Consider the following 144,179-nt stretch of genomic DNA (forward strand, 5'->3'; position numbering starts at 1 on the left):
ACATTATTAATTTACATCTAAATTAACCTCCCAGGCTGCCAAATAATCTAAAGACAAGTTAATACAAGGGGTGAAATACACGGCTTGGAATGATCGGCACAGAACGGTGAAGGGCGGTTGAATCGTGGATTAGGATGACGGAATCGGTTTAAAATAGACATTAAAACCCAAAGAGCGCCCCAGCACAGCTTTCCCCCCATCACACAACATCTCAACTAGCTGCTTGACTCGAGAGTCGAATGGCCTCTTGCTACCACTACCCCCCCCCCCCCCACCGGTACTCCCGCGGTGTTGCAACATTTAACACATGGTGAGAGTTCCGGGAAAGCCGGTATTCGACCGCACCGCATTCCGTTTAATGTTTCAACTTGCTTCTTCACCCGGTTTCTCGGACGCCAGCCAGGGCTCTTGACGACACTGAGAAGATGGGTAACTAACTTCTCAGTATGCATCAGAATGGAGTTGAGCCTTCCTGAGCTGCCTCCTGTACCACATTTCTCCAAGACTTGCCCACCCAGCACCTACCCAGATGGGAATCTGCAACCGATTTCTCCTCCTACTCCACCCCAGTCCACGCCTGTGGGGGATGGAATAGGGTAGGAGGTCGGGTAGATCGAGCGCAATTTATTCCCCTTACACCTGAACTATTAATTCGTTTCTCTCTCCACTGACACTGCCCGACCCGTTGAGTGTCTATAAACACACGGGACACCAACACCCTAACCCCAGCTCTACACTGCATCCCAACCCAGCAATGCTACACTCAACCCCAGAACACCATACCTCAACCAAAAACTACAACTCGGCTCAGAACCTCACCTAGTCCAACACCACCACCCCAGCTCAATACTACACCCCAACCATTACACTCTCAGCGCAATGTCTCCATGTCAACACAACCCCCTCTACCATACCAACAGCAGCCCCCTTTCCCACAGCACCCAGCAACAACCTCCTTTCCACCGACCCGACAGCACACTGCAGCTCCACTCCAAGCATCCGACGGAGAAAGAGTCGCCGAGTGTGGGCTGCCCAAAGTGGGGAAATGGCAAAACATTTGGCAACTCGTGCAAATTTCTAAAAAATCCATTCACTATATGGCGCCCTTACTCACCAGCACTCTCACTCCAATGATTTGCACATTTCATGTTTAGTCTTACTCGAGCCCCCACAGTTCTTAGACCGGAGACGAAGAATGGCCGGCGACTTGAACTAAACTGGGAATTTTGCCCCGGTGTCTGCGTCTCGTTTCCACATCCCCACTCTCCAATTTGAACACGTTCTGCCCACAGTGAGGGAGAGAAAATATACCAGGGCTTCTGGGGCGTTGAAATCTCTGGAGCAGAATTTGAGGAGTGTTTCCAGCATTTTATATTCTGTTTTCATTTATTAATCTTATTTATTCAAGTGAAACCATTTCGACAGTTTTGGTTAAGTTCCTTATTTGTAACGTGTGGAATGTATTGAGTTAAGGTTCAGTGGCTGGCGGGTGATGTTAACCGAACGCGGAACAGTCATTAGCATTTCTTTACTTTATCAAATAAGTTTATGAGAAAACGGATCGATTGCGGTGTCTGTGTCAGGCGGATCGCCGCACTATCAGGGGACGCGAGAGGCCTCAATGTGCGAATAACTCTCGGCCCGGAGTTACACTCACTGCCAAAGCTTTTAGCACATTATCCGATGGCAATTTGAAGATAATCTAATTGTCAAGTGGGCTGATTAAACCTCCCGCACTGCATTTACATTTGCAGGGTGCGCGGTGTCTAATGGAATTAAAGAAAACGCTGATTCCAGCTCCATTCACAGTACAAACTGCGCGGGGTTTCACTTCAAATGACATTGGGCGTTTTTTTTTCGCCCCTTCCGCCGCATTCACGGCATTCGAAAGTGCTCTGGCGAATAAAAATAAGCGGAGACCCCCCCCCCCCCACCACGCCAAAGATGAAGTCCAATTTCACACAAAGGCCGATGCCGGTCGGGACCCGCAGTCCTTCTCACCAATTCCTCCCGCACTCGGCCAGCAATATTTCGTTCGGTGAGTCCGGTGCTGACAAAACACCGAAAGATATGCCAGTAGATCGACAATGTTATTGGAAATAGCCCGATTATATAATATCTGGAAGGTTATATTCGCTGCTTTACAGCGGGTGCACACTCCACCGCCTCCTTCTATCTCCGAGACCACCCTTACGTTTCTCATCCATCCCCACGTTCACTTTCTCACCAACTTTGTTAGATCCTCCCTCACGGCAGGGTGATATGTTTATAATGAAAACAGTATATCCTTGCATTTCGACTTCTGACGCTTTTAAATCCGCTCTGCGTCCTTTATTTACTCGTTTCCATCGTTATTTTCAATAAGTGTAATCATTTTACATTAAAAGCTATTATTTGTCGTCAAAATAAGAATCGGCTTTTTAAAAAGATAAAGCCATTTCAGAGAGATTATCGGCTTTATAAATGAACCGGACCCCACGTTCGCCGCCCCTGTTCAGAAAGCACAAAACTGGAATCATTATGCAAGCGAATCGATTTGTCTACAATGCTATACGAATGAACGTTAAAATTCTTCACAATCAGAATATGGACAATCATTGCTTGCATTAAACGGTACATGTAAATATTTCCAGTCACGACATGTTTCAAACTATGACGGCAGGTGTAGCGAGGGGAATATTGCTGAGCAGCAAGCACTTTATGGGGCCTAGTCAAAGGACGCGAATAAAATGCAGTGTTTAATCGGGGAATCATTCAGGGCTTGTTAATATTCCGTGTGACCCCACGAATATAAAGGGTAGTTTTTCAAAAAAAATTATTACCGTTAGCTACGAAAATAAATTCAAGCAGAAATGAGAATGGATTCAAAGAGATTTTGAAGGGCGAATCTTCAAAAGCCAGCCCGGGTATATGTCGCGCTCCGTTCAAAGGCATAAAACTTTTGGAAATGCAGCGATCCCAGAATAAAGCGCCACATTCTCCGAGTTACACCTCAGAGGAATACTTTGGTCGCTTTCATTCATTTACTGGTTTCAGTGTTCCGCGCCAGGAACGGGTGAAGGCCCGAACTGGAAAACTGACAATATCGTTCCCAGAAGCTCCCGCTCTCTGTGGTGTGCGCGGCCCACGGTTGAAGGTTGTCCTTGAAACAAAATTACATCGAAAATGTTGGGGGATCAGGCGGCGCGCGGAAAGAAGCCTGGTTGTTACACTCGGCAGCAAATCCACCGAACGGAAAGAGCTACAAACGCCGAATAAATCGCCTAAAACACGCTGAACGCAGAATTGGAAGGGAATCCGTTCCAAAATAATATTGGTTAACTATTTGATCTGTTTGAGGTGTCAGGGAGGGATGTCGTCTAGACTGTTAAATAAATGAGTGCACGAGAAAACGGGAGGCATTCTTCAGTTCTCACTAATTAATTACTTAGACCTGCCTGCAGATTCACGTCGGTCTAGAGTAGACAAAGCTCATTCCCTTATCTGAGAAACAGCGGTTGTGCTGGAAAAAGGGAAAAAAATGGTTCAACAGAGATTTTGGCCAACAAGCCAGTTCGACAAAACCCAAACGAAACACTCCAAGCATACACGAGCTTTTGGAAGGCTCGTCTAGGATTAGTCCGAGGTCATTCCCGTCTCTCGTAAAGTCTAAACGAATTCTAATTCGAACAGAACTGTGAGGTATCTGCGTGAGGGGAAATGTCAGTAAACAAGACATTAGGAATGTGAAACACGCAGGGTACTGCAGACATTCAGGGCACAGCGAAACCGATTCTCACTCCTGACAAAGATCACACACGCATCACACACGCTCTCAACTCGTAGGTGTAAACTCCGGGCTGTGGGGTTTGTACAGCAGCAATTTGCGAACTGGGCCGTGACTTGCGCTGCCTTCCGTTCCGCTGTCACGGGAAGCGAGCGCGCTGCTCCGTGACCCATAGAGGGTTAATCACCGCAGCTCCGCCTCCTTCGCATCCAACAACTCCGCCAAGGGGGCCTGCCCCCAACCGTGACTCTGCACGGTAGCACCCCTCCTCTACAGTCCACGGTGCACACGCTCACCCCTCGCTCCCCCACCCACGTAGGTCGGCCGGCATTGCACAGGCGCACTAGGTGTGATCCACCTTATCTGGTGGGAAGCGAGAGGGAGTGACGTCAGAAGCCGCTGATTGGCTCTCTACCCGGGGTCTGGGGTACGGGGTGCGGGAGGCAAAAAAATAATTGTCATTGCAGGAGGCGATTTGCAGGCAGACGGGAGGAGCTCGGAAAAGGCAGCGGGGAGCAACTGGTGCCGGAGTGAGCGGAACCTGCCCCCTGGTTATCCCAGGGAGAGCCCCAGTCCCCAGGACACTCAGTCGTCCTGCTCCTGGATTCCAGAACCCCGCACTCCCAGCATGGAATACAACACCACCAAACCACAGCTTTCATCCCGGGCTAACGCCTTCTCCATCGCGGCGCTCATGTCAACTGGAAACTCCAAGGACAAGGGACTTCAGGAGAACACCATCAAACCCCTGGGTAAGTCGGGCCCTGCGCTGCCGGGGCCTCGCCATTCACCTGCAATGGTTAACGGTTGAAGTTGCTGCCGGGGAGTCGCGGGGTCGGAGAATCGTCGGGGTAAATGCAGTATACTTACTTTGATGGGGAGCATTTGGGTTGAAGGAAATGTTACTTCTGTAGATACAGTTTTGCTCTACACCAAGCCGGGATGCGTTGGCGCCTCGCGTTGGTGAGCTGCCCTGAAGTGTAGCTAGTTTGTAACACTGTCGGTAAATGACGGTAGTTAGCTTCGCTGCAGGCTAACAAGCGAACGAAATCCGCGGTCACCGGCGTCCCCACATTACTTTAAACTGACGAGCGCCTTCACGCACCTTTTCTCCCACTGAGCAGAACAGTTTGTGGAGAAGTCCTCCTGTTCTCAGCCGCTGGGTGATCTGGGCGGCCTGGAGCTTGGAGATTACAGCAGCGGTGCATCTCCGGCGTGTACCGAACCCCTGATACCCACCACCCCCGGCGTCCCCAGCGCCGAAATGGCCAAGATCACCTGTAACCTGGAAACCAAAGATCTGTGGGACAAGTTCCACGAGCTGGGCACCGAGATGATCATCACAAAATCCGGCAGGTAAGGAAGGCACCCCTGAGGCAGAAGCGGCTGGGTGGTGTTAAAGAAACGCTCGGTTTTAATTTCGACCCCGACGCGGTTATTGGATTCATATAAACGTGTGGGAATATTTTGATCAAACACGGCAGCGGGCAACTAATTAATTTTGACCGGGAGGGCAGCGTCTTGAGGGAAATTGTTAGAAGTGGGCGCGGGACAATGAACCTCGATGTTTCGTTTAATTCCGCTGCCTGGTTTCATATTTTCCATTTCGAGTCATTCCTAAACGAAACAGCTTGGAACAGAAGCGAGGCCGGGAGGGTTAGTTTAGTAATAATCGCGGGTCCCCGGGTTGTGGACGCGTTCCCTTGCTCTGGCTTTCGGGGGAGTGACAATGATCTCTTTAACAGCGACTCAAAACGAAAGCGGTTTGATTCGTGCAGTAATCGGGAAAAGGAACAGACAGTTTATATCAGGAATTGTGTGGAATCAAATAGTAATTCTTTTCAATGCGGCGGTCGATGGTGATCTCTCAAATATATCCGAACTAAATTAATTAGTGGTGTAATTATTTTATAGTCATGATAATTATAACCCTTCGTATCGAGGGCAATCCTGTACCATTTAACGGATAATTGTTAAATCACAAGGCTTTCCTTGGTATACCCTCATTCAACTCGGTAAGAATGTTCCTGGGACTCGGATCGGCTGCGACCCCGTGGGTTTGCTGGATCTGAGTGGCATGTAACGGATAGGAGCCGACCCAGGGGGACCTCTCCTCTTGAGAGCGGAGAGAGAGTTGTTCAGATCTGATTGTGGTGAAGGCGAAGCTGGGGTGGAGGGGGGCGGGGTGTTAACATTGCCCCCTCTCGCCAAAACTGAAAGCCAGAATAAATCTGCGGATTCAGACAGCCACTGTCAGCGGACAGAATGTTGACCGAAAGTTCTTGCGGGGGAAGGGGGAGGTTGGTGAGCAGGCCGGCGGGAGAGGGACAGGGAGGCTGCCTTATGGCTCCGCTCGGAATTAAATCGGTTATAAGCGAGACCGGACGGGTTTGTTATCCTCTCTTGAGAATCATACTCGTTCTGACGCTTACTCACTCGCCGTTTTTCCAGCCACGAATGCTTGCATACTAAGAATGTTTTGGATAGTGGGATGGTTAAGATTAAAGAGATGCTTCCTCCTTCTGGCCTGTTTCAGGAGAATGTTCCCAACTATTCGTGTCTCGCTGTCTGGAGTGGATTCCGAGGCCAAGTATATCGTGTTGATGGACATCGTGGCGGTGGACAATAAGCGTTATCGCTACGCCTATCATCGATCCTCTTGGCTGGTGGCGGGCAAAGCCGACCCGCCGCTCCCAGCAAGGTGCGGCCTTAACTGGGGGCTGTCTGTGGAACTGCTCCTTGATATTCCCAGATACACACACTCCCGAAAACCCTGCACTGATTGGACTTGTCGGCAGAAAATGCCGAGCTGGAAACCTACAAAAAAAAACAGAAAATGCCGAAAATAAAGAGACAAAGGGTCTTAGATCTGGAGCATTGGCGGTTTCTCTCTCCACAGACACTGCCTGACCCGCTGAGTGTTTCCAGCATTTTCTGTTTTTATTTCTAGTCCGGCAGAAATCGAGAAACATCCGGAATTGGTTCCGTGAGACCTGAGCGGTGCTCTAGGGACATGTTTCCTTGCGGAAGAGAGTCAGACTGAATTTCTTCCCCGCCTTGGTTTGCTGAGAAGCTACCTCTCGGCAACCAAATGTCAAGGTCCAACACTTACGCGTTGGAGGCAACACCATTGCCAGCTATGTAATGCTCTAAACGGGGTTGGGGTTCAACACTGCGATAAAGACATCGAGGTCACAATTCAGTCACCCCAACCTTGTTCCAATGCCAACCCTAACCACCATTAACAGAACCCCAAATATCTTTAAGGTCGCTGATTACACTCCGTTAATCCGGATCCCAACCACTCTAACTATAAATGGAACCAGTCTATCCTGACTGCATTCACTCTGACCCAATCCACAAATTATCCTGACGCAGGCACATCATCGCCCCATCCACTCTAACTTTAAATTCAGTCACGTCGTCCTAACAGCCCCAATCACTGTAACTCTGACCGTAACCCCAATGTCCTTATCCCAAGCCCCACTCACCCCGATTCGAACCCTGGATTACAATTGGCCACCGTTGCTCGTGGGGAACCATGTCACCGCGGAACTCCTCGCAGGAATTCCCGGAGCCGACCGAGCACGTGGGCTGTGGTAACACAAAAAAGACCGCCCACGATAAAGATCCGTAATCCATATGTATCTTTAATCGAATAAAGTTGAAACTGCGGAGAGGGAGAGAACGCAAAACGGCGAGGCCTTGTGGAAGCTGTGTAAATACATTGGTCGGGAGATCCAGAGATCTAGAACCTACTCACTCTAAATTGTTTTATCCGGAATCCATTGATCTCAATTAATTGATCTCAAATCAACTAACCCCGAATTTACTAACCCAGAATTAACTAATATAGCATCCACTGATTCCCAAATTCACTGATCCAGAATTCTTTGATCTGGAATTCATTGCTCCAGAACTCACTGATCCGGAATCCATTGAACCAGAACGCACTAATCTCAGGATGGGCTGATCCAGAATCTGCTGCTGGCCCTGACTGCACTGCCCTTGCTCGGATCCCCTCTCACCACTCAAAACTATTTTAGAACCCAGACCTCCCACTCCAGAGACCTTGTTCACCTGGCCGGCCCCTTACCTCAACATTCCAGACACCGCGTTCACCTGGCCGGTCCCTTACCTGAATACTCCAGACACCGCGTTCACCTGGCCGGTCCCTTACCTTAACACTCCAGACACCGCGTTCACCTGGCCGGTCCCTTACCTGAATACTCCAGACACAGCGTTCACCTGGCCGGATCTTTGACCTCGGTCTCCTATTTCAGGCTGTATGTACACCCTGACTGTCCGTTCACGGGGGAGCAGCTAGCGAAACAGATGGTCTCCTTCGAGAAGGTGAAACTCACCAACAACGAGCTGGATCAACACGGCCACGTGAGTTGCATTTAATTTGATTCGGGAAACCCCAGGCGCCGGAACCGAACAATATTTTTGTTCATTTAATTCATGACGCGTTTCCGTCCTGGAAACGATGGCCTGGGATTCACGGTGCTCCTTGACAACACAGTCTGTGCAGAAGCAGGAACCCGCAAATTGGCCGCAGGGAACTGAGGCACAGTTAGCCCACGGACACTAATGCAGTCACCGTACGGTTAGCTCACGGACACTAATCCAGTCTCCGTACAGCCCTCCCATTCCTGTATCAGAAGCCGCTGCCAGCGATTCTCCCCCACCCCACCCCCCCCAGTTCGTTCATGCGGCTGCACTGGCTAATTCTCAGCTTCCTCCCGCATCCTTACTCAATCCTGAACCCGCTCTAAGGTCACGGACAGGTAGACAGCCCTTGACATCCTCTTGACTGAAATACCTCCTCTCACCTCCTAACTATACTGGCATGGGTTTGTGCAGTAGTGAATGAGGAGATGTGTGTACCGATGCTTATCTTCAAGTGTCTATATGTACCGATGTGTGTCTACAGCTGTGTATGCACAGGTGTGCATATCTGTACAGATGTGTATATACAGGTATATATGAGTATATGTGTATACCCGTGTGTTTCTACAGGTCAACCAGGGTAAAATCGTTGTGTGTAATTTGGAAGCGTGTGAATTTCCTCTATCGCTTCTAATTAAATTATCATTAAAATGGAACATGCCAAAGGTTATCAACGGCACGGATTTCAGCCGGTTTGGAGCAGTCTGCTGTCTGAAGAGCTGTTTTTATCACCGAGGTCTTGCCACTTTCCTGAGTTTGTTGTCAGAATCCCGTGCCCCCTACCCCCCTTCCCCCACGTAGTTCCATGTAGCTAACAGCATTGCGTGAGATTGGAGTTAGGGGTAATTTTGGGAAGCAGCCGGAGATGATCAGCCTCCTGTTCATTGCCACTTTGACCGGGCCCATGTCCTCACACTCTCCGTCCAGTCCCATGCCGTTACCACCCGGGCTGGGATCAGACTGCTGGGGTGGGGTGGAGATCGGACTGGGGAGGGAGCCGGCGCTACCATAGCTAACGGAGGTCAATTCGTTCCACAGATAATTCTGAACTCCATGCACAAGTACCAGCCTCGGGTTCACATTATCAGGAAGAAAGACCACACCGCTTCTCTGGTCAACCTCAAATCTGAGGAATTCCGCACCTTCATCTTCCCGGAGACTGTTTTCACTGCAGTGACCGCCTACCAGAATCAACTGGTGAGTCCCGCTGCCCCGCCACAGACCATCGGCTCAGATCCGCAGCCGCCGCCGTTGCTGAGGTCCGTCCGCCTGGGCGCCACGTTGCAATTAGCCCGAGGTCGCTATACGTATAATAAATTCAGATGATCAGAATAGAAGTCACGGGGGCAGAGGTCAATGACAGAAAGGTAACCGGGCAGAGGTCACCGGTGCAGGAGACTGGGGTAGAGGTCACAGGTATGGCTGCCTGGGCAGCGGCCACTGGAACATTCTTGCGGGCATTCGTAGTAATTAGAAATAAACATAATAGAATAAATGAAAAATCGCACACGACAGAGACGGACGAAGAACCAAAGTGCAAAAGACAACAAATTGTGCAATTATATATAAAAAAATAAATAAGCAACAAATATCGAGGACACGAAGAGCAGAGCTCGTTAAAGCAAGTTCCTGGGTTGTGGAATCTGCTCAGTGTTGGGGTGAGTGAAGTTATCCTCTCTGCTTCAGAGTGGAGGGGTAGTAACTGTTCCTGAACTTGGTGATGTTCATCCTAAGGCCCCGGTGCCGGCTTCCTGATGGCAGCAGGTAGGAGAGAGGTACGGCCTGGATGTTGGGGTTCTTGATGCTGCTTTCCTGCGACAGCGATCCTTGTATATGTCCTCAGTGGTGGGACAGTGGGCACTGAGACAAGTGACCGGGACAGAGGTCAATTGTACTGAGGTCGCTGGGCGTATTCTCAACGGCTCTTGGCTGTTACTGGTGGGATCGGGGTGATGATTATATTGTCTCACAGCCAGGGAGAGAAGCGCGAACGTTCCCTGAAGGGAATGTCCTGGTGAAAATCGACAAAGCTGCCAACGTTAACAACCTAAAGTAAAATCAGAAAATCCTGTTAACGCTCAGGTCAGACCGCGTGTGTGCAGAGAGAAATAGCAAGAAGTTGTAGTGTGAATGGCCTTTGCCAAAACTGGACCGCGCCGCTAGCAGTTTGCGGCCCGACTCGCTGAGTGTTTCCAGCATTTCCCGTTTTTGTTTCAGATTCCCAGCACATTGTTTTGTTTCATCCCGAGTGTGTTCACCCCTCCATGCACAGGGAGATTCCTCATTATGTTTCTGTCCTGCAGATCACCAAACTAAAAATCGATAGTAATCCTTTCGCCAAAGGATTCCGAGACTCGTCCCGACTCACCGATATGGAGAGGTACTGTCTCCCGCAGTAAGACCCTTTCTTCTCAATTCAATGTGATGTAAACGTCGCGGTTTATAAAATGTTAAACACAAAATATTTAATAGAAACGAATGTAGGTTGATGTTTGGTGATTCATACTGGGGTATGAATGTTCTCTGCGCATGTTATTGCTTTTAATTTTGAAACGGCGGCACAGTGATCTGTCCCGGGAATTATTTCATCCGTCGCTACGGAATCGCGGCAAGAGGGTGGCGGAACACTGCTAACGATTTACAGCCTCTCCTGAGCCCACACTTTCTCCTGTAACTATACAAGCGGTAACTTTGCTGCCGCTCGAATCTCGCACATCTCCCCAAACCAGTCACTTCTTCCCGATGTAGTCGCGGACTTTGATACCTCGTCCCACCTCCTGTCCTATTAGTGAACCCTCACACCCGTTCACCGATCCACCCACACTCCACCCTACCCGAGCCCGTTAGTACCCACTCTGCAACATAATCCCCGGAACCGGCGGCCTCTCTAGTTCAACGTGAATTGGTGAGGTTTGAAGATTTGGACGCTGGGTTTCTTTCCCAATGCACCGTTCTTTCTTTCCAATTTTACTGGTTCCAAATCCCGCGAATTTTTCCTTTTCTCGAAGGTTCATGTTCCATGTTTCATGAGGGTAAACGTTCCCTGGATTTGTTTGGAGGAGTGGCTGACTTTCCGCGCTCGGAGTCTGATTTCCAATGCACTTTGTCCACCCCGCACAAGTCTTTCTTGTGAAATAGATCAGGTTATCTCCCGCCGACCCCCACCCCCCAACCAGACGGGGGCGGAGAATGCACGGCAGAACCCACACCCTGATGGCACATCCTTTCCCCGGACCCTGAATGGGGCGGAGGCGCCGGGCCATGGCCGGAACTGTCTGTTTCAGCTCCCGTGCAGGAGATTCACGTCCGAGCGGGACTGGAAAATCAAGCATATTTGGCGGAATGACCGCAACTCAAATTACGTGGCGCATTTTATTTTTCAGGGGCTGGCGGATCGCTTTCCAGCCATAACCTTTTAACAATCTCACCCCTGTCACTGGGATCCGGAGTCACTGGGACCTGGGATCACTGGATCCAGAGTCACTGGGACCTGGCCGGGAGGGGGGTTCCCACTGAATCTGGAATATCTGGGACCTGGGGGTCACTGGATCCGGAATCTCTGGGTCCTGGGATCACTGGATCCGGAGTCACTGGGATCGGATACGCGGTGGGAACGGACTTGTAACTTTCGAAAAGCAACGGGAGATATTACAAAGAGGGAACCAGCCCAATGGCCAGCGCCGATCAATCTATTTATTTTCATTTCGTCAGCATATCATAGGAATGAACTATGTCGTGATATTTTAACCTGCTTGTTCTGACTTTGGAGATTAAGTGATTATTAACCTTGGGACAATAGGACTTTCACATTTCATTCTTGCTATAATCCACTCGCTGAATCTAAATGGACAGATGTGAAATGTAACTGGGAGCTGCAGCAATAATCAGAACACTGAATACAAATGTTCCCAAATCGACACCGAGCTCAAACCGAAGGTATATTGCTCTGATCATTGGTTGGTTTTGATTCGCTAAACAGAGCGAGATGTTTTTTTTTTGAGCAGCACGGCTTCAGCTGTGATGAAGTGAAAAGCAGTTAAGGTCGTGTAGCACGGCGCAGACAGAAGTGATATCTGAGCTGTGGTCCATGACCTTAAATGCTTTTCACTTCATCAAGGCTGAAATCGTGCTGCTCAAATTTACACCTCGCTGACGCTAGGCACCTGTCGAGATTCTCATTCAGAGGATCGAGGATTAGTGGCGCCGGGATTAAAGATGCCGCGTAATCTCGTGAATGGTGCAGCAAGCACGAGGGGCTGAATGGCCGCAAGGAGTTTTTTTTTCTTATCTTAACCCTGACTCTCTTGTGCTGCAGGGAAAGTGTGGAGAATCTCATCCAGAAGCACACTTACGCACGGTCACCGATCCGGACCTACGGGGGAGATGATGAGGCCCTCAGCGAAGAAAGCCAAACAACACAGACCAGAGGTAGGAGAAAGAATCCTTGCCGCTGTATTCCTCGTCAGCCCAGGACATCCTGATAAGTGCAGCACTGTTGATGTGTAGTCATTGCCGTAATGTAGGAATTGAAGCAGCCAATCTTTCCACGGCAGCAGCTCGGTGACAATGGCCCGACAATTCCTGCCGCAGGGTCTGCTCTTTCGGGTGAGCGCACACGTAGATTCAAGCAGTAGCTGCCCATGATTCACCGGTACCCCACTTATTATTGCCCATGGCAATCTTCCCCAAACACAATCGCCATCAGACCCATGCCTCCTGTAACTCGATTTAACGCCTCATTGAATGGTACAACTGACGCTGTAACTGCAGCTGAAAAACTTCTCTCACCCGTTCTTCAGAATAAATATGTTAAAGTTCCACGGATTCCAAAGTGAAGCGTGTGAAGGTCGTCTCTAGCCCCATGTAAATTTTATTCTTTGTATCATTCTCCGTGAAGTGGTACAAATGCAATTCCAAACACAAATCAGACGGCTGTTGGAGCTCAGAGGGCCGTGCTCAAGGTGTCGGGCTGACATGTAGAGAGACAGCGGGATTTTCAATGCTCCGGGCTAAGAACCTGCATCACCACTTTAGATTTCTTGGTTTGGTGTCCGTCGACTTCCCCAGTCTGACTACCTGTTGATATTGCTTGTACTGCGACCACGCTTCCCTTCCGAGAAAGATCCAAGGAAGGAACAAGAGTAGGTCACTCGGCCCTTCGATACTGGTGTAAGGTCCCAGAAATTATCTGAAAAGTACCGGGAGAGGGATTCCGTCCGCCGCCAGAAGTAGTTAATTGGAATGTGTCGGGATGTGAAACAGGTAGAAACATGAACAATTGTATATCCAAAGGTTAATGAAAACTGTGATGTCATCAAAGTAGTATGGAGAATGAGAAGAGATTTCAGTGATTTTCCATATTCTTGAAACGTGGGTTAGCAGGGTTGATTAATATAATTGATTATATATAAATAGAACCGTTATACATAAAACGGCGTCTGCCCTAACCAGTCCAGGCCAATGATAGTTTAGGCTGATTGCACTTGGAACTGTTGGCGAAAAAAAATTAACCCAGTAGCCCGCAGTTTTACTTGACCCAGCGCGCTGACAGATAACGCACCGCAGTCAGTACCACGGATATAGTGTCAACTGCGGCACTTCCAGAAGGCCCAGACATTGACTGGTTAATCGTACTCCCTGGAAAGCTGGCTTGTGCTGGTCGCTGCGGATAAATTCACCCTCGCACCTGGATTGTATTCAGATCCCACATTCAGGTCACCGAGTTATCCAGCATGAAGCAGGGCTTTCGGGCCATCACGTCCATGCTATCTCCTTCGTACTGATCAATATCCTATTGCTAGCACGCGGTCCTTATGTTTTAGTGGTTCCAGTGTTCCTCTTGGTCCAGTGACTTTAATGCAGACCGGTTGCCCCGAACGTCCCAGAACGTTAACAATTCCTCACCGCCCCACCCACCCCTTCTCCTGCTCCGATGCTGCTCAACCCGCTGAGTTTCCGGCAGATTACTTCAGTGCAAATTGTTTGGCGCAAACGTCGAAAGGCAAATGCCTACTCCACTTAGATGGCAAAGTTGTGCTGGACGTTATTCTTCTAATCCATTGACTGCATATTCCCGGTAACATAACGGCGGTACCGAGTCAGAGGCTTGTGCTTTGAGCTCTGGGAGCCCAGCGGCGCCGGTTTGACATACAGCTGACCAGGCCAAGCAGCACCCTCCATCCCGTACCGCCAGTCCAGAACCACTCCTGCGCAGGGCGATTGGGACCTTCTCAGATTTACATCCTCAACCCGGAATACAGAAACACTCTCGTTGACAGCGAAGTCTCAACACTCCCTTACTTCCTTTGCAGAAATATTTCCACAGTGCCGAGAAAAAAAACCCTTCGAATGTGGCATCCAAATTCATGTTCCCATTCTGAGGCATTATCATTGCTTCAGAATAGCAACATAAATCCGGCCATAAATTCAAACTGAAACATTTGTTATCCAGTTTTCTACAAGGAGCTGCATATATTGCAGAAACCTCAGTCCCGCCGTGAACTATTTAAAGAATTTTAGGAGAAGAAAATCTGCTCTCAACTAGTTAACAAAATATTCTGCAGTAATAATAGCAATTTATTTTACTTGACATTCATTTGAGATTTGTTGCAATCCAAATTAAGTATTTATTTTAAATTCAATAAATTGGTAATTTTCTTGTTGATAGATTTGGAAAAAAACATTGCCACACACTCCTTGCAATCAACCGCTTCCCTCCGCCACGGAAGTAACTGAAGGAAGGTGGGAATCAGCCGTGGTTTGGACAGGACTGATAGTCATCTCAAATGTCTTCTTTCTTTAAGGATCGTGGTTTCCCTTCTACCGTCATCAATGATGCCCTCACCCGCATCTCCTCCATTTCCCGCACTTCAGCCCTCACCCCATCCTCCCGCAACCACAACAGGGACAGAGTTCCCCTTGTCCTCACCTACCAGCCCACCAGCCTCCGGATCCAGCGCATTATCCTCCGCAACTTCCGCCACCTTCAACAGGACCCCACCACTAAGCACATCTTTCCCTCCCCACCCCTCTCCGCTTTCCGCAGGGATCGGTCCCTCCGCGACTCCCTTAGCCGCACGTCCATCCCCACTGATCTCCCACCCGGCACTTATCCCTGTAAGCGTAAGTGCTACACCTCATCTCTTGCAACCATTCAGGGCCCCAAACAGTCCTTCCAGGTGAGACAACACTTCACTTGTGAGTCTGTTTGAGTCATGTATTGCATCCGGTACTCCCGGTGCAGCCTCCTCTACATCAGTGAAACCCGACGCAGATTGGGGGACCGCTTCGTTGAGCACCTCCACTCTGTCCGCCACAACAGACAGGATCTCCCGGTAGCCATCCACTTCAACTCTGCTTCCCATTCCCATTCAGATATGACCGTACATGGCCTCCTCTACTGCCATGATGAGGCTAAACTCAGGCTGGAGGAGCAACACTTCATATACCGTCTAGGTAGTCTCCGGCCCCATGGTATGAAGATAGAATTCTCCAACTTCCGGTAATTCCCTCCCCCTCCCTTCCTCTATCCCTATTTCACTCTGCCCCCTCCCCCAGCTCCCTCATGGTTCCACCTCCTTCTTCTACTACCCATTGTTTTCAGGGCTATGACGTCAATGCTTCCCCTCCCCCATCCCCTTGTCTTTCAAATTACTGGTCTTTCAACTGAAGCTACAAGCATTCTTCAAATCCTTCCCCATCTTTCATTCTTCAGTCCTGACGAAGGGTTCCAGCCCGAAACGTCGACTCATCGTTTCTAACTGATGCTGCCCGACCTGTTGAGTTCATCCAGCGTACTGAAAGTGTTGCTTTGATCACAGCATCTGCAGATTATTTTGTGTTTACTGATAGTCCTCTGATCCTCACTGACCGTAGCTTGAGTTGGTCCACGCTCCTGTGATGCAGATACCACTGAGAGTGTCTTTCACTTAATTGCCGGCTGGGTTCGTCACAGTTTGCGTCACCTTTTTACCGTACTTTGGAACATGACGTAGAAAACTTTGCCCCACAGAACGTAGAACATAGAACGGTACAGCAGAGAACATACAATGTAGAATCAAGCTAATTAAACGTAATGCTTTCTGTATGCACTCGGTTCATATCCCTCATTGTCTGTAGGCTCATGTGCCTATCCAAGAGCCTTTTAAACGCCTCTGACGTTCTGGACGCCACCACCCCCGGCAGAGCATTCCAGGAATCGGCCACTCTCTGAGTAAAACAAATCCCCCTCACACCCCTCTTACACTTACCCCTCTCACCTTAAATGCGCGCCCTCTAGTGTCAGACTTTCGACCCTCTTGTCTACTCTACGCTTCTTGTAATATTATTAACTTATATCAGGTTTCCTGGAATCACTGCCGCTCCAGAGAAAGTAACCCAAGTTTGTCCACACTTTCCTATACAACATGCACTCTAATCGAGGCATTATCCTGGTAAGCCTCGTCTGTTTCTTCTATAAAGTCTCGAAATCCTTCCAATAATGGATGATCAGAATTGAATGCAATAATCCAGACGCGGCCTGATCAGAGTTTTATAAAGCTGTAGCACAACTCCCTGACCCTTGAACTCAAGGTAAGCATGCCATGCGCCCTCTTTACCACCCTACGGATATGTGTGACCCACTTCTTCCCAACACTGGGCATGCCCCCTGTGCACTACTCCCAGATTATCCCCAGCTTTCCTCAAAGTCCGAAAAGAAAGGTGTTCAAGGAGGGCGGGATGTAAGAATGAGAAGGGGGAATAAACTTTCGACACGGGTCCACATGCAGAACGGTGGTGGGCTGGCCATGATCTCACCGAAAGTTAGAGAGGCTGATGTCTCCTCGTGTTCCTAAATTTACCCTACGTAGTTTAAAAAAGTTTAAAGTTCAAAGTCAATTTATTACCGAAGTACATATATGTCGCCATATTCTACCCTGAGATTGGGTGAGTGAAGTTATCCCCTGCCCGATGGTTGAGAGGTTATAACTGTTCCTGAACCTGGTGGCATGGGACTTGAGGACCCTGTCCCACCTTCCTGATGACATGGTCCGGATGGTGGGAGAGCGGGAGATTCTGTCCCCTCCTGTCACCAACAACGCTGGATTAGACATCGTGCACCCCACCCCCACCCCCGTCCCGCCACTCGTCCCATCCCAATCTATTTGTTGCTTGGGAGGTGTCACTTCTACTGACAATTCCCTCAGGCGACAGCATTCTCCCAAATCTGTGGGAAAGCCCATCCACACTCCCAAATAAACGAAAGTCGTAACTTCAGGGCGAAAATAAGATATCCGGAGCAACAACGGGCGCTTGATTTACTCTGCCCTGCCCGACCCAAACATTAACACAGGCCTGTCCATCTCTCAGGTTTTTGCTGTGCTTCTAGACATCATCTTCCCTCTCGGTTGCTGTCGCCGGGAGCAGTAATGAAAATACTCCTTAGAACCGATACCGTTTCTAGTTTTGAAAACCGCGCCGGCTGCAGTTGAGCGAGGGGTAGACTGAGCGCGAATATCAGGGAGCCAAGGATGGCAGTTTACTACTGAACCTTTGCTGTGAGAATTGTGTCAAACTAACATTCCAATATACCCCGAATGTGAAGTAATGACAAGGAAGAATATTGTTTAATCAGCGGATCTGGTGAGGGAAGTCTCATTTAACCCTGCTCCCTCTGGGCCAGAGTCACTCAGTCACTGGATTGGATCAGGTGAGAGATGGGTTCAGCACAGAGGGAAGGCAAGCACGGATGGATCTGAAGCTTTCCGCACTAAAGTGCCAAGGAGCCAGCACTTGGTTGTTTTGCCTAGGTAAAGAGTGACGACCTGCCATCACCCATCCACAGATCGGGTCGGCGCTCCGCGCAAAGATCAACCCCTAGAAGTGAAAGGCAGATCTTTCATAAACTACCCACTGTAACGGTTAATGCCATGGCGGATTGATCTTATTATCGGAATAAACAGTCTGATTTATAGCGGTTCTGGGGAAGGACCCCCGGCCCGTTTCCCTTTCCACGGATACTGCTGGACTGGCTGAGCTCATCCAGCATTTCCTGATGTTTGACTCGTTGTCAAGGCGCGATTAGATCCAAGGGACACAAGAAACTGCAGATGCTGTAAGTTTGTAGCAACAAACAAAGCGCTGGAACTCACTGAAAATTCAAAGAAAGTTAAGGAGTATAAAAAAGCTGGGGGTGGGGTGGGGAGAAGGCGTAGCTGGCGGGTGATGGGTGGATCCAGGTGAGAGGAAAATCATAGGCAGGTGAGGGAGGTAGGAAGAGAGTGAATGATGTAATATTTCCCCTTTCATGCCGGCTTGATGAATAGTATCAACGCGAAATGTCGGCTGTCTATTTCGTTCTGTTGATTATGCCTAACCGCTGAGTTTCCCCAACACTCTCCGTACCCCCCGTTTGCATTGCAGTAGTGTCACCGTTTCTCCCCAACGACCGACCAGTGTTTCCCCGCACCGCCTCATACCTCCGCGCTGTTTTGTTTTGCAGGTTCCGCCTTCACTGCCTCAGATAACTTGTCCCTCAGCACCTGGGTTGCCTCTTCCTGCAGTTTCCCGGGGTTTCAACATCCACAGTCGCTGGCAATCGCCACCACCACCGCTTCGCTCGCTGCCCCCGTCCCTCACCCCATTCAGGGTTCTCTGCCACAGTACAGCCGCCTCGGGATGCCCCTGACACCGTCGGCCATCGCCAGCTCCATGCAAGGCAGCGGACCCACCTTCCCCACCTTCCACATGCCCCGCTACCACCACTACTTTCAGCAAGGTCCCTACGCCGCTATCCAAGGCCTGCGGCACTCGTCGGCTGTGATGACACACTTTGTGTGATTGACATCGGGGCTGCATTTCACCCAGGGACCTTGACGCTTGTGAAAGCCGCTCAGAGAATCGGGGGCATGCTCCACACCAACAGCTGAGCGGCGCAGCAAGCAGCAGCTCCTGCATGGACAAGAGCAGAAACTACAACCCCCAGAACGCACCACAGGTTTGCCTCAGCTAAACCACAACTCCCAGAACGCACCGTCGACAGTCAGGTTGCAGCAAAGGCAGCGAAAGCGCCCTCATGTGCCGGGAGTGCTGGCACTGCAGTGAGCTGCCAGTCGGACTGGGTTACTGGACTGTCTGGGAAATAGGCAGCGGCTGAGCCAGGCACCTGAAGGACTGTTTTGCACCAGCGACACTGGCCGACCCGTACTGTCAGAGGGTGCACTGCAGCAGACATACTGAGGACTCTCAGCGGGTCTGGACCTGCAGTCACATCTCGGATACAAATCGCTTGTGAATTCGACCGTTTGTACAAATATGTGTGTGCGTGAAATAGTGTGCGAGTGTGCATATGTGTACCACTGTGTGTGTGTGTGTGTGTGTATCAGTGTGTGAGTGTGCATGTGCCTGTGTGCTGATGTTTATATGTCTGTGTTAGTCGCTGTGTGCATGCTTGTGACCACGTGCAAGTGTGCTCACACGACAGGGACAGACACGACGCCACAGGATCTGTGTCCAGTGCTACCTGTCACGGAGCGAATGGAATTGTCTGGAGACCGGTTTCTGTGCCAGAGGGATCTCAGATCGAGCACCCTGAACGTGGTTATATATAGGTCAGTCTTGTCCCCAGCACTCTCAGGCTGCTCCACCCTCACTGAGGGTAGGGGTCGACCCTGGAGCCCCCTCCACCCGTTACCCAGATGAGGCAGACTGCAGAGCTTGCATCCGATCCCCCGTGAGGTCACTGAGCTCTGTCTATCACCCGCTGCAGGTGATGTTGAGCAGCGTGGGGTCCAACTGCAGCTTCACTGGGCGGGGACCTCATCAGCTTCAGGTGGACAGACCTGAGGCTGCTCCCTACCTGCCCTCCTGCACAGCCCATTGACCCGAGTCTGACAGTGACGGTGGGCGAGGGCGGTGTGTCGGCCACGAGGTTACCGACTGGGGCGGCGAACACTTCTGAAGGTCCGAAGCGTCTCATAGTCACTGTGTGTGTGTGTGTGTGTGTGTGTGTGAGTGCGTGTGCGTGTGTGTGTGTGTGTGTAAGCGGGTTATTTGGTTGTGTGTCTCCCAGTAGCAGATAAAATAACTCACCATATCTTTACAAGTGTCCATTTAATGTCGTACCATTTTGTGAGCATGTTCACTCATTTTAAAACAGTTAGTAATAAATTCCCATTCAGTGTTTTCTCCTGTACTAGATTATATTCGAAAGAAATTGTGGAGTTACAGCTATGAAGAATTGTTTTCTAAAAGTGCAATATATTTATTTCTGCAGGAACTGATTTCAATGTAATATTTGAAAGTTAAGATTAAAATTGAGAGTTTGTAAAAGGCAAAATCTGTAGAGTCATTCAACGAACTCGTTGCTGTGATGAACCGAGAGACCCACCCGGTTGTGTGAGAGCGATCTGCGATCGATCCATTTCTACTGTTTCAGTGTGCCCCCGGAAGGCGGTTAACGCACCTCTACCTCTTTCCAACAGGGACTCGACACTTAAAGGTGCTGACTTACGAATCTGAACGCTTGACTGTCAGGGCCGGGTTGGGGCTCTGCCAGCAACATAAACCTGGCCGTTCGACCCCGCTGACCTGGCCGTTTTAGCTCCGCGGCATTTAGCAGGGAAGCACCATCCCGGAAATAGCTGTAAATTGGGAACTGGCGGGAGGGGGGAGCTCCAATCACCGAGGGCAGTGGCACTGTGCAAAGTGCATGAGCTGTGGATCCAGACGGTCTTAATCCCTGGGTCTGAACCGAAGTGACTGGTGAGATCCTTGAGGTGTTGGGTTTAACAGCCCTGAAGTCCCCGAAGTTCAATTCAGATAAGGGCCATTAGACTGGAAAATAACAAATGTAACTCCTTTATTCAAACAGAGAGGGAGACAGAGAGCATGAAATTACAGTTAGCTCAGCGTATATGAACGGAAAGTGTAAGAGGCTGCCATTAAAGACGTTACTCAGGAATAACTCAAAGTGCCCGGGCAATGTCATTCTGTTTATGTGAAAGGGAAATGTTTGAAAAAGTCACTTGTGCTGTGGATAAAAGAAACTGGGGGATTTCTGGACTTTGATAAAACTGCATCAAAGGGTCGTAATTGAGGAAGTGAAAGCTCACGGTCCGGGAGGTGACGCGTTCACGTGTTGGTGTGGAGGGAAGGTTGGCGGACTCTCTGGAAGCAGACGGTAGGCATAAACGGCTCCCTATCTAGATGGCGATGTGTAACGAGCAGTGAGTCACAGGATCGGTGCTGGGCCACAACCTTTTACAAATTATGTGCCTGAGTTAGACCGAAGGCACTGAGGATATTTTTGTTACTTGCTGATTGACCATAAAAATCATTTTTATTCAATTTACTCACAATTAAGACGTGACAATCTACCTGGCTTTGTATTAAACAAAACAGTTTATCCACATTTTGTTAAACTCTTACCCAGAAACCCTCGTACAAAAAGCACACTGCTTTAAGGAGCCAAGTGTGAAGTGAACCCCATCTCCAACCCTCACACCTTCTCTCCTCTTCACACGGATTTATGGCATCCGTTTCAGGAAAACCCAACGCATCGAGACCATCCAGTCACATTGAAATTACACACAAGATCCTAGAGCCAAGGATATGATGATCATGGACATGGCCCTGTTGGTTAACGTTGAAATCACGACGAGGAGGTGTCGAGGACTGAATTACTGTAGATCAGCTGGCTGAGCGGTGTTGCAACGATAACCTCGGACTTAACGTCAATAAGACCAAGCAATTGATTGTGGACTTCAGGAAGGGAAAGTCGGGAGAACATACACCAGTTATCACTGAGGAGTCAACACTGGAAAAGGTGAGCAGCTTTCAGGTCCTTGATGTTAATGTCTCAAAGAATGTATCCCGGTCCCAACGCATTATTTTAGCCGCGAAGAAGGCATATGGTGACTAGTTCATTAGGAGATTGAATAGATTCGGTAGGGCGCCAAAGTCTCTTGTAGGTTTCTATATATGTACGGTGAGAGCATTCTGACTGGTTGCATCACGGCCTCGCATGGAGGCTGCAATTCACAGAGGATTGTTGACTCAGTCAACTCCATCACGGGAACAACCCTCCACGCCACTGAGGGCATCTTCAAGAAGTGGTGCGTCAAGGAGGTGCCGGCTAACAGTCTGGTCACGTCCTCTCCTCGTTCCTACCATCATGGAGAAGGTACCGGAGCCCGAAGACCGAAACTCAACGATTCAGCAACAGTTTCTTTCGCTCCGCAAGCAGATTTCCTGACGGTCCATGAATTGTTATTCCTTTTTTTTTTGCATGATTTATTTGTAATCTATAGTCCTTTCGTAACTTTGCACTGTTTTTCTGCCGCAAAATAACAAAGTATACATCATATATGACAGTGATAATAAACCCGATGCTGATTCCGAAATTTTAACCCTAGTAAGATTGGCCTTGGGCTGCTGCCATTGTACCCTAACATCTCCATGACAGGGCGGGGGATGGGGGCGTCTCATATGGAAACCAGGCGGTCTAGCTCTTCTGAAAATGGAGCTTCCCAGTCAGTGCAAAAACACCTTCGCAATAGGAAGGCCCTCAATCGGTCCAGCTGCCGCTCTTCTCCTCCGTCGCAACCACGCAGAGCTGGTGAGTCAATCACGTGAACGGGACTGCATGTAGACTAGACTGTGCAAATCCTTAACAGACGTCAGTGAACTAGATGTTTATTTTCTAACAATCCAGCAGTTTCATGATCACTGTCGTATTTTGACTACGAACATCTGTATGTAAACTGCCCATAAAGGTTTGAAAGTCTGTCTGGACCAATGATCAAACCCCCACTGATCACTATGCTATCATACTGAGGGAACGCCAGTGCCGAGCTGGGTTGGCAGAGTCTAACAGTTCGGTTTTATAATTAAAAACCCTTTCTGGCTCCAGCAAGCGAGGGGTGACTGAACACGCTGGGGAGAAACGCGTCCGGAACGGCAGGGCAATGGGCGTGGCTGGGTGCAAGGGAGTCATGTGACGGTAGCTCCAAAAACAACACCTAGTCCGTCAGCAGCAGGGACGCCCTCGTATGCCCCCTCTACCTTATCCCCGCTTCAATATAATGCGGCTCTTGTGACCATCTCGGACAGGACGCAGTGGGGCTTCATCCAGTCCCACACACTTCGAAGCATCTGTGATCCAGAATGAGATTTCAGTGTAAACATCAAAAAGAAAACACATGCACCGGAGTGAAATTGTTTAGAGACCAGCTGCTTTCATTCCAAATCGATAAATTAAAGACAATGGGAAGTTCTGAACATATGTTTGCTTTTCCTGGTTAGGAATCTCTGTTATCAGATGTTACTGGTTAGGAATCGCTGTTACCAGATGTGATCGGTGACGGTTAGAGCCATTTCCTTGGGCAGTTCTCCAGCATCGTGACAGCTATAAAAGTACTGGAAAACCGCCTCTATTGCTTCTCTCCGAGTCCCACTCCTCGTTCCTCTACGAGTGGCCGAAAGACCACATGATTGGACTAGCCCTCAAGACAGATCCTAGGCAATCTGCTGTGTGCTGGAGGAAACCAACACGTGACAATTATTAAAAGGATAACTTTTTTTTTAAGTTACAGAGGGTTCCTTTTTAACTGCATTTGGCGTTGAAAACTATATTTGCACCAGGCTTCTTTTGCGGGGTTTTGAAAGGTTCAATCGTGAGAACCAGAGCCAACAACGAAAAGAAAGAGCCCCGGGAGAAAGCAGAGCGATGAAGTCCGAGGGACAGACTCCAAGCCGAGGAAACACTCTCGGCGCCATCTCACGGCCTCGAACTCCTGTCACTCTTCGAACTCCATTGAGTTTCGTCCAATACCTCCCTAAAGGGCAGCTCGTCGTCCCACGGACCGGTTTACTAAATCTGCCAACTCAGGGCTTCCTCACTCTGTGCAGCAGAGGCCAACCAGTCAGCTGCCGTACCGGCACATCGCGTTCACCAATACCTACTGGTTTCTGACCATTTAATGAGCATTGTGCTTTACTCCTTCTGCCAAACCATCCGTGGTCTTTTGTCATCACATTGAACCCGTATACATCCCTGTGAAGTCTCCCTGTATCATGCTCATTGTTCGCCGTTTGCTCCCCACCCCCCACCCCGAGTTGTAGCATTAGCAAACCTGCAAATGTTTAACGCTGTCCTTCCATCTACCGGCTATCTAGAACCCTAACCCTATTTGTTTATTGTTGTGATTATAATATTTTTGTCTTGGCACTGTACTGCTATAGCAAACCAGCACCTTTCGCGTCATTTAAATCATATTCCGAATTGAGTCTGGACTGTGTAAGGATGTTCAGAGTATGTGCAAAGGGCGTGTCAACAAATATGTACACGCAGTGGTCATTTTATTAGGTGTTCCTAATACAAATATCTAATCAGGCAGTCATATGGCAGCAACTCAGTGCATAAAAGCATGCAGACATGGTCAAAAGGTCCAGCTGTTGTTTAGAACAAACATCAGAATAGGAAAGAAATATGAACTAAGTGACTTTGCCCGTGGAATGATTGTTGGTGACAGACAGGGTAGTTTGAGTATCTCAGAGACTGCTGATCTCCTTGGATTTCCACACACAACAGTCTCTAGAGCTTACGGAGAGTGGTGCGAAAGACAAACAGAAAATCAGTGTGTAGCAGTTCTGCGGGTGAAACGCCTTGTTAATGAGAGGTCAGAGGAGAATGGTTCAAGCTGACGGGAAGGCGACAGTAACTCAAATAACCATGTGCTACATCAGTAGTGTGCAGAACAGCAACTCTGAATGCACAGCATGTCGAACCTTGAGGTAGATTGGCTACAGCAGCAGAAGACCACACGTATACATTCTGTGGGCACCTTATTGGGCACAGGAGGTGCCCAGTATACACTGGGTGTAGTAGACTACACTGGATGTACAGTGATGGACATGGAAAAGGATCATCCAGGGTGGGGAGAGTAGCAGAGTTCCTTCCCGAGGTTGTTTGGCCAAATGTTATGGGGGGGTGGGGGGAAAGTGTGGTACACAGAAAAGGTGAGCCTCAGCTCTTCACTCCTTATGTCAATGAGCAGAGAAAAGACTGTCACATTTCCAACCGAGGAGTGGGGCGCAGGGCAGAAGAAGAGATAGGCAAGAATGGCACTCCTTGTATCAAGCACGTGTGGGGAAACTTTGTTTAATGAAGGAAAAAATAGACACCGTTGGTGTATGGGTGGAGGGAAGGTGGCCTAGGGTTCATAGTGTACAGGGAGTGCCCATACAGATTCAACAAACAACTGGGAAAGGGTGGGGGTTGGGGGAGATGTTGGTCTGTTATCAGAGTGAGAACTGGACGGGGCTTTGGCCAGTACGCAGTGCAGCACCACGCTCCTTCTGATCTCCCCGCAGCCTGGGTTTGCTGACTGAGTCGGTCGAGAGAGGGCAGGTAGTAAGACTATTCAACACCCGATGCATTCTCAAAGGGACAACAGAGATGGTGCGGGGGTTGAGCAGATGGATACTGTGAACTGGGCCTTGGGATAAGGGGTCGGCAGGTTAGAATTCTCCCCCACCCCAACCCCTCCCAGGAAGCTGCAGTTGTCCAGTCACTAGGATTTAGGACAGCAAGGATAGTGGTAGACCAATGGAATCAATCTCATTGAACAGTGGGCAGGCTTGAGGTTACATGGACCATTCCTCCTCACCTAGGGAGAATATTCTACCTCATTGCATCTACCTTGTCAGTGTTGGTGAATATTTTATGGCTCCTTTTCAATTTCCAACAAAACTCTTGCAGTTTCATTTTCCCAACAACTTCAAAGTCAATCTCAACCATAGGTTCAGTTTCGAATAGTTTACCTCCAGAAATTATGCCGGGATCACATTGGCATAATATTGCTGTCACTAACAGGTTCATGATATCCCCAGTCCCTTTGGTCCTGCCTGCCATTGTTTCTTTTAGATTATTTTCCTATTAAAGTCTTCCCCCCCCCCCTCAATTATCAATATCAAAGGTGATTTGTTATTTAATTATCCATTTACGTGCCCACCCTTTTACATGTTTTCTAGTTCCTTCCTGTGCGAGCTATGCACCTTTGCCCTCCGAATGGTATCATTTGCAAATGTTGATAGGTATGTTTCCTGCTCTGGAAGCCAGAGTAGACACTGGAGCCAGGCCTTACATATGGTGAAGCTCTGTTCTCTTTTTTATCTTGAATAACTTCTGTCTAAGTGTGCTGTTTGGATTTTGCCCAGTACCAGAGAGATGATTCCTCTACTCCCGATCTGACACCAAAGGCTGGTGAAGCACCTGACCTCTGCTGAGACAATGAAAGGGCAGAGTTCCTTCCCAGGGCTGTTTGCCAGAATATTCAGGGTGGTGAAAGATGCCACTAGAATCTCATCCTGTTCTCTAAAGACAACATTCTCCTTTGGGTTTGGAATAGGAAGGCGGACTAAAGCTATCCTTTGTCTGAATTGTACTATTTTTGGGTCATTTTACGAGATGTCTCAATAAATTAAATACTACTTGCAACACTTAAGCATTAATCAATTTTTGTTAGTTACTTACTGACCTTAAAACAAAATGAAAACCGATTGATGTTGCTGCCATGAATGATTACTTGTGTATGCAAGGCGAAGGATCTATGCTCATTAGATTAGAGCATCTCTGTATTCTGAGTTCATTATGGGCCTTTTAACATTCTCCCTGGCTCTCGTGTTTCCTGATTCACCCTGGTGAGTATAAAATTCTTCTAATCCCCCGTGAGGGCTGCACCGGAGAGGCCACAGAGAACTGGTCAAAGTGACATGATGCATCATCTAGAAGGCCTTTTAATCATCTTCCATCCTGTTCTGGCAGTAGCAAAGCCAAGCAGAAAATATTGTGAAAGGTCAGACAACTTGCATGATTAGGAACAGCACTGTATTCAAGGTATGGAGGTTTCAGATCAGGAAGAGATGGCCGAGTGGTTAGCTGCTGATCTCCACTGTCTTTTGGTCCCACTATAAGCTACATCCAAGCAGAAGTGTATCAAAGATAGTGTACAGGCATCTGTATCAGTCATCGTCAGACTAACACGATCAGTGTAACAGGGACAATGTATCAAGGGACAGTGTAACAGGGACAATGTATCAGGGACAGTGTAACAGGGACAGTGTAACAGGGACAGTATATCAGGGACAGTGTATCAGGGTCAGTGTATCAGGGACAATGTATCAGCGACAGTGTATCAGGGTCAGTATATCAGGGACAGTGTATCAGGGTCAGTGTAACAGGGGCAGGGTATCAGGATCAGTGTAACACAATCAGTATAACAGGGTCAATGTGTCAGGTTCAGTGTATCAGGTTCAGTGTATCAGGGACAGTATAAGGGTCAGTGTAACAGGGGCAATGTACCAGGGGGAGTGTAACAGGGACAGTGTTACGGGGATGGTGTATCAGGGAGAGTTTATCAGCATCAGTGTATCAGCGTCAGTGTATCGGGGAGAGTGTATCGGGGTCAGTGTATCAGGGTCAGTATATCAGGGTCAGTGTATCAGGGAGAGTGTAACAGGGACAGTGTATCAGGGTCAGTGTATCAGGGACAGTGTATCAGGGACAGTATATCAGGGTCAGTGTAATAGGATCAATGTAAAAGGGTCAGTGTATCAGAGACAGTGTATCAGAGACAGTGTATCAGCGTCAGTGTATCAGGGTCAGTGTATCAGGAACAGTGTATCGGGTCAGTGTAACAGGGGCAGGGTATCAGGATCAGTGTAACACAATCAGTATAACAGGGTCAATGTGTCAGGTTCAGTGTATCAGGTTCAGTGTATCAGGGACAGTATAAGGGTCAGTGTAACAGGAGCAATGTATCAGGGGGAGTGTAACAGGGACAGTGTTACAGGGATGGTGTATCAGGGAGAGTTTATCAGCATCAGTGTATCAGCGTCAGTGTATCGGGGAGAGTGTATCGGGGTCAGTGTATCAGGGTCAGTATATCAGGGTCAGTGTATCAGGGAGAGTGTAACAGGGACAGTGTATCAGGGTCAGTGTATCAGGGACAGTGTATCAGGGACAGTATATCAGGGTCAGTGTAATAGGATCAATGTAAAAGGGTCAGCGTATCAGGGACAGTGTTTCAGGGGCAGTGTATCAGGGAGAGTGTATTGGGGTCAGTGTATCAGGGTCAGTATATCAGGGTCAGTGTATCAGGGAGAGTGTATCAGTGACAGTGTATCAGGGTCAGTATATCAGGGACAGTATATCAGGGTCAGTGTAATAGGATCAATGTAAAAGGGTCAGTGTATCAGAGACAGTGTATCAGGGACAGTGTATCAGAGTCAGTGTATCAGGGTCAGTGTATCAGGGTCAGCGTATCAGGGACAGTGTATCGGGGCAGTGTATCAGGGAGAGTGTATCGGGTCAGTGTATCAGGGTCAGTGTATCAGGGACAGTGTATCAGGGACAGTATATCAGGGTCAGTGTATCAGAGTCAGTGTATCAGGGTCAGTGTATCAGGGTCAGTGTAAGGCGATCAGTGTAACAGGGACAATGTATCAGCGACAGTGTATTAGTGACAGTGTATCAGAGACAGTGTATCAGGGTCAGTGTAGTAAGGTCAGTGTAAAAGGGTCAGTGTATCAGTGATGGTGTATCAGGGACAGCGTATCAGATGCAAGATATCAGGAAAGGGGTTTCAGGAGCCCTGTGTTATGTGCATTGTGTCAGGGGTAGTGTCTCAGTGTATTTACTGGGCTGTAATAGCCCTGAGCCACATGATGGGAGTCCAGGTTCTGGCAAACTGTTACCTTCTGCTCAATCTTTCAGGCAAAACCACAGACATCTCCAAATCTTCCTTTATCGACTGCAGTCATCCTAACTATAGACTCAGGCCAGGAGCCCAGTAAATCACTCAGCATGTCCGCACATACACTGAAACAAATGGCCTTTGTTCCACCCTTTAACCACCAGCTGTTGCTGCCTGCCTGAAGAGAACTGGGAGGCCACACGGATTGGTGCAGCGATTTCAGGCAGGAGCTGCTGTGTCCTGCCCACTCCACCAGCACGTCATGAGTAACCTGTCACTGCTGACTAGCAACTGATCGTGGCTCGAGAAAAATCCCATCATCAGCTGTATGGCTTAACCCATTTGGGCTTCAGGTAACAGCCAAGGGACTGACATTGACTTAACTTATGACTGGGTGTCTAAACACAGCTCCAATGCTGTATTCACGTTTGCTGATGACAGCACTGTCATAGGCCATATCAAAGGTGGTGATGAATCAGCACGCAAAAGGGGCATTGGAAACCTGGCTGCTTGGTGTTGTAACTAGAGTTGCAGGGGGATGGGAACCACAGTTATCAGACAGGTCGTGGAGGGAGATATTGGTGAGACCTCAGACAAAGCCAGGAATCAAAAGGTTCAGCATGGTGCAAGTTGCATCCTGAGCTGCCTACATTTCAATGCCAGAGGAATCGTAGGAAAGGCGGGTGATAGTGCTGAAGAGGAGGTAGCGGGTTTACAAACAGAGGCAACGTGTAGTGAGGAGAAGCTGTTGATAGGGCAAATTTTCAGTCAACAGGAGGAGTTCAAATGTAAAATTCAGACAAAATTGAGGAGGGTGAACTTAGGACTGAAGGTGTTATATTTGAATGCGCGCAGTATACGGAATTTGTAGATGAATTTGTAGCACAGTTACAGATTGGCAGGCATGACGTTATAGGCATCACTGAATCATGGCTGAAAGAAGATTATAGCTGGGAGCTTAATGTCCAAGGATACACATTGTATTAAAAGGATAGGCAGGAAGGCAGCGAGGGGGGGGGGGGCGTGGCGATGTTCTGTTGGTAAAAAATGAAATCAAATCGTTAGAAAGAGGTAAGATAGTGTTGGAAGGTGTTGAATCATTGTGCTTAGAGTTAAGGAACTGCGAGGGTAAAACAACCCTAATGGGAGTTGATGTGAGATCTCCAAATAGTAGTAAGGATATGGCCTATAAATTACAACGGGAGATAGAACATGCAGGCCAAAGGGCAATGTTACAGTAGTCATGGGGGATTTCAATATGAAGGTAGATTGGGAAAATCACGTTGGTGCTGGATTCCAGGAGAGGAAGTTTCTGGAGTGCCTACAAGATGGTTTTTTAGAGCAGCTCGTGGTTGAGTCCACTAGAGGATCCGTTATTCTGGATTGGGTGTTGTTCAATGAACCAGAGTTGGCCAGAATTGATTGGAAAAGAACACTGGCAGGGATGATGGCAGAGCAGCAATGCCTATAATTTCTGGAAACAATTCAGAAAGCACAGGGTATATACATCCCAATGTGGAAGAAGTATTCTAAAGGAAAGATAACAAAACCATGGCTAACAAGATAAATCAAAGCCAACTTAAAAGCTAAGGAGATGGCATATAATAGAGCAAAATTACTGGTTAGCTAGAGGACTGGAAAGCTTTTAAAAACCAACAGAAGGCAACTAAAAAGTCATTATGAAGGTAAAGATAGAATATGAAAGTAAGCTAGCCAATAATATTAAAGAGGATACCAAAAGTTTCTTCCTATATATAAAGTGTGAAAGAGAGGCAAGAGTGTATATAGGACTGCTGGAAAATAATGCTGGAGAGGTAGTAATAGGGGACAACAAAATGGTGGATGAAGTGAATAAGTATTTTACACCAGTCTTCACTGTGGAAGACACTAGCAGTATGGTTTACATTCCAGGTGTCAGGGGTCATGAAGTTTGCAAAGTTACCATAACTAGAGAGAAGGTTCTTGGGAAACTGGAAGGTCTAAAGGTAAATAAGTCACCTGGACCAGATCGTGTACATCCCAAGGTTTCGAAAGACATGGCTGAAGAGATTTTGGAGGAATTAGTAATGATCTTTCAAGAATCACTAGATTTTGGAACGATTCTGGAAGAATGGAAAATTTCAAATGTCACTCCATTCTTCAAGAAGGGAGAGAGGCAGAAGAAAGGAAACTATAGACGAGTAAGTCTGACCTCATTGGCTGGGAAGATGTTGGATTCAATTGAGAAGGATGTGGTTTTGGGGTACTTGGAGGCACATTATGAAATAGGCCGTAGTCAGCATGGGAAAATCTTGCCTGACAAATGTGTTGAAATACTTTAAGGAAATAACAAGCAGGATAGACAAAGGAGAATCAGTTGATGTTGGGTACTTGGATTTTCAGAAAGTCTTTGACAAGGCGTCACACATGAGGCTGCCTAACAAGCTATGAGCCCATGGTAGTTTGGAATGATTCCAGCATAGATAAAGCAGTGGCTGACTGGCAGGAGATAAAGAGTGGGAAAAAAGGGAGCTTTTTTTGGTTGGCTGCCAGTGACTAGTAATGTTCCACAGGGGTCTGTGTTGAGACTGATACTTTTTATGTTAGATATCAATAATTGATGGCTTTGTTGCAAAGTTTGCAGACAATATGAAGATAGGTGGAGGGGCAAATAGCTTTGAGGAAGAAGAGAGGCTACAGAAGGACAGACAGATTGGGAGAATGGGCAAAGAAATGGCAGATGGAATACAGTGGTGGGAAGTGTATGGTCATGCATGTTGGTAGTAGAAATGAAAAGGTTGACTATTTTCTAAATGGAGAGAAAGTCTATAAAACTGAGGCAAAAAGGGACTTTAGAGTTCTTGTGCAAGATTCCCTAAAGTCTAATTTGCAGGTTGAGTCTGTGGTGAGGAAGGCAAATGCAATGTTAGCATTAATTTCAAGAGGATTAGAATATAAAAGCAAGGATGTAATATTGAGACTTAATAAAGCACTCCTCACTTGGAGTATTGTGAGTAGTTTTCGGCCCCTTATCATAGAAGGGATATTCTGAAGCTGGAGAGGATTGAAAGGAGGTTCAGGAAAAGGATTCCAGGATTGAATAGCTTGTCATATGAAGAGTGTTTGATGGCTCTGGACCTGTATTCCCTAGAATTTTGAAGAATAAGGGGAGACCCTAATTGAAACCTATCAAATGGTGGAAGGCTTTGGTAGAGTGGATGTGGAGAGGGTGTTTCCTATGCTGGGAGAGTCTAAGACCAGAGAACATGACCTCAGGAGAGAGGGGCGTCCTTTTAGAATGAAGATAAGGAGGAATTTCTTTAGCCAGAGAGTGGTATATCAGGAATTCGTTGCTGTGGAAGCCAAGTCTTTATGTATATTTAAGGCAGAAGTTGATAAATTCTTGATTGGACAAGGCATGAGGGGATACGGGGTGGGAGGGGGGAGGCAGGAGATTGGGCTGAGAGGAAAATTGGATCAGCCATGAGGAACTGGTGTTGCAGAGTCGATGAGCCAAATGGCCCAATTCTGCTCCTGTATCTTATGGTCTTATGGCTTTACAACAGCAACCTCTTACTCAATGTCAGCAAGACCAAGGAGCTGGTTATAGACTTGAGGAGAAGGAAACCAGAGGTCCATGAGCCAGTTCTCATCGGAGGTTCAGAACTGGAGAGAGTTAGCAACTTTAATTTCCTGGGTGTTATTATTTCAGAGGACTTGTCCTGGCCTGTAAATGCAATCATGAAGAAAGCGAGGCAGCACCTCTGCTTCTTTAGGAGTTTGCAGAGATTCAGCACGACATCTAAAACTTGGACAAACTTCTATAAATGTGTAGTAGAAAGTATATTGACTGGCTGCATCACAGCCTGCTATAGAAGCACTAATGCCCTTGAATGGAAAATCCTACAATCGGATAGCCCAGTCCATCACAGGCAAAGCCCTCCCAACCATTGAGCATATCTACATGAAATGCTGTCGCAGGAAAGTAGCATTAATCATCAGGGATTCCCTTGCTTTCTTCTCACTGCTGCCATCAGGAAAAAGGTACAAGAGCCTCAGGACCACCAGGTTCAGGAACAGTTACTACCCCTCAACCATCAGGCTGCTGAACCAAAGGGAATAATTTCACATGCCCCATCATTGAAATGTTCCCACAACCAGTGGACCCACAGTCAAGGACTCCTCATGTCATTTTTGATATTTATTGCTTATTTATTTATTATTATTATTATTACTTCATTCTGTATTTGAACAGTTTACTGTCTTCTGCACCCGAGTTGAACACCCTAGTTGGGCAATCTTTCATTGATTCTGTTATGGTTATTATTCTGTAGATTTACTGAGTACACCCACATGAAAATGAAACTCAGGGTTATATATGGTGACATGTGTGTAGTTAGATAAAATTTTCTTTGAACATTGGCCAGTACACGATAAGCACTGCCCCGGTTTCTGGTCGTAGCCGTGGGATCTAGCATCTTCACGTTGAGCTTGGGTTAATATCTCACCCAAAGAATGGCACCACAGATGGGCCACACTCCTTCAGCACCTCCTCGGTGAGTTCCTTCAGTCCAGAAAGTGGGATTTAAGACTGAGCTGAGCGTCCCTGGCATGCAATCAGGCAAGGGAGGCTCTGGAATAACAAACGATCTGCTGGAGGAACTCAGCAGGTTAAACAGCATCTGTGGGGAGAAAGACATTGTCGACATCTTGGGTCGAACGCATGTATCAGATTACAGAGGAAGCCCCTGTACAAACTGCTGTAGTTCCCCTGTCCTTAGGAAGCATCAGATGGAGACGTCTAACTGTTGATAACTTACATTTAATTGTGTCATCTTGCTGTCAGATTAATGACTTGCTCTCTGCATTTTATAAATCACATGATTGTCGCTGAGGTAATACCCTTTGGGCTAACATGTAAACCAAAGGTTTGTGCACTTATTGAGAAATTGACACATTGTGACACAATAAGCTCTTTAATAGTTCACAGATTATTTAACCATTGGTGTTGTGAGCACTCATTGTCCATCTCCAATCACCCAAACTGAGGTGTCAACTATATTGGGAAGTCCAAGTTCACACAAACCAGGACTTTCCTCCCCTGATCGAGAACACAGGAAAGTAGGAGCAGGAGTAGACCATAGAAACATAGAAAACCTATAGCACAATACAGGCCCTTCAGCCCACAATGCTGTGCCGAAGGTGTACTTACTTTAGAAATTACCTAGGGTTACCCATAGCCCTCTATTTTTCTAAGCTCCATGTGCCTATCCAAGAATCTCTTAAAAGACCCTATTGTATTGATCTCCACCACCATCGCTGGCAGCCCATTCCATGCACTCACCACTCCCTGTGTAAAAAAGTTACCCCTGACATCTCCTCTGTACCTACTTGGTCCTCAAACCTGCCCCGCCATTCAATATGAGCATGGCTGATCTACACTGGTCTCAACTCCTCTTCAGTGCCAGTTCACCATCTCTGTATTCTTCATTCTATCAAATAATTATCCTCCTCCACTTTTGATGATCCAGCTTTTACCATCTGTGAGGGCAGAGAATTCTGAAGATTCAGCACCTTCTGCCTGAAGAAATGTAGAACTACCTCATTTTAAGTGATGTCCCTTTATCTTGTTGTCCTCTTGTTTAAGACTCTCGCTCTAGTGAAAAGATCCCAACATCTTCCCTTGTCAATTCCCCTCAGAATTTTTATGTTTGAATAAGGTCATCCTTCACTTTTCTAAACTCCAATGAAAGCAGACCCAAACTATTTTGTCTTACTTGTTAGGGCAACCCTCTCATCCCAGGAATTAGCCTGGCGAACCTCCTATGGACTGCCTCCAATATTACCAAGTGCTTTGTTTTGGGTAAAGGGACCAAACCATACCCAGTATTGAAGATGAGGCCTCACCAGCACCCTGTACAATTACAACAAAGCCTCTCTGTTCTTCAAATCATACCCCTTTGCAAAGGGCCAAAATGCCATTTGCCTTCATTACTTCTTGTTGGATCTGCGTGCTATCTTTTTATGATTCATGCAATAAAACATCTAGATCCCCTGAACTTCACTCAGTCTCTCTGTTTAGATAATAACTATGTTCCTCACACTACCCCACATTCAATTCCCTTTGCCTGTCTTTTACCCACTTACTCAATCTATATCAATCTGCTACATGCCCCTTCATATATTTTCATGCATTGACAAATTTGTTCCTTTTCCTTCAAGTTATTGATGTATTCAGTGAACATCTGCAGGCCAACAACCGATTCTTGGGCCACTCCACTAGTCACCTCCTTCCAGAATGAAAAGGACCCATTTATTCCAACTCTGTGAGACAGCCACATCTCCGATACCATGGGCTTTTAATGGATGTACCAGTCTGTTATGTGGCACTTTGTCAAATGCCTTTTGGAAATCTAAATGTATGACATCTACAGGTACCCCTCTAAAAACTCTCCGTGCCACATTGTCAATGAATTCAAGCAAATTTGTCAAACATTATTTCCCCTTCATTAAATGATGTTGATGAGTTTTAAATACGTTTAACTTTCCTAGATTGTTATTTCCTCTCTAGCAAATAATAACTATTAAACTTATTGACCCATGGTTCCTTGCTTTCTAGATCTTTAAACAAGGGGTCACTGTCCAATCTTTTGGTATCCTGTCTGAGTTTAGTAAGTTGTGAAAATTTTCAAACAATAGATCCACTATCACTGTAGCCACTTTCTATAAAATGCTAATGTACAGCTCATCGGGTCCACCCTTACCCCTTGAGGTCCTCCAATATTTTATTCCTGCAAAGTGGTTATTTCAAATTAGCCTGCCTGGTACCCTAAGGATATCAACAGCATCTTCCTTGGTGAAGCTTGATGCAGAGAATTTATTCAATGCATCTGCCATGTGTTTCCAGTGCTCCCGGTGCAGCCTCCTCTACATCGATGAGACCTGGCATAGATTGGGGGGATCGCTTCATTGTGCATCTTCACTCCGGCTGCCACAAAAGGTGGGATTTCCCAATGGTCACCCATTTCAATTCGGTTTCTCATTCGCATTCCGATACGTTGGCCCCTGGCCTCCTTTACAGTCCTGACAAGACCACTCTCTGGTTGGAGGAGCAACACCTCATATTCCATCTTGGTAGTTTTAGTCTTCAGCTTGATGGCATGAACAATTTCTCCAACATATGGAAATTCCCTCCCTCCCCCTTTCCCTCTTTTTCTATCCCCATTCTGGCTCCCCCTTAATCTCTCCTCACCCTCCTGTCACCTTCCTCTGGCACGCCTCTTCCTTCCCCTTCTCCCGTGATTCACTATCCCCTCCTATCAGATTCCTTCTTTGTCAGCCCGTTACCTTTTCCACCATTCAGCTCCCATCTTTTTATTTCATCACTCCTTACCCACCCACCCAACCACCCACCTTTCCCCTCACCAGGCTTCATCCATCACCTGTCAGCTTACACTCCTCCCTCTCCCCCTACGTTCTTACACTGACTTCTTCCCCCTTCTTCTCCGGTCCCGATATCTGCTGTTTTCTCTCTCTCCCTCGATGCTGCCTGACCTGCTGAGTCCCTCCAGCATTTTGTGTGTGCTACCATTTGTTTGCTGTTATTAATCCACCAGCCTGCTTCTCTAAAGGCCCCACATTTACTTTAGCCACCTTCTTCCTATTTATAGGTACATATCCACTGGAACTTTTACAGTTTGCTTTAGATAACGTGCAGGTTCTCTCATTTTTTTCCCTGGAACTTTTTTAGTTCACTGTTGCTGAATTCCAAAATCTTCCCAGTCCTCTGGTTCACCACCAGCACATGCTTATAACAATCTGGTGTTTCTATGATCATCTTTAGTGATATTAATTATTTGGTTACTTGTGCCCTTGTAGGATTTCATTTCCTGACACGGGTACAATGTCTTCAGAAAGTTTGCGGAGTAATTTAACCATCATGTTACCAGACCTTGCTAGGTGAAGAGAATAGCTTTGAATAATCTGGGCTTCTTTTCAGAGAAAGTAAAATGGAGCATATCTGCAGATCTCTACCTTTTACCCATCTAGATTGATGGGTACTGATGTGACTCCATTATGTAGACCATGGGAGGGTTATGGTTTTAACAGAAGTCACTCATCCTGTGCTCCAGCTGCCCTGCTGTTTATGCTGGGCAGAATGTCAATGTTTTACCTCTTACTAAGGACAGGGATTGTATCAACACAAACCCCTGGGGTCTGTGGACCAAGGGCGGGACTGGAGGTGCCTTCTTGGTCCTCTAGAGAGGGCAAGAAGGTCATGGTATCCAATGGACAAGGCAGAGATGGGTTCGCCCCAACCCTTTACCCACTTCCCTTCTGCTCAGTATTAATGACTGCCCTCTGCTCCAAAGTCACAACCATCAAAACAAGGTCATTAGTTTAAAAAGGAACTCCTGTAGCCATGTTGGTTAATTTACAGCCCCGTGCCTTGGGAACTTTCCAATTTAAAGCTACAACATCTGTATCATGACTACACAAATTATTGCAGTGTGGGCAACTTCCAGTTCTTCAGATAACAGTTCCATCTGTGCCTTGTCCAGTGTTTGTGTGGCTGCTTTGGTATTCGTAATAGTCACCCCAGTTTCTGCTTATTAAACAGGGGGATATGACTGAATGATCCAACTGTTACAACATTAGAGCCTGATTCTAATATCTAATTTAATCATCGTTACCTGAGCATAAATCAAGTTAGTGTTGCAGACGTTAGTGCTATAAGTTCCTACCTATCAGAAAACCAGCCAGAGCATGATGCGTTCCAGAACCACAGTCCAAGATATTTCACCAAACTTCTTTTGGATAAATGGAAGTGCCTGTTTTCTCTGGCCAGTTACTGAGTGTAGACCTCTAGTTGTGTAACCACTAAATTTGAAACAGTTTCAAATGGTCTGTGCAATCATACATAACCAGATAGCTCTGTGGATAGTTTATTTACATTCTATATCTAACAGGAAAACTCTGAAAGTGAAGGTTTTATAGTTCAGTAAGATTGTAAGCAGCAGCTTTGACCTTTCATCCTGCCAGCTGACTAAACTCCCTTGAAGTTTAGTACAACTGGCACTGGACTAACTCACTGTAACGACCTAGCTAGCACCCCTCCAGATTATGGCTGCAGCCTCTCTAATGTTGGCTCTCTTCCCATTTCAGAAGAACTCTCTGCCTGTAACTTCTTATAGGAAACCTTCCCTGTGCTAACATACAGTACCTCCATTGCCCTCCTTCCTTTATCTCTCTGCCCTCTCATCTCATTTTAATCCCTCCTTCACTGCTCCAACATTCATTTTTGGCTCTCTCCTTAGCCTCTTCTTTTCTCCCTGACTTTTGCTTCTCTATATATGGATTCTTCTCTTTACAAACACCCTTATCTTTGCCAGCCAATAGCCACGGTTCATGTCATCCATAGCCTTTGAAACTTTGCAGAAACAAATATAGTTCTTGTTGCTTTCCACGTGTCACATAGGATCCAAGTTCTGATGTATTGGGAGCTTCATCCAGATATCACTGCACCAGAGAAACGTAACTTCTTGACCCTACTGCTCGACAGAAGTTATCATTTCCAGATGACAAAGTGAAATCAGTGGGTGGCTGCAAACTCAAACCTTAGGCTTCTCAGTCATCATTCCTAGACATATTGGAAACAGGAATATGTCACCATCTGGCCTAGTCTATTCAAATCCTTGATCATTTTATTACATTTTCAAATGAATTTCAGTCCTGCTTCTCCAGTCATGAAGATTTAAAACCATCTGAACTGTAGCCATGAGTTACTATTGCTGATTTCCACTTTCCTTATTAGTTATTTTTATTGAAGTCCATCAACAGTGGTTTCATTAGTAGCTCTCTCTCCTCTGCCAGGTGTGATGAGCTTGGGATGCACACGTTCAACATCTGGGCAATAAATCATAAGTGTGACTTTGAAATCAGCAAACCATACTTGAAAGAGAATTATCTAAGGCAAGTTAAGCATGTAGTCGAGGTATTGAGAGCAGCGATAATCAAACAATAAACAGCCTACCCCAATGCCTTTCAAATCATTGCTGAGGACATCAATCTGGCTTGTTTGAAGAAATCTCTACCCAATTATCAGCACACTTGACCACTGCTATACTACCATAAGGAATGGCTACCATTCCAGCCCTAGACCGCGCTTTGGGAAATCCGACCATTTGTCTGTCCTCTTTCTACCTGCATACAGGCAGAAGCTGAAGAGCAAGGCTCTAGAAGTGAGGACAATGAAGAGGTGGTCACAGGAGGCAGAGGAGCGGCTACCAGATTGCTTCGAGTCAGTGGACTGCGCCGTGTTCAAGGACTCATCAGAGAATCTGAACGAATACGCCACAGTTGTCGTGGACTTTATAAAGTCAGTCATGGATGAGTATGTCCCCACAAAATCACTTAGAGTCTTCCCCAACCAGAAGTTCTGGATGAACCAAGAGATGTACAATCTGCTGAGGGAAAGATCAGTGGCATTCCGGTCTGGTGACGAAGCAAAGCACAAGAGATCTGGAATCACAGCAGGATGCTCGGCAGCTGTGGCAAGGCTTGAACACTATCACCTGGTATAAAGCAAAACCAAGGGACATAGAAAGCAACAATAATTAGGTTCCCAGATGAGCTCAGTTCCTTTAATGCTCACTTTTACAGACAAAATGTAGCTGCACCTTCACAAACTTCCACAGCCCCTGACAGCCCTGTAATTACAGTCTCTGAGGCTAACAGGAGAGCATCTTTCAGGAGGGTGCCCATGGGCAAGTACCTGGCCCAGATGGCTGAATGCTGAAGGCCTGTGCTGATTAACTGGCTGGAGAGTTCACTGATACCTTTAACCTCTTGCTTAGGCATTCAGAGGTACCTACCTGCTTCGGCAGTCTTCAATAATACCAGTGCCCAAGAAGAATCTGGCAATGTGCCTGTCAAGAAAGTGCCAGACATTGAAGATATCTAACAGAAGAGGTTATCCACCTACACTTGACACCATTTGCTCCACCATCAACCTTTGGGCACAAGGTCAACCAGAAATTCTACCAAACCAGCTACATGAACGACGTGGCTGTAAGCGCAGGATGGAGGCTGCGTGGCCTCGAGGGAGTGACTCAGCCCTGACACCCCAAATTCTTACCACCATCTACAAGGTACAAGTCCAGAGCATGTTGAAAATATTGCCACTTCCCTGAACAAGTGCAGCTCTGATAACTCACACCGCCTGAGATCATTCTGGACAAAGCTGCCCACTTACCTGGTAGCCGCTCATTAGCAGCTTAAGCACACCCAACTTCCACGCCATCACACAGAAGTTGCAGTGCACTGCAGTCTACAAAATGCACTGCAGTTATTTGCCCGATACTACCTCCCTAACCCACCACCTCCACCACCAAGAAGGAGGGGGTCAGCAAGTGCAGGAAGCACCACCATCTGCAGGTTCCCCTCCAAGTAGCATGACATACTGACTTGGAAATATATCACCAACTTTTCATCATCACTGGCTCTAAGTCCTTGAATTTCCTCCCAACGGCACCCATGGGACCACTTTCACCCAGGAAGACTGCAGCATTTAAAAGGGACAGCTATCCACACCCTGTTAAAGGCAGCTGGGGCCTTGATACCAATGCCAAGATCAAGAAATTTGCATTAAAATCTAGTTGTACCATCTGCAAAAAATGTGAGCCTTTGTCATATCAATCATTCACAGATACTCTTTGCTGCCAAACATTTTTTTATTGTCCATTTAGTGTACCTTGAGTTCTGGTCTTAATATCATGCCCTACTAGCTGATCTCTGGCCTTATTCTTATGCTGTATTGGCTGATCTCTGGCCTTATTCTGATATTCTGTTAGCTGAGTTCTGGCTCTATTTTTATGCCCTATTGACAGAGTTAATCCTTAATCCTTGTTTGAGTACAGGCAGGATGGTAGTCAGGGCAGTGGAATGCCTCTCCTATGATATATGGGAAGTCAGGGTCTCCCTGATGGCTACATCTGTGGGAAGTGCAACCAGGTAGAGGGAGATGTTCTTTTAGGGGGTAGCAGTAGTTCAAGTCTCTGAGACTCAGGGAAAGGGTGCAGTCAGATAAGACAATAGTGCTAGGAGGCTTGAAAACCAGGGGAAGAGACAGGAGATGTTGTGGCCACAGAAGAAAGGTCAGGATTGAGTTGCCTCACTGGTGCCAGGGTCAAGGAGTAAAAGCAGCGGCAGAAAATTTGATGGTGGTGAGGGCTCAGGATGGGGGAGGTTTCAGGTTCTTGGGCCATTGCGATATTTTCTGGGCTAGAGGTGAACTGTGCAAGAGGGGCAGGTTGCACCTGAACCAGAGAGGGACAAAATATTCCTGCAGGAAATTTTACTAATGTAATACAAAAGGGTTAATCTCGATTGGCAGGATGAGGTGTGACTCTGAGCAGGAGCAAGTCATGGGATGAAGCAGTAGCTAGCAAGAGAAAGTTTAGTAATCAGGTTAGGCAGGGCACAATAAAGGTGGGGAGAAAGAGCGGATCTTGATGACTGGGCATCTCAGGATCTCCATACCTTCCGCCCAGGCTTGTGATGATGACGATCATCACCCATTGTCCTTCAAGACAGATGGACACCAAACAACAACCATTCTAGAAACTGCAATAGTCAGCAGAATCTTGAGGAGCAGGTGTGTGGAGAAATTGCTCATAATTGTTAGAATAGTAGACTTGTAATGGTGGGAAATTTTAATTTCCTTCGTCCTGACTGGACTGTGCAGTGTTAAGGGCCTGGATAGGGTGGAATTTGTGGAATGTGTCCTGAAAAGTTCCCCACTACTCAGGAGAGTGTGACAGTTGACCTTCCCGTAGGGAACGAAGCAGGGCAATTAACTGGTTAATCAGGGGAGGGAGCATTTTGGCTTTAGTGACCAAGATAATGATGGCAATGTACACAGGTTAGGGCAGGGGTAGTTTGAGGAAATTACGTAGAATCTAATTTCCACTGATCTCCCTCCTGGCACTTATCCTTGCAAGTGGAGACCTGATGTAGATTGGGAGACCGCTTCGCCAAGCATCTATGCTCCGCCCGCCAGAACAAGTAGACTCTCCCCGTGGCCCCCCATTTTAATTCCACTTCCCATTCCAATATGTCCACCCATGACCTCCTCTGCTGTCAGGTTAAGGTAACACTTAGGTTGGAGGAACAACATCTTATATTCTGTTCGACTAGCCTCCAACCTAATGGCATGAACATCAATTTATCAAACTTCCAGTAATGCCTCCCCTCCACCCTTCACCATTTCCCATTACCTTGTCCCTCTCTCACTTTACTTCCTCGCCCACCCATCACCTCTCCCTGGTCCTCCTCCTCCTCTCCCCTTCCCCTCCTCCTTTTTACTTTCTTCCATGGCCTTCTATCTCTTTCACCAGTCAACTTCCCAGCTCTTTGCTTCATTCCTCCCCCTCCAAGTTTCACCTATCATCTGGTGTTTCTCTCTCCCTTTCCCCCACCTTTCAAATATACTCCTCAGCTTTTTTTTCTCCAGACCTGCCGAAGTGCTTCGGCCTGAAACATTGACTGCACTTTTTTCCCCATAGATGCTGCTGGCCTGCTGAGTTCTTCCAGCATTTTGTGTGTGTTGCTCGGACTTCTGGCATCTGCAGATTTTCCCTTGTTTGAGTATCTAATAGAAGTTGATTGGGTGAGCCTGTTTGAAGGGAAAGGAACGAATAGCAAGTGAGAGGATTTTAACATTGTGATATCAGTGCAGTAGCAGCAAGTGTCTGTTAGGATGAAGGGTGAATCTGGCCTGTTTAGGTAATCTTGGCTGACGATAGATACTGAAGTTCTGGTCAAGATAAAGTAAACAAGTGTACATTAGGTTTAGGAGGTCAGGGATGACTGAATCCCTTGATGACTATAAAAAGATTAAGAATACTCTTAGGAGGGAAATCAGGATGGATCTGGCAGGTAGGGTTAAGGAAAATTCCTAGAGGGTCTATAGCTATATTAAGAGAAAAAAGGTGGCCAGGGAGTGAGTAGGTCCCCTTAGAGATCAGCAGGGCTGCCGAGAAATTGGTAGGGTATTTATTGAGTATTTATCCTTGCTATTTACTGAAGAAAACATCATGGTTGCTCAAGACATAAGGGAAACAGGTGAGGCTTTAGAGGACATTTCTATTAACAGAAAGGAGGAATTTGCAGCCTTATGTCATATTAAGTGGCTTGATCAAGTGTATCCTTGGAATTTGTGAAAGGTTGGAGAAATTATGAAGGTCCTTGCAGAAATAGTTGCTTTATCATTAAATACCGGTGAAGCTTCTAAAGACTGGAATGTAGCTAATGTTATTAAGAAGGATAGCAAGGACAAACCGGGTAACTACAGGCCAGTCGGCATGACACCAGTAGTGGGGAAGTTACTGCAGGCAATTATGAGAGATAGGATCTACCAGCATTTGGATAGAGAGAGTCAGAGTAAGAGGAGTCAGCAGAGCTGTGCGTGAAAAGCCATGCTTGATGAACCTTTTAGTTTTTTTTTGGAAGAGTAACAAAAAGTGTAGACGAGGAGAGGGCCGTGGATCTGGTCTATTTGGACTTCAGCAATGCCTACATCAAAGCCCTAAACACCAGGCTAGTCTGGAAGAATGTTCCATAGAATCAGGGGGAACGAATTAGCTGAGTTCAAAATTGGCTCAGAGGTAGGAAGCAGAGGGTAGCAGCTGAAGGCTGTTTCTGAGAAAGGAGGCCGGTGACTAGTGGTGTACCAGAGGGGTCAGCGTTGGGACCTTTGTTAATCATTATCTATAAATGATTTGGATGCAAGTATACAAGGTTTGATCAGTATGTTTGTGGATGACACAAAATTAGGTGTTATTGACAGTGAAGGTTATTGTAGATTACAGAGGGATCTTGATCAGTTGAACTGGGCCAAGAAATGGCAAATGGATTTCAATACATATAAGTATGTGGTGACACATTTTGGAAAATCAATCCATCCTAGGATTTATACTATGAACAGTAGGGTACCTGCCAGTATAATGAAACAGGGAAAAAGGAGTACAAGTGCATAGTTTGTTAAAAGTGCCATCAGATATAAATGGGGTGGTGTAAAAGACATTTAAACATCCTGACTTTCATCAGTTAGGGCATTGAGATAGGAGTTAGGACATTATGTTGCAGTTTTACAAGTTTCTGGTGAAACCACACTTGGAATTCTACCTACAATCTTCAGAATCAGAATCAGGTTTATTATCACTGGCATGTGACATGAAATTTGTTAACTTAGCAGCAGCAGTTCAATGCAATACATAATCTAGCAGAGACAGAAAAAAAGTAATAATAAATAAAACAATAATAAACAAGTAAATTACACATATTGAATAGATTATTTAAAATGTGCAAAAACAGAAATACTGTATATTAAAAAAGTGAGGTAGTATCCAAAGCTTCAAAGTCCATTCAGGAATCAGGTGGCAAAGGGGAAGAAGCTGTTCCTGAATCACTGTGTGTGTGCCTTCAGGCTTGTATCTCCTACCTGATGGTAACAGTGAGAAAAGGGCACGCCCTGGGTGCTGGGGATCCTTAATGATGGATGCTGTCTTTCTGAGACACTGCTCCCTAAAGATGTCCTGGGTACTTTGTAGGCTAGTGCCCAAAATGGAGCTGACTAGACTTACAACCTTCTGCAGCTTCTTTTGGTCCTGTGTAGTAGCCCCTCTATACCAGGCAGTGATGCAGCCTGTCAGAATGCTCTCCATGGTACATCTATAGAAGTTTTTGAGTGTATTTGTTGACATGCCAAATCTCTTCAAACTCCTAATAAAGGAGTATCCTAATAATGGTCACCCTCTTATAGGAAAGATGTAGTTAAAATGGAAAGAATGCAGAAAACATTTGTGAAGATGTTGGCAGGATGAAAGGGCTCAAGTTATAATGAGAAATTGGCAAAGCTGGATCTTTATTCCTTGGAACAGATGAGGAAAACTGTTTGAAATTGGTACATTTAAGTTGACATTGTCACATGCATCAATGTAGTGAAGCACTTGCCTTGTATACTGTTCATACAAGTTTTTCCTCTGTACCTCAGTACATGTGACAACAATAAACACATTCAGCAGTTTAAATTTACCAATTTAACACATTTCTATATTTTTCCCTCAGAAGAATACATAAGCTGGACAGTAACAGTGTTTTCCCCAGGGCAAGGGAGTCCAAATGTAGGGGACGTAGATATCGAGTGAAAGATTTAAGAGGGACCGGAGAGGCAACTTTTTCCATGCAGAAGATGGTGAGTATATGAAATGAGCTACCACAGGAAATGATTGAGGCAGGCACAATAGGATTATTTATGAAGTGCTGGATAGGTACATGAAAGGGTGGGGCTTAGAGGGTTATTGGCCTAACACAGGAAACTGGGACCAACTGGATTGACACAGTGGTCAGCATGTACTCATTGGGCTGAAAGGCCTGCATCCACACTGTACTGCTCTGTGCCTTATTTTCATCCCTCACTGGCTGGGCTGCTTTCATTAATGGTGCTCAACACAACACAAACCAGGAGCCTGTTTCTTACGACCACACTGCCCTCCAATGGGAGCAGTAGTTGCTACAGAAAGATTATTCTCTCTGAAGAACCAAACAAAGTGGATATGGAACCAGGAGCAAACAAAACCAAACTGCTGGAGAAATCAGAGGATCAGGCAGCATCTGTCAGCAAGGCATCATTTCAGCTCCATTACAAACTGTCTCCTAACCAATATGTCTGCTGCAGAAACAGGTATCTCCAGATTAAAGTAGCACATGTACTGTGGTTGGTCTTCCATGAAACCTCTGGCACTCCTAACTCTCACAAGGTTAGTTCATCAAATTGCTCATTGTCTTACACAGGTTTCAAACATTAAATCCCTATTACTTCCTAGTTTCACAATGTTGTCATTCATGCCATTATGCCCAGCACTACCTCCCTCACCCATAGCTGCACACCTTTAACTTCTATGGCAGATTTGCGACTTGCATTACAGGGAATTCAGGTATCCAGTGTATGGTGCAGCACAAATTGGCAAAGATAATGGAAAACTTCAGAAAGCCAATATTTAAATACAACAATAATTGCTTTTTAAAATATTTATTGCATTTTAAAATGCTTATTGTATTTTTCTGCCATACTGGATTTGGAGTAACAATAATTTTGTTCTCCTTTACACTCATGTACTGAAGAATGACAATCTTAAATTACGAAAAGATTTGGAGTGTGAGTGGAGAATCACATTCAAGTTTATTAGGGAGACACTTCTTCAGCTTGGTCCCCTCATTTAAAGATATCTTTATTATCAATAGATTCAGTTCAGGGAAGATTAATAAGACTGATCCTAGGTGGATAGTCAACTTTCCCTGTAAAAGTAATTTCTAAGTTGGGTTAAGGGTGTTGAGAACATAGAACAGTACAGATCCTTTGCCCCATGATGCTGTGCCAACCTTTTAAACTAAAGATCAATTTAACCCTTTCCTCTCACATAGATGCAAGAAAAATGGAGTGCTAAGAGTCTTTAACTGTCCCTAACATATCTGCCTCTATCACCAATACTGGCAGGGCGTTCCACCAGCAGCCACTGTGTAAAACATTACCCCTGGCATTCCACCCTACCTTCCTTCAATCTCTCTAAAATTACATATTCCAATGAATATCACTGATTGACTGTGTAGACTGTGTAGCATCAGTCTTGTCGTGAGTGACCAGTCGTCGCCTTCTTTAGAGAAAATCAAATTACACTGGGTGCTAATAGGCCATCAGAAGAATCCAGGGATCGGAAGGAGGCAGTGAATAGAAACTACACACTTCTGGAAATAAGGTTTTGTTTATAAGAAAAACACTATGTACAAAATATTTACATGAGCAAGAACAATTCAAAATTCAAATATTCTGCTTACGTTCCAAATCTTAGATTATCAAACCACAACAAATTACGTTTTAATTAGAATCAGTGATATTCATTGGAATAACTTTCGTCACTCCAATTTCTCTAATTAGATCTAGTGTTATTCCCTATTTAAAAGCTTACAGACTAAACTTTCCTTTTTACTTATCACTAGTTAGTTAGAAAAAACAAATACAATTCCTATTCTGAAGTAATATAGTTAACTTCATTTTCAGTTCCAGACAGTATATCTGCAAGTTTAAATTCAAATATTATATATACACAGTTTAACTCCTTTCACGACAATTCTCCAACATTGTAACTCTTAAACAAAGTAAATCTCATTCAGTGACTTATCAAAGTCTGTGCAAAAATAATCAGTTCTCGCAGAAAATCAAATTCGGATTACTCGTATGAAAATAAACTTATACATCCAACTGTATTAAATCCTCCGCGTCATTACACATTTCGTTCACGCACTGGTTCGTCACCTGGGTGGCTTGCCGTCTTGGTTCGTTAGATGAAATAGTTGATCATCCACAGTAAGTCAATTCACAAACTTGTACAAAATTTGATTTTGCAGAACTAATTCCCGAGTAGGCATTTTGGGCACTGGTCTCTACCGATATTGTCTCGTTATAGCTGCAGCTTCAATAAATCTCTTACCGCTGTTGTTTCTCCTCCAGGGGTTTCAAGTTAGTAGGGTTAAAATACTCACTACTAATTCTACTCTTAACGGTTCATGTCTTCAGTTTCTATTCGATGCTGCGTTTCTTGTCAGTTGAGTACAGCCCGTCCCTCCTTCGCATATCGTTTTTTCCAATTTTTTTAAAAAAATCGGCGAACTTCCTTTTCATCCCTCCGCAGGTAGAAATTTCTAATATTACAAATTTGGGTTTATTTAACCTGGGTTACATCATTTATCACCCTCATTCGCTCCGAAGAGAAATACCCTTGCTCACTAAACCTTTCCCGGCAAGCAATGCTCTCGAATCCAAGCAACATCCTGCCAAATATCCTCTGCACCCCGCCCAAAGCTTCCAAATCCTTCCTATAATGAGGCAACAAGACCTGAACAATACTCCAAGTGTGGTGTAAAGACAGTTTTATGGAGCTGCAACATTACCTGGCTGTTAAACTCAATCCCCCAACTAACGAAGGACAACTTGATCACCATATCAACTTGCATAGCAACTTTGAGGGATCTATGGATATGAACCTCAAGATCTTTCTGCTCTTCCACCCAAACTGCTAGTAATCCTGTCATTAAACCCTGTAATCTGCCTTCGAGATTGACCTTCCAAACTTTTCTAGATTAAACTCCATCTTCCACTTCTCAGGCCATCTCTGCATCCTATGAATGCCCTGTTATAACCTATGACACCTTTCACACTATCACAGCACTACCAACCTTTGTGGCATCTGAAAACTTAAGTTACCCTTCCAGAAGAAGTGATTCTATTGAAACACATGGTTCTTAGGGGGCTTTACAGTAATTGCAGTGCAGACATTTTCATGGATGTCCAAGAGCAGAGGGCATAATTTCAGAACAAGTGGGCTCCATTTAAGGAGGATGAGGAAGAATTTATTCTTTGGAAGGTTGAGGGCCTTTGGAACTCATTGCACCAGAAGACTCTGTAGACACATAAATCTGCAAGTGTAATGCAGCGAGGAGGACAGGAAAGTAGATGGGGTGCAACCTCAGAGGCTCAAGGGGCTGATAGGAACAAGAGATGGATCTATGACAAGACCATAAGGCATAGGAGCAGAATTAAGACTTTCAGCCCATCAAATCTGCTCCATCATGCCGGATTATTCATCTCAACCTCATTCCCCCGTCTTCTCCCCATAACCTTTGACGCTCTTACTAATCAAGAACCTATCAACCTTTAACTATGTCCAATACCTGGCCTCCACAGTCGATTGTCTGAATGAATTATAGATTCACCACCCTCCAGCTAAAGAAATTCCTCATCTCTTTTCTAAAGGGACGTCCTCTAGGATTTCCGGTCCTAGACTTCCCCACTATAGGAAACGTCCTCTCCACATCCACTCTGTCTAGGCCCTTCAATATTCAAAAGGTTTCAATGAGACCTCCCCACATTCTTTGAAACTCCAGTTAAGTACAGGCCCAGAGACATCACACATTCCCCAAACATGAACTCTTTCATTCCTTGGATCAGTCTCATAAACAACCTCTGGCCTCTCCTATGGCAGCATGATAAGAGGCTCAAAACTGCTGTCAATACTCCAAGTGCAGTATGACCTTAAAGCCTCAGCATTATATTCTACTCTCAGAATGAATGCTAGCATGCATTTGCCTTCCTTACTATCAAGGCAAACTGCAAGTTAACCTTTACGGAATCCTGCATGACGACTCAAGTCCCCTTGCACCTCCGATTTCTGAATGTGTTCCTTATTTAGAATTCCTTTATTCCTTTTTATGAAAGTGCATGATTGTACACTTCCCTGTACTCTATTCCGTCTGCTACCTAATTGTCCATTCTTCAAATCTGTCCAAGTCCTTTTGCAGACTCTCTGCTTCCTCCACACTACCTGACTCTCCACCTATCTTTGTATTATCTGCAAACTTGGTCACAAAGCAATCAATTCAGTCTATTATCCACCCATTGGCAATCATGCCCTAAATGCCTAGAACCAAGCCCTGGCCATACCCCATTAATTTTCACCAAATCTTTAACTAAATTTAACTGACAAATATACAACACAGAAAAAAAGCCCTTTGGCCCTTCATGCTGACCAGAAGCCATTCATTTATATCAATTTCATTTAATTCTCCCCACATTCTACCCCTCACACATGGGGGACAATTTACAACAGCCAAACCACATGCCTTTGGGATGTGGTTAGAAACTGGAGCACCCAGGAGAAACACATGCAGTCACAGGGAGAACGTGCAAACTCCAGACAGCACCTGAAGTTAGGAATGAACCTGGGTCTCTGACAATGATAGTGGGTGGCATGACTAGGACAGCCACCGCCTGTGAGACCAGGCTTTTTTTTTCTTTCCTCGAGTTCATCAAGGGAGTTTGACCTTAAAGAGAACTGTTTCTTCTCCCACAGACACTGATCTGAGGTGTTCGTTTTTCACATCCTGGTGCCTCCTTTGGTTTATTGTCAAATTTAGTTTGAGGATCTTTATGACAGACAGACTACAATCAACAACTTGGATTTGTGTGGAGTTCTGAAAGTGTGCTGCTGTAGCAAGGGATGAGGAACTAAGTCCCTGTCTAAACTGATGTAAAAGGCAACACAAAATGCCTGGTCATTATTTTCTTTTGCCTATGGGAGCTGGCTGTATACATTATATAGGGAAAATGCACCTGTAGCTTCCAGACAAAAGTTTCTAGCTAAATAATGGAAATAAAGAAATACAAACCTTTAGCTTTCCTAAAATATCACACAGCTACTTTTGTAGCTACAAAAGGAATATAGTTAAAAAGACACGTGCTTATTTTACTTCTGCATAAAGATACTACCCTAAAAAAGTTGATGCATTCTCATCAATCTCATTTCAGGAACAGAGCAGTTAATGGCCATGATTGGTAAATGTAAAAGAGGCCTTCTCCCACCTTCAGTTCTTCAAACAGGTCGGATGTATAGAAATGAAATTTGGCACAACAAAACTTGATGCAGTGATATATATATATAAAACAACTCAGACATGGAATTCCATGACACTATACTGGACTAAAATAAAGTGGAAATTTATTTACAAATTAAGATAAATTGCAGTAGCAACAAAATTTCACTGATCCACTGAATGTAAAACTGTAGAGCAGACACAACTGGTTCCTGTAAGTAGAGGCTAAAATTTTACCTCCGCGTGACTTGATGATCAAGTACATGGGGTGAAATGAAAGCTTTCTGCTTACTCGCTGTCAAAGGAGGAGACTGAAGTGGATGAGGAACCTTGACACTGAGAAACAGCAGGAATAGGCCACAGGAACCAGAAACACTTGCCCAAGACACGCCAGGTGCACCCAGCCTTCGGAGAAAATCTGAGGGACCAAAGATATTAATTTAGGACACATTTTTATTAGTCAGGATGTGGACTACACTGGCATCATTGCCCACCTACACCTAGTCCTTGGACTTGATGACATTAAGTGAACTTAAAGATCAGTTGAGAGAGATCCACATTGAAGTGTTTAAATCACGCAGGCAAAATCACCAAAGTAGGCAAGAGTGGCAGATTTCCTTTTCTCAGGTTATTAGTGAGACACCTGTTTTTACAATAACTCAACAGTTTCATGACCATAATCACCTGTTGCCAGCTTTACTCTAGTTTTACTTTTATTTAAACTCCTGCTGCTGCAGTGTGATTCAAACGCATGTTCTTTAATGAATAACACAGGTGTGCTTGTGAATCCAGTAATAATGCTGGGCACCCCTACATGCCCTTTGTACCATTCTTAGTACACTTAACGGGACAAATAGAGAAAGTTCCTTCCCAGTTCAGGGAGGTTATGAATTTCAGTTATAACAAAACACTGAGGGTATATGGCCCTTTCATGCGATACTATATGCATGTGTCAATGTTTATTCAAATAATCATTATTTGCTTTTCCCCCCTAGCAAACAGTATTTCGCTGTGACACTATTGTTAAAAGTATGTTAGCATGCTGCAGACACCGAGTTTATTTGGCCTTCTGAAGTACCAAACAGTGCTGCTAATTCTATATGTAGCATTTATTGCTGTTCAGGCTGGGAACACTCAAACAGATCATGTATTTACACTGCTATGCTCTCACACTTCCACTACATCAGTAACATATGCACGAGTCACATCACCATCTCTAACCATCTCCAAATGAAAACCGCCAATTGAGCAGTTATGCCTTCAATGCCCAAAAGGCAAGGTAGTAAAATATACAATTCTAAAATGAGTTTTTAAAATGTAAAAGCAATTTTAAAAAGTATGTATATAACAAGTACAAATTACATTGGATTTGTCTCTGAAATCCCAAACTACAGCTTTTTTTCATGTAAGCCCCAGAGTGTCAAGTGATCGAAGTTGAGATGAAATTGTTTACTGCTACCAATAAGCACAAACCCAGGGATCAGGTAAAATATCTGGTGGGGAGGGGGGAGGGGAAATTACCTCAAACTCAGATCAAAATACAAATCAAATGAAGCCAACTGAGCTTCAAAATCCAAACTAACCAGTCAATAGCCAGCAACATTGTGCCAGGAAACTATTCCAGAGCCTTAGGCTGGCAACCAATGAAAAATGCTGAAGCCAAAAAAGTAATGCCATGTGTGACTGATATGTTAGCAAATTTAGATTGCATGTGTAGCCTTACAAGTCAGCCAGAAAATGTAATGTTAACCAAACAGATTCCTCCTTATCCAAGTGTCAACCAGCAAGAACTGTTCCATTTATGTATCTCCACCACCATGACCACAATAACAGCTGGTGGCAGTTATAACAAAAAAAAACAAAGAAAAATATGCAATTTCCTTTCAATTTCATTTTCTCTTCATGTAGGAATTTTCATTAGTGCATGCTAAATGTTGGGCGCAATCAAAGGATGATTTGATCTGGAGAACAACTCAACAAACTGAACCCCATGGGGACTGCAGCAGCAATAGCAATGCAAAAAAAAAAAGGGTAGGGCACACTTCCACATCTGAGGTGTTTGGAGTTTCTTTTCAGCAAGTGTCACTTAAATATACAACTGTAGGGAGCAGCAAAGTTGAGAAGTCCACTGCATGTCCTAGTTGCCAACTTGAGGGGGACCTTCAGGAATGAGAGAGGTGAAGAAGGTGGTGACGAATGACCATGCTGAAGCCATGAAACCAGGGGGCTCTGCCCCTCCTGCGCTTTCCGTGGTGTCATCTCCACTGTCACCACTGTCACCACTCTCCCAGCTATCGTCATCCAGACCTTCGTCCATGAGACGCTCCTGGAAAGCAAAGCACAGTTGGTTACGATGAGCGCAGTACTGCCTGCACCGAGGGTGCTGACCCACAATGTTCAAAGTGTTGTACACGCTGGGCTATTCCACCCCTCACAGGAAAATCCCAAAGTGGGCCAATAATACCAACCCTCAAAGATTTATAGTGACATGGTTCAACCTGCAGATTCACAAACTCTCTAAAGATGGTTTAGCAGAAACATTCAAATGTGAGAGATGCCCATCACAGAAGTGTCATTAGGAGACTCCATTTCCTGCTTTAAACACTCTGGGCTGATTTCATCATTCATGCTGCAATTATAAAATACCTCTCTGCTTTACATCGTGAACGAAAGCTTCATACAGACCACAAATTCACCCCTACCCCTTTTTCCTCTTAATTCTCTTTGCTATGGTTTTGTAGTTTTCGATTATAGCACTAAGGCCAGACTTTGGAAGATTTTTAACCCATCAGTATATGGCATAAATACAAATTTATCTGGATAATGTTTTCAGCATGCTGATCCAGATGGGGAAGTGAGACATCAATTTCTGCTAATTTGTCATGCTTTAAGCACATTCTTCATAGTATCATCATACATCACCTTGGGTATCCAATGCACATATTTATAAACTAGCACCCCATTTCCACATTAAATAGTAAAGTGGAGACCTGCATGTGCTATGAATTCACACTGATGTATCTAGGATTTACAATGGCTACACTGAAATATTTGTTTCAAACTCACCATTTCATGTACTTCAAGGGCATTATCCTCCTGTGCTTCCTGGTTGAAGTCTGCTGGTTGATTTGCTGGATGTCCATTTGGTGCATCCTGCCTGAATGGGAACCATCCAGCTTGATACCTAGTATTTTACAAAAATCATAGTCACTAGAGCTGAAGTCCACAAATGACAGTTCAAACTACTCAAGACAATATTTAAAAACTAACATTGCATTCCAGAGAGTTCCTGTTAATCCAGCCAAGTTTACTTTTACATTAGCAGTAGTAACAAGATAATTACAGTGCAAAAACACTAATTTGTGAGAACATTCTGACTGAATCTTCAACAGCTGAAGGAAGAGGAGGCTTTCATCAAGTACAAATCCCAAAATAATGCTTGCAATGATCATTTCTAAAATAATCACAAATCAAGTGTCTGAATCACAGAATTCCAGTCTTAAGAAACCTATTTAAACTGATTTTACTTCATCATCTATCACTGTTACAGTAAAACTACATTAATCCAACAGGCCTGTGACTTCACTGGTGCCAGACTAGCATATTTTTTTTTGGAGTGTTGATGTTAATAGCTCTACACTCTTAGTTCTCTGCCCAACCCCAAGAAGTTACAAAGTAGTATATATATTTTTTAAAACAAACTTAGTGAGATTAAGGAGAGTAGAGAAATTGGGGCTTTGGTGAGGTTAAGGGGAGTGCAGGAACTGGGACTCAGATGTCCCAACAACAGGAATAGCAGATTCTCAGAATGTTACTGCATTACACAAGTTCCTCCTTCAAGGAAAAAGGCTAAAGAGAAGAACCTCCAAGGTTGTAATCTCTAGATTACTCCCCGCATGGGCTAGTGCAGGTGGGAATGGGGTGATAGCACAGATGAATGGGTGGCTGAGGAGATGGTCCAGGGGATAGGGCTGAGTTCTTGAACCGTTGGAACCTTTTCTGGGGAAGAGGTGACCTGTACAAGAGAGACTGGTTGCACCTGAACTGGAGGGAAACCAATAACCCGGCCATGAAGTTTGCTGATGCTACTCGAGAGAGTCTAAATTAGCTCTGCAGGTGGCTGGGAACCAGAGCCCCAGGTCAGGAAAGCAAGGATAGGACCAGAGGGTAGATATCGGCAAATGTATTGAAAGGCAAAATTGAAATAACAGATATGATGAGTTGGATGGTATGCAGTGTGCTAGAGTATTACGGGCAAGGGTGAAGAATTTAGAGCATGGATTATTTCTGAAACTTGGTTGAGAGGGGGGCAGGAATTGGTGATTAATGTACCAGGATTTTTAAGTTTTTAGAAAAGATAGAGGAGGTAAAAGAGGGTTGGAGTTGCACTACTAATCAGGGACAATATCACAGCTGCACTCAGAGGAGACATAATTGAAGTGGTCAGGCACCGAGTCTGTTTGGTGGAACTCAGGAATAGGAAGGGTGCAATCACACTGACGGGATTGTACTACAGACCCTCTAATACAGGGGTCCCCAACCTTCTTTTCACCGCGGACCAGTTTAATATTAATAGTATTCTAGCGGACTGGTCGATCCGGCGGGTGAGGGTGTTCAAGTAGGGTTAAACTCACCTCAACATGTCTTTTACAGTTAGGGTTGCCAACTTTCTCACTCCCAAATAAGGGACAAAAGTAGCAGTCAAATCCTGACGAAGGGTCCTGGCCTGAACGTCGACTATACCTCTTCCTATAGCTGCTGCCCGGCCTGCTGCATTCACTAGCATTTTTTGTGTGTGTTGACAGGACACTTTGTGTTTACCCCGAGAAAGACTACCATGACCATGAAGCCTTGTGCGGCACCTTTGTGCGCATGTGACATGCGCATGCGCGTACGTGCCGATGTTTTCCCCCATAAATTGGCTTAATCTTCCCAATACATTGAACATACATTATTTCTACTTTATATAGGCTGTGTATTTATCATATCATTCCTGCTTTTACTATATGTTAGAGTTATTTTAGGTTTTATGTGTTATTTGGTATGATTTGGTAGGTTACTTTTTAGGTCTGGGAACGCTCACAAATTTTTCCCATATAAATTAATGGTAATTGCTTCTGCACTTTACACCATTTCGGCACGAAAGATTTCATAGGAACGCTCTACCTTAACAGGGGAAATACAGGACAAGGGCGGTCCGGTATGGGACAAACCAATTTAGCCCAATACACTATACGGGATGTCCTGGCAAATACGGGACAGTTGGCAAGCATATGTTCAAGTTCAACAGTGCGTGCAAATGCTGGAATTTCAAGCAACACACATAAAAGTTGCTGGTGAACACAGCAGGCCAGGTAGCATCTCTAGGAAGATGCGTTTCGGACCGAGACCCTTCGTCAGGACAGCATATAGTTTCCTCGCAGCCCGGTAGCACATGCTTTGTGGCCCGGTACTGGTCCACGGCCCGGTGTTTGGGGACCGCTGCCCTAATAGACACTGGGACATTCAGAAACAGATGTGTAATCAGATTAAGGAAATGTGTAAAAAATAATTCCTTTGTTGTCATGGGGAGATTTCAACTTCCCCAATATAAACTGGGACATACTTAGTGTAAGAGGTTTAGGTAGGGCAGAACTTGTTAAGTATATCCGGGAAGGTTTCCTAATTCAATGTGTATGGTCCAAACAGAGGAGGGGCCGTACTGGACCTGGTGTTGGGTAATGTGCCTGGCATGTGACTGACCTTTCAGTGGGTGAACAATTAGGGAACAGTAACCACAATTCCTTAACTTTAAGGATAGCTTAGATAAGGATAGGTATGGTTCTTGTGGGAGTGTTTTAAATTGGAGTAGGGAAAATTACAAGGGCATTAGGCAGGAACTAAGTGTTAATCGTGAACACTTTCTCCGGCAAGTCCACATCAGACATACAGATGGTGTTTAAAGATCAATTGCAGAGTATGGAAAGGTATGTTCCTGTTAAAAGGACGGATAAGGATGGAAAGATAAGAGAACCTCGGATGCCCAGAGGGAGGATAAATTTAGTCAAGAAGAAAAAGGAAAAGTATGTAAAGAAGTCAGGATCAAATGGAGCACGTGAAGGAATATAAATGAGCCAGAAAAGAACTAAAGAAGGGAATTAGGAAAGCCATGAGGGGCCATGAAAAGTCCCTGGCAAGTAGGATTAAGGTGAATCCCAAGGCATCCTAAACATACATCAAGAGTAGAGGATAGCTAGCGAGAGGGTGGGACCACTTAAGGATAAAGGTGGGATAGATGCAAAGAATGTGAGTGAGGTACTTAATGAGTACCTTGCTTCAGTATTTACAAAGGAAAAGAATATAGAGGGTCAGGAGATCAGTGCTAAATGTACAAGTAAGTTAGGGCATTTAGAGGTCAAAGAGGAGGAACTGTTGGGCCTCCTGATGAGTATTAAGGTGGATAAGTCCCCAGGGCCTGATGGGATTTACCCCAGATTATTGAAGGAGGCAATTGATGAGACTGTTGGGCTCTTGACCCGTATCTGTGTCCTCCAATTTGTGTCCTCCATAGCCTCAGGCAAGGTCCTGGAGAACTGGCAAGTGGCTAAAGTCATACCTCTGTTTAAGAAGGAAACAAGGGAGAATCCTGGGAACTACAGACCGGTGTGTCGCATGTTAGTTGTAGGGAAATTGCTGGAGAAAATTCTTAGGGATAGGATATGAACATTTGAAACCCATGACCTAATTAGGGAGAGCCAGCATGGCTGTGTGTGTGGCAAGTCATACCTTACCAACTAAACTGAGTTTTTTGACAAGGTGACAAGAGATTGATGAGAGTAAGGCAGTGGATATTCTTTACAATGGATTTTAGTGAGGCGTTTGACAAAGTCTCTCATGGGAGGCCAACCTAGAAGATTAAGATGCAAGGGATCCGTGGCAAATTGGCTGTTTGGCTTCAGAACTGGCTTATGCAGTTGGAGGTCTGTAGTTAGAGGAGTTCTGCAGGGATCGGTGGTGGTTCCTCTGCTATTTATAATGTATATAAATGACCTGGATGAAAATGTAGATGGGTGGGTCAGTAAACTTGTGGATGATTGGTGGAGTTGTGGATAGTGTGGAAGACTGACAAAGAATACAGTACAATATAGATCAGTTGCAGGTATGGGTTGAAAAATAGCAGATGGAAACATAGAAAACCTGCAGCACAATACAGGTCCTTCAGCCCGCAATGCTGTGCCAAACATGTACCTACTTTAGAAATTACCTAGGGTTACCCAGAGCCCTCTATTCTTCTGAGCTCCATGTACCTATCCAGGAGACTGTTAAAAGACCCTATTGAATCTGCCTCCACAGTCGCTGGCAGCCCATTCCACACACTCACCACTCTGCATAAAAAACTTACCCCTGACATCCCCTCTGTACCTACTTCCAAGCACCTTAAAACTGTGCCCTCTCGTGCTAACCATTTCAGTCCTGAGAAAAAGCTTCTGACTATCCACACGATCAATGCCTCTCTTCATCATATACACCTCTACCAGGTCACCTCTCATCCTCCATCACTCCAAGGAGAAAAGGCTGCGTTCACTCAACCTATTCCTGTAAGGCATGCTCCCCAATCCAGGCAACATACTTGTAAATCTCCTCTGCACCCTTTCTATAGTTTCTACATCCTTACTGTAGTGAGGTGACCAAAACTGAACACAGTACTCCAAGTGCTGACCGGGGTCCTATACAGCTGTAACATTACCTCTCGGCTGTTGAACTCAATCCCACAGTTGATGAAGGCCAATGAACCGTATGCCTTCTCAACCACAGTCAACCTACACAGCAGCTTTGAGTGTCCCAAGATCCCTCTGATCCTCCGCAATGCCAAGAGCCTTACCATTAATACTATATTCTGCCATCACATTTGACCTACCAAAATGAACTACCTCACACTTATCTGGGTTAAACTCCATCTGCCACTTCTCAGCCCAGTTTTACATCCTATCAATGTCCCGCTGTAACCTCTGACAGCTCTTTACACTATTCACGACACCCCCAACCTTTGTGTCATCAGCAAATTTACTAATACATCCCTCCACTTCCTCATCCAAGTCATTTATAGAAATCACAAAGAGTAGGGGTCCCAGAACAGATCCCTAAGGCACACCACTGGTCACCAACCTCCATGCAGAATATGACCCATCTACAACCACTCTTTGCCTTCTCTGAGCAAGTTAATTTTGGATCCACAAAGCAAGCTCCCCTTGGATCTCATGCCTCCTTACTTTCTCAATAAGTCTTGCATGGGGTACCTTATCAAATGCCTTGCTGAAATCCATATACACTGCATCTACTGCTGTACTTTCATCAATGTGTTTAGTCACATCCTCAAAAAATTCAATCAGGCTCGTAAGGCACGACTTGCCTTTGACAAAGCCATGATGACTATTCCTAATCATATTACGCCTCTCCAAATGTTCATATATCCTGCTTCTCAGGATCTTCTCCAGTAAGATTCACTGGTCTATAGTTTCCTGGGCTATCTCTACTCCGTTTCTTGAATAAAGGAACAACATCCGCAACCCTCCAATCCTCCGGAACCTCTACTGTCTCCATTGATGATGCAAAGATCATCGCCAGAGGCTCAGCAATCTCCTCTCTCACCTCCCACAGTAGCCTGGGGTATATCTCATCCAGTCCCGGTGACTTATCCAACTTGATGCTTTCCAAAACCTTCAGCACATCCTCTTTCTTAATGTCAAAATGCTCAAGCTTTTCAGTCCGCTGTAAGTCATCCTTACAGTCACCAAGATACTTTTCCGTAGTGAATACTGAAGCAAAATATTCATTAAGTACCTCTGCTATCTCCTCCAGTTCCATACACACTTTTCCACAGTCACACCTGACTGGTCCCATTTTCACACGTCTTATCCTCTTGTTCTTCACGTACTTGTAGAATGCCTTGGTTTTCCTTAATCCTGCTCGCCAAGGCCTTCTCATGGCCCCTTCTGGCTCTAATTTCATTCCTAAGCTCCTTCCTGTTAGCCTTATAATCTTCTAGGTCTCTGTCATTACTTAGTTTTTTGAACCTTTAGCAAGCTTTTCTTTTCTTCTTAACTAGATTTCCACCAGCCTTTGTACACCATAGTTCCTGTACCCTATTATTCCTTCCCTGTCTCATTGGAACGTACCTATGCAGAATGCCATGCAAATATCCCATGAACATTTGCCACATTTTGCCGTACATTTCCCTGAGGACATCTGTTCCCATTTTATGCTTCCAAGTTCCTGCCTGATAGCTTCATATTTCCCCATACTCCAGTTAAATGCTTCTCTAACTTGTCTGTTCCTATCCCTCTCCAATGCTATGGTAAAGGAGATAGAATTGTGATCACTATCTCCAAAATGCTCTCCCACTAAGAGACCCGACACCTGACTGGGCTCATTTCCCAATAACAGATCAAGTACAGCAACTCCTCTTATAGGCTTATCTACATACTGTGTACACCGGCTGGTGGCATAGTGGCATCAGCGCTGGACCTCGGGGCGAGAGGTCCCGAGTTCAAATCCGGCCGGCTCCCTTGCACGCTCTCCATCTGTGCCTGGGTTGAGTGTCGAGCTAACAACTCGACCTCGTAAAAAAAAAATCTGGAGGGGGATGGGCTCCGCCAGGTTTCAGACGCCCAAGACATGCCGTATGCCAATAATGGGGAAATTAAAATCTCCCACAACAACCCTGTTGTTACTGTTGTTATTGTATCTTTCTAGAATCTGTCTCCCTATTTACTCCTCTATAAAAAAACATGACTTCAACCTTTTCTGCAGCGTGACACTACCTCTGATCAGCAGTGCCACGTCCCCACCTCTTTTGCCTCCCTCCCTGTGCTTTCTGAAACATCTAAAGCCTGGGACTGTATGTAACCATTCCTGCCCTTGAGCCATCCAAGTCTCTGTAATGACCACAACATCATAGCTCCAAGTACTGATCCATGCTCTAAACTCATCCACTTTGTTCATGACACTCCTTGCATTAAAATAGACACATCTCAAACCATCAGTCTGAGTGCATCCCTTTTCGATAACCTGCCTATCCTCCCTCTCACACTGTCTACAAGCTTTCTTGATTTGTGAGCCAACTGCCCCTTCCTCCATCTCTTCAGTTCAGTTCCCACCCACCCCAGCAATTCTAGTTTAAACTCTCCCCAATAGCCTTAGCAAACCTCCCTGCTAGGATATTGGTCCCCCTTGGACTCTATTGCAACCCATCCTTTTTATACAGGTCACTCCTGCCCCAAAAGAGGTCCCAATGGTACAGAAATCTGAATCCCTGCCCCCTGCTCCAATTCCTCAGCCACGCATTTATCCTCTACCTCACTCTATTCCTATACTCACTGTCACGTGACACAAGCAGTAATCCTGATTTTACTACCTTTGAGGTCCTGCTTCTCAACTTCCTTCCTAACTTCCTAACTCCCTGTAGTCTGTTTTCAGGACCTCCTCCCTTTTCCTACCAATGTTGCTGGTACCAATACGTATCACGACCTCTGGCTGTTCACCTTCCCACTTCAGGATGTCGTGGACACGATCAGAAACATCCTGGCACCTGGGAGGGAAAGTTACATCCGCATTTCTTTCATGCGTCCACAGAATCGCCTGTCTGACCCCCTAACTATAGAGTCCCCTATCACTGCTGCCATCCTCTTCCTTTCCCTACCCTTCTGAGCCACAGGGCCAGACTCTGTGCCAGATGCATGGCCACTGTTGCACCCTCCAGGTAAGCCGTCCCCCCCTCCACCCAACAGTATTCAAACAGGAGTACTTATTGTTAAGGGGGGGGAATAGCTACGGGTACTCTCTAGTATCCGACTTTTGCCCTTCCCTCTCCTGACTGTTACCCACTTATCTGTCTCTCAAGGCCCCGGTGTGACTACTTGCCAATAGTTCCTCTCTATTATCTCCTCATTTTCCCTAGAGTTTAACCCAGATGAACACAAGATGTTGCTCCTTAGTCAAATGCAATAAGACAGTACACTGTTATGGGCAAGATACTTAACAGTGTTGCTGAGCAGAGAGATCTTGGGATCCAAGTTCATACTCCTTGAAAGTGGTTACACAGGTCAATAAGGTGGATAAGGTGGTTAAGGTGGCTTATGGAATGCTTGATTTTATTAGTCGAGGCATTGAATTCAAGTCAGGAGGTTATGTTGCACTTTATAAAACTCTGGCTGGACCACATCTGGAGTATAGAGTAGAGTTCTGGTTGCCCCACTATAGGATGGATGTTGAGGTTTTGGAGAGGGTGCAGAAGAGGTTTACAAGGATGCTGTCTGGCTTAGAAGATGTGCTATTATGAGAGACTGGATAAACTTGGGCAGTTTTCTCTGGAGTGTCACAGGCTGAAGGCAGGTTTACAAGATTATGAGAGTCATAGATAGAAAGGTAGTCATAGCCGAATGGTGGTAGTGGGGACGAGCTCCCACTGCTAAACAAATGCTCTTCATGCCATGCATCTCAATCAGCCTCTGACAACCAAGTCCAACTCCTGGCCTTCTCCTAACGTGTGGCATAGTTCTTATGCCCAGCGGAGCTGTTCTCACTGACAGGGCAAAGGCGGGCCACTGGCGTCTTACAACCAGTTGCTCTGGGCAGATGGGGTTCGTTAACCACGGATGATAGCTCATCTAGGAGAGGGAAAACTCCAATTTCAAACCTCCAATGCCTTGCGGCTATACCCACTCACGGGAAAGGCTTTGGGAGTAAACCCTGAGGAAAGATCCAGAGTCGGAGTCCCGAAGGTGGCTGACTGCTGTACCCAGTACTGGCACGGCAACTCCTGCGATGCTGCTGGCATCAAACGCTATCGACATTCGTCGTTCCTGTGGACCTGTCATCAGCATGGAGAGGGGGGTCCCACTGCATGGGCAACAGGCAGATCTCCATATCAATTCTGCCCTGGCTCGCGCCCTGGAGAGGCCACTCCAGCTCAGTGGCTACCAGAGGCGCAGTACCCATGGTCGACCATGACCGACGGAGGCCACACCACACCACAGAAAGAATAGACAGAGCATCTGCTTCCTAGGGTTGAAATGTCGAATACCCAGAGGGCATGTATTGAATGTGTGAGGGAGCTTTTGGGGGGGGGGGGGGCAGGAGATGTGAGTGATAAGTTTTTTTAAAACTCAGAAATGTGGATGCTTGCAATGTGCTGCTGGTATGGTGGTAGAGGCAAATACATTAGAAGTTTTTAAGGAGACGTTTGGATAGGCACATGGATGTAAGGAGGATGGAGGGATATGGACATGGTGTAGATAGGAGGGATTGGTGTTTGGGTGTTTTTGATTTACTTTTTAGCTAGTTCGGCACAACATTGTGGGCTGAATAGCCTGTTTTTATGCTGTACTTTTCTATGTTCTATGGGAGACAGCAGCACCAGTGTCTTCATCTGGATACTACAAAAGAACACTTAATATAGCATAAAAGCACATCTTCCAAAAGATTCAACCTGCTGTTGTATTAACTCACTGCCCAACAGACTATAGGTTACTTGGCATGCCTGGTGTTCAGTGTGGAAGCAATGTCAGAAACATAACAAGAATCGGAATATTTACAGCAAAGCAAGTTTGTGTTTCTCTTGTAAATTAGCTCAAAGATTAACACCAGCGCTTTGCTAGTAAGAAAAACAAATCCCTTGGCCTTTTAACACCATAAAAAAATTAGACTTCATTTTCAGCTCCATGTCTTCCACACACCAAAAAGGCCAAACAGAAATTGGGAATAGGCTGTTACCCTTTTGAAATTGTGGGGCATTCAGTTCAATTAAAAGACCAAAAGAGATTGGAGCAGAATTAGGTTATTTGGCCCATCAAGACTGCTCCTCCATTCCATTTCTCTCTCAACCCTACCTTCCTGCCTTCTCCCCACACCCTCTTTTCAAGAATCAAACAAACTCCCCTTTAAATACATTCAATAACCTGGCCTCCACAGCAGCCTGTGGCAACGAATTCCACAAATTCATCACCCTTTGGCTAAAGAAGTTCCTCCTCATCTCTGTTCTCAATGGATGTCCCTATTTGGCTAAAGAAGTTCCTCCTCATCTCTGTTCTCAATGGATGTCCCTATATTCAGTTGTGCCTGCTGGTCCTAAACTCCCTCACTATAGGAAACATCCTCTCCACATCCATTCTATCCTGGTCTTTAAATATTCAACAGGTTTCAATGAGAATCCCCCCACCCATCTTACAAATTCCAGCAAGTACATGCCCAAAGCCATTAAATGTTCCTCATGTGATAAATGATTCATTTTCAGAATCACTTTCATGAACCTCTTTTATCAGCACATCCTTTCTTAAAGGAGAGGCCCAATCTACTCACAGTGCTCCAAGTGAGGCCTCACCAATGCCTTATAAAGCTTCAGCATTACATCCTTGTTTTTATATTCTAGTCCTCTCAAAATGAATGCTAATATTGCAAACAACAGGAATTCTGCAGATGCTGGAAATTCAAGCAACACACATCAAAGTTGCTGGTGAATGCAGCAGGCCAGGCAGCATCTCTAGGAAGAGGTACAGTCGACGTTTCAGGCCGAGACCCTTCGTCAGGACTAACTGAAGGAACAGTTAGTAAGAGATTTGAAAGTGGGAGGGGGAGGGGGAGATCCAAAATGGTAGGAGAAGACAGGAGGGGGAGGGATGAAGCCAAGATACCCCGTCTGTTATTTATTTTTATTACACACATTCTTTCTCTCACTCTCCTTTTTCTCCCTCTGTCCCTCTGACTATACCCCTTGCCCATCCTCTGGGTCCCCCCCCCCCCCACCGTCTTTCTCCCCAGACCTCCTGTCCCATGATCCTCTCATGTCCCCTTTGCCAATCACCTGTCCAGCTCTTGGCTCCATCCCTCCCCCTCCTGTCTTCTCCTATCATTTTGAATCTCCCCCTCCCCCTCTCAAGTCTCTTACTAACTCTTCCTTCAGTTAGTCCTGACGAAGGGTCTCGGCCTGAAACGTTGACTGTACCTCTTCCTAGAGATGCTGCCTGGCCTGCTGCGTTCACCAGCAACTTTGATGTGTGTTGCTAATATTGCATATGCCTTCCTCACCACAGACTCAACCTGCAAATTAACCTTTAGGGAATCCTGCACGAGGACTCCAAAGCCCCTTAGTACGTCAGTTTTTGAATTTTCTCCCTGTTTAGAAATATTTTTTCCTTTTATTCCTTTTCCAATGTGCATGACCATACAGTTCCCGACACTATTCCATCGCCATCTCTTGCCCATTCTCCTAATCTGTCCAAGTCCTTCTGTAGTCTCTGTACTTCCTCAAAACAACCTGCTCCTCCACCCATCTTTGTACCATCCGCTAACTTTGCCACAAAGCCACCAATTCTGTCATCCAAGTCACTGACATACAACTGACTCCTGCGGAACACCAGTGGTCACCAGCAGCCAATCAGAAAAGGATCCCTTTTTCCCCACTCTTTGCTTTCTGCCGATCAGCCAATACTCTTTCAATGCAAGCACCTTTCCTGTAATACCACGGGCTCTTTTGTTATAATACTTACAAATAAACAAGCAGGATGGCTCCCATCACCATGACAAAACGACTGAAAGAGGAGTAGAAGTAGACGATACTCAGCAAGATGCCTGCACGAGACATAGTGTACATCCAGTCCAACCAGTCACGATTCAGGTCCTCATCATTGAGCACTGGGCCCCCCTGGGCATTCATCTGAATGTTCTGGTTGAAGGGCCTGTTCTCTGGGGCAGCTGCAACGGGAGCAGCTGGGGCATCATCTGGCTGATGAGGCTCCGGATTCACCGGCTCCGAGGCTGCTGGACCCGAGGTCTGAGCTCCGGCTGGACCTGACAGCCTAGCAGCCGCATGGCTAATAAACAAAGGGGAAAGAAACCAGGAGTGAAAGCTCTGCACACAGGGAAAACCTTAAATCACATAATTAGACTCAAACACCCCATCTTTTGGCCACAAAAATGAGAAGAGTCCAAGTTCATGGAGCACTGGTTGTACAGAGCAAGGAATTTGTGACTTTAGGAGGAAAATCTAGTGGAGTAGAAGGAGGAAGAGATGATGCATTTCCTTGTAAATTAACTTAATAGAGAGGTGGCTGGCAAGTTTTTTTTTTATTGCTCCAAACATGAACAGTGGTTTATATTACAAGACAAGGACTTAAATTATTTAGATACACTGGATTCTGATTAATTTGGGCATATCAGAACTGGTACTTTTTGGCCTAATTAGCCGAAGTTTCAAATTTAAAAAAGGTATATAAATAAAAGACACACTACCATTTAACTGCATAGCAAATTATGTATTTAAATAAAACACAGAACAAATTAGAACACTTAATACTACTACAGTACTATAACACTATTAGTTAATAATTGGAGGAATTCATCCAGTGTACCTACACACTGCTACATTCTTTTGATTGAATGTAAATGAACAAAATCAGCGCAGACACTTTGTGCAAACTGCCTATATACAATGGTTTCGTGACTGCATCCTTCAAATCTTCACTTCCATTCAAGATGATTATTGATACCTTCAAATCTTCATAGATACCAACATGAAGTAGTGAAACCATTCCATTTTCACTCCCGGCCATATCTGGCATCTCAAGCCTGAATGCTTGAAACCACAGTGAGCAAAACAGTTCCGAATTGTCTTACAGCTTATTTCTCACCAACTATCAGTGACAAAAAAAATTACTGCATTTCGAACACAAGCACGTGCAACTACCTCTACTTAAAAACTGTTTTCACTAATCATGGTGTTTTGTCTAACAGCTACAAAAGTGCATGTGTCTGATGCTAACGAGAAACTGTTCAATAGTCTCCTACCCCAATTAAATGACATCGTGTCCCAAATAATGAAGGAAATCCAGCTATTTTCTCAATTAGTTTGAGTGTTTTTTTTTAAAAAAAGAGTTGTCCCAAATAGTCAGCTATCAAACATAAATGATGGCTCAATTACCTGGAATCCATTGTATAACTACAAATATTCATTGAGTAAAGACTTTACTAAATTAAAAAAGTTAATTTAAGACCCTGAGTAACAGGTGTATAGATCTGGACTGTAGTACTTGAGGTGTGTGTGTCAGTTGATTCACCTGCTGAATCATTCAGGCTCAGAGACACAAAACTGAAGTGCTGATTGTAGTCACTTTGAAGTGCTTCTTGAGCATGGGATAGATACTCAAATTATTTTCTAGATCACTCTAAACTTCTTCTTCCACTTAGGAAAGTAAGAATGCAGGAGCTAGCTGCATTGTCCCAGGTACCATAAATAAAATAGCTCAAGTAAAATAGTTGTAGTTGAGTTACTGTACTGTTGTGCTCTTGGTTTGTGCCACAGCGTGGCTTTCAAGATAAACGATGGGGCATTAAACTTCTTTTACCCAGTTATCTTCCCCCATCTTGTTAGCAAATGTACAGTTGCCAAAGAACAAGATTGCTACATCAGAGAGAAATGAGGAATTGCTGTGTTCTGTTTCATAGAGACATGGCTCACCCAGGACACGCCAAAAATATTGGTAAAACTAGAGGGCTTCTCAATGCACAGGATGGACTGGACTGTTAATTTGGAAGGCTGCGAAAGTGGGGGGAGGGGAGGTGATCTGTGTTTCATGATAAACTCTTTTGTGGTGCTCGGACATAGCAGTTTTGTCATGCTGTTGTTCTCCCGATCTGGAATTTAAGTGATTAAGTGCTGACCATTCTACTTATCAAGAGTTCTCCTCCATGATCCTGACTGCAGTTTACATATTGCTAAAGGTTGATGTTAAGTGAGCACTCAAGGTACTGAGTGACACCATCAGCAAACAAGAAACAGCCTACCCTGACACTTTCAAATCATTGCTAAAGATTTCAGTCAGGCTTGCTTGAATAAATCTCTCCCCAATTATCACCGGCATATTACCTGCAGCACCAGGAGTCCCAACACACTCAACTGCTGTTATACTACAATTAGTCCACATTTCGGAAAGTCTGATCACATGGCTTTCCTCCTCCTACCTGCATACAGGGAGAGGCTAAAGAGCAAGGCTCCAAAAATAAGGACAATGAAGAGGTGGTCATGGGAGGCAGAGGAGTGGCTATGGGATTGTTTCAAGTTGGTGGACTGGGCTGTGTTCAAGAACTCAGAGGATCTGAATGAACACACCACAGCTGTCACGGACTTTATAAAAATAGTCGAAGATGAGTGTGTCTCCACAAAATCATTGAGTCTTCCCCAACCAGAATCCCTGCATGAACCATGAGATCTGCATCTGCTAAGAGCCAGATCAGCAGCATTCAGGTCTGCCGACTAAAAAAAATACAACTGATCCAGGTACAATCTCTGAAAAGCCTTCTCATGTGTGAAGTGGCAATTCTAGACCGATTTTGAATCGCTGAAGGATGCTCAACAGCTGTGGCAGGGTTTAAACACCTTCACCTCCTACAAAATGAAACCAAGTGACAATAAGGTTTTGCTCCCAGATGAGGTCAATGCCATTTATGCTTGCTTTAACCAATAAAACATGGAAGCACCTTCATGAATTCCCACAGCCCCACGAAAACACTGATTTCAGTCTCTGAGGCCAATGTGAGAGCATCCTTCAGGAGGGAGAACTCACAGAAAGCATCCAGCCCAGACGGGGTACCTGGCTGAGTCCTAAAGACTTGTGCAGATCAACTGCCAGGAATTTTCACTGATATCTTTAACGTCTTGCTTCAGCAGTCTGAGGTACCCACCTGCTTCAAGCAGGCTTCAATGATACCGGTGCCCAAGAAGAATATGGTAACCTGCCTCAATGTCTTTCATCCAGTAAGACTTGCATCCACTGTGATAAAGTGCTTTGAAGGCTGGTGATGAAACATACCAACTCCTGCCGAAGTTGAGACTATGATCCACTCCAATTTGGCTATCGTCGCAACAGGTCAACTCTTAATCAACCCTGGAACATCAGGACAGCAAAGATGTATACTTCAGGATGTTCTTCATTGACTGCAGCTCGACATTCAATGCTATCATACTGTCAGAACCAATCAACATGTTTTAAGACCTAGACCATAACACCTCCTTGAGCAACTGCATCCTCCATTTCCTCATTTGCAGACCTTAGTCATTTTTGATTGGCAACAGTATTACCTTCACAATCTCCACAAAACTGAGCTTAGCCCCCTTCTGACTGTGAGTCTAAGCACAGGGCCAAAGCCATATTCAAGTTTGTTAGTGACTCCACTGTTATTGGCCGAATTAAAGGTGGTGACAAATCAGCATTAGAGGTGGGAAGATTGAAATTCTAGTTGAGTGGTGCCACAACAACCACCTCTCACTCAATGTCAGCAAGACCAAGGAGCTGATTATTGACTACAGCAGCAGGAAACCAGAGGTCATGAGCCAGTCTTCATCAGGGGGTTAATGGTGGAGAGGGTCAGCAACTTCAAAATCCTCGGTGTATTCATTTCAGAGGATCACACAAGTGCCATTAAGAAGAAGGCATGGCTATGCCTGTACTTTCTTAGAAGTCTGCAAAAACTTAAGACATATCTATAGATGTGCTGTGGGAGGTATACTGATTTGTTGTATCATGGACTGGTATAGAAACACCAATGTCCTTGAATGGAAAATCCTACAAAAAGTAGTGGATACAGCCCAATCCACCATGGTTAAAACCCTCCCCACCACTGAGCACATCCACACAGAGTGCTGTTGCAGGAAAGCAGAATCCATCATCAAGGATGTCCACCATTCATGTCATGATTTCTTCTTGCTGCTGCCATCAATAAATGACTCTCTTGAAGCACCAGATGGAGTAAGTCGCACTTGACTTTGCTCCATTTTTTTCATTTATTTACCACCCGTTTAGTATTCACATTGAAGTGTTTACAATATTTTTATATGCTTGAATTTTGACTTTTAATTCTTGGAAATGACAACCAGAGGGAAAAAGGCACTAACCGAGAGCAAGGAAACCGACAATGGAAATGGAGAAGGCGGCGACCCTAAACAGTCTAAACAGGCACAACTGATTTTGGAAGTTATATCCAAACTTTTGGATGACAAACTTGATAAATTTGATAAAAGCTTTTCTAATCTCGAGATAAAGTTAAATAATATTAAAGATCAACTCGGAGCAATTAAACGTGAGAATGAAGAGCAACAACTAATTTCGGATCTTGATAAAAATGGCAGACAAAGAGACTGCAGATTGAGCTCGCTGGATAAGAAAGAAATCTCGACCACTCAGGCATTGGAACGATATAAAGGTCATTGACCTGGAAAACTGCAGTCACAGACAGAATCTACAGATTATAGGACTTCGTGAGGACGTTGAAAGTGGTGATCCCACTAAGTTTTTTGCTCAATTTTTAATGGAGGTATTCGGTACTGAAATGTTTTCTAACCCCCCTATATTAGACCGCGCTCATTGCTCGTTAAGGGTTAAACCTCCGAAAGATTTAAAACCCAGAGCCGTTGTTCTACAATTCCACTATCTGCATACTAAGGAGCATTTAATTCGAGTTGCATATCGGAAAGGAGAGATTGAGCATGGGGATCTCAGATTTCGTTTGGTGGAAGATTTTAGTCCAGAGTTGTTACAAGGGAAGTCTCTTTTTAAGTCGGTGATGTCAGAATTATACCAAAGGAAATTACACCCTGCGTTGTTATATCCAGCGCGTTTAAGGGTTGTTTTGCCAGATAAATCACGTAAATGGTTTAAATCAGTGACGGAAGCACATCAATTTCTTGAAGATCTTGACTAGTTTTCAACTGTTTAATAAATTTACTGCTTTCTAATGTTTGAATGTAGTTATTTATTAGTTTAAAACTAACGTGTAGATTTGCCTTTAAAGTTCAGGAATTCTCATTCCTGGTTGGATTATACCTGTATATTTTTTTGGAGTATAGATGTTTATTATGCTTTTATGTTAAGATTTCTTTTCTCTTATTATTTTATGTAAGTATTTTTAACTGTTCGTTTAACATTTTGGTGACTGATTTTTTTTTTCGAAATATTAATAAGATTGTATTTTGTTTCATTTTTCAAGATTTCGCCTTTCAAAATGTCTCACAAGTTTTTTTCTTGGTATTTCTCTCATAATGTTTTGTTCGTGGGTGGTTTATTACATTCCTTCCATTTGGAGTTATGCCTTCATGAGGGTTGGGGGTAATGTATTTGGGATTAGTTAGTGTACTGGTTGGCTATTGGTCAGCTTCTTTTCAGGCGTGGTGGGTGGGGGACGGGATTTCTTTTAGTTTAATATTTTCCAATTGGGATGTTCTGAAACTACAAATATGTTTGAATTGTTGTAGATTCCGGTTCCTCTTTAAACTTTTTCCTCTTCCTGAGTCATGGGTTTCCCGTGCAGTAAGGTTAACCCTTTGCATACCATTTGGCTTAATGTAGTAAAGTGGATAATGTTATTAATTTTGTTTCATGGAATGTAAATGATTTGAATCATCCAATTAAACAGAAGAAGATTTTTAAAGTTTTCATAGACTGAATATTCAGAATATCTTTGCTCAGGAGACTCACGTGAGGAGGGTGGATAATCAGTGTTTTTTTGGGTTTTAGAAGGAACAACAGTTTCATTCCAATTCACAATCTAAGGCAAAAGGAGTCTCTATTTTTATAGACTCCTCGATTTCATTTGTTCATTATGAAACAATTTCAGCCCCGATTGGTAGATTTCTGTTAATTACTGGCTTACTTTATAATCAAAAAGTTGTTTTGGTTAATATTTATGCACCAAATACTGACTATTCTGAATTTTTAAAGCATTTATTTGCATCTTTTCCTAATGTAAATGAATATAAGTTGATACTGGGTGGGGACTTTAATTGTTGCTTGAATTCTTTGATGGATAGGTCTGCCCCAATCAAATATCTCCAAACAAATCCACTATTTTTATTAACTCCTTTTTAGTTGATTCCGGGATCTTAGATGTTTGGAGGCTTTTGCATCTTAATGAGAAAGAGTTCTCATTTTTTTCCCATGTTATTTGAGAATTGATTTTTTTTTATTGATTCTTGACTAGTTTCTTCTGTTATTGCATGTGAATATGATGCAATTACTATCTCTGATCATGCACCTCTGAAACTATCAATTAAATTCACTGACGTAATTTCTAGTGCTAGACAATGGAGATTCAAAGCCACTTTGCTTCAGGATTCAAACTTAGCCAATTTTATTAAAGAACAGACTGATTTTTTCTTTTCAACTAATTCTACGGATGAAATTTCCAGTGGAATATTGTGGGATACTTTTAAAGCATATATTTGTGGGCAAATTATTTCATATTCTGCTGGATTGAAAAAATGCATTAATAATGAAATATGTACATTGGTTGATAAGATTAAAGAAACTGATAAAAAATATTTTGTTGCTCCTAATCTAAAACTCTATAAAAAGAGGGTTGAACTTCAGATGCAACATAATTTGTTATTAATTTCCCTGATTGAAAATCAATTACTTAAAACTAAGAGTCAATTTTATATACATGGTGATAAATCAGGTAAATTATTGGCAGACCAACTGAAAGCTGCTTCGGCTAAACGTCTGATTAGTAAAGTTTCTAAACGGGATGGTACCCTGACAGTTGATCATGACAAAATTAATAAACCTTCTCAAGAATTTTATACCTCTCTATATCAAGCGGAATTTCCTGAAGAATCTACCATAATGCATGAACTTTTAAGGAAATTGAACATTCCGAATTTACCACTTAATGAACGCTTAGAACTAGATGCATCCATTACGGAAGATGATATTAAGAAAGCAATTTTTGCGATGAATACTGGAAAAGCACCAGGTTTGGATCGATTTACAGAAGAATTTTATAAATCTTTTTCCAATTTACTTTCACCATGGCTATGTAAAATTTTTAAGGATGCCTTACTTGTAGGTAAATTACCACAATCCTTTTATGAAGCATCCATTTCTTTAATCCCTAAAAAAGATAAAGACCTTATTGATTGTGCATCATATAGACCTTTAACTTTGTTGAATATAGATTCCAAATTTTTTTCTAAAATAATAGCAAATAGATTGGAAAAGGTACTGCCACAAATTATTTCTGATGATCAGACAGGATTTATTAAAAATCGTTTCTGGTATTTCAATGTTAGGAGATTAATGAACATTGCATATACTCCTTCATCTAAAGTTCCGGAATGTGTTATTTAGCTTGATGCCAAGAAGGCGCCTGACAGAGTTGAATGGAAATATTTATTTAATGTGCTTGAGAGATTCAACTTTAGCCCAAATTTATTTCTTGGATTGAACTGATATATCATTCACCTTTGACTTCCATAGTTACCAATAATCAGAGATCCCCCTCTTTTAGGCTTGTCAGAGGTACTAAACAGGGTTGTCCGTTAAGTCCTTTATTATTTGATATAGCTTTGGAACCCCTGGAAATTGCCTTTCATGATTCACCCAATATATTTGGAATTACTCATGGGAAGGAGATGCATAAGGTATCATTATATGCAGATGACTTGTTACTATATATCTCTAACCCAGAGAAATCCATCCCGACAGTTTTATCACTACTAGCTCAGTTTAGTAATTTTTCTGGTTATAAACTAAATATTATTAAGAGTGAGCTTTTTCCATTAAATATGCAAGTTCCAATTTATAGACAATTACCATTTGAATTAATTACTGATTATTTTACTTATTTGGGTGTCAAAATTACTAAAAAAAATAAAGATCTATTTAAAGTTAACTTTCTACCTTTAATTGACCATGTTAAACAATTGTTTACTAAATGGTCCCCATTGTCTTATCATTGATTGGTTGAATTAATGCTATTAAAATGACTGTTTTACCTAAATTCCTGTATTTATTTCAAATGGTACCAATTTTTATCTCAATCCTTTTCTGATATTATTGATTCTAAAATTTCTTCATAAATATATATCAGAATAAAAATCCTAGATTGAGTAAGAAATATCTACAGAAATCAAAAAAGGATAGTGGTTTAGCATTGCTGAACTTTAGATTTTATTATTGGGCAATTAATATCCAGTATTTAATGTTTTGGTTGCAAGATTGGGATGAAATTCATTGTCCACGATGGGTGAACCTTGAGGGTGAGTCTGTGCAGGGGTTCCCATTAGCTTCTATTTTAAGAGCTTTGCTCCCCTTTGCATTAACCAAATTGAATAAACAAATAATTAATCCAATAATTAAACATACAATACGAATATGGTTTCAATTTCGCAAAGTTTTTGGATTGAATGAATTTATTTTATCTAGTCCTATTATATCTAATTTTTTCTTTCAACCTTCTAGAATTGATCAAGATTTTTCCTTATGGAAAACAAGGGGAATAACATGCTTTCGTGATTTATCCATGGATAATTGTTTCATGTCCTTTGAACAATTATCTAATAAATATAAGTTGCCTAGTTCACATTTTTCCAGATATCTGCAGATAGAAATTTCTTTGAATGGTATTTTACCTAATTTTGCAATATTTCATCCAACTAATATTACAGAAAAAATTTTTAGGTTTAAATCCCTATCAGAAGCGCTTAATAGCAGTTTTGTATGATTTAATTACGAAAATACATCTAGGTACATCTGATAAAATAAAAAGTGAATGGGAAAGAGAACTTCAGGTACCTTTACCTATTGAGAAATGGGACAAAATTCTTCAACTAGTTAATACTTTCTCAATGTGTGCTAGACATACACTGATACAATTTAAAATAGTCCATAGGGCTCATATGTCTAAGGATAAATTAGCTCGTTTTTACTGACATAAATCCTGTGTGTGACAGATGTAACTCTGAGGTGGTCTCTCTCACACATGTTTTGGTCTTGCTCTCTTTTAGATAAATATTGGAAAGATATTTTTGATATTATTTCAACAGTTTTGCATATTAATTTAAAACCTCACCCTCTTACTGCAATTTTTGGATTACCAGTGACCGATGTTGCTCATTTATCCTTTTCAGCTGCCATTTGATTGCATTTGTTACACTAAAAGCTAAAAGGTCCATCTTACTTAAATGGAAAGATTCTGATCTTCCTACTACTTTTCAATGGTTTTCTCAAACTATATTATGTTTAAACCTGGAAAAAATTAGGTGTGGCATGGTTGATTCTTCAGTTAAATTTGAAGAAACCTGGAGACCATTTATTCAACATATGATGTAAGCTGTTCCTTTCAGAACCTTTTACTTATAATAAAATAAAATAATCTTTTACTTATCTATGGAGGAATGCAGTTAATGACAAATAATGTTCTTATCTGAGGGAATAGGACATCCAGTTTTTGATTTTTTTTCCAGTTCAGGGGGTTCTTTATAAATTGGGAGGCCTGAATTATATATTTTACTCAAATTATGTTTGTATATGTTAACCATTATCAATGCTACAGTGATCTCTTTGTATCATCAGTATTGTTATGTATATTAATCTGAAATTTAATGAAAAGATTGAAAAAGAAAGAAGCCTCAGGACCCACACTGCTGTTATTACCCCACAAACATCAGGCTGTTGAATCAGAGGGAATAACTTCACTCGCTTCCCTCCCCCCTCACCACTGAACTGTTCCCACAACCTATAAGTTCACTTTCAAGGACACTACAAATAATTTTCTAAATATTTATTGTTTACTTATTTAGTGTTATTCCTCCTTTCTCATTTTGTATTTGCACAGTAGTAGTTGTTCATCTTATTGGGGCCGTCCTTCATTGATGTTATTGTGTTTCTTGTATTCACTGTGAATGCCCATGAGAAAATCAATCTCAAGGTTGTATATGGTGACATGCATGTTCTTTGATAATAAATTTACTTTGAACTTTAAAGAGTCATCGCTTGGACTCTATTTAAATGTACTTTATTGTTGCCGGTGACATGGTAAAAATCCTGATCACCATGTCACCAGAGGGATGGAATTTACACTTGATACAGGGAGTAGCCAAGCAGTCATTGGTTACAGGACTTCGTGATGACTTTCCTGTTGGCAGCCTGCAGGGACCTGATTTTCATTGCAATTGGATTTCCGAAGATAGTGACCATTACACCATCCTCTTTCCAGGCATAGATGAGGATATAAATTCATAGCTGATCTCTCACTACTAGGGCTTGGAACTTCAGCAGGGATACTAACTGCTACTGCTGGTTTGTTTCTTGGCAGTGTGTGGCCTTTGAATTCATCAGGGTGGAGAAAAGCAGGACCAAATGGTTTACTGGTGAACAGGGCCAAGGTGCTCAATTAAGGACAGGGCAATTAGTTTAAATATGCCACAGATTAATTACTGGAATCCATCCCAATTTATTGATTCATCGAAAACAGTCAGTGTAAATTCACAATTGAATGCTTTCTAAAGTTTGGCAAGTTTTCTGAAGTGTTCTAAATGGAAAGGCGCTTAAAAAGCCCATGGGACTAAGAGTCTCCAGTGTCTGGAAACAGAGGGGAACAGTGGACAGCTATTTTTGTGACGAGAGGGCTGTTATCAGTGAAGTTCACTGGGCTCAGTATTGCATTTTGTGATAGACGCAATTGATTTAGATCCAAATTCAAGGGACACGATAAAGCCATCAATAACTGACACAAAGATTGCCTGTGGAGGAGGAAGGCTTTCAATTACACAAATATATTTCATGTAATTCTTCCATTCTTTGCGGGAATGGGACCCGCTCTCGGGGTCTCATGACCAGTTGCTTGTCAATATGCCTTCAGAGTGCCAGTTTTTCGTGGCTCTGGGGGGGGGGGGGGGGGGGGGCGAGTTTAAGGTTGGTGCTGCTGCAGAAAACTGGTGTGTCGTGGGGGACAGAAGATCGTAAGCAGTGAGCTGGCTGTGTGCCCAGAGACCCGAGATCTTTGGGCACTGAACTCAGAAAAAGTGATTTAAGAGACTTAACACCATAAATCAGTGAGTTGTTTTGTTATGTCTCTCCTCTCGCTGTGAAACAGGGACACTTCTTTCTCTTATTAGGGAGAGAGAGAGAGCCTGTGGTATGTTGAATTACTGAGTGAACGAGTAGTCTTCGGGATACTGCAAGTCTGTGTCTTTATTGATGCTTTGCTGCTCGCTTGAATCCTCGCTGGGGGTGCTGATGCTTTTTCGCTGGTGGAGGAGGGTGGGGTCGTCACTTTGCTGCTGCTTATGCATGGGAGGGAGTATCTGGGGAGGGCTTCAGGGTTATAACATTTAACTGTCATTCATTCTTTCTGGCGCTCCTCTGTTTTTGATGTTTGTGAAGAAAAAGAATTTCAAGATGTATATTGTATACATTTCTCTGACATTAAATTGAACCTATTGAATTGATAGATGAACTGGTTGGTTGGGAAGGAAAGTGGCAAATGAACTCAGGGAGGTGCAAAAAGGCTAGCAATACCTTGTTGAGAAACATGGCGTAACAGAGGCACACGGGAGAGCAAGTTCACAGATCCAAGTGTACAGCAGACAGGTTGATAACTAGGGATTGCTTTCTTTTATTAGGTAGCATATACTATAGAACAGAATTTATACTAGCTCTGTGTACAAAACTAGTTAAGCCACAATTCGAGAAACCTGTACTCTTCTGGTCATCACATCACAAGAAATATCTGACTACATTGGAGATACAAGGAATGTTTCCAGCCATGATAAAAAAAGATAACATAAGCTGGGATCATTCCGTGTTGAGTTGAGGCCAAGGTGTGGTTCTACTGAGATGCCAACCAATATGAGGGGGCTAGCCAGAGCAAGTAGAGGGACTCATCTCCCTTAGCAAAGTTGTTTAAAGAGAAGTACTTGGTAGAAAAATTAGGAAGTTGAGGGGAAAGAAAAAGTTTCACCTAGAATATTATGGGATCTGGAACTCACTTGCCTGAAGTGTAGGAAGCAGATAGCCTTTTATTTTAACAATATTTAGATGGTATTTGGAAGAGCCATGATCTATGGATTCAGTGTGGAAACTAAGTAGAGGTTAGATTCCACAACTGGCAGATACAGTACTTAGTATCCAGGATTTTACAATTGCATGAATTGTCAGTGTATTTACAAGCTCTGTCCAGCAAGTGGCTCCATAGAGCCACACTCAGCATTACAACTAGATTAGATTCGATTCAACTTTATCATTGCGCTGAGTACAGATACAAAGCCAATGAAATGCAGTTAGCATCTAACCAGAAATGCAAAGAATAGTGTTATTGACAAAATAACTGCGAATAAAAAGTAAGTGCTACAGCACATAAATATAAAAGTACTGAGACAGTACAATATGGGTGCAATACTGCTTAGCGCTGTGATGTGAGGTTCAGCAGGGTCAAATCCTCAGGGAAGAAACTCTTCCTGTGCCTGCCGGTGAGGGAGCGGAGGCTCCTGTAGCGCCTATCAGATGGGAGGAGAGTAAAAAGTCCACGGTTAGGGTGAGATGCATCGTTGATAATGCTTTTCGCCCTGCCCCGGCAGTGTTTATGGTAGATGTTCTCAATGATGGGCAATTGGGTGCCGATAATCTGCTGGGCAGTTTTCGCCACATGCTGGAGTGCTTTGCAGTCGGATACGGGACAGTTGCCATACCACACTGAGATGCAGTTGGTGAGTATGCTCTCAATAGTACAGCGGTAAAAGTCCGACAGTATCCTGGAACAGAGGTGAGCTTTCTTGAAGCTCTGCAGGAAATAAAGGCGCTATTGCGCCTTTTTGATCATGATGGAGGAGTTCAGGGACCAGGTGAGATCCTAGGAAATGTGGACACCAAGGAATTTGAAGCTTGATACACGCTCCACTACAGCTCCGTTGATGTAGATGGGGACGCGAGTGTGGCTCCCAGCATGCCTGAAGTCCTTGGTCTTCTGGGTGTTAAGGGCCAGGTTGTTGTTGGCACACCACGCGGCCACTGCTGGACCTCGTCCCTGTAGGCCGTCTCGTCATCCCCTCTGATCAGGCCAACCACCTAGGTGTCATCTGCGAACTTGACTATGGAGTTAGAACCATGTACAGAAATGCAGTCATAGGTGAAAAGGGAGTACAGAAGAGGGCTCAGCACACATGAAGATGTGGAAATGTCTCAAACGTATTTAAACATAGGTTTGCTATATTACATTTCCAAAACATTTGGAACAGTTTACTTATAAAAATAGTAAAATCTAAATTGTATTTGCTTTCTAAATGCAAATTAGAACTTGTTCAATCCTTCCCCCACCAACTCCTCTGATGAAAATTATATGGTAATTATACTTTAAACAACATATTTATGGTTAAAAAGCTTCAGATTAATGCCATCTTTGCTGGAGGAGTTAGCAGTAGCTGTTGGATAATACTCTAGAACTTCAACCGGGTTACATTACTCTTCTATATTCTTCCAACAATATCAGAATTAGAAATATGAAATGACATGGCTGATATTAATTACATTTTCCTGATAATATGAAAAAGATACATCTTTGCATAACCCACTTTATATCTTGTGGAGTTCAGGAAGGAGCAGTTGGGAGAACACACACAAGTCCTCAATCAGGTGGGTTCAGTGATGAAAAGGGTGAGTAGCTTCAAGTTCCAGGGAGTCAACAGCTTCGAGAATCTGTCCTGGGCCCAACACATCAATGCAACCATGAAGGTGGCACACCAGCAGCAATATTTCATCAAGAGTTTGAGGAGATTTCATGTGTCACCAAAGACACCAGCAAATTTCTGCAGATGTATGGTGGAGAGCATGCTGATTGGCTGCATTAATACCTGGTATTGAGGCTCCAATGTACTGGATTGAAAGAGGCTAAAGAGAGTTGTACACAGCCACCTCCATCACAGGGAAAATCCTTTGCACCACCAAGGACATCTTCAAAAGGCAGTGCTTCAATTAGGTGGCATTCATCATTTAAGAACCCTCACTATCCAGTCCATGCCCTATACAGGGGCCCGAAGACCAACATTTAAAATTTTAGGAATTGGTTCTTCCCCTCGACTGTCATATTTCTGAATAGACCATGAACACTATCCCACTATAACTCTTTCAATATTTATTTTTCATAATTTTCATACTTCCACTGTGTTTTTGTCACAAAGCAAATTCCATTACATTCTGTACGTCAATGATAATAAATCTGATTCTAATTGAGGTCAGAGTACTTACTACTGCCAGTAGTACTGTCGAGCGTACATTTGCTGCCACCAGAGCACATGATGTGGACTGTACATGGGATAAACTGGAAAGCCAACCGGAATCACTGGTTGCATAGGAACCTGGCCTCCTCCATGTCTGAAAGGAATCAGGTATCACAGTTTAGCAGAGAAGGGAGACAAAAAATATGATTATTATGAATCTTTGATCTACACAGGATTGGCAAGGTGGCCTTCTGATACTCTGACAGTTTGCTGTATTTTATATTTTCCAATTGATTTTCCCTTTAGCTTTACATCCTTGACTTTGAAACCTAATCAAATATAACACTAACATTACCGCACACATTTTATAGATTCAGATTCATTTATTTATCACGTACATCAAAACGTAGTAAAAATGCATCATTTGTGCAATCCCAACCTAGGACAAACGCACCATCGGAAGAGCACCTTGTGACTTTGTTCGATTTTCACCTTTGCTCTGATCCAGCCAGACTCAAATCTCAGTTCCCAATCTCTGCAATGCCAGCATCCAGAGATAATCGTAAACGTATGTACGTTACCAAGATCAATACCAGAGGCATGTCAACAATTTGTGATGAAAGTAACATAAAAAATCCCAAGAACCAGACATAGGCTTGGCGCATATCAAGCCAGAGACACTGGGGAAATAACCCACCAAAAAAAAAAAGGGCAGTGATATAACTTATGAGTCAAGTGGGTAATGCAACACTGAAACTTTACACTAAAGCATTAGGGTATACAAGGCACATTTAAAGAAGGTACTCTGATGACAAATCTAACTAAACACAGGATCTTGATTTAGGAGTAAATAAAGGTATGTATATCAGCGTTTTTCATAGTTAATGGAAGGTGTGGCAGTGGCTAAAACAAGATTGCATTATTCCCGAACAGTAGTAACAAGAAAGTACAAGTGTTTTTGTGACTGATCAGCTGGGTACAAAGTGTTCAGTATTTTTGAGATAGAAAAGATATAGGGTTGAAGCTTAGAATGGGACCAAAAGTAGAACAGAAAGTGAACAATTTGCTATAACCAGAGGAATACTTCCCAACTCCCACACAATCATTATGCACAATAACACTCCACCATCAATTTAACATTCCTTCCCTCAGATCACTTCGAAACATCAACACTAAAACCTACTGCAGTACTTGAAGAAAACAAAGCAACACCTCCCACACACTTCAAAATCAGTCACACCCTGCAAATAATCTGGATGATGTGGCATCCTCTTTTAACAATCTACCTACCCTTGGATCACACGTTGGAGTCTTTGGCTCTGTGCAAGGTTTAAAGTAACCTGAGAGGGGCTACGATGCCTCAGATCAGTGGGATTGGAAGCTGGGTGTCCACTTACAGATTCTTGACTTGAAGATAGAGTGGGTGCTGGGGTACTTGAATTTTCAGAACTCTGAAGAGAGAAGCAAGACTTGTAAATACATTTGTTTAGCAGAAACTCAGAAGTGAACAGGAATCATTCCATCCCTGGACTCCTCGGTTAATGGTAGGGGTCCATGCAATAAATAAAAGTTGGGAACTAGGCTCATGCACGCTGTCCATTAATGGTTATTGAACTGAAAAATTAAGCTTTCTCTCCCTATGTACCAGACTGAATCCAAAAATCCTCATTTTATTCCACATCCATACTTCAGTCTTTAACCAAAATAATCTAAATCTTAAACTGCATGTTTCCTTTATAAATTACAAACATTCCCAACTCCCAAACAGCAGTATTTCCTGGGAAACAATAATAGGGGCAAAATGTTGGAGACCAGTCAGCCTTTGACAGGTGAAACAATAAGAAGAGTCAACCACTCATTAAGCTCAACATCAATCTCACCTGCTATTTCTCCAATCTACATGGCAGAAGCCTGACCACTGTCTCCACACTCCTCACTGATCACAATGGACATTTCAAGTGAAAGCTCAGCTTCACCACTATGCCGGTTCTTAAAATACAACAATGCTGCAAGGATAAAGCTCTTCCAGAAGCACAGCACGTAAATTTGCCTTTTATCTTCACAAACACACAAATCAAAGTACAAACTAAAACACATTAACTGCCATTTTGTATTTCTTACGATGGAGTTTCAAATGACAATTTGTCGTGGCCAACTAACCAACCAAACCAGGTTGGGTTCTGAGAGGAAATAGCAACAGCAGGGGCAAATCTAAACGGTCATAGGCCCACCAGAGATCAGTTTTGAACCTTGGGTGACCAGAGCTGAGGCAGAAATCCTACACACAGCACTGTTCAGCCTGTGTATTTCACACAATGAAAACTTGGCAACACTTTCCTTGTAAATTTCAGGAAATTTCAAAGAACATAAAGTTAGTGAAATACACTGAAACAATCAACACCTTCTGCTGCTGCCGCCTTCTCCTCCAGCCTTATTTTTTGCCAGTAGTCACCACCCAAGATTGTAGACCCTCTCCCACTTGCAGAATTCTCTTTAGCCCGGTACTATGTGTGGACCTTTCTTCACTAACTACCAACTACGACACTATCTCAAAATTTCCACATTTATTTCCAAACTTACATTCAGTAAGAACCAACACAGCGTCCTCAAGCCTACAAGCACAGGGTTATTGTTTGGCAAACTGATTTCAACTTCATTGACCAAATGCCAGCTCTCAGATAGCCACAGATACCTTTCACTGAACATCAGATTACTGTCCCCCCAAAAGGTCACCGACTTCATTTCCTCAAATTTTCTTTCACAGCTTCCTGCCTTAGAATCCACTTTCACCTGTTCCCCAACATCCACAGGCAGGGCTGTTCTGGCAATGCTACTATTTCAATCCATTTTTAACCCTACAGAACTTATTTCTTCCTACCTTAGCTCTATCCTTTCACACCTTAGCCAATTTATTCTTACCAGCATCTGAGCATCTCTGATACCCTCTACTACAGCATAGGTAGCCAATCACTCTGCATCTCTATCTCACACCAGATAACAGGTGCCCTTTTTTTTCTTCCAAATGGCCCCCTCATCTGGCTGACCTCCTGGTAATGAAGAACTTCTTTAAACCTCAGACACTTCCTTCAAGCTGAAATGTACAGCAATAGATTCTACTTGTTGAGAAATGCCCCGTTGTGGGTGATGTGGAAATACTTGTTTCAGATCATATTTAGGCACCTGCATCCAACTCTTATTTTAATATATTGGTTTTGATTACAGATCTCTGCTCTCAACCAGAACAGGAAAATTTCACCATGTTTGCAAACAATTTCTACCCTGTTCTCACTTTCACATGTTCCATCTGATACTTCCTTTCCTATTTCTCATTGCTATTTCCACCTCAGAGTCCAAGTTAGCAGCCAGCATCCAAAAGAACAGCACAACTATCTTGATGACATCTCTTCTCACCCTCCTCCTGTAAGGACTCCATTCCATTTTACTAGTTTTTAACATCTCTTCTGTATTTGTTCTAATGACAACAATTCCCACAGTGGTGCTTCTGAGATTTTTTCCCCTCAGCTATGGCTTCCTTTCTTCTGCCATTGACAGGGACCTAGATATGCCTGATCTAGTTGCCACACTTCTGCGTTTACCTACTCTTCTTCTCTAAGCAGGGATACGATCTCTCTTGTCCTTGCTATTCACATCACCAACCTGCACATTTAGTGCATCCTTTACCATTTCTGCCAGCCTCAATGGGCTGTTTCTCCACAACTCCCTGATTCACTCTTATACCTACACCAAAAGCCACTTCTGATAGCACCTTCACTTGCCACAGGATATGCAACCTCTTCTTTTCACTCCTCTTCCTTCCACAATCCAAGGGCACAAACACACCTTCCAAGCCAATCAATTACTTACTCATCTTTCTTCCATTTTAGTGTACTAAACTTGGTGCTGACAATGTGACTTCTTGTGCATTGAAGAAATCAAACAAATTACGTGACCACTTTGCAAATAGTCTTTCTCAGCCCCCAAGGATGACTGAACTTCCAGTTACCTTTCACTTTAATTCTCCATCCATCTGATTCAGCTCACCTTCTATGTGGGCAATTACAGCCCAGATCCAATGAATTTATCAATTTCATATAAGCAACCTTCCCAATTTGTGTCAGAATCAGCCAGTTCAGATTCAAGGTCACTTACATGTTAATTTTTTTTCTCCCTTTACTCCAGATGCTGCCTGACCTACCAGATATTTCTTGAGTTATCTTGGATTTCCAGCAACAGTGTATATACCTCATAGATACAGCACATTGTGTTCTCTCCTCAATTCTCATTTCTTACCCTCTACTCACACCTCTTACTGAAGGTTTAGCTCTGATGAACAGGTGCAGATGCTACCAACACCACTGACATCTTGATTCTTTCAGCTCATTCTGCTTCTTTTTCCAAGATTTCCTAGTTTTGGTAACAGTTCATCAACCTGAAATATCAGCTTCCCAGATTTGCCTGATCTGTTGAGTATGAACAGCTTTTGTTTTTTTTCTAAAATTAATACAAACACAGTCAGTCATACGGCACAGAAGCAGACTCTTTTAATCAGTGGTCCCCAACTTCCGGGCTGCGGACCAATACATTGCCGCGAAGAATGCAGTGGTACAGCGGTAGTTGGAACGCACCAAGCACATCTTTAAGAAAAAAGCCGAAATGAACAAGCTAATTAATTAGGTGTCGCCCAGCACGTAAATGTCAGCCCAGATCTGCCAGAGATCTTCTCTGCCAGAGATAATGAACAGAAATATCCAATTGCCTTCCTCACCACCTCATCCAACTGTTCTGCAACCTTCAGGGATACCTTTGTTCCTCAACATGCCTCATCTATGCAACATTTTGCAGTTTCCTCCAAAACACACACCTCAAATCAGGATTAAACTCTAATCATGAAGACAGATTTTAAAGTGAGCCTTAGCAACTGTGCCTTAAGTATCGTACACTGTGATTTCTTGTAAGTGCTGTTTACTTACTTCATGGAAACTGAACAGTGAACTACCAAAACACAAAACTCACCCCAATTTCTGAACCATGTACCATGAGCCAAAAGTAAAGCAATAATGGCTGTTGCAGCTACCTTACCGTGGTACCACTGTTGGTTATTGTCATTCCATTGTTCCTGTCACTGGGTTTGGGTGATCCTGAAGGAGACCTTGAAGAACAGACTAGATGAACCATGTGATACTCATCTTGCTGCAATACACACATAGGTGAGAGGGGAGAATGGTAGAAAGAAAGGAAAAACAATAAGATGCATGTTTGTTGTCAAACATTGAGAACTGCAGCCACTAAATAGAGGTGAAACCATATGAACCTATTCCTCTATCTGTCCAATCTCCTGCATTGAAAATGCTCTACAGCATATTAGCTATCACAATGTGTAAGCATAATTGAAAAATGCAGGTTGCAACAGCTTTAACTGCTGAAAACCAAACTGGTGACCATCTATTAATTACAATCACAGAATATTAGCCAACGCCAAGATCATCAAGGAGGAGAGGTTTAAAATTACCTTTCTGAAAATGTCCTTCAACTGCAAGTGATCATGGAGAAGCTTTCCAGAATATACAAGTCTCTGATCCTTGGTGGACTGTGGAGAGAACAGACAGGACAAATTCATTACCTGTGGCAGCCACACACTGCAAATTCTAAAGAAGTTGCTATTCTGTAAAACTTCGCCCTAAAACAATGCAGTAACCGCTACAGTAACCCATGCAAAATCAGCACTCAATTTGAGCACAGATAAAACAGATGGAGATAATGTTGTTCAGAACATCAAGAGAGCAGCCCTTCTTTTTCAGAACAGTGACAAAGCTTACCACTTCATTCAGCAGCCTACAACTCCAACAAAATAACATTGCCTCAATTAACTGCTCAAGTTTCTATGCTGGCTCCAACTGAAAAAAAACATTCTTCCAGAATAAATAAAATGAATGCAGATTAATTTCCTTAAAGGAACAATAATTCCTAGTCTCCAAGTTTAATACTGGAAGGACCAACCATTCTACAGGGGTTGAGAAATACAATGAAAGTTTCCTTTCATTCTGCAGATTACGATAGAGAATGGATTCCAGTTAATTGGTCCATTGGTTAAAAGGGGCAGCTGCTTATTTGCAATACTCTTAAAGAACAAAAAACTGATCAACAGCCAGAATTCCCTTTATTTGGTGAAGGGTCACAGCCCAAAACATTGATTGTTCATTTCCCTCCATAGTTGAAATCAGTTTACTGTGAACTGATGGTAAACCATTTTATATTTTTCGTCATCATTTCTATAACAGCTTAATGATTGACATTAGTAACACTTGGAAAATAAAGGCTTATTGGCCTAGGAAGCATGGCTTGTTTATTTGCAGGGTTCCACGGAAAACTAGCTTTTCAAGTACAGAAATCAAAAACATGCACAAGCAACCAACATCATTAAGACCACTCACACTGATGAGTTATGGATACACTGCAGCCAATGGGACATTCTCAACAGGAATAACATGCTGACTGTCCCAGATTAATTTCCATCTTTCTAAGTGACACAGGTTAGGCCTTGAGTTTTGGAAAAAAAAAGAGGACGTGGGTATTGTGACAGATGTAGAAATAAACAACTCCTGACAATGTGAGGCTTTAGGCTCTGGGGAAAACAGAAACTAAGATTCCAAACGATCCCATTTAGCCTGCCAGCAAGGTTGGGGAAAGGACAGACTCAGTGGCAAAGGAACAATGTCAGGGGTATCTCCAGAAGATGTGACTGTCTCTGAATGACAGCATAGAAACGGTGAGAACATGTGGAGTATTGTGCTGTTTGATATTCTTATGGTACATGTAATGCTGTGGTTAAGACTTTTGCTGCTATGCTGCAGGCATTTCATTTTAGCAGTTCTGCAAGAGCAGTCAATTCCGCTTTCAGCCTGTTTGGGTTTGAGCTGAGATAAGAGACTTTGTTGTTCAACTTCAGAATGTGGTGTCAGCCAGTCAGGATGGTAGATTTGGAAGGTGGTTCTATGCTGGGCAGAGTGTTTTTGTGAGGGACACTGGTGTGGGTGGAGGTCTTTGCTGGCAGGAGCTGGGAGAAGACAGGAGAGTAGATGGCTGAGGATGCCATCCCGGTTGCAAAAGGTAGTTTGTGCAGATGAATGGCCTCAAGAAGGAAGGACCAATACTTCCATGGCCTGCTTACTTGAGATGGATTTCAAGCGACATTAGGAAGGTGCAGTGTGTACATCAAAAACAACAGCTTCTGGAAGATTTGAGCTCCACTACGCCCATGTGACTGTTTAAGTATAATGGGTGTTTTGTGGTTTTTTTTTTCCTTTCTCTTTTTGGTTGCTTAAGTTAACATTCTTAAATATAGTTCTTGATAATTGCATGTAGTATATAATCTGTTATTTCTTGCCGACGAGCGATTGCCGGGGGCAGTAATTCACATAGCATTCACACAAACTGGGATTTGGCTAGGCAAGACATCCCAACCTCCAGATATGGTGGGACCAAAGTTGCATACATACAAAGCCCGAGAAAGATGGGCTTTTTGCCGCGGATCCCAGTGGCTGTTAGTAAAGGGCTAACGAGCCAGATTTCCAGAGGTACCCAGTAAAAGGGGGTTTCACACAGACCTGGTTTAACAGTCAACTCTTGGGTGTTGTCTAGACACTTTCCTCCTTATTACAATAAAAATCAGGAAATGCTAGAAAAGTGCACGAGAAAGAAGCCATTTCGGCTTGATGGTATTTCATCAGAAATAGGAAAATCTAGAAAAGACGACAAATTATATTTTAACTTGCACACAAGGGGTAGGAGTGGGAAGAATAAAAATAACTGTCAGGATGGAAAATAAGAGACTGTATGATACAATTGAATGGAGGTGCTCCAACCGACCAACAATCAGTTGTGAACAGCAAACTGGAAGGTACAAGTGAATCATTATGTCATGTGGAAGAGTATTTGTGAAGTGATTTTCCTCTGCACTGGAGAAACCAAAGATAGATAGTAACCACTTGGCAAACGTCTTCTTCTAGTCTGCAGCTGTAACTCTGAGCTTCCAGTTAACTGTCATTTTAGTCCATTGTGAACTCTCAGCCTTTGGTCTGACACTGTACTAAACCCATAGGATCATGCTTTCACCTTCTGACCAGATAACTGGAGCTCTTAGAATCCAACGATGATTTAAAAAAATCAGAACAAAGAAGATCAAAAAAAACTTCAGCCTTTGTATCTTGATCAAAGGGGATCAGCCTTTAACATTGGCTCTGTATTCTGCTCTCTGAACATTTTCAGCATTCCCTTCAGGTTTGCAGTAAATACAGCAATGCAAACAATACAAATGACCCAGATGTCAAAGAAAACAAAGCACTCTAACCATTTTGAATTCTTCCATAACTTAATGATGGCTGCTCAGATGTTTGAATGTTAGTGCTGCACTCATCTCTCCTCCCTCCACCCCCTAAATTCATGCACGAGTTTTGGCAGCAGATGTATTTGGTTGTTGCATTTTACAATCTACAGGAAAACAACTGAATTTAAAAACTGCTCAAGCAATATTTATATTGATGCCAGTATTACACAGTGTTCACCACTCAAACACAAGGCAAACAGACCTCAGCCGCCACTAGAGCCTGTATTAAGAGTGAATGTTTGCTCTATGTGGTCAAAGTTTCTGTAAGAAATTTAGCAATTTGCCAGGAAATACAGGATAGCTAAAATTAAACAAATAAGGTACTCATAGCTTCAAGTACAAATTATTACAAGAAAGGATTTTTTTTTAATCTGAAGTTTAAAATATTTGTGTCATATTACATAACAGCCAAAAGATATTACATAACAGGTTTTTGATTACACGTAACCAAAAAGAAATAAAACAACTGAAAAACAATTAGATACCAATTCCTTTGCATTTAAAAAAAAATTCCCAAAAGAGAAAGAAAATAAGTCCCTATTGTAAAGCCAAATTCACTCTCAAGTGATTTGATAATGCTCTGATCTGATTTTCAATTAGGATAACGGATGCTTGATTGCTGCAATGATGTGTTTAATAGCATGAATAACTTTAAAGATGATGAAAAATCAGCATACCCACTTCACTTCTATATTAACTTCATATATTACACTGAACCTGGGGACTCAAGTCTCGATTCTTTTAATACAGGGGAGGGAACGTCGACTCAGACCAAGAGAGGCCTGCGTCGGGCATTTTCATACCTTGCAAGGTACAGATTGGAAGTCTGTGTGGGGCTACACTCCTCACACAGACACTAGAGCAATGTATGATTAAGTGCCTTGCTCAAGGACACAAACGCGTTGCCACAGCTGAGGCTCAAACTAGCGACCTTCAGATCACTAGACGAACGCCTTAACCACTTAGCCATGTGCCCAACACAAATAGTAATAAGTAATATAGATTGATGTCCATTTAGTCAAATTATTAAATTACTAATTCTGAACTAGATCAGAATGCTTCAGCATTGGAAAATAAGTATAATTCAAAGCTGATAAATCTATTGTGAAATACAAAAAATCACATTGATCTATTTATACTAACCCTCCATAACAGCTTCCTCATGTAAATTTGTCAGATTAGGAATACCAAAAACAATAGAATTAAGTGAAATATTCTATGGGTGTTAGTCAGTACAACATTCAAAACAAAAACTGAAGAGAGAAGAGGAATTGCATTAGATTAAGTGTGGAGTAAATTGAATACCAAAAATGAGTTGCTTTTTCCCCCTCTAAGCAGCCACAGTCCATGACCGAATCATAACTCTGGTTTAATGAGGCCCTTAGATCAATGCACACAGCTTTCATAATTCTATGCTGAAACAATAAAATGTATACTTTATTTTGTTCTATGACTAAAAGGAATTATTCAACTTTTTGGTGAAAACACTATTAACTGCACTTAAAAGGCTCAATTACAGCACTTTAAAAAGAATACTTATAAAGTCTGTAAGATGAGGAACACAAGATCAGGCAACTTTGATCTGCAGAAAACCACAGTCTATTTTCAGAACACCATCACTGTCAATTTTGAAAATGAATGGATGCGACATTGTCTTGAGACAAATTCATCAAATTTCAGTGAGAAATTGGGTTATTGCATTTCTCCACGTGCATTGGGGCAGAACTAAGGAAAAGATCTCTTGCAGATGCACAGTAATATGGGATTGGTTTATTATTGTCATATGTACCAAGCTACAGTGAAAGCTTGTCTTGCATACTGTTCATTCAGATTAATCGATGACACCCTACAATGATACAACAGAATTCAGAATAAGTGCAACAGCTGCAGAGAAACTGCAGTGTAAGGAAACAATAAAGGTACAAGGTCATACTTTTCCAAATCCTCTATTCATTACAGATAAAAGATCCCATTAAGATAAACAAGCTCTGTAGCCTAGCCAAAATTTAATCTTCTTGCACAAACATTAAAATCAACCATCAGTCATTTATCCAACAGTACTGTACACGATGTGCAAAGACTATTACAGTTTCAATTCATTGGTTGACTAGTGTTTTCAGGTGTTCTGAAGTGATAAAAGAAATGAAAATCCAAATGATCCCTACAAATATAAATACATCACTAGGATAGCATTTTCAGATCTGTACAAATCCATTTTTACAAGCAACATTTGTTGTGACCCATCCTCACAGAAATAAATGAAAACCCGATTTGAACCACAGTAATTCACCATGACACCACTGTTGGCGGCAAAATCTCAGATGCCAACAAGGTGGTGTACAGGAGTGAGGCAAGTCGGTCGGTTGAGAGGTGTCACATCAACCTTGCACTCAATGCCAGTAAGACCAAGGAACTGATTGTGGACTTCAAGAGGGAAAAGTCGAGAGAGTACACACCAATCCGCAATGAGGGTGCAACAATGGAAAAGATGAGCAGCTTCGAATTCTTAGATATCAACATTTCAGGATTTATCAGGGACCTAACATTTTGATACAATCAAAAAAAGAATGCCAACAGCTATACTTTATTACGAGTTTGAGATCTGACATGTCACCAAAGACTCTAGCAAGTTTCTACAGATGTACCATAGACAGCATTCTGACAGTTTGGTTCACAGCCTGCTGAGGAGGCTCTTATGCATAGGCTGAGAATAAATGGGGAAGACATAAAACAAGCACAGAACTTTTGCTACTTAGGAAGCTGGGTGACATCAGATGGCAGGTGCGACATGGACATCAAAAGAAGAATAGGAATTGCAAAAGACACCGTTACGAGAATGAAGAGTATACTGACCAACACTAAACTAGGCATGACAACCCACCTCAGAGTACTGAAATGTTATGTTTATCCAGTTATGTTGTATGGCTCAGAATGTTGGACAATATCTAGTAACATGAGGAAACGAATTGAAGCAGCAGAAATGTGGTTTTTGAGGAGGATGCAAAGAATATCATGGATAAATGAATATCTAACAAGGATGTCATGAACAGAGCAAACACAAAAAGAGAAATAATGTATGAGATCATGAAAAGGCAACGTAACTTCATTGGACATGTGATCAGGAAAGAGGAGTTAGAATGCACGGTAATTATGGGAAAGATTGAAGGGAAGAAAGCAAGAGGAAGACACAGACAAATGATGATGGAGACAGCAGCCAGAGAACTGGAAATGAATACCAATGAATTGATCCACTTGACCCAAAACAGGAGTGTGGGGGCCATGGCAGTCAAAGCTCAAACTGGGCATGGCACCTGATGATGATGATGATTCCTTTTTAATAAATTTTGTCTATTTGAAATAATGCGCATGGGACTAAAACTGAACACTCCATTTAGACAAAACTCATGGCAAAGGATAATTCAATGGCATGTTGAGCTTTACCCAGACATTTCAAAGTCTTCCATCTCTGAATTAAATTAATTAATTGCACTCCAATCAAACACATACCACACAAGTTACAATTAACAGGGTGCATAGACTGTCTTCAGTATATTAAATGCAGATTTTATACTACTTTAGTAAAGCAAATAATTAAATAAAAATCTGATGCCGTGGAAAGAGATTGCAGAAGATACTAACAAAGAATAACACGTCTTGGGTTTCTTAATTCAAGTCACACAATGCTTACTGATACAACCTCAAAAATGTTTTGAAATATTTTCAAATAGCAAGTTCCTGATTGCTTGTTATTTTAATTATTCTCTTCATACCCTGTTTGACCTTTCCTTCCTTGTGCTGTTTCAAACCACAATGAAAGCTTAAGCATCAGCACACCATGTGACAGATTTCTAACTTCAATGCTTGTCACCATTTATTAAATTAGGGAGCAGCTGTTCACCATGTTTTTGCTATTCCTAGTAACATATCCCTTAGCTTTTTTTACTTGCCCCATTACTATGCTTTTTGTTTGACAGCAACTTCTCTATTGTCATTTAATCTTTTCAATTGTCAGACAGTCCTTGCAGATGACAAGAATCTAAAATATGAACAGAAGATGCCACAAATTTCCAACAGATCAAGCAGAACCTGTGAAAAGAAGGGTTGATGGTTAAGGCTGATGGCTTTTCAGCAGCATGGCTGTTTGAAGCTCTTTGATTGGAACGTTATCTGACCACAGATGCAGCTGGACTTGTGGATTATTTCCAGAATTTTTCTTGTATTCTTTTGCCCCTTAGATTTTCCTCTTTCCCCAACATCTTGCTGCCCAAAATTCACAAAAAAAACAATCACATTAACCATGAAAAAGTCAACCTACAATGCTATTTCTCCACAAACACTGCACTGTTGAATGTTAACATTTCCTGTTTTAATTTTCTTACATACAAAATGTTTTATTTACTATTACAGGAGAATAGGAAGAAACCCCTTTATGAAACAGTCATAAAATGTACTTACTCATTGTCTCATATGTCTCCAAGCTCTGGCACTCTATCAACACCTCCCACACCATTAACCAAGTTAGGAAATGAAGAATCCATCATTTTGTCAAGCAACTTATTTCTCTCATATGCTTTTTTTGGCTTTTTGATACCCAAGTGACATATTTCAAACACAAATCTTGGCTAGTAAAGTAACAAAAACATGAGTAGATGCTGGATAAGAATGTTCCCTCACACAGAGCAGAGTGACTAACTTTGCCTTCTCACATAACACAGCCAAAAACCAGGAACTAAAGTAATATCAAGCTAGATGAGAATTTCAACCTAGGGTTAAATTAAAATTAGTTAGAACTTAGAATGTTACAACTCTGTAGGGGGCCTTTGGCCCAGGATGTTGTGCTAACTCGAAGATCAATCAGACCCTTCCATCCCATGCCTATCTAAGAGTCTCCTAAATGTACTAATTTATCTTTGCCACCAAACTTGCCAGTGCACTTCCATGCACTTACCACTCTGATTTGAAAAGAACCGACCTCTGACACACTTTCCATCATTTTCTCCAATCACCTTGAAATTATGCCCTCTTGTATTAGCTATTGGCACTCGGTGCTGACTGTCCAGTCTATTTGGACTCTTATCCTATTCACCCCTCATCCTCCTTCACTCCTAAAAAAAAGCCCAGCTTGCTAAACCTTCCATCACAAAACATGCCCTCTAATGCAAGCAGCATCCGGATAAATCTACTCTGCACCCTCCCCAAAGCTTCCCCATCCTTCCTATAATGAAGCAACCAGAAATGAACACAATACTGCAAATGTGTTCTAACTAGAGTTTTATGAAGAGTTAGTATTATGTTGTGGCTTTTGAACTTAATTTCCCCCAGATAACAAAAGCCAACACACCATATACTTTAACTACACCATTTACCACTCAGAAATACAAAAGTAGCTATTCGAGATTTTAATCTTCCTTTAATGAACAGCCAACTGCCTCAACACAAGCCTTATCTGGTTGCCCATATTATCTGCCTCATGGTAATACACATTTACCCAAAGCAGACCATGAATCTAACCAGCTTAAATGCAAACGTTTACCAGTACAGAGCACTGGCAATCTTCCCAATCTCATTCTGCTCAGATCACTGTATCAATTAGTTTGTAGGGTTATCGAAAGCAGAGCGAAAAAAGGTGCATTCCCCTGTGATAGCCTTTACCCTCAGGTTCAATTAGTGAGCAGCTGACTAGTTAACTTTTACTCCACTGAGTAAATGAGATACTATTCTGATTGGCAAAACAAGAGCCTTGAAGCTGACAGATTCCAAATGATCTCATAATGTTTACCTACCTGTAGTTTTAGAAATAAAGCAGAGCAATGCAAGTGTTCAGGGAGCCTAAAATTACCCTTCTCGTGTGGCACTTATACTTCTACAAAACCCTTAAAATCAAGGAAGCAGGATGACCTGCTTCACTTCGATTTTATGGGTTTCAAGGTTTGGACAGGCAGGTTGGTAGGCTGAGGTGATGTGCTCCTTCTGCTACTTGCGTAGCGCTTCATTGGCTTCTGACTATGTGGCCTTCAGGTGTTCAATCCTATCTCAGGTAATCCCCTTCCACTCTGAGCAGTGACGGGCCAGGGATTTCCAGGAATCAGTGGGAATGTTGCATTTTTTTTTCCCCCAAGGCATCTGTGAACACATCCTTGAATTTGGCAACTTCTCTTTCAGCAGCGCAAACACGAGGAATTCTGCAGATGCTGGAAATTCAAGCAACACACATCAAAGTTGCTGGTGAATGCAGCAGGCCAGGCAGCATCTCTAGGAAGAGGGAAACGTCAACTGTACCTCTTCCTAGAGATGCTGCCTGGCCTGCTGCATTCACCAGCAACTTTGATGTGTCTCTCTTTCAGGAGTCTGTTTTTCAGCACATGGATCAAGTAACCAGCTACTTGACTCTCAGTGAGATGGTTAAATAAAGGGAATTTAATTTTCAGTCTTAGAGCATTCAGTTATAACTAGATTCTGCAACCTGCACATCTCATGTACATAATAAATCTACACATAACATACCCCGATACTGAGACAGTTTGTCAAACTAGCCAGCCAAAAACAAGAAGTGAACTGCTTTGCATCTACGCACAACCTCAACTGATCTCTGGGAGGAAAAATGGCTGTTTATTCACACTGTTTCAATGCTGAATAGCTGTTACACCTACCACTCTATGGGAGACAATAACCAGTTATCAACTTCCAGTAACTACTGGAAGATTTAGGGTGCATATACTGTAGCACCAGCACCTATTGGCCCATCTTTCATTCCTCTCACCTAACTATGAAATCAAATTGTTAATGTTTCAGGTCTTGTTCCTGGAACTGAATGACCAAGCCTTTCAACTCTTTTGCCACCTACCTTAACATCGTAACCCAAAACTTTACTCCTGAACTCTTAACTACCAGAAGTCTGCTTCTACATCACTAACTCTATCCTTGCACATCTTGATGCATAATTGTCAATTCACCCTTTAATTTGCATTTTAAAGAGGGGAGTTTTACAAGACCACATTTCCTTTACCTTCCAGCAATTAAGCATGGAACCTTCTCTAAAGATCCTTAATATCCTGCTGTTGAATAACCCATAGCTGTAATGAGAGTTGTTAGAGACACGGAAGCATTGCAGACTACTGTCATCAGAGAAGACAAGTGAGGCTACGTCTACACTACGCCGGATAATTTTGAAAGCGCCGGTTTCGAGTAAAAACGATAGGCGTCTACACTAAGCATTTTTCAAAATATCTCTGTCCACATTAGACAGATACTTGGTCGAATCTCCTCCTACTGGGCATATGCAGGACACACAGAAAGCAAGCGAAGAGGAAACGATATACGTTTGTACTTGGTGCATGTTTGTCCAGTTATAGAGTAGAAAAACTTAAAAAGGAATTGCTCTTGGTTCTCGCTCAGGAGGACGTAAAACTAAAAAAAACAAATACTGGAGCATATGGAGGCAAACGACAGGGAGTTCACGGACAGTATGACCTGGCTGACGACGAACATTGAAAAACTAACTTTGTTGCATTAATAAAGCACCTTGTTAAATGTATAAAACATGTCTGCATCGGTGTTATCTTGTATTTCCATAAAATGTTACATTAGGCTGTTACACATCTATTGTCAGAGAAGTACTTGCATAAATAGGTAAAGCACCTTCATACAAGCAAGGACAGAAAACAGGGCAAAGTGAATATACTTATTTATTCAGTAAGCTATGGGTCAAAGTATTTGGTGAGTACATTTCTAACTCTTCTGACTTCAGTCTCGTTGCCATCTGTTCTGAAATTGTTAGGTTCTGTGAAGTGCAGAATCAAATATCGCTGTGATGATTGTACGCTCTAGTATCAATTCTTTGGCGACAATAAAGTAGTAATAATAATAATAAGAAGAAGAAAACAATGAAATGCCGCGCTGTCGCCATCTGTTCCGGCACGTTATGACAGCGGTTTTAAAAAGCTCCGGTTACCCTGTACACACTGCAACGGATATTAGGCGTTTTCAGATTTATTCACTCTGGAGACAGTTTCTGAAAATCTCCGTTTTCAGGGGCTGAAAATGCCGTTTCAGTGTGGGCGGAAGGTCAAAACGAAGAGAAAAAGCTTTGTTTTCAAAATTATCCGGCATAGTGTGGACATAGCCTGAGAATGTTAGTTGCAGATTGTCTAAAGTAGAGGCAGATATGGAAAAGGAATTATAGTGTGTGATCGTGAGATTGAGATCTCAAAGTAGTGTTCTTAATAGTCTGGTTCAAACTGAGATATTGACAAGAAATATGTAGTAATCTAGTCATACAGTTAACATTTTAAAAGCTGTTGGCAAAACAAAACTTTTCCCAGGTCTTAACACAGTGAACAAATTTACTTATACAGTAGCTGACAGACAAAAGATAGCTGATAATGATGGAATATGACATTTGTTTGCATAGGATTCATGTCCATCAGCTACGATGAGATATTTTGTTAACAAAATGGTTTGAAGGTACACTTAGAATTCTAGAACAAATTGAAGTTTTAAAAGGTGACAATGCAACATCCTTCTAACTGTCAAGTTCAATTGCCAGACAACTTCACTAGTTTTCCATCTTATATTCCAATGATTTTTAAAAAAACAGCATATACTTAAGCATAAAAGATAGAGGAACACACACAAAACGCTAGAGGACTTCAGATCAGGCAGCACCTATGTGAAGAATAAACAGTTGACGTGTGTGTTGCACAAGCATATACTTGTACAATTTTGCAGAATGTACCCCTTCAATTGTTTGGTGACAATATTTAACCTTCTGAGTCTGAATATCCTCAAGGTCACAACAAAAGATAGCACAATAAAAAGTTAGGTTTAACCAGAATGGCTAATGTGTGAATGGCCAATGTGTGAATGGCCAGAGTCAGAGCAGGGAACTGGGGTCTTGGCACTGAAGGCTTCAATGAGAGAAGCAGAGGCTGGGTGGAGTTTTGGCAAGATTTTGCTTAATAGTGCCTAGCTAGAGTAGCAAGAATGGATCCCAGGAAAGTGTTGTGTCTTGTTACAATATGTGGAAGATCTGACAGATCTTTAGTCTCCCTGATTAGTAAATCTGCCAGAAATGCATCTGAGAGCAGCTTCTTACAGAAGTTGTTAGGAACTGGAGGTGGACTTGTGGATCATTCGGGAGAATGAGGAGTTTATAGGTAGGAACTACAGGGTGGCAGTCACACCAAAGTTGCAGGAAGCCGGTAGCTGTCATGAGAGGGAAAGGGAATAGCCAGACAGTGAGAAGCACTGTCTACCAGGAGAACAACCTACCAGGGGGAAACTACAGTGACCAGATCTCTGACAGAGTCAGGCTCTGTGCTTAGAAGGGGAGAGGAGAGCTGTGGTGTTAAGGGATTCAATTGTCAGGGGAACATAGAGGATATTCTGTGGACGTGATAGGTGGATGATATGTTGGTTCTCAGATTCCAGGGTCAGAGATGTCTCAGTCCAGATGATTCTTAAGAGTGAGGATCAGCCGCCTTAAGGCATGGAACATACTGGTATCAATTATGTAAGTAGGAAAAGGGATGTGGTCCTGAAGAGTGAATACAGTGGAAGGGTGGATTAGTAAGTTTGCAAATGACACGAAGGTGGTGGTGTTGTGAATAGTGTAGAAGGTTGTCTTAGGTTACAACAAAACACTGATAAGATGTAAAACTGGGCTGAGGAGTGGCAGATGGAGTTCAATCTGGAAAAGTGTGAAATGATTCACCTTAGAAGGTTGAATTTAAAGGCAGAGTACATGGTTAACAGCACAATTCCTAGCAGGTTCTTATCTTTGGGCCCACATCGATAGTTTCCTCAAAGTTGCCGTGCAAGTTGATAGAGTGGTTAGAAGGTGTATGGTGTGTTCATCTTCATTATTCAGAGGATTGAGTTCAAGAACCATGAGGTAATGCTACAGCTGCGGCCAGGGTGGTAGTGGAGGAAGATATATCAAAGAGACTTAGATACAAACATGGATGAAAGAAAAATGGAGGGCTCTGCAGGAGGGAAGTGTTAGATTGATCTTGGATTAAGTTAAAAGGTCAGCACAACATCATGGGCCAAAGGACCTGTATTGTGCTGTACTGTTCTATGATCTAGCAAACAGTACAGAATAATAATTATATCAGTCATACTGTGTTCAGTTGACTAATATCCATGTTCGCTCTCCCAAGATAAACAAGATTTTTTAAACCGATGTCAGAAAAATCCACTGGGTTTTCGACTGTGGTAATGGAACATGGCCAAACAATTTCCAGGATTAAGTTACCTAGCCACAAAAGTTACTTCTAACACTAATTATTCAACTTAACTGGAAGAAATAATGAGAGTTACCTGACAGAATTCACTGTAGTTTCAGAAAGCCCAAGAGGTACAATATGAGAGATTATCAGCTTCATCACATTGGTGCAAATACAATAAAAACTATTCAATCATGTTTTCAACCAAGAATAAATATATTTAAGCATGCGATTCTAAGAATAGTTGTAAACAAGTTAGATCGAGGAAGTCTGCTGAGAATAAAGTGACAAAGAATGATGTCAGATATGGGTGTGGGTTTTCAGAATTATTCTATGTAGAAGAAACATTTAAGAAGAGAAATACTGGGCCTATCCAGGATTATTAAAATGATAGGTAAACATTGTTGGACAAGAAACATACAAACAAGAGATCTAAGGGAGACAACTATTTTTTTTAATGAAACACCCTGGCATCCTTGGCTGCACAAGTCTAGGGAAGACGACCTCCGGCCCCGCCAAACTCCTGAGATTGAGGCGCAGTCGATCCCACCCCAAACCCCGGTTTGTGCGGATGTTGTGTCGTTTGCTACCCTGTTACAAATTAATACCACAAAATAACAGATAGTACACTGCATACCATTAAAGGAACTATAATCATGAATCTTAACTGAAGGGTTAGTGAAGAATAACAAAAAGGGCCCATTCTAATTAAACAGTCAAATGTGCACAAGTTGGAGTTCATCTTGAATTTCTCTGTCATTCACGCGCTGGGCCCTCGGTCCACATGAAAGCACAGACCACCTTCCGAACGCCACTCGCAATCCACCTCGGACAAATGGGTCTCCCATCGGATCATATGCTACGATCGGTTCTCCCCAGCCTCTTCTCTTCATTCCTCTTGAACCAAAAAAACCTCAAGCCCAACCTAATTGTCCCTCACCAAGAAAACCTCCTGCTAATTGGATGGCACACATTCCACATCATCCCTTATTTTCAACAATAACCCAAACAGGCTGAAAGCAGAACAGCAGCTCTTACAGAACTGCAAAATAAAATACCTACAGCATAACAGTAAAGATGTGAACCAGGGCATTACATTTACAAATAAATACACTTATAGAATGGAAACAACTTGTACACCATTAATAGCACAGTGCAAAAACCTGAGAACTCTGAACAGACATGTTGTCAAGTCTGCCATGAATGACAAATGCAAGGACTCAGACAACTTAAACACCCGAACAAGTTCAAACTGCTGATAATGCTTAAGGCAGCAACTTAGCCACACTATCATTGCAATAATGAAATTAAGAGCAAGTCTTACAGCAGGAAGATGTTTCATTCACATCCCAGAAAGATCAAGATGAGAACTACAATGGGGTATTAGCTCAAGATGCGGGCTTCAGAAAATATAATTACATGAAAGATGTTGAAACAAATCAAGATACAACTTGGTGTTAAAATAAGTTACAAATTATAACAACATTGAATGAAATATTTAATTTATAATTTGATTGTGCACGTGGTGCCAATAAAGAACTGAATGGTTCTCTGGTTTTAAGCCTTAAGGCCAAGGTTGAGAAATGTTTTGTTTTCGAGGACTTCAACATAATGAACACTGGGTATATTGTGTGTAAAAAAATGATTCCCACATCTTGTTCAACCAGACTGACTATTTGCATGTACCATCATGGACATGGCCTTTTAAATCAGATACTTGTGGCCCACGGAACCGCTGTGGAGAATACTTCAAGAATTAAACATCAAATAGGAACCCTTGTATTGGTCTGGTATTTCTATAAAACCTCATTCTTCACAGAACAAATTCTGTGACACCAAGGCTTGAAGTGAACATATCTTGTCAGTTTTTTAAAAGATTCTGTACAAAACAGCAACAAGGTACCCTTCACACAATCCTTCCATCGTCAGATATACTCAACCATGTTGAAGTTGCACAAATTTTATTCCAAGCAAAATTTGGGCAGTTGGAAAGCTGGGTTTAGAAGTGCACAAGATGGCTACAATTTTGTGTTTTTTTAAAATAAAACATTGCCTTGATTGCAAAACTTTTGTGAATCAATACAACCAGTCAGCATTATAGAGAATAAAACATTGGTTTTTCCCCTTGGCATGAACAAGTTATCCAGAGTAAAGAGTGTGACAACCAGGCACAGTTTTACTTACATAATTGAAAATAAGATAATCCCAAAATATGCTCTTTAACATGTTTAATCTACCTTCAAGAAATGATAATAATTCATTGCAAATTCCATAATACTGTGTTCATGAAAATTAATCATGACCACACCACTTGCAAATGAGGCATGTTCCAGATTGGATCTTGGTATACTTTCACTGAAATCTACCTTAAACATATTCAAAGAGTATGCTTCCACCTCCCCAGCAGACTGAGAATGCCAGTGGGCCACCGAACATATGTAATTTTATTCAATGCAACAATCACTGGGGCATCAATCACTTCCATATCCATGGTACATGTGGGTCCACACCTCATCTCCATCTTAAATACAAGATATTTTCTTTTAAACTATCACCTCTCATGCTAAATTCATCCTACTAAGAAAACATCCTCTCTGTATTTCGCCTGAGTCCCTTGGATCTTACAATTTAACACTTCTTCTGAACTCCAGTGGATACTTTTCCAGAAACTGAGCCAAAACACCAGTTAAACCCGTCATAACAACAGAACAATACATATTTCCTTACAACGTACCATGGCAGTATAGCGGTTAGCACAACGCTATTACAGCACCGGGCATTGGAGTTCAATCCCGGCATCCTCCGTAAAGAGCTCAGATGACTCCCCCGCGGAATGTGTGTGCTTTCTGTGGGTGCTGCGGTTTCCTCCAACAGTCCGAAGGCAGACTCATTAGCAGGTTAAAGTAAATTGTCCTGTGATTAGGGTGGGGTTAAATTGGCAGTGCGCCTCGAAGGGCCAGAAGGGCTATTCCATGCTGCATCTCTAAATAAATATATGGAACCTATTTTAGCTCATCAGCTCTGTGCTAGTTTACAGATCTCATTACTTGTAATCTACCCCCACATTGCCACTCAATCACTTCTTTCAAGAATGCAACCTGACTTTGGAAAAAGCCTGCATTCCAGCAAACCAATTATTTTTAACCCCCAATTTTAATTTCTCAGTATTGACATCCCAGACTCCGAGAAAACTAAAGGAATTCAGGTTCTCACATTATTGAAAGCAGAAGAAATCGCATCCTACTTGTTCAGACATCAATAAACAAATAAGCTAGCAAGGATGAATTCAGAGTAAGAAACAAAGCATCTGTATTCATGCTCACATCAAGCCTCGTTGGGTAGAGATGCAAACTGCAGAAGACCACAAGCATCAGTTAAATCACCTGTAATCCACTCATCAGCCCTCTGGGTCCAGCTACGAGAACACATTCAGTACCAGCAGAAATAGCACAGCTAAAAAAAAATAATACGAGAAAACTACAAAGGGAAAGCATGATACCATCAAGACTGCCTGCTGGCAAAGCATCAATAATGCCTCAGTAGGACCACCCCAAATCAGGGCAAAACTGGAGCGAAACCACCTAAACTTGTGGGAAGCATAAACGCCAAAGTTGGGGGGTGGGGTGAAACAGAAAAGAACTAAGGGGCAAGGGGGAGGTACCCAAAGAGAAGGAGTGGAGACAGTAGCGAGGGATAGGGTAGGTGTCCTACGGTAGTGTAAGCTACGACTTCACAGGGGAACACTTCACTAACATCGGCACGGCACAAGGCCCCTGGTACTCACCGGGCGGCTGGGGTACACACGCGCCAGGTGGCTCTTGAGGCGTCCCACGGTCCAATCGAGGAAACAACGCACCGTCTGGTCATCGTACTTCTGGTTTGGCGTTCTAATCACTAGAGTCACCGGGCTGTCGGCCACACTCGGATCCATGGGCATACTCCCCAGAAGAGCGCGGCGGCCTGAGCCCCGAAGCCTCACTAAGGCCGATCAGCGGCCCTCCGCCCCATGGCTCGGCTCCCAGCTCCCCCTCTCACATGGCAGCGGGCGCAAGCCCAAGGCCTCGGTCTCTCACTCGCTGTCTGCCACTGATCAAGCTCACCCCACCCGGCTCTGTCTCTCTGCCGCTCCCGTCTCCACGGTGACGCGCGTCGGCGCTCACGCACAATCTTCTCCCCGCTAGGGGCACGCGCAATTGCGTGCACGCCTCCACGCCAGTTACTTCCCCCCGGTGGCGTCACAACCACAGTCAGCTGACTCGCAGCGTAACCGTGACGCTAGGGGGAATAGTTCACGTGACAGTCACTAGCAATCGCTGTGAAGTTTGTCGCTGGACAGATGAGTGACTGGGGTCCCCTCTTTTCGCTGATCACTAATTTTTTCGGGATTGGCCGACAACTTTCTTCTGCATCTGCTGCGAACTCTTACTCTTCTTGTCCAAGCTTCCCAGTCTACTATCCTATAAAGCGGAACAGAGGCGGGGATGTTTCCTCTGTCTGCAGTGTGTGGACTAGATGTCACAGGTTAAAATTGCTGATTGGTCAGTCATTCACTCTGAAGAGGGAAAGGAGGGTAGAAATGCTTACAAAAAGAAAAGCAGGAGAATTAACCCCAGTATCCAGGACTGCAACTCATCTCACACGCAAGAGGTTTGTGAAACTCGTAGAAACTGCTAACGGATGACAAAACAATCAAAAAGGAAGAAGATAGAGTATGACAGGAAACGAGCAAATGATATAAAACCAGTAATAGCAAATACAAGTACAGAAAGGAAGAGAAGTAGGGGCACAGTTTCAGATTAAGAAGTCAGATAAGAATCAGGTTCATTACTGTCTCATATGACATGAACTTTGTTTTGCAGCAGCAGTACAATGTAAAGACAAAAATTATTATAAAATTTGTAATTAAAGAGTGCAAATAAAGGAATAAGGTGTCTGATGGTAGTAATGAGAAGAAAGCATGTTTTGGGCAGTGAGGGTCTTAAATAATAATGCTGCCTTTCTTAAGGCATTGCCTCCTGAAGATATCCTCGATAGTGGGCAGGTTTGTGCCCATGGCTAGGTCTACAACAGCCTGCAGCCAATACCAGTCAGTAAGGCAGCCAGTTAGAATGCTCTCCACTATGCATTTGTGACATACCAAATCTCCTCAAACTCTAAACAAAGTAGAGCATCTGATGTGCCTTCTTTGTGATTACAATCAATGTGTGGAGCTCGTCAGATCCTCCGAGATGATGACACCAAGAAACTTGAAGCTCTTTACCGTTTCGACTGCTGATCCTTCGATGAGGACTGGTGCATTTTCTCCCAACTTCCTCTTTTTAAAGTCCACTATCTATTCTTTGGTCTTGCCACATTGAGTGTGAGGTTGTTGTTGAGACACCACTCAACCAGCTGATCTGTATCATTCCTGTGTGCTGCCTCGTGGCCCTGTGAGATTTTATCAAAAGCAGTGAATTTATAGACGGTGTTTAAGCTGTGTTTGGTCACATAGTCATGAGTGTAGAGCAAAAGACTAAGCATGCATCCTTGAGGCATGCCAGTGCTGATTGTCAACATGGAGGAGATGTTATCACTGATCCATACTGTACATTGTTTCCCCATAATTAATTCAAGGATCCAGTTGCAGAAGGAGATACAGAGGCCCAGGCTTAGAAGCTTGGTGTTTAGTACTGAGAGAATAATGGTTTTGAACTCAGTCTATAATCGATAAACAGCAGCTTTTTTAAGTTTTGATGTTGTGGAGGTACTCCAAAGCAGAGAGAAGAGACAGTGAGATTGTGGTGGATCCAGGTCCTCTCTCAGGCAGGGGTTAATTCTAGCCATCAGCAACCTCCAAAAGCGCTTCATTATGGTAGATGTGAGTGCTACCGGTCGATAGTTATTGAGGCGGCTCACCTTGCTCCTCTCGGATATCAGTAGAATTGACACCCTTTTGAAGCAACCTCAGACCACAGCAGTGAGAGTTGGAAGATTCCTTGAACCAGCCAGCTGGTTAGCACAGGTTTTCAGTACCCAGCCAGGTTCACCATCGTGGCCTGACACCATGTGAGAGTTCAGCCCCTTGAAGGACAACATCAGCTTCCAAGACAGAGATCACAGGGTTGCCGAATGCTTTGGGGATTCGCACAGTTGTAGTATTATTCTCCCTTTCAAAGCATACACAAGAGGCCTTGTGCTCATTGGGGAGTGAAGCATCGCTGTCATTTATGTGGTTAGATGTGGTTATGTTGTCACCTAATGGAGATAAAGAGTTTCTTCCCCTCAAGGTCATGAATGTTTGGAATTCTGAGTCATAGTGAGCCGAGATGCAGAGTTACTGAATATATACAAGGAGAGGATAAACAGACATTTAAACTGTAAACAAGTCACAGAGTACGGAGAGTATGGGAAAGTGGCATAGAGACCAGAATTGGTTCAGCAAGGGTCTTACTTAAGAGCAGAGCAGGCTCGAGGGCTGGCCAGACTAGCCAGCTGATATTCCTAATTCTTAAGATTTTATGACACCTAACTTTAAAAAAGAAGTATTTTCACCTCTCTTGCAATTCTTCAGCATATTATATGTTCATAGTCATAATGCACAGAAATAGGCCCATCAACCCAACTTAACCATGCTGAGCAAGGTGCCCGTTAACACAAATCCCATTTGCATGTGTTTGGGCCATATTCCTCCAAACCTTTGCTATCCAAATCATCTTAAAGATCCATTTATAACTCCAAGTTATATATTTTAGACAAATAAATAGATATATTTACTTCCTAAAATGTAACATAACGCCTAAATTGCAACATCAGTGTTGTGACATTTGGTTTGGAATCTCCAAGTGCTGTGCAGACAAATGTCTGCTTCTCCTTCTAATTTAACATATGTAGAAGGATCAGTATTTCTCAAAGACCATTTGCACAGCCTTCGCAGGACATACTGAAGTGCTTTTCAGCTGATGCTCTTTTGAGATATGGAAACTGTTCTTGAGTAGGACACGTAGTTATGACCCTATCAGTGACACTGAACAAAAAATTTTACCCTATACTCCATGAGCAACTTTGCAAAGGTACCATGAAATCTTTTTATCCACCTGAGAGAGCAGTCAGGTGTGAATTTAACATTGCAGCAGATATGCCAGCACAGGACTGTAGAGTTGATGTGTTACTTTATCCTCAGCCTGTGTATTCCACCACAGGAGCATTGCCCACTGCCCCACTGCTCAGCCTGACGTTGACTAAGTCTTTAAAGTTACTCTCATTTTCTCAGTCACAAAAGGATTAAATATTTTAAATTAATTTTCTGACCATATATCATATTCAGCTTAATGTTGATTGAAGGAGGCTATAAGCAGGCTGTGAATATACAATATTTATATTCAAAGTGAATGTCAAGCATTATAATGATTCCATGGACCAACTACATTGTACCAGCCATTACAGAAATCACTCAGCTCTCTAAAACTGTCTTCATTACAGACAAAACAAAAACACTGCCTAATTCGATGTGTACACAACTCAAAAATAAGCTTGATCAGGGAAATTTGTGTAAAGTTTGCAAATGAGCATTGGGTTTTAGAAACACTGGCTGCATACATTGCATTCCTTGAAAAGTATGTTTTGCACTGATACAAAACTGACCCAGTGAGCGATGCCTTGCTTTTTACCTTTTTCATGTTTTGAATCTGGGTGTCACTGGATTTATTTCTCATTCATAACCTGAGCTGTCTTGAACTATAACAGTCCTTATGCGGAAGGTGCTTCCAGTATGCTATTGGTGGCAGAGGTCCAGGATTTAGACTCAGTGACATGAAACAAATTAGGAACAGGGGGTAAGCCATAAGAGCCTGATGCACCATTCAATACAATCATGCCAAATCCTCAGCCTCAATAATATCCTCAGTGATATATTTTCAAGTGGAATGGTGCATGATGGAATGGAAACTGAAGGTGATGCTGTGCCCCAGTATCTGCTGCCCTTGACTTTGAGGGAAAAGGCCAGCAGTTTGGAAGGAGCTGTTGAAGTAGTGTTGCAGTGCATGTTAAAACGCAAGTGTCATTGTGTGCTGGTGATGAAGCAAGTGATTATATACGATGATAAATGGGGTACTCTAGCAGCTTCATTTTACTGGATGGTGTTAACGTTTCTTGAGGGTTGTTGAAATGGAACTCAATAGGCAAATAAGTGGACAGTATTCCATCATATTCCAGGTCTGTACCCTTGTAGAAAGGCTTTGGGTTGATTGGAAGTGAGTTACCCACTGGAATGTATCCAGCTTCTGGCTTATTCTGGTAGCCATAATATGTGTTCAGCTGGTCCAGTTGAGTGTTCAGTAGTGATCCTTAGCATATTGTTGGTGGGCACTAGGTAATGATAATGCCATCAAATGTCAAAGAAGGGGGATTTGGCTATCTTTGCTTGTAGATGGAGATTGTTTGGCATCTTTGTGGTATGAATGTTCCTTGCCACCTATTAGTCCATGCCTTTTTGTTCTTGCAGCATGCAGGCATGAGCTGCTTTTTAATTGAAAAGTTGTGAATGGAACTGAACATTGTGCAGTCATCAGCGGACATCCCTATTTCCAACTTTGTGATACAATGCCCTTGATGAAACAGCTGAAGATGATTTATCCTAAAACGCTGCCCATGGGCTGTGATAGTGACCTCCAACAAACACAATTATCTTCCTTTGAGAATGGTGTAACTCCTGCCATTGGTGTGTTTTCCCTTTTAATACTAATTTTATTTATCTTCTTTTTCATTTTTACCCACTCATGATGCCATACCAAGTCAAATGTTGCCTTGATTTGAAGTGCAGGAGCCCCACCTCACCTCTGGAGGTCAATCCTTTGGTTAATGTTGGACTTGGGCTGTATTGAGATCTGGAGCAGAGTGCTCCTGACAAAACCAAAACTGGGCATGAATGAGCAGGTTATTGGTAAGTACAGTCCGATAACACTGTCAATGACACCACCTGTGCTGACGATTGGGAATAGCTTGATTGAACAGTAAATAACTGGATTGGATTTTTTTTTCCGAACAGGATATATTTGGGCTCTCTTGTACATCTCTTTGCCTCCACAAATACTGCTTGACCTGCTCAATTCCTTCAATAGTTTGTTTTTTCTCTCTCTCCAAGTTTCTGCATCTGTGGTCTCTTCTGTCTCCATGATGCCATTTGTGACTGTTCTGGAACAGCTAGTTCTTGAGTACAGGTCTTCTGTACTGTAACTGGGATATGGTCTTTACACTTTTCAATTCTCCCAGTTGTTTCTCAACAACAGATGCATGAGCATATGTAAATAAAATTAAGAGTGTGATGAAAATCAGAGTATTTGGTTATCTACTTTCAAACCTTTACGTCTGTAAAGGTTTTAGTCCTCTTCCCTGGAGATTGGAGCCAAAGATACTGTGATCAGATTGCATTTAAACCATGGTCAGATACAATGTCAGGTAAGAATAGGTAACAATGTACAGCAGGTAGAAGTTTGTAGCTACCCCCAGCGTATTCCAGGTAGTGATGGCCTTCCAGTAACACTGTAGAAAGTGTTTGGGTGGATATATGAATGTTGGATTAGCTTTAAACAGCAGTACATTTCCCTGTCACTCACTCTGCAGGCTTGTGTCTGAAATACTTTTAAGGCAAAGTGCAGCCTTGGAACTACAAGCTGTTGGGCAGTTTTAGGAACGTTTTAGGGAAATAATGACTCTGAGGGAAAACCTTTCAGTGATCTAGGTTAAGGGTCAGCTGACAAACCATCACTTAAGCTTTACTTTTACTATTTATGTAGTTGCTTGAACCACAAATGGAATCCTACTTCAAATTTTTTTCTGCAATAGTCTTTCTTTTAAACATATGAATAATCTTGAATCCTGTTTGGGGCGGGGGGGGTGGGCGGGAAGGAGAAGCTACCTGGGGAGGCAATAGCAGACATGCCTCTGGCACTAAGCCTGGCCCTGTGGCTCAGAAGGGTAGGGGACTGAAGAGGATGGCAGCAGTAATACGAGACTCTATAGACATGGGGACAGATAGATGATTCTGTGGACATGAAAAACAAACATGGATGGTAGGTTGCCCCCAGGTGCCAGGGTCCATGGTGTTTCTGGACATGTCCACAATAACCTGAAGGGGAAGAGTGAGCAGCCAGAGGTCATGGTACATATTGGTACCATGACATAGGAAGAAAAAGGGAGAAGGCCCTGAAAAAAGAATACAGGGAGCTAGGAAGGAAGCTGAGAAGCAGGACCTCAAGGGTAGTAATCTCCGGATTGCTGCCTGTGCCATGTGACAGTGAGGATAGGAATAGAATGAAGTGACAGATAAATGCATGGCTGAAGAATTGGATTAGGGTGCTGGGATTCAGATTTCTGGATAATTGGGAGCTCTTCTGGGGCAGATGGGACCTGTACAAAAGGGATGGGTTGCACTTGAATTCGAGGGGGACCAATATTCTTATGGGCAGATTTACTAGAGCTGTTGAGAGTGGTTTTAACTAATATGGCAGGGGGATGGGAACCAGTATGATAGAGCAGAGGATGAGCCAGCAGGTTTACAAGTAGATGATGGATGTAACATGAATGTAAGGAAGGACAAGCCAATGATTAGTACAAATGCAGACACAGCGAAGAGTTAACTTGTACCACAGAGGCAAAATTCAAAAGGGCAAAGAATGCAGGACTGAAGTTGCTGTATTTAAATGCATGTGGAATCTGGAATAAGGTGGATGAACTCGTACAATTAGAGATTGATCAGTATGACGTTGTGGGCATCACTGAGTTGTGGCTGAAAGAAGGCCATAGTTGGGAGCTTAACATCCAAGGATATATTTTGTATGAAAAGGACAGGCAGGAAGGCATATGTGGTGGTGTGGCTCTGTTGGTAAGAGATGAAATTACATCTTTTGAAAGAGGTGACATAGGATCAGTGAATGTCAAATCTTTATGGGTGAAGTTAAGAAATTGCAAGGGTAAAAAAACATCATGGGAATCATATATAGGCCTCCAAATAGTAGCCAAGATGTGGGGTTGAGATTGCAAAGGGAGCTGGAAAAGGCATGTAATAAGGGTAATGACATAATTGTAATGGGAGATTGGGAAAATCAGGTTAGGTCGGATCGCAAGAGAGGGAATTTGTTGAATGCCGATGAGATGGCTTTCTAGGGCAGCTTGTGCTTCAGCCTACTCAAGGAAAGGCTATCTAAGACTGGGTGTTGTATAATAACCCAGTTCTTATTAGGGAGCTTAGGGTAGAGGAACCCTCAGGAGGTGGTGATCATAATATGATTGAATTCATATTGTAATTTGAGAGGGATAAGTCAGATGTATCAGTATCACAAACGAATAAAGGTAATTACAGAGGCATGAGAGAGGAGCTTGTCCAGGTGGATTGGAGGAGGATACTGGCAGGGATGACGGCAGAGCAGAGATGGCTGAAGTTTCTGGGAATAGTTCAGAAGGTGCAGGATAGATATGTCCCACAGAGGAAGAAATTCTCAAATAGTAGGGGTAGGCAACCATGGCTGATAAAGGATGTTAAGGACTGCATAAAGGCCAAGGAAAGGACATATAAGGTAGAAAAAGTGAGTGGGAAGTTGGATGATTGGGAAGCTTTTAAAATCCAACAAAAGGCAACTGAAAAAGCTATAAGAAGGGAAAAAGATGAAATATGAGGGCAGACTAGCCAATAATATACAGCAGGATACCAAAAGTTTTTTCAGTTATATAAAAAGGGAGGTGAGAGTTGATATTGGACCACTGGAAAATGATGCTGGTGAGGTAGTAATGGGGACAAAGAAATGGCAGATGAACTTAATGGGTACTTTGCATCAGTCTTCATTACAGTAGAGACAAGCAGTATGCCAGACGTCTATGAGTGTCAGGGAGCAGGAGAGAGTGCCATTGCTATTACAAAGGAAAAGGTGGGAGGCAAACTCAAAGGTCTTAAGGTGGATAAGTCACCTGGAGCAGATGGACTACATCTCTGAGTCCTGAGAAAGTTGGCTGAAGAGATAACAGATACATTGGTCATACTCTTTCAAGAATCACTTGTTTCTGGCATGGTCCCGGAGGACTGGAAGATTGCAAATGTAACTCCACTCATTAAGAAGGGAAAAAAACAAAAGGAAGGAAATTTTTTAGGCCAGTTAGCCTAGCTTCAGTGGTTGGGAAAGCATTGCAGTCTATTATTAAGGATGAAGTTTTAAGGTTCTTGGAAACTAATGATAAAATAAGTCAAAGATAGCACAGTTTTTGTAAAGGGAAATCTTTCCTGACAAATCTGTTAGAGTCCTTTGAGGAAATAACAAGTAGGGTGGATAAAGGAGAGGCAGTGGATGTCATTTACTTGGATTTTCAGAACGTGTTTGTTAAGGTCCCACACAAGAGATTGTTTAACAGGATAAAATCCTATGGCATCACAGGAAAGATACTGGCATAGATAGGGGGATGGCTGACAGGCAGGAAGCAGTAAGTGGGAATAAAAGGGGCCTTTTCTGGTTGGCTGCCAGTGACTAGTGGGTTCCTCAGGAGTCAGTACTGGGACCACTACTTTTCACATTGTTTGTCAATAATTTAGATAATGGAATTGATGGCTTTGTGGCAAAATTTGCAGATAGTATGAAGATAGGTGGAGTGGTAGGTAGTGCTGAGGAAGCAATGTGATTGCAGCAGGACTTACAAGAATGGGCAAAAAAGTGGCAGATGGAATACAGTGTTGGGAAATGTATGATAATCCATTTTGGTAAAAGCAACAATAGTGAAGGCTATTATATAAATGGGGAGAAAGTTCAAACATCGGAGGTGCAGAGAGACTTAGGAATCCTCATGCAAGACCCCCAGAGGTTAATTTACAGATTGAGTCTGTGGCAAAGAAGGCAAATGCAATGTTAGCATTTATTTCCAGAGGAATAGAATATAAAAGCAAGGAGTTAATGCTAGGCCTTTATAAGTCACTACTCAGGCCGCACTTGGGAGTATTGTGAATAATTTTGGGCCCCATATCTCAGAAAGGATGTGTTGTCATTGGAGAGATTCCAGAGGAGGTTCACAAGGATGATTACGGGAATGAAGGGGTTAACATATGAGGAGCATTTGGCAGCTTTCAGCCTGTACTCACTGGAATTTAGAAGAATGCGTGGGGATCTCATCAAAACCTACGGAATGTTGAAAGGACTAGATAGGATGGATGTGAAGAGGATGTTTCCTCTGGTAGGGGTATCCAGAACTAAAGGGCAGAGCCTCAAAATTGAGGGGTGACCCTTTAGAACAGAGATAAAGAGAAATATTTTTAGCCAGAGAGTAATAAATCTATGGAATGCTCTGCCACAGACTGCGGTGGAGGCGTGGGTATACAAAGCAGAAGTTGATCGTTTCCTGGTCGGTCAGGGCATCAAAAGATATGGCGAGAAGGCAGGTGTGTGGGCTTGAGTGGAATCCGGGATCAGCCATGGGGGAATGGAGGAGCAGTCTCGATGGGCAAAATGGCCTAATTCTGCTCCTATGTCTAATGTTTACATGGTCTAATCTTCACAGAGAAAGAGTTGAGCGGAATATTTAACTGGTTGATGTGATGAAGTGACACAGTCAGATCTCTACAGCAGTGACTGAGATACTAAAAATCTCCCCTAATTATGACACAATGTACTTTTCATGCTACTTAGCAACAAAATGTTTCAATTCACCGGAGAGGCGCTCTGTCAGTGTTGCCTGTTAATTTGAAAATGCAGGATCAAAATATGGTCTTATTAAGACACAGCTTCCTAGAATGTCTTCAGAAACTGCCTGGTGTGGAGTTCCAGAAAAAATTATATTTGACAATTTTGGTGCCATGAGACTATTCACCATGATTGCTGCATCCCTTAGACACGAGTTGAAAATACAAAGCAGACAGATACTGATTCAGGATTAAGGTTTAAGGATGATGCAGCTTGATCATTCTCCAGCTGTCACCTGGAATATTACCAGAGCAACAAGGTTAAATTACTTTAGAAGAAAAACATAAACAAATCTATTAATGCCATCAGGTTGGGTAGCCTCCAACCTGATGGCATGAATATTGATTTTTCCTTCCAGTAAAAAAATCCCTCCCTCTCCCCTCTTCTTCTATTTCGCACTCTATCCTCTTACCTCTTCTCAGCTGCCTATCACCTCCCACTGGTGCCCCTCCTCTCTCCCTTTCTCCTATGGTCCACTCTCCTCTCCCTTCCTCTCCAGCACTTGACCTTTCCTACCCACCTGGCTTCACCCATTATCTTCCTGTAATCCTCCTTCCTCACCCCCTACCTTTTAATTCTGACATCTTCCACTTCCTTTCCATTCCTGAAGATTACGCAATCAGTTCAGTTGATGTGAGTGAAGTTATCCAAACTGGTTCAGGAGTCTGATGGTTGAAGAGTAATAACTGTTTCTAAGCTGGTTTGTAGGACATAAAGCTCATATACCTCTTTCCCGATGGCAGCAGCGAGAAGAGAGCATGGTCTGGATGACAGATGTCCTTGATGAGAAATTCTGCTTTCTTGTGGCAGCACTCCTTGTTGATATGCTCAATATTGGGGAGGGCTTCACCTGTGATTGACTGGGCTGTGTCCACCACTTTTTGTAGGTTTTTCTATTCATGGTCATTGGTGTTTCCATACCAGACCATGATGTAACCAGTCAGAACACTCTCCACTGTACATCTATAGAAATTTGTCAAATTTTTAGACAACAGGCCAAATCTGCGCAAACTTCTAGAAGAGTAGGGACATTGTTGTTGTGTTGGTCCTCTGACATGATAACACCAAGGAATTTAAAATTACTGACCTACCCCCACCTCCAATCCCCTGATGAGTACTGCCTCTTGGACCTCTGGTTTCTTCCTCCTATAGACAATAATCAGCTCTTTGGTTTGCTGATGTTGAGTGAGAGATTGTTGTTATGGCACCATTCAAACAGATTTTCAATCTCCGTCCTAGATACTGATTCATCACCATCTTTGATTTGGCCAACAACACTTGCTGATATTTGCACTTTAATGTTTACCCCAGGGAGTATCATCAATTCAACGCAGGCCAGAGATTCAGTTTGATCCTAGAGCCATTTACAGCTCGATGCAACTACACCGATTCTTCACTTATGTGCAAAGTTATCTGGAGAGGAGGCATACACGACAGTCAAAACTGATAGGCAAGAAAGGAGATCTGAATTTTAGATATGAACTATCAACTCTCTGTCCTTCCACAGATACTGCTGAGTATTACCAGCATCATTGTTTTTAATTTGAGATTTCCAGCATCTGCAGTTTAGTTACACTTGGCTCTTTAGACTTAACTCATTCCACAGTGGGCATGTACCAGGATCACACCTCACTTTGAAGTTTCAAGCTCCAGATGGCATAGAACATGATGTCCCATGTTGAGGCTCCCCACGACACTTATTGATGAGTTCTCCAGCTCCAGTCAGATGCCTGCTCAAGTCATGCAAAGAGATATGGTGAATATACTGCCCTGTAGAATCATGGGAATGGTTGCTGCATAGAAAGAGGTCACTTCCTCAGTGCCGTATAAGCTAATCCCATTCCCCCTACCTCTCCCAATAATGCTGCCAATTATTTATAAATTAGGAGGAGTAAGCTATTCAACTAGTCACACGCGCTTGTATAACCTCAACTCCAGATACCTGTGGTAATGGAGGTCTTTGACTGTAGCCTGTAGATACATGTCCTGCCCTGAATGAATACTTCCTGTCGGTATTCACCTGGAAGAAGGATGGGGAGGAGTACACCGATCATCTGGAACATGTATGTATCCAAAAAGCAGAAATGTCAGAGATGTTGACACATATTAAGGTGGACAAATCCTGAGGGCCTAATGAAGCCTAACCTAGCCTGCTATGAGAAGCAAAGGAGGAAATTGTAGGCGCCTTACAGAAATATTTGCACTATATTTAGTCATGGATTAGCTACTGGAAAGCTGGACGGTAGATAATGCTTTTTCCCCATTTAAGAAGGGCAGTGGGAATAAGCAGGAAAATTACAGGCCGATGAGCCTGATATCAATAGAAGGGCAACTATTGGGAAAAAAAAGTCTTGGGGGAGGGAGAGAGGTAGGATTTATTGTCACTTGGAAAGGTAATGTTAGATTAGAATCCAGATTGTTTTTCTTGTGTTTATCCTTGTAGTTTTAGCTTTCATTATGCTTATTTATATGTTTGTATAGTCACCTGTTTGTGTGTAGACTTCTAGTAACATATTATACTTCTATATTTCCGTAGTTTCTTTGGGCAACCCTTTACTTTTAATAATGACGTCTCGTTCTAGGTTCTCCCACAGGAGGAAATACCTTCTCCACTTCCAACCCGTTCAGACCCCTCAAGCTTTCATGATTTCAATTGTTTCATATTTATTTTCAAGTATATGGCTAGTTCTTTTTGACCACTACAAATGCATTCATTTTGAGAGGACTAGAACATAAAAGCAAGGATGTGATGCTGAGGTTTTATAATACCATAAGGCCATAAGACATAGGAGCAGAATTAGGCCATCTGGCACATTGAGTCTGCTCTGACATTCAATCATGGCTGATTCTTTTTTTTCTATCTCCTCCTCAACCCCAGTTCCTGGCCTTCTCCCCGTAACCTTTGATGTCATGTCCAATCAAGAACCTATCAATCTCTGCCTTAAATACACCCAACAACCTGGCCTCCACAGCTGCATGTGGCAACGAATTCCATAAATTCACCACCCTTTGGCTGAAGAATTTTCTCCGCATCTCTGTTTTGAAAGGGCGCCTCTCTATCCTGAGGCTATGCCATCTTGTCCTTGACTCACACTATGGGAAACATCCTTTCCACATCTACTCTGTCTCGGCCTTTCAACATTTGAAAGGTTTCAATGAGATCCCCCCTCGTCCTTCTGAATTCCAGGGAGTATAGACCCAGAGCCATCAAACATTCTTCATATGATAACCCTTTTATTCTTGGAATCATCCTTCTGAACCTCCTCTGGACTCTTTCCAATGCCAGCACATCCTTTCTAAGATGAGGCGTCCAAAACTGTTCACAATACTCAAGGTGAGGCCTCACCAGTGCCTTATAAAGCCTCAGCATCACATCCTTGTTTTTGTATTCTAGACCTCTTGAAATGAATGCTAACATGGCATTTGCCTTCCTCTTCCTCACCACCGACTCTACCTGCAAGTTAACCTTTAGGGTGTTCTACCCAAGTCCCTTTGCATCTCAGATTTTTGGATTTTCTCCCCATTTAGAAAATAGTTTGCACATTTATTTCTACTACCAAAGTGCATGACCATACATTTTCCAACAATGTATTTCATTTGCCACTTTCTTGCCCATTCTCCTAATCTGTCCAAATCCTTCTGCATCCTACCTGTTTCCTCAACACTACCTGCCCCCCCACCAATCTTCATGTCATCTGTAAACTTGGCAACAAAGCCATCTATTCCATCTTCGAAATCATTTATATACAGCATAAAAAGAAGTGGTCCCAACACCGACTCCCGCGGAACGCCACTAGTCACTGGCAGCCAACCAGAAAAGGATCCTTTTATTCCCACTCGCTGCCTCCTACCAATCAGCCATATGCTCTAACCATGTTAGCAACTTTCTTGTAATACCATGGGCTCTTAACTTGGTAAGCAGCCTCATGTGTAGCATCTTGTCAGAGACCTTCTGAAAGTCCAAATATACAATATTCACTTCATCTCCTTTATCTATCCTACTTGTGATCTCCTCAAAGAATTCCAACAGGTTCGTCAGGCAAGATTTTCCCTGAAGGAAACCATGCTGACTTTGTACTATCTTGTCCTGTGTCACCAAGTACTCCATCACCTCATCCTTAACAATTGACTCCAACATCTTCCCAACCACTGAAGTCAGGCTAACTGGTCTATAATTTCCTTTCTGCTGCCTTCCTCCTTTCTTAAAGAGTGGAAGAATGCAATTTTCCAGTCCTTTGGCACCATGCCAGAGTCCAATGATTTTTGAAAGATCATTTCTAACGCCACCACAATCTCTAACGCTACCATTTCCTCTGGTCTGGGTAACTTGTGTACCTTTAGGTCTTTCAGCTTTTTGAGCACCTTCTTTCTTGTAACAGTAACCACACCCATTTCTCTTCCTTCACATCCTACAACATCAGGCATATTGCTAGTGCCTTCCACTGTGAAGATTGATGCAAAATACTCATTTAGTTCATCAGACTTTTCCTTGACCCCTGTTATTATTTCTCCTGCCTCATTTTCTAGCGGTCCTATATCCACTCTAATTTCTCTTTTATTTTTAACATACTTGAAAAACTTTTACTATTCACTTTGATATTATTTGCTCACTTGCTTTCATATTTCATCTTTTCCCTTCTAATGATTTTTTTAGTTGCTCTCTGTAGGCTTTTAAAAACTTCCCAATCCTCTATCTTCCTACTAATTTTTGCTTTGTTGTATGCCCTTTCTTTTGTTCTTACATTAGCTTTGACTTCCCTTGTCAGCCACGGTTGTACTATGTTACCATTTGAGTATTTCTTCATTTTTTGAACACACATGTCCTGCACCTTCCTCATTTTTCCCTAGAAATGCACGCCATTGCTGCTCTGCTGACACCCCTGCCAGCAGGTCCTTCCAATTTACTTTGGCCAACTCCTCTGTCAAATCACTGTGATTTCCCTTACTCCACTGAAATACTGCTGCATCAGACTTTACTTTCTCCCTATTAAATTTCAAGTTGAACACAATCATATTGTGATCATTGATTCCCAAGAGTCGCTTGACCTTAAGCTCCCTAATCGCCTCTGGTTCATAACATAACACCCAATCCAGTATAGCTGATCCCCTAGTAGGCTCAATGACAAACTGCTCTAAAAAGCTATCTCTTAGGTATACAACAAACTCAATCTCTTGAGCTCCATTACCAACCTGATTTTCCCAATCGACCTGTATGTTGAAATTTCCCATGACTACCATAACGTTGCCCTTTTGACTCACCTTTTCTATTTCCTGTTGTAACCTGCGATCCACCTCCCAGCCACTGTTGGGAGGCCTGTATATAATTGACATCAACGTCCTTTATAAGGCATTGGTCAGACTGCACTTGGAGTATTGTGAGCAGTTTTATCTGAAAAAGGATGTGCTGGCATTGGAGAGGGTCCAGAGGAGATTCATAAGAGAGGTCCTGGGAATGAAAGGGTTAATATATGAGGAGCAATGATTGGCTATGGGCCTGTGTGAAAGACTGAGAGGTCATCTCATTCATTGAAATCTATTGAATATTGAAAGGCCTAGATAGAGTGGACATGAAGAGGATGTTACCATCTAGGAAATCTAGGATCGGGGGGCACAGCCTCAGAATACAAGGACATCCCTTTAGAGCAGAGATGAAGAGAAATTCCTTCAGCCATTGAGTGGTGAATCTTTGGAATTCATTACCACAGACAGTTGTGGAAGACAAGTTGTAGAGTATATTTAAAGCGGAAGTTGATAGGTTCTTGATTAGTAAGGGTGTCAAGGGTTATGAGCAGAAGGCAGAAGAATGGGATTGAGAGGAAAAATCAGCCATGATTGAATGGCAGAGCAGACGTGATGGGCTGAATGGCCTGATTCTACTCCTATGTTTCTGGTCTTATGGACTTATAGCACTAAATAGAGAAAAGTAAATTGCATAATGAAGAGCATTATTGTGCTGGTGCTCAGGGAAGATCAGGTCAAAAGGCACAGTTTTTCAAAGAGTACAATGTTTGGGAAAATAACATGCAAACACCAAGTTGGAGAGCTTTTCTGAAGATCAAAATAATAGTGGGGTTTACCAGCGATTGATCCTCATTGTTGCTATCCCCTATATTTGTGTCAACTATGGCTTGTCTCTAAGCCAGAGGACTGTAGATCCAAGGCCCATTTCTGACTCCAGATTCCAAAGATAGCAGTTTCTCTATTGCGTACTGATTGAATGTTCCTTCAATAAAATGCCATTGGTCGATTAATAGAATCACAGTTAATAAGTGGAAGCATCTAAATCAGTGCATAAGGCTAAACAGTCCATCATTCCTGCATGAATGCTTGCCCTTTCTGTCCCACTCTGTAATGTTGTTGTCATGGTTTTGAAGTTTCCATGATCAATGCACACTGCTCCTTCACTTCACAAATACGCCATATCACATGCTGATGAGAGGAAAATGTTTCCATGCTCTGTTGACTTTCAAAGTTTTATAGAAAGGAGTTTGGCAAGACACATAGTTGTGTTTTTAATAATTTAATATTTGAGTAATCTTGTAGATATATTGTTTGGTTAAGCATTCTTTGTTGGTTATATAATTCATTATGGCTATATGTAAAAATACATGAATTGCATACATCATCACACTACCATGTGATACATGCGTGCCTCGCTTAAATTGAAACATGGTTGGAGTCACATTTTGGAGTCCTGTCTCTTCCTTTGAATTAGTTTAACGTTTTGAAGTTACAAAACATAATATTGTGCAAGAATGGGAGAGGATTATCCTGTTTACCCTTGGAAAAGAAGAACCAAAGGAATTTACTAAAAAAGACACTCCTCTTGATGTATTCTCCCAAACGCAAATCAAAAGCCTCCCTATTGTGGCAGAGACAATCCAAATGGAAACCAGAAAAGTCCCCACACTGTCTTAGGTCTACATGGCCACCAAAAATAGCTGGAATGTACAACAGAAACTCCAGTTCCCCCATTTCTACCAGCACTGGGATGAACTTGCTCTTGATGGGGATTGAGAGTTGTACCATCCAAGCCGAGAGCTAAAGTGTTAGAGGTGCTTTGTGCCGGTCATCTAGGTATGATGAAAATAAAAGCATTGGCTCGAAGCTTTGTCTGGTGGCCTGGGATGGATCAGCAGATTGAGCAGCTTGTCATGCACTGTATGAGATGCCAGCATGTCCAGAAGATGCCAAGAACAGCGACTCTCCCTCCTTCGGAATGGCCTGCATTGCCATGGCAAAGGATTCATGTGGATTTTGCCGGACCATACATGGGCACAAATTTCTTGGTAGTAGTGGATGCAGCTACAAAGTGGTCAGAAGTGTTCCCAATAGCCTTCACTACAGCCTTGCACACAGTTGATGTGTTGAAAAGCCTCTTCTCAAGGACTGGTGTTCCAGAACACTTAGTCACTGATAATGGGCCATAGTTTGTTGGGGAACAGTTTCAGTCATTCCTAAAAATGAATGGAATAAGACATTACATCTGCACCCTACCACCCAATGACAGAGGTTTGTCCACAGCCTAAAGAACCCACTGCTGTCAATGTCAGCAGGGCAGACTACACTAACACTGATCCAGAAGCTTGCTAATGTTCTCCTCGCATATTGTAATGCTACACATTCCACAACCAACAACTCACCAGTTATGGTGTTCCTGGGTCATCCCTTGCGCTCATGCTTGCATCTCCCCAAACTCAATCTCCGAAGGAATATGTAAGGCAAGCATTTGAGGCAAATTGAAGGTTCCTCAAACAAGGAGGCTCGATGTTTCACTCCTGGGCAAACGATCCTGGCAAGAGACTACAAAGGTGATCAAAAGTGGGTACTCAAAAGATAAAGGACAGAACTGGACCACTCTCCTACACGTTGGAGATAGTGTTTGATATTATCTGGAGACAACACATTGATCAGTTGAGGAGAGCAAAGTCAATTGTTAGAGAAGAAAGTTGGCTACTACGATCAGAATCAGTTCCTGCAGGCCCAGAGTCAACTCCTACAACCACCAAGGAGGAGACTCCAGAACCTGAGATGGTTTCACAGCCACAGTTCTCACCTGCCAAGCAGAGTGAACCCCTTGGAAGGAAAGACTTTGTCCCACAAGAGTAAGAAAGCCTCCACAGCAGTTAAATTTTTAGGCAGAATGGGACAATTTAAAATTCACTATGCTGTAGAGCCGCCTGGTGGTGTAGTGGCATCAGCACTGGATTTCAAGGCAAATAGTCCTGAGTTCAAACCCAGCCGAGTCCCAACCTGGGCAGCAGTGATACCTGCGCAGAAGAAAGGCCTGGCAATCTACTTCTGTATCTTGCCATGATAACCCTGTGGTTCTTGAGGTCTTGAAGAGTCGGACTCGACTAAGTGACTGAACAACAACAAATGCTGTAGTAGTTGTATTATGTAGTACACTGTGTATATAGTTGAGATGCATTCTCTATTGAGTTGGGGTTCATAGCTAACCACGGAGGAATGCGGTGTATTTAATATTTCAGTAATGTTTGAGTAAACTTGTAAATATATTGTTTCATTAATCATTCTTTGTTTATATAATTCATTATGGGTTATATGTATAAATACGTGAATATGTATAAATACCACTTGGTACACGCTCACCTCGCACCAAGTAAAACACAAAGTTGGACTCACATTTTGGCCTCCCTTGTCTTCCTATGAATTACAAACATAACACATATCCTATTGGTAAGAATGATAAAGTCAGAAACTGCTGGGTAAACTCAGTAAATCAGAGACTGTGCACTGAGAAATTGAGTGAAGTTCAGGTCAATGTCTTTCTTCAGAACTGGAATGCATTAGAGATAAATCAGATTTTATACAAGTGTGGTCATACGAAGTATAGTAATGCTATTTAAAAGTGCAAAAAGAAATGCTAAAGTGACAGTAACGGAAGAGGTAGAGTGAAGGGCTCGAGAGCGTGCAAGCACCACCAGGAGGGGTTTGTGAAAGAGTTGATTGGTTTAGAAGTCTGATAACTGTGAGGGAGTACTGTAGTTGTTTTTGAGTCTGATTGTCTGAGCTTTCAAGCTATTGTATCTTCTCCCAGGAGATAGAAGAGAGAAAAGGGAATGCCCAGGGTGGCAGGGAATCTTGATAATGCTGTTAGTCTTCCAAGAGCAACACACTAGGATGATGGACAAGATAGAAAGGAGTGATGAGCTTGTGACGGACTGGGCTATGTTTAGGTTCCAATGATGAGAGCAAAGCAGTTGCTGTGGTGTAACTATTTTTTATAGTGCATCTGGGAATCCTTGGAATCTTCTCAGACACCCAAGAATGTATGTATGTTGATGTGCTTTCCTGACTACTGCATCATTCTGGAGGGACAAGGAGAGGTTGCTGGTGACATGGATGCCAAGGAACTTAAAGCTCTCAACCATTTCTAAACCAGCCCAATTGATGGCGACATGGTTGAATTCACCAAAACCTAAATTAATAACTCCAGCCAAGGTGAGTAAGCTGACATCATTATAGACTTTATCAGTAAGTGTGCTATGGACCGTGTACCAAAGAGGTGAATTTGGCTGTTCCCAAATTGGAAACCATGGATGAACCAGGAGATCAACTCCCTACTGCAGCATTCAAATCAGGTGACAATGACATCCACAAAAAAACTAAGATACAACCTCCGTAAAGTTATCAAAGATATCAAGACACAATACCAGTCCAAAATTGATACCCAGACCAGCCCTTATGTATGGCAGACCTTACATGTTGGATTGGGCTATTAAACACAATTGGGTTGAAGCACCAACAACATATCTGTTCCCAATGAGCTTACTGCATTCTGTGCAACAGCAGCTGTACTTCTGGCGCTGAATCTGGCCCTGTGGCTCATAAGGGTAGGGAACTGAAGAGGATGGCAGTAATAACAGGGGACTCTATAGTTGGGGGGACAGATAGATGATTCTGTGGATGCGAAAAAGAAATACGGATGTAGTTTGCCTTTCAGGTGCCAGGGTCCGTGATGTTTCTGAATGTGTCCATAATATCCTGAAAAGTGAGGGTGAGTGGCTGGAAGTCGTGGTAGATATTGGTACCAACGACATAGGTTGAAAAAGGGAAGAGGTCCTGAAAACAGAATACAGGGAGTTAGGAAGGATGCCGAGAAGCAGGATCTCCAGGGTAGTAATCTTGGGATTGCTGTCGGTACCACATGACAGTGAGGACAGGAATAGAATGAGGTGACAGATAAGTGTGGCCGGGAGTCAGGGATTCAGATTTCTGCATCATTGGGACCTCTTCTGGGGCAGGTGTGACCTGTACAAAAGGGACCAATATCCTTGCAGGTAGGTTTGGTAGAGCTGTTGGGAGTGATTTAAACTAATATGGCAGGGCGATAGGAACCATTATGATACAGCTGAGGATGAGCCAGCAGGTTTATAAGTAGATGATGGGTGTAAAACGAATATAAGGAAGGACAAGCCAATGATTGGTTACAAATGCAGACAATGCAGGAAGATAAACTGTACCACAGAGGTAAAATTCAAAAGGGCGAAGAACGTAGGACTGAAGGTGTTGTATTTAAATGGATATAGTATTTGGAATAAGGTGGATGAACTCCTGCTGTGATTAGGCACTGGTCGGTATGATGTAGGCATCACTGAGTCGTGGCTCAAAGAGGGTCATAGTTGGGAGCTTAACATCAAAGGATATACTTTTTATCGAAAGGACAGGCAGGAAGGCATATGCAGTGGTGTGGCTCTATTGGTAAGAGATGGAATTACATCTCCAGAAAGAGGTGACATAGGATCAGAGAATGTTGAATCTTTGTGGGTGGAGTTAAACTGCAAGTATAAAGAAATGATTATGGGAATCATATAAAGACTTCCAAATAGTAGCAAAGATGTGGCATTCAGATTGCAAATGGAGCTGAAAATGGCATGTAATAAGGGTAATGACATAATTGCAATGGGGGTCTTCAATATCTATCTTAGATTGGGTGTTGTAATAATCCAGATTTTATTTGGGAGTTTAAGGTAAAGGAACCCTTAGGAGCCAGTGGTCATAATATGATTGAATTCATATCGCAATTTGAGGGGGAGAATCATACAGCAGATGTATCAGTATCACAATGGAATAAAGAAATTTACAGAGGTTTGAGAGAGGAGCTTGCCCAGGTGGATTGGAGGGGATACTGGTGGAGATGACGTCTCAGCAGAGGTGGCTGAAGTTTCTGGGAAAAGTTCACTAAGCGCAGGATAGGCATCTCCCTCAGAAGTTATTCTCAAACGGCAGGGGTAGGCAACCATGGCTGACAAGGGAAGTTAAAGACTGCATAAAAGCCAAGGAAAGGGCATGTAATGTAGCAAAAGTGAGTGGGAAATTGGATGGTTGGGAAGTTTTTAAAATCCAACAAAAGGCAGCCAAAAAAGCCATAAGAAGGGAAAAGATGAAATATGAGGGCAAACTAGCCAATAATATAAAACAAGATACTAAAAGCTTTTAGTTATATAAAGAGTAAAAGGGAGGTGAGTTAATATTGGACCTCTGGAAAATGATGCTGGTGAGGTAGTAATGGGGGACAAAAAATGGCAGATGAACTAAATAAATACTTTGCATCACGCTTCACTGTGGAAGACACTAGCAGTGTGCCAGAGATCTGTGAGTGTCAGGGAGTATGAGTGAGTGTCATTGCTATTACAAAGGAAAAAGTGCAAGACAAACTCGAAGGTCTTCAGGTGAATAAGTCAACAGGACCAGATGGACTACATCCCAGAGTTCTGAAGGAGGTTGCTGAAGAAATAGCAGATGCATTGGTCATGATCTTTCAAGAATCATTTGTTTCTGGTATGGTTCCAAAGGTCTGGAAAATTGCAATGTCACTCCACTCTTTAAGAAGGGAGGAAGGCAAAAGGGAGGAAATTATAGGCCAGTTACCCTAACCTCAGTAGTTGGGAAAGTGTTGGAGACCATTATTATGGATGAGGTTTTAAGGTACTTGGAGACTAATGATAAAATGTCAAAATCATCATGGTTTCTGTAAATTTGCCTGACAAATCTATTAGAGTTCTTCGAGAAAGTTACAAGCAGGGTGGACAAAGGAGAGGCAGTGGATATCATCTACTTGGATTTTCAGAAGGCATTTAGTAAGGTGCCACAAATGAGGCTGCTTAACAAGATAAAATCCCATGGCATTACAGGAAAGATACTGGCATGGTAGAGGAATGGCTGACAGGCAGGAGACCGTTACTTTTCACATTGTCAATGATTAGATAATGGAATTGATGGCTTTGTGGCAAAGTTTGCAGATGATATGAAGGTAGGTGGAGGGGTAGGTAGTGCTGATTGCAGAAGTACTTCAACAGTTTGGAAGAATGGGCAAAAAAAAGTGGGAGATGGAATACCGTGTTGGGAAATGTATGAAAATACATTTTGGTAAAAGGAACAATAGTTCAGACTATTGTTTAAATGGGCAGAAGAGTCAAACATCAGAGGTGCAGAGGGACTTAGGAGTCCTCTTGCAACTCCCAGAGATTAATTGAGAGGTTGAGTCTGTGGTTAAGAAGACAAATGCAATGTTGGCATTCATTTCAAGGGGAATAGAATGTAAAAACAAGGAGATAATGCTGAGGCTTTATAAGATACTAGTCAAGACACACTTGGAGTATTGTCAATAGGTTTGGGCTCCACATCTCAGAAAGCATGTGATGTCATTTGAGATGGTCCAGAGGAGGTTCATGAGAATGATTCTGGGAATGAAGGGGGTTAACACTGGAGGAGCGTTTGGCAGCTTTGGGCCTGTACTCACTGGAATTTAGAAGAATACAGGGGTGGGGGGATCTCATTGAAACCTACCAAATGTTGAAAGGACTAGATAAGGTGGATGTGAAGAGGATGTTTCCTATGGTGGAGGTGTCCAGAACTAGAGGACACAGCCGCAAAATTGAGGGGTGACCTTTTAGAACAGAGGTAAGGAGGAATATTTTTAGCCAGAGTAGTGAATCTGTAGAGTCAAACATCAGAGATGCAGAGGGACTTAGGTGCAGACAGCTGTGGAGGCCAAATCCATGGTGTTATGTACCCCTAGGGGTCATATGTTTTATGGACTATACCTTAAAAAGAGAGAGAGAGTTGTTCAACACAAGCACTTTGTTATTAAGAGAGAGAGAGAGAGAGGCGAAGACTGCTTTGAGATGGTGTTATGGTTTCTCTGCAGCATGTTTATGCAAGGACACAGCCAGCTTCTGTGTTCTTACAGAGAGAGAAGGGAGGAGCTACTTGATGGACAGCTGGTGTTCAGCATGATGAGATAAATAGAAGGTCAGATGATAGACTCACAGACACATGGTTTTGGACACTGGATGAGCTTTATGTGCCCACAGAAAGGTGGGTGTTTGGAGGATTGGTCAGGTGAATCGATCAGTGGCTCTCGCAGTGCGGAAAAGGTGTGACCGGTGGGGAGTTATTCATGAGTCCAACCCTCACCTGGGTTGATAACTCCAGCACAGGAAAACGGTCTCCTTGTTGTGGTTACATTTGGTGACTTTAAAGGAAGAGAAGAGGGGAGAGGAAGATTTGAAACAGAAGAAACCTAGTGACAAAGAGGTCACTGTTTGGACACTCTCTCTCTAAGTAGCCTGTAAGGGTGAGTTTGAGTTCCATTCGAATATGAAGGTGTGACTGTCACGTAGTTAATCCACAAGAGTGGGTTCTCTGGTGAGGGGAGTACTTTTATGAATACCACTTGTGTGTTACCCTTGTTTGGGTGTGGTAGTTCACTGAAGAAAGGCACCCCTGTGGCAAATCACTGTTGGAGTTATTTCGTATGTCGTGGAACTGGATAAGTGGCTATCACGTTGCGTGTTTGGGGTTGGTTCCCTTGAAGAGGGTCCCCTTAGAGATAAGCTACTGTTGGTGATAATCCATATGTGGATCCTGTTGGAGTATCCTGTGGCCACCACTTTGGAATGACCCGTAGCTGAATTCGGGTGTGGTGCCACTTGCGTTGAAAGGATATTCATTGAAGATCACTGTCAGTGATATTTCGTGTGTGGATTGGAACAACTTTGGAGATAAAACCTACTACTATTGTTATTTTGTATTGCTGTCATGGAATCTATGGAATATCAATGTAATTGCCTTCTCTCGACATTTACCCTGGATTACAAATATCTCTCTCTCATCACCTATTCCATGGATGAACTGAACTTTCATACTTTACCATCTCAAGACTCTAAGCCTTGTTTTCCCCAAACTCAATAGTTTGGGAGTTATATTTGCACACATATATACATGTAACACTGGTAACTTGGTTTGATTTATCCGGTTATAGATGACTGTATTATATAGTTACTAATAAAAATAGCATATGTTAACAGCGATACCAGACTCCAAAGTGTTTTCTATTTCTGCTGGTTCTTTAACCCGTCATGGGGTACATGACAGTGGGTATATTTAAAATGAAAGTTAATCATTTCATGATTGGTCAGGGCATCAAAGGATATGGCGAGAAGGCAGGTGTATGGGGTTTAGTCGGATCCGGGATCAGCCATGACGGAATGAATGGAGAAGCAGACTCGATGAGCTGAATGGCCCAATTCTACTTGTATGTCTTATGGTCTTCTGCATGTTTTGAAAAGAGGGTGATCGGTATGTCACCACTCTGACAGCCTCTAATGCACCTAAATCCACAGTCACTGTTGTGGCCGTAAGATTAGTCTTTCGCAGACCAAACCTGCAATTCTACTATGGACGGTCTGAAGCCCTGCTGCAAAAGGAGGAGGGTTGGGCATGGGGCTAGTCACCCCATCCTGTTAAATCCCAGAACTACAGTAAAGTCCATAGGAGCTCCAAAGACCTCATCCCTTGGAGTGGACGAATCTTCTGTTTAAGATGACATTGGTGAGGCCCAGTGACTACTCGCAGGCAGCAAATGAAACAAAGAATAGAACTAAATACTTACTTAATAGCACTTTTTCTTGTAAAATCTATGGTGAACGATGACTGCAAACAATGGAGAGGCGAGGCTGAGTCAAGGGTTGAAGCGTGTGGGTGCAAGGCAAGGATAAAGCATGTTCAAGGCAAAGTCGGGATGAGCGGAGTGGAGCAAAGTTGGAGGGGAGGAACAGCAGATTCGAGGCCATCCACCTAAACCGAGAGTGCGAGGTTTGTTCAATCAAAGTGCCAGGCCGATTTGGAAATGTCAGGTTCAGGCCAAAACCGTGGTGGCAGGGTCTAGGCCCAGAGTGTATCAACGTAATAGTACCCAAGTCCTAGTGAGAGAAACAACCCGATGTTCTAATGATTTAAATCCTGGGCCAGATGGATTGAAAAGGCAGGGCGTTGAGACAAAAGGCAAGGGGAAGGCTGGTTCTGCTTGCTGCTCCGTGACATTCATTTCAGGGAGGTCTCAGCCTCATTTTGGGGGGGTCTCAACCTCATAGCAGTCTGTGTCAGTGAATTTGTTAATTTTGCAAGACATCAGATTCACAAGTGTTTTATGAGACGGCTGACTTCTGAATTCTGTCTTAATGTGACACTCCATGCTGAATGCCCTTTCTACATCACAATTAGAATTTGGCGGCACCAAAAGCAGCTTCATCAACTGGCAGAGCTCTTTGAATCTCAACTGCCCTGTGCTCACAGATTTTACTTTGGACAGCTTCCCCCAGAACTCATCAACTGGCAAACTTCTGTAGTTTGGCACCAGTCCTTCAAGGTTAGTTGAGACATAATCCAGGACTCACCTCAACATGTCTTTTATAGTCGTTTAACCCACTATGGCCAATAGAAGAGTCACTGTTGCAAACAGTACAGCGAGCAACACTGTCATTATTTTTGACCCCTATTAGGCAGGGGTACACTTTAGTGTGGTCTGGCGTGAAGAACATTTTATATTTTCTTTTTTTGGAACACTCTGCCATGGCTCTGCAGGACACTAAACTGAACTGATGGACAATGAAAGAGAGAGAGAGGTTGACTGTAAAGCCCACCCACAGAGAAAACTGATAGGTCTATTTACCACAAAGAGAGACCGATCAGGATGTGCTCTCTGTCACTCTCGCTATGTCTGTCACTCGCTCTCTCTGTCCCTCTCCCCCCCTCGCTCGCTCGCTCTGAAAAAAAAACGATTGCTGGGATATTGTGTATAATTTGCGGGTGTCAGGGAGCCGCTATCAATATGCGGGAGACTCCTGGAACTTCCGAGAGGGGTGGGATGTCTGCGTTTACTTGGCTCTGCACTGAAATAAGGCTGAGGCTATGGCCTGCTCGGGGCTTCATGTCTATGGACTCACAGTTGTTCTGAATGTTATTTGCTTACTTTCATTGTTTGCAAGATTTGTTTTTTTCTCTCACTGCAACTTCTGTTTATTTTTAATGGGTTCTTTGTTTTGTGGCTGCCTGTAGGGAGACAGATCTTAAGATTGTATAATGTATGCATTATTTGATAATAAATATACTTTGAACTTTGAAGGTGTATGATGGGCTACACGTGGGGACAACTTGAAAGACTGGGCCAGGACAGAGGACTCTGGTGAGCTGCTGTTGGTGGTCTATGCCAGAGTAGAGGTGATAAGTAAGAGTGAACCTCCAGAAAGCATCAGGCCTAACTGGTGTCCCTGGCTGCGTTCTTATGGCCAGTGCAAATTAGCTGGCAGAGGTATGTTCAGACATTTTAGCCTCTCCCTGCTTCTGTCTGAAGTTTCCACTTGCTTTAAGAAAACCACTATCATCCTGGTAACTAAGAAAAGCAAGGTAATATGCTTAATGACTACTACCCAGTGACTCTGACATCTACCACCATGAAGTGCTTTGAGAAGCTGGTCATGGTACGCATCAGCTCCAGCTTTTCAGACAACCTCAACCCACTGCAATTTGCCAAACACCTAAACAGGTTGATAGTGGAAATCATCTCCCTGGCCCTCACTCATCTCTGGAACATCCCTGACTTCTTGACCAATACATTGCATTCAGTAAGGATAGGCAGCAACACCTCCACCATAATTATTCTCAACACTGGTGCCCCAGAAGGCTGCATCCTCAGCCTCCTACTGTACTCCCTATACATTCATGACTGTGTGGCCGGACTCTGCTCAAAACCATCTACAAGCTTGCAGATTACCCCATTATGGTGGACGATATCTCAAATAACAGTGAGTTGACAACATTTCCCTCAATGTCAGCAAAATCAATTGACTTCAAAAAGGGGGTTGGACCACATGCTCCTGTCTTCATCAATGGTGTGAGGTTGAGAGACTTAAGTTCCTAGGAGTAAACAGTACCAATAGCCTGTCCTGATCCAACCATGCAAACTCCATGGTCAAGAAATCTCACCAATATTTCTAATTTCTCAGACGGGTAAAGAAATTTAGCAAGTCTCTGCAGATCCTTACCAATTTTATCAAAGCACCATAGAAAACATCCTATCTGAACGTATAATAGTTTGCTATGGCAACTGATCTGCCCTTGTCTACAAGGAACTGGAGCTGAGGACACAGCTCAGCACTCAACAGAAATCAGCCTCCATGGACTCCCTCTATAATTCTTGCTACCTCAGAAAGAAGCCAACATTATCAATGACCACACGCACCCCAAACATTCAGGAGAAGGAAACGAGAGGTCCATGAGCCAGTCCTCATTGGAGGATCAGATGTGAAGAGGGTTAGCAACTTTAAGTTCAGTTGTTATTCCAGAGGAACTGTCCTGGGCTCAGTACGTAAGTACAATTATGAAGAAACACAGCAGTGCCTCTACTTCCTGAGGAGTTTGTGGAGACTTGGCATGACATCTAAAACTTTGACAAACTTCTACAGATGTTTAGTGGTGTGTATATTGACTGGCTGCATCACAGCCTGGTGTGGAAACACCAATGTCCTTTTATAGAAATGTCTTCAAAAAGTAGTGGATACAGCCCAGTCCATCACGGGCAAAGACCTCCCAACCATTGAGCATATCTACATGAAATCCTGTGACAGGAAAGTTAGCATCCATCATCAGGGATCTCCACCAACCAGGACATGCTCTCTTCTCACTGCTGTCATCAGGAAAAAGAAGGACCTCAGGACTCACACCATCAGGTTCAGGAAAACTTGCTACTCTTCAACCATCAGGCTCTTCAACCAAAGAATCAACTTCTCTTGACCCATCATTGAAATGTTCCCACAAGCAATGGACTCACTATCTCATGTTCTTGATATTAATTCCTTATTTATTTATTACTATTTTTTCTTCTTTTTGTATTTGCGCAGTTTGTTGCCTTTGCACTCTGGTTGAATGCCTTAGATGGGCGGTCTTTCATTGATTTTGCTGTGGTTACTATCTTATATCAACTGAGTATGCCCACAAGAAAATGAATCTCAGGGCTGTATATGGGGACATATATGTACTTTGATAATAAACTTAATTTGAACTTTAAACATTCTTTCCTCTCTCTTCTCGCATTGGGAAAAACATACAAAAGCCCAAAAGCACCAATCACCAAGATCAGGAACAGCTTCTATCCCTGTGTTATAAGACTATCGAACGGTTCCCTAGGATCATAATCTACCTCATTATGATCTTCCACTAAATTGTCTACCTGCACTGCACTTTCTCTGTAGCTCCTGCAATTTATTCTGCACTTTTATTGATTTACCTTGTACTACCTCAATGCACTATGTAATAAATTGATCTGCATGAAGAGTAGGCAAGACAATCTTTCGCTATACCCCAGTACATGTGACAATAATAAACCAATTCCATTTTCACCTCCCCTGCTTCCTTAGGTCAACAATCAGCCCATTTGCTTTGCTAACATGAAGGGCTAGGTGGTTGTTCTGATGTCATAACATAAGTCCTGAACTCTGACGAAGGGTCTCGGTCTGAAACGTCGACTGTACCTCTTCCTAGAGATGCTGCCTGGCCTGCTGCGTTCACCAGCAACTTTGATGTGTGTTGATTGAATTTCCAGCATCTGCAGAATTCCTCTTGTTTCCTGAACTCTGTCTCATTTTTGTTGTTGATCCAACCTATAACAGTGGTGTCATCGGACAACTTGAATATTGAGTTGACACTGAAATGGCCAGAGTCATGAACAAACGAGAAATAAAGTGGGGGACAGAGCCGGCAACCCTGCAGAGCACCAGTGTCGGGATGGTGATACAAGACAAGACTTAGTAGTAAAGGTACAAGTAGCAGTCTGGTAAGTCGGGGATTTTAATGTGTACTTGAAGCCAGAGGAGCTGTAAATAGCTACAGCAGCAGAATGATTAGCAGCATCTGGTATCTGAGAAACTGGGAGTGGTGGTTTTGACGGAAATTGCTGAATCCATAGTTGAGGTGAAAACCTGTCAAGGTCTGTAACAAGATGAAGTGTTATTCCTTAAATTTATATTGAGCTTTGGTGTAATATTAATATGTGAGTTGCTGAGGTCAGAGTGGAGAACTCAAGTGACCAGCAACCAGTTACTAGCCACTATGTAAATAACTCATCTAATCTACATTGGCCTCCTATACTCACTTGCATAGGCCTCTGAATCATTTTATTAAAGTTTCCATAGCAATGCAGTGAACATTTTCCTAAATTGGAAAATGGTCAGTGATAATCAACTTAGATACAAATAAAACCACTCAGCACTGAATCCTTCCAGCTTCAATATCACCTGCGACCACAAGGGGACAATAAAGCTCAACCATTTTGCCAGTGAAACCAAACCAGCTAGACCTGCTGGATCAGAAGCTCATGCAAGCTTTTTACTGCAACAAACTGTGCAATAAACCTCCCATATTAAGCAAATTTTGTTGTGATAAAGAAACAACTAAAGTCACATAATAAACTACTTCAGAACTTGGCACTATTTAGAGAATGGGGTTTCCCTTTGGGCTAGCTAACAAGGATCATTTTATTTTACTGGGTTATGTACTTCTGAATGCTCACTTTCCTGAAGTTGGTTTAACATACATCTTTGTGAAATGACTGTAAGACAAGTTTTCAGAGCATCTCTCCACAGATGATGTCTGAGCTGCTCTACCAGCATTTCCTGTTTCTATTTCAGTTTTCTGCTTTTTTTGAAAACTTCAGAGCAGTTCAATTATCATTGACTTATTCATTGAATATTGGAAATGCTAGCAGTTATTGACCATTCCTAATTGCTCCTGATCTGACAAGTCAATTAGGATTCAACCACCTTGTGTGACACAGTCACAGAGGTCTGTGAGGGTCAGAGTGGTGGGCATCCACTGCTAGAAAACATTAGTGAATGAGGTGTCTGTTTTATAATACACACAAAATGCTGAAGGAACTCAGCAGGCATCATCTATTGAGGGAAATAAACAGCCTACATTTTGAGTAGAGAACTTTCATCAGTCTTGAGTTATTCCAGTGTTTCGTGTTTGCTGCTCTAGATTTTGAGCATCTGCAGAATCTCATGGGTTTAGGATCTTTACAGTAGTGCAGTGGATTTAGGGCCTTTATTACTAATTGCAGTCTTTTAAAAATACTTAATTATTTGAGTTTAAGTTCCCCAGCTTTAATGGTAAGATCGTAATTCACATCCTAAGACTTTCTGACTGCGGGTCCAGTAGCCTAACTGGTAAATTTGTTATCATATTCTGTGATCCTGGGACGTTGAAATTGCTAATTAAAGGGTGTATTGATGTGGCTGTCATGTAGCGATTATGCCATGCCTGCACGAACAGCTGCAGCCACAGAAAGCTCAACAGTACAGCTCTGTCTAAGGCAGAGATGTCCACAATATCACCTGTGAGTCTTAAGAACTGCAACAAGACATCAGGACACAAACACAGAAAGGCAAAACACAAAGAGGAAGTGGCTGAGAGCAAAACCCATATTGGAACTGATTTTGTTCTGTTTATTGACTGCAGCTCAGCATTCAACACAATCATACCGTCAGTTCTAAACAACAAGCTCTAAAACCTGGGTCTCTGTACCTCCCTCTGCAACTGGATCCTTGACTTCCTCAGCAGTAGACCACGGTCTGTGTGGATCAGAAATAACATCTCTTCACTGACAATCAATACTGATGCTCCTCAAGGATGTGTGCTTAGCCATGGTGATGAAGTTCTTTGAGAGGCTGGTAATGAAACGTATCAACTCTTGCCTGAGAAGCAACTTGGACACACTCCAATTTGCCTATCAACACAACAGGGTAACAGCAGGCATCATTTTATCTGCTCTTCGCTCAATCCTGGAACATCTGAACAGCAAAGAAGCATACATCAGGATGGTTTTCATTGACTACATCTCAGCATTCAGTACTATCATCCCCTCAAAATTAAGCCTTAAGTCCTAGGCTTCAATACCTCCTTGTGCAACCCGATCCCCGACTTCCTCACTTGCAGACCCCAATCAGTTCAGATTGGCATCAACATCTCCTCCACAATCTTCCTCAGTACAGGTGCACCACAAGGCTTTGTGTTTAGCTCCCTACTTTACTTGCTTTATACTTATGACTGAAGTTAAGCACAGCTCCAATGTCATATTTAAGTTTGCTGATGACACCACTGTCAATGGCCGAATCAAGAGTGGTGACAAATCAGCATATAGGAAGGACATTGAGTGATGCCACAATAACCTCTCACTCAACATCAGCAAGACTAAGGAGATGATTATTGACTTCTGGAGTTGGACGCTGGAGGTCCATGAGCCAGTCTTCATTGGGGGATTAGAGCTGGAGAGGGCCAACAACTTTAAATTCCTTGATGTTATTATTTCAGAGGATCTGTGCTGGGTCCAGGACCTAAATGCCATTACAAAGAAAGCGTGGCAGCATCTCTACCGTTTTAGAAGATTGCAAAGATTTCGCATTTCATCTAAAACTCTGATGACCCCACAACTTCTTGAGATGTGTGGTGGAGAGTATATTGACTGGTTGCATCATGGGCTGGTGTGGAAACACCAATGCCCTTGCATGGAAAAGCCTACAAAAAGTAGTAGGTAAAGCCCTCCCCACCACTGAGGACATCTGTATGGAGCTCTGTCAAAGGAAAGTAGCAATCATCATCAAGGATGCCCAACCTCCAGGCTTCTCTCTTCTCACTGCTGCCACTAGGCAGAAAGTACAGGAGCCTCAAGACCTGCACTACCAGGTTCAGAAATAGCTGATACTCCTTAACCATCAGGCTCTTGAACCAGATGGGCTAAGTTTACTCAACTTCACTCACCCCATCATTGAATTGTTCCTGCGAATTAGACTCACTTTCAAGGACTCTTCATCTCACGTTCTCAACACTTACTGCTTATTTATTATTTTCTTTTTTGTATTTGTGGGTTTTTTTTGCACATTGGTTGTTGTAGTCAGTAGGGTCTTTCATTGATTTTATTGTGTTTCTTGTACTTACTTGTGATTACCTGCAGGGAACTGAATCTCAGAGATGTATATGGTGACAGATATGTACTCTGATAATAAACTTACTTTGAAATTTACTCTACTCTCTCTACATCCACAATTGTGTGGGTACGGGCAGCTCAAATGTCAACTTTCACTTTATTAATGAGACGACTGTTTGCTGAATTTGAGATGGTGTCATGGGGGCATACAGGAGTGAGATAGATCAGCTGGTTGTGTAGTGTTGCAACACCAACCTTCCACTCAACGTCATTAAGATCAAGGAATTGATTGTGGATTTCAGGAAGGGGAAGTCGCAGAAACACACACCAGTCGTCATTGAGGGATCTGAAGTGAAAAATATGAGAAGTTCAAGTTTCTGGGTGTCAACATCTTTGAGAATCTATGCTGAGCCCAACATTTTGATGCAATTACAAAAAAGCACAACAGTGGCTATATTTCATTGGGAGTTTGAGGAAATTTGGTATGTCACTGAAGGCTGTAGCAAATTCCTACAGATGTACTGTGGAGAACATTCTAACTGGTTGCAACACGATCTGGTACGGAGGGGCCACTGCACAGGATCAGACAAAGCTGCAGGAAGTTGTAAACTCTGCCAGCTTCATCATGGACTCTAGCCTCCCCAGCATCCAGAACACTTTCAAAAGGCGATGCCTCAAAATGGTGGCATCTATCATTAAGGACCCCCATCACCCAGGACATGGCTTCTCATTGCAAACATTAAGGAGGAGGTACAGGAACCTGAAGACACAATCAATGTTTCAGAAACAACTTCCCCTCTACCATCAGATTTCTGATTGGACAATGAACCCACAAACATTACCTCAGTAATTTTTCCTCTTTTAGCACTACGTATTTAATTTTCTTTGTTATATATCCTCATTGTGTAGTTTTTATTATTATATAGTACAATCTACTGCTGCTGTAAAACAACAGATTTCACGATAATTACCAGTGATATCAAACCTAATTCTAGTATTTCATGGATTGGTTTGATGACTAACAGGCTGCAACAACATTTATTTAACAGAACAAGAGTTCACAACCATTGATTAGCCAATCAATAATACTGGTGTTGCTGGAGGTCTAAAAATCTAAAGGCAATGAAAAATGCAGTTCTGTACCATGCCATACAACTATTTGCAGTGACAGTCAACACAGAGGGAATGATGAGTGGAGCAGAAATTCAATAGTTGAGCTTGTTATCAGCATGCTAAAGAGTTTGCAAATATCAGCAAATGTTGGTACTAAGATGGAAATATTTATTGATTGGGATGGGATTTCCCAATGACATATCAAAAACAAAGGAACGCTGGAGCCAGGGGAAGGTGCACTGCAAAATCCAACAATAAAGATGAGAAGCAACACAGACAAAAAATGCTGGTGAACGCAGCAGGCCAGGCAGCATCTATAGGAAGAGGTACAGTCAACGTTCCGGGCCAAGACCCTCCATCCATCAAAAGAAAGATGAGATACTGCTTCAGTGCTTATTGACCAAGGGCCATCACTGCAGGAGCAACTTCCTGTTTTTCTCCCAAACACTGCTCTGCTTCTACATCCATTTGAGGGAGCCTGAGGTTTTTGATATCCCATCTGAAATAGGTCAAGCACTGTGGGAGGGTCAGTACCGAGTGAGCGCTGCACCTTGGGAAGGACTGGTAGCAAGGGAGCACTACACTGACAGGGGAGCAGTACTGAGTATCATGATAGGGAATCAGAGGTCCTGATTTGTCCTCACAACTGCTCATGGGATCTTGATGCGTGCTGTCCTGAGGCGATGGCTTCTGTCAGGTCAGCCAACTGCCCACCCTACCCCAGAGACACTCTCCTGCTGTCAACACACTCGTTAGAAGTTCTCCCTAACTACACCCTCTATACTTCATCCAACCTTCTTCCACCAAACCATCCCATCTTATCCCTTCCTCTGCCGAAACCATCCCTCCCCATCCCTTCTTCACCCCCTGCCCAAACCAGCCTTTCTCTATCGCCACCCTTATTCCTCCCATTACCCTCCTCCAAATCCACCTATCCGCTACACCAACCCACCCCTCCCCTCTAACCCCCAACCATTCCATAGCCTAACCTCTGCCTCCTCTCCACCTGTCTCCCTCCTCGTATCCTCCTCCACCCAACCCCAACCTCCTCAAGCATTCACCTCCCCGATTTCCACTCTCCAACCCTCACATAACACTTTCCCCTCCCCTCTACCCCAATCTCCTCCCATCCAACCTAAACCCCCTGCCCCTCCTCTATATTCCCTCACCCTACACTCACCAAAACACACCCCCTCCCTCCACAGAGGTCCTTCCTCCCGCCCCAAACCTCAACCTTCTACCTCCACTCAACCTGCGCTGAAAATTTAGTCACTGCGCAAACGCAGACCTGGTTTGGCGGGCTGGCGCAAAGCAGGCTGGAATTTTGGTCACAAGTACGAGAAAACCTGCAGATGCTGCACATCCAAAGCAACGCAAACAAACTGCTGGAGGAATTCAGCAGGCCAGGCAGAATCTATGGAAAAGAGTAAATAGTCGACGTTTCGGGCCGAGACCCTTCATCAAAAACGTTGTTCAGCATTGACCACAATAACTACAGTACCCAGAATGCCCTGTGCGCGCTAACACCGCGAGAGCGAGTTTCATCGCTGAACTCGCGTTTGGCGTCGGACCTGTCGCGAGTTCTGTTGGCGGGCGGTGATGTAGAGCACAATGTCGGGCTGTGACAGATCTGCGGCTGCCAGCATGGGTGAGTACTGCCGGTGGACGACCGTCGCGTCCAGGGGGTGCTCCGAGCTCAGCCGGGCGCTAAGTGTGGCTTCAGACGCCGGGGGGAAACGGGGCTGGATAGCGGGCGGCTACTACTGTTGTCGGCGAGCCGGAGAGTAGCGGCTCTGGGAGGGGCCGGGCCCTGCGTAGTCCGGTGCGCCCTCGGGCCTGGGTATCTCCCCACACTCTTCACGGTCCTAACCGCTGAGGTCAGAGCGGGCGGCGGGGTGGAATGGCTCTGCGCCAGGGCCGTGGCTGGGTCGGAATGCTGTACCCCGGGTGAAGGCGGCAATGCGGGACCCACCCAGCCGTCTATTCCTTACAGGCTGCATGATGTGTGGCTGCGGCTTCAGGAAGGGGCCACTCGGTCCGTTGCGCTTGAGTTGACTCTCGGAGTGAGACCAGCTTAGTGAGTTCCGCACCGGGAAGACCCATACCTCCCTCCCTTCCTGTTTAACGTGGAAGCAGTCTCGTAAAAACAAGAACAGTTTCATTCTGATTCCCAACTTGTAACAGGTTTTCGAAGTGTAGACTTAAGATAGGAAAAGGTCCTTCTTTTAAATCAGCCCAAAGTCCGTTCCGCGAAGTTTTCTCTGTCTCTAATCCTTTACATTTTGTGAATGAATTAGTTGCTAGTGAGTGACATGCCTATTTTTATCTGATTACGAAGTCTGTATGTTGATTTTTTTTATGATTTCTTTGTTAGTGAAACTATGTAATGAATTTGTTATTCTTATGAATTCCTCCAGTATTTTGGGTGTGTTGCTTTGAATTTCCAGCATCTGCAGAATTTCTTGTGTTTATGATTTGCTGTTCTTATGTTTGTAATTTTTACTGGAGGGTGGAGTGGTGGTAAATTTGATAGCTTAACATTTTAGATTGTGGTATCTTCCAATATAGGAGGCCATTGGAATCTTTGCAGAATTCTCCAATTGCCCTGTGCTTTCCCATAATCTGGTAATTTTTTTGTCCAATAGTAATCCAATTTTTTTCTGTAAAGTTCTTATTAAAAGTACATTTTATGCCGTTTCTCAGACTTAAGTATATTTATAAATCTCTGTTCTTGGTGGTTCTCATTATCTCAACCACCTTGTCAATAGAAATGGTTTCCGCTTTCCTTAACATTTCACAAATTCTTTTAGTTTTGAATGCCCCAATTTACCTTGGCCTTCTCTAGCAATACTGCTGCAAACATTCAAATGAGAAGAAGGAAGTAGTAGTCTCATCAGACAGTAATCTCCACTCTGCATCCCTGTCTCCCTTTAGTTAACATTTCAACCCCTTACCAATAATGTTTCTACTATTGACTTTTAAAAGTCTTATAGTCTCTGGTTTTACCACCCTTAGAGCAAGAATCTTATGAATCTCACAAATGGAGAACTTTTGATTTGTCTCTGACTTAAATAGGTGACCAGATTTTAAACAGTGACCTCAGTTTTAGGTTCTTTTCACGAGAATCAACTCCACATCCAGCCTGCCAAGAGCATTCCAGATTTTGTATTTTTTTTTCAAGGTAGCTCATGATGTTTTAAACTCCTGCAGATAGAGGCCGAGCCTATGCAACCTATCATCACAAGACTACCTGCTCATTCCGGATATCAGTCCAGTAAATGCAGGGCTGTGGCGTGAAATGTTGTCAGAACCTGAACCACTACCACTACCACCCCCAGCAGATTTATTGAAATAAAGTGTGGAGTAGGCCCTTCCGGCCCTTTGAGCCACACCACACAGCAACCCACTAATTTAACCCTAGCCTAATCACAGGGCAATTTACAATGACGAGTTAACCTTCCAACCAGTATGTCTTTGGACTGTGGGAGGAAGCCAGAGGAAACCGAGTTCATGGGAAGAATGTACAAACTCTTTACAGGCAGCATCAGGGATTGAACCCTGATCGCCTGTACAGTAAAGCGTTGTGCTAACCACTATGCTGCTGTACCACCCTGTTGTTGCTTGACCTGTTAAGTTCTTCCAGCAGTTTGTTTTTTATACTATTGCAGTGAACCTCTGAACCACTTCCAGTGTATTAACATCCTCCCTTTAAAATACTGCATATGATACTCTAGAATGTTTGCACCCCAGTACTGTTTACAACTTAAGTGCAACTTCCCTGTGTTTCTATTCAATTCACTTCAAAAGTTAATGAGAAGTTGTGTTAGCTTCCCTGATACTTGTTTTACTTTATCATTGTGAATCATGAATTGGGTTACCCAAATCCTTCCACATCTCTCAACTCTGCAGTGAATAACCTTTATGTTTTTCCTGTTACAGTGGACAGTATTATGTCGTGTTCCATTTGTCAGATTGGCTCGCCCATCTAACCTATCTATATGTCTTAAGTTTTTTTGCCAGTGTCTCTATTTTTCCATATAAATGAATTTTAATATATCTTGCATCCATTCGGCAAATCCTCTGCAAATTTAAGACTTTGACATCCTTCCTGAAATATCCACCATGAACTGCAAAGAGCATTGGCGAGGAGACCTAATGTTTGATTTGTAAAGATTTTATACAACCTCTTTTTGTGTGTGTATGTTAGCCCATATGCTTATTCAATTCTAATCAGCTTGTCGTCATGAAAGGCTTCCTGTGGTAGTTGTGCAGCCTATGAAGAATTTGGTTTATTGATTATTAGCTATCGTGATTTTTAAGTATTGCTTGATCAGATTTTCAAATAATTGCATTATTTTTAGTCCACATTGATTCTTTGAAAATGCTTAAACTCTGTATGCTGTGAAAGAATGTTAAATGTGAATGCAGTGGAGAGCTGCAGTTATGAGACCTGCTAAGCATTTGAGACATAGCAAACCACATGACTTCCTTCAGTTTACCTATCTGTAAAACAAATCTTGAGCCATTCTGCTACAGTTACTGATTTCTTTAAAAGATTTACTTTTTCATATGCCATCTCATGTTGAAGTCAATGCAGATGACTCTCTTATTTCATATTTTAAACTGTATTGTTCAATAGGGCCATCCTAATGCTAAACAATGATCATTCAAGTGTAAAATACGTACTCATTAACTGATTTTTTTCAGCATCTACAGTTCCAAATTCGGAGATTCCAATTTTAGTATTAACTGTACTAAAATATTTTAATTAAATTTTTAAAGTAGGGTTATGACCCATCCTAGTGTAGGGTTCAGTCCAAAATGTCGATGATTTCTCCTTGCCCACAGATGTTGCTCAACCTTATGGTTTCAATCATTACTGCGTTCCTCGAGCAGATTGTTTGTTTCTCTGGATTCTAGCATCTGCAGTCTCTGTTGGCTCAGCAAAACCAAATTCCTAGTTTGCCTTATGTTTTTTTCTTGTACCTAGTAGGTTATAGTTTTGATTATTATGTCAATTTCTTACAATGTAATATGCTTTAGTTTCATAGTTATAACAAGCTTTAGTAACTCATCAATGCAGATGTTATGGTTGAATGTAGCTATTTACAAACAGAGTAGTTAGATTCAGTTTTAAAAGGAATTAATTGGGTTGCAGCATTTTATTTCCTATACGTTCCGGTACCTGAGAGGGTATATAGTTGTGCCAGATACTAGATGTAGGTTTTACAAAATAAACAGTCTTGGGCCTCATCAAAATATTCAACATATTTCTTTATCTTTAAGCTAGACAATGGATCAGTTTATATAGCAAAATGCTCCCTGCAGTAGTGGCATGTTCAATTTGTGTAGTCATGCAGTTGTATGAAGCTTGTACAGCTGTAGAAATTAAACTGTGATGTCTGGCAGACCAGCTGCAGCACCTTTCCTTTTGGCATTTTTGCACTAGCAATAGATGTGGGAATAGGCAGTTTGTTTGTAAACCAGCATTTTTGTTTGTGCTCTTAAAATCTAGTTTCTCTTTCTCGCTTGGAGGCTCTCTCTCTCGTTGGTGGCATGTTTCAGATTGGAACTAAATTCTTCAAGATCCACTACCTAAAACAGCAGCCTTGGCAATCTTAGGTAGAGTGCAATATTTGAATTCTTGGCAGAGTTGAGGTCTTGTTATTTAGCCAATGTGAGTTTGAATTTTACGTTTGGTCTATCAGTAATGATTAAAGTTAAGAGTACATTGTATAATTGAAGACAGTGAAAATAGAATGAAGATTTATTAAACCTTAGAGGTGTACTGACCATAGTACCACTATAACTAGATATATGGCACTAGAAGGAGATACTCATTAACTGGTCTTATTATTGAGATACTACATTAGAATTGGGGCATTATGTTGAAGGTTTTCTCCTTGCAAGTTGTCAATATAGCTAAAAGGTTAGTTGTGAGATGGTCTATATTTGAACCCCTGTCCAATCTGATCTGTGTAAGAGCTTCCTTATAAAAGTGGGGAAATCAAATGTGATTGGTAACTTTATTGAACTACTGCAGTTAGGTTTGAATAACTGGACATTTTTTTGTTGGACTTGTGCCTTTGGATTTTAGGGACACAGTGATTCAATCAGCCATAAGTTTGTTGATCAAGTTTTTTTTTGCACTTTCTAAAAAAAATAAGCAATTTCCCTTCAGATGTTAAGGTTGAGCTTTTGGATTTTTTTCCTGAAACTTTCTACCTGTTGTTCTTAAGCAAAATGCCCCCATTAAAATGCCAGCTTTAATTTTATAACATACTTGTACATTATTTCTATGTTAAGTGGAACTTGTGCCAGTTTGTTGAATGCTTCTGTTCTCCATGCCAGTGTTTCTCAGGTTACCGTGCACATGTAGATTCTGTTGGGTTGGTAGCATGAGCCATTTTTGAAATGAGGATACAAAGTTCTACCATTCCATCTGGTTAAATTCTATTATATTGCTTAATGGTGTGAAGCTTTAGTTTGTTTGCTCATTACGAGAAGTCCATCAGGATGCAATGAAATTTAAGGCAAAATTTAAGGAAGCATAAGATGCAAAATAAGTGGTTAAAGAGCATTTTTGTGTCTTCAATGGCAAAAATTTCAATAGATGAAATCCTGGGTATAATTTTATTCGGTTTGGGAGCAAGAGAATTAGTGGCTGGTAAATGTCGGTTAGGATGATCAGAGTTGTATTCATTTAGATATAAAGCCCTACTTAAGTTGTTTGAGCGGTTATAAGAAGTCTCAAATTTTAGACTGACCTCTCAAATATTAGAATTATAGTAATAATATCATCTGAATAATCAGGCTGGGTTTTGTGAGAATAGCAAAATAGACACAAAATAAAGGGAAGACAATTCATAGTGACACGAAGAAACATTTTGGAAGAAAATTATTGAAAACTAGAACTTGCTACCTGCAGGCATGGTGGAGAAAGGCTCTAATATAGTCTTCAAGAAGAAATTGAATAAATAGTACGAAAGATCTGCAGGTTATGGAGAAAATGCTGAAGGGTGGAATTAGAGACCTGCATGGGCTAAATTATCTCCTATACTCTAAATATTCTATGAACTAAAAAATAACATTTGCACGTTTAAAAAGAAGCCAGTCCATGCCAACATTAATGTTCCATATAAGTCTTTATCCTTCATTTAACTTTGGCAGCATTTCATCTGTTCCTTTTACTACTACTCAAATGCACCAATGGTTTTATTAATATTCCCTGGGTAACAGTTTTTGCTTAATTTGGCCCAGAATCCCTCCCTGTACTCTCAAAACTTTCTTCTCTACCCTACTATTCTCCTTTCTCTCTCCCCCCTTGTTTCTTTTTGGCCGCCTCACAATCCCCTTCAACCTCCCTTTTGCTGGTTTCATTTCTCCTTTCCTTTCTTGATCTTAGTCCCTGACTATTCGCCATCTCTTCTTCAGGCTGGTTATTTCCTTGACATTCACACAGTAAAAATCTTGGGGTGGAAGACGTGGATTATACTGGGCCTGTTGTCTTACATTCTATTTTGTGGCAATTCGTAACAATACTAATGAATGTTCATTCTGGTAGCTGACAAAATTGAAGTGCAGAGTGTTCCTGGGATTCTGAGAGGTTCTGAGTTGTACAGGGTGGGAAAACTTCTGCAGTTAGTCCTTGCAGAATGTTGAAATGGTATCCTTTAGTAGATCTGCCTTGAATAAACAGTTCTTGTGATGCTTCACTTGTGGTCTTGCAAAAAAACTTTCAGGTCATGTCTATCATTGCCAGCTTAAGTGATGACTTAAGCTTTCCCTTATCCTCAATGTGCCGTTGTTCGGTAGATTACATTCTGTTTTTTTTAATCTTTATTCTGGAAATTGGGTTATGTTCAGCTGGCTAGTGAAAGAGAATGTCACTTTTAGTTTTAAGACAGATTATAAATGTTTAAGTTGGCAGTTAGGTTGATTGAGTAGTAAATTAATTCAAGCAGTGTAGGATTTCAGGTGGATTTTCTTTTGGTTACATTTAAACTTTATGTACTAAAGAATCCTTAAGCATTGTAAATGTCCTTCTGTGTATGGTTTGGCATTGTTTTCTCTGACTACAAAAACAAAATTTCTCTGGCCATACATTTGGCAGATCACTTTGTGCAAGGATGATTGCAGAGGACTTGGCTTTCAGTTAAATAATTTCTTAATGGGGTTATGATTTTAATTAATGGTTTCATATATCCCAACAGAGTAGTTGGACTTGCAGTGTGTATTAATTTAGTTTGTCTAATGGCAAAACTAAAAGAAGCCTAATTATAATTGAGAAATTATTTTCTACAGAAAAATACAGTCCAGATTTAAATAGATAAAATTCAGCAAAAGCAATCATATCACATTACCTATGATTCTTGTTGTTCCTTACATAAGTGGCAATTTGACCCATTAAATCTACACTGGCATTCATAATTATTTCCCTATGTCTGTTCCCCTTCATACCCATCAACTTAACCCTGATTGTACTTCCATCTGCCTATATTATATTGTACTTCTAACCGACATTTATTGTCTACCAACCAGTGAAGCTTTAGGATATGGGAAGTAATTGGAGGACGCAATGAATATCTTCAGTTGTCAGAGACAGAAAAACAGGTTGGGTTTGAGCCTAGGTTACTTGAGCTCTGAGGCTGCAGCAGCACTACCTGCTGCCCCACTTTTCTGTAACTAATATGGTGGTTCACTAGAACACCTGACTTTGACAATCCAATGTCACACAAATTATCTTACATTTTCAAAGGAGTTCTCAAGTTCAAGCTTTTGTAATTTACTACGTGTTTGTAATAATGAAGTAGAAACAAAAGGAAGCCTGGCATGTTTTGGGCACAGTTTTGCCCTTGGTTATGCATTTCAGCAATACTTTCATGTATTATTGGTATTTGTCTATTATTGTTGTATGTATTGAGATGCAATGAAAAGCTTTTGTTTGCAGGCCATCCAGTCCATTGAGGCAGCAAAAAGAAAAACATCTCAGGCAGGATGTCGAGGCATCAGAGAAACTTCACCAGGATGTTGCCTGGATTGGAGG

The 144,179-nt window shown here is 43.0% G+C and overlaps 2 protein-coding genes across 4 annotated transcripts; one reads left to right on the forward strand and one right to left on the reverse strand.

The window, feature by feature from the left end:
* The first annotated feature begins 4,242 nt into the window (after positions 1 to 4,242).
* On the forward strand, positions 4,243 to 50,325 carry tbx20 (T-box transcription factor 20). 3 transcript variants are annotated; one of them, XM_072260729.1, is made up of 9 exons: positions 4,243 to 4,518; positions 4,891 to 5,122; positions 6,303 to 6,467; positions 8,050 to 8,158; positions 9,257 to 9,415; positions 10,522 to 10,613; positions 12,534 to 12,646; positions 45,061 to 45,187; positions 49,899 to 50,325. In XM_072260729.1, exons 1-8 carry the CDS (start codon positions 4,395 to 4,397, stop codon positions 45,138 to 45,140), a joined length of 1,074 nt encoding a protein of 357 aa, XP_072116830.1. In that variant the 5' UTR covers positions 4,243 to 4,394; the 3' UTR covers positions 45,141 to 45,187; positions 49,899 to 50,325. The 3 variants fall into 3 exon arrangements, with proteins under 3 accessions (XP_072116830.1, XP_072116812.1, XP_072116821.1); XM_072260711.1 differs by lacking the exons at positions 45,061 to 45,187; positions 49,899 to 50,325 and adding an exon at positions 18,699 to 20,524; XM_072260720.1 differs by lacking the exons at positions 45,061 to 45,187; positions 49,899 to 50,325 and adding an exon at positions 18,699 to 20,524 and having other exon boundaries at positions 10,522 to 10,598.
* A 196-nt stretch (positions 50,326 to 50,521) lies between these two features.
* Positions 50,522 to 102,278, reverse strand: herpud2 (HERPUD family member 2). Its single transcript, XM_072260745.1, has 8 exons — positions 101,829 to 102,278; positions 84,945 to 85,022; positions 84,515 to 84,625; positions 80,726 to 80,886; positions 79,464 to 79,589; positions 64,941 to 65,264; positions 53,485 to 53,602; positions 50,522 to 52,744 (listed from the first exon to the last, which is right to left on the reverse strand). The coding sequence occupies exons 1-8, from the start codon at positions 101,979 to 101,981 to the stop codon at positions 52,556 to 52,558; spliced, it is 1,260 nt and encodes a 419-aa protein (XP_072116846.1). The 5' UTR covers positions 101,982 to 102,278; the 3' UTR covers positions 50,522 to 52,555.
* Between the last annotated feature and the right edge of the window lie 41,901 nt (positions 102,279 to 144,179).

Source organism: Mobula birostris, chromosome 1 (assembly GCF_030028105.1).
Source record: "Mobula birostris isolate sMobBir1 chromosome 1, sMobBir1.hap1, whole genome shotgun sequence".
Classification (NCBI taxonomy): Eukaryota; Metazoa; Chordata; class Chondrichthyes; order Myliobatiformes; family Myliobatidae; genus Mobula; species Mobula birostris.

Bases quoted from the DNA above. Each gene is read 5' to 3' on its own strand.
- herpud2 (XM_072260745.1), bottom strand. From the start codon at position 101,981: ATGCCCATGGATCCGAGTGTGGCCGACAGCCCGGTGACTCTAGTGATT. The intron at 65,265-79,463 runs GTAAGTACTCTG...TTTGTTTATTAG, and splicing joins CGACAGTACTACTGGCAGTA to CCATGCGGCTGCTAGGCTGT. The intron at 53,603-64,940 runs GTAAGTATTATA...GTAAAATACTAG, and splicing joins GCCATCCTGCTTGTTTATTT to GTATCAAGCTGGATGGTTCC.
- tbx20 (XM_072260711.1), top strand. From the start codon at position 4,395: ATGGAATACAACACCACCAAACCACAGCTTTCATCCCGGGCTAACGCC. The intron at 6,468-8,049 runs GTGCGGCCTTAA...CTCCTATTTCAG, and splicing joins GACCCGCCGCTCCCAGCAAG to GCTGTATGTACACCCTGACT. The intron at 12,647-18,698 runs GTAGGAGAAAGA...TTTGTTTTGCAG, and splicing joins CCAAACAACACAGACCAGAG to GTTCCGCCTTCACTGCCTCA.